The 134,368-nt window shown below is 44.3% G+C and overlaps 1 protein-coding gene and 1 long non-coding RNA gene across 18 annotated transcripts; both read left to right on the forward strand.

The window, feature by feature from the left end:
• Positions 1-15,483: 15,483 nt before the first annotated feature.
• LOC118364666 (alpha-1,6-mannosylglycoprotein 6-beta-N-acetylglucosaminyltransferase B-like) lies at positions 15,484-104,178 on the forward strand. The gene is made up of 17 exons (XM_052491310.1): positions 15,484-16,006; positions 17,680-17,792; positions 36,319-36,466; positions 39,543-39,652; positions 49,676-49,749; positions 50,066-50,233; positions 51,289-51,453; positions 58,002-58,171; positions 77,301-77,432; positions 86,673-86,806; positions 91,324-91,454; positions 93,562-93,717; positions 93,822-93,968; positions 94,150-94,266; positions 98,475-98,549; positions 102,685-102,956; positions 103,266-104,178. Exons 1-17 carry the CDS (start codon positions 15,939-15,941, stop codon positions 103,462-103,464), a joined length of 2,379 nt encoding a protein of 792 aa, XP_052347270.1. The 5' UTR covers positions 15,484-15,938; the 3' UTR covers positions 103,465-104,178.
• Positions 72,568-76,491, forward strand: LOC127914514 (uncharacterized). 17 transcript variants are annotated; one of them, XR_008088701.1, is made up of 7 exons: positions 72,568-73,662; positions 73,990-74,040; positions 74,113-74,768; positions 74,850-75,096; positions 75,259-75,340; positions 75,423-75,504; positions 75,586-76,491. It is a non-coding gene; the product is annotated as an uncharacterized LOC127914514 (long non-coding RNA). The 17 variants fall into 17 exon arrangements; XR_008088712.1 differs by lacking the exons at positions 72,568-73,662; positions 73,990-74,040 and adding an exon at positions 73,795-73,876 and having other exon boundaries at positions 74,113-74,358; positions 74,441-74,768; XR_008088695.1 differs by lacking the exons at positions 72,568-73,662; positions 73,990-74,040 and adding an exon at positions 73,795-73,876.
• Positions 104,179-134,368: the final 30,190 nt, after the last annotated feature.

The following is a 134,368-nucleotide window of genomic DNA, read 5'->3' on the forward strand; positions in this document are numbered from 1 at the left end:
ATGCTCCTGCTCCAGTTTCAACTGTTCTGCCTTACTATTATTCAACCATGCTGGACCTGAGCCCTAGGACAGTGCCCCAGGACTACCTGACATGATGGCTCCTTGCTGTCCCCATTCCACCTGATCCCAACTGTTCTGCCTTATTATTATTCGACCATGCTGGTCATTTATGAACATTTGAACATCTTGGTCATGTTCTGTTATAATCTCTACCCGGCACAGCCAGAAGAGACTGGCCACCCCACATAGCCCGGTTCCTCTCTAGGTTTCTTCCTAGGTTTTGGCCTTTCTAGGGAGTTTTTCCTAGCCAGTGCTTTTACACCTGCATTGTTTGCTGTTTGGGGTTTTAGGCTGGGTTTAACAGCACTTTGAGATATCAGCTGATGTACGAAGGGCTATATAAATAAATTTGATTTGATTTGATTTGAACCAGAAGCCATGGATTACAGGCAGCATCCGCACTGAGATAAAGGATAGAGCTGCCGCTTTCAAGGAGCAGGACTCTAACCCGGAAGCTTATAAGAAATCCCGCTATGCCCTCAGACGAACCATTAATCAGGCAAAGAATCAATACAGGACTAAGATCGAACTGTACTACACCAGCTCTGACGCTCTTCGGATGTGGCAAGGCTTGCAAACCATTACAGACACCTCCCTCTGCAACTGGATCCTGGACTTCCTAACGGGCCGCCCCTAGGTGGCAAGGGCAGGTAGCAACACATCGGCCACACTGATCCTCAACACAGGGGTCCCTCAGAGGTGCATGCTCAGTCCCGTCCTGTACTCCCTGTCCACTCATGACTACAGGGCCAGGCACGACTTCAACACCATCATTAAGTTTGCCGTTGACACAACAGTGGTATGCCTGATCACTGACAACAACTAGACAGCCTATAGGGAGGAGGTCAGAGACCTGGCCGTGTGGTGCCAGAACAACAACCTCTCCCTCAACGTTATCAAGACAAAGGAGATGATTGTGGACTACAGGAAAAAGAGGACTGAGCACGCTCCCATTCTCATCGATGGGGCTGCAGTGGAACAGGTTGAGAGCTTCAAGTTCCTTGGTGCCCACATCACCAACCAACTAACATGGTCCAAGCACACCAAGACAGTCGTGAAGAGGGCACAACAAAACCTATTCCCCCTCAGGAGACTGAAAAGATTTGGCATGGGTCTTCAGATCCTCAAAAGTTTCTACAGCTGTACCATCGAGAGCATCCTGACTGGTTGCATGACTGCCTGGGATGGCAACTGCTCGGCCTCTGACCGCAAGGCACTATAGAGGGTAGTGCGCACATTCCAGTACATCACTGGGGCCAAGCCTCCTGCCATCCAGGACCTCTATACCAGGCGGTGTCAGAGGAAGGCCCTAAAAATTGTCAACGACTTCAGCCACACTAGTCATAGACTGTTCTCTCTGCTACTACACGGCACGCGGTACCAGAGTGCCAAGTCTAGTTCCAAGAGGCTTCTAAACAGCTTCTACCCCCAAGCCATAAGACTCCTGAACACCTCATCAAATGGCTACCCAGACTATTTGCATTGCCCCCCCTTTTACACCGCTGCTACTCTCTGTTGTCATCTATGCATAGTCACTTTAATAACTCTACCTACTGCACATGTACATATTATCTCAACTAACCGGTGCCCCCACACATTGACTCTGTACCGGTACCCACCTGTGTATAGTCTTGCTATTGTTATTTTATTGCTACTCTTGAATTACTTGTTGCTTTTATTTCCTATCCATATCTTTTTAAACTACATTGTTGGTTAGGGGCTTGTAAGTAAGCATTTCACTGTAAGGTTTACACCTGTTGTATTCGGCGCATGTGACTAATAGAATTTTATTTGATTATTTCAACTTAATTTGTCGGTGGGGTGTAACGTGGAATCTATGTGGAAAATACGTTGGATTCCTTTTTAAAAATCAACGTAAACTGCTTTGAGGGTGAAATTTCAACCACAGGATTATGTTATCATGATAACCAAATTTAAACAAACATACCATGTATAAAAAATGTTGAATTTGTACCTGGGCAGATAGGCTGGGCAGCACCTCCTTCTGGAGAATTAATGTATCTACAGCTACCTTTTGGTCTACCATCCAAGGTTATACCCAAGCCCAGCTATGATATGTTTCACAGACTATTACCAATGTGCTACCGTGAGAATGATTATTAAGAGATCTCCACTTAAAAACTAAATAGATTCACTATTGTTGCGATTGAAGTTATTCCACAGGGAAGGTTTAACAGAGAAAATGAAACGTGACCATTAATCAATCATCAAGGATGTTATTTACGCCTATATAGCATTTGCAAAGTCATCAACAACAATTGTTTGAATTCAACCCAGAATTCAACTAAAAATAGACAATACAATACGCCTAGGGTTTCAAGCTCTGGTTGATTTCAAATGTAGTGATATTGAATTGTGTTTTAATGTCAATGCAACCAAATATCAACATTTGAAGGATATGTATCTTCTGCTTGGATAGTTCCATCTCTGACACTGGCTTTAATTCCAGTTGGTCTACAAATAAAAAATGTATATTTTCAACCAAAAGTCAGAGTTAAAGCATATGACTAAATCAAATGAATCTAGACATAAAATGCATTTAAAGTTTAATTTAATTTGATTTAGTCCTATTCTATAACTTTGATTGTTGGTTGAAATGGAGACGTGAAACCAACATATCAATGATTATTTTGTAGACAAAGTGGAATTAAATAACTTTAGAAATACAATGAAATGCATATTAACTAGTTGACAAGTTAAAACCTTGGGGGTCTAAGATGACATATGGAATTGTTTTAAGATGGTCATACCATGGATCATTTTAGCTATTTGATTTAGAATTTTAAGACCCATTTAGGTTAAAAAAAAAAGATAAATTTGGCCTTCAGTACTACAGCCCATAGAAACGCATTGAATAAATGGCAAAGACTTGGCAAAGACAGTCAAAAAGTAAATCATAAAGAATAAGGTTTTGAAATGTCTGTCCTACTTGTATATCTAGGTGATATAAGAAAGCTCAGGAAATATATATACTTTTTACACATTTTTAACCCCTTTTTTGTGGTAGGCACAAAACTACCTCCATACTTCCATTAATGTTTTTAACCACTACTGGTTACCTACAGATGAGTCCAGTGACACTTGTGGAGGTCATAGAGCATAACCGAGAACACCATCCTGTTCGTGGGAATCTCCCTTTTCCACAGTGGGGGTCACATTAGTTTGTAGCCCAAATGGTTTGGACGCTACAAACAGAAGTTGGCACATCGACGGTATCGACTTTGTAGAGAAAAACGAAGACCACCATCGTGAGAGTCTCATCTTTCCATATTAGCTTGTAGGCCAAACCGTTCGGATGCTACAGACGTTTTCGCGAGAAGACCAATTTTTTGAATGTTTCATGGTCAAACACCGCTGTATCTTGGCCACCTTCCACCGCATAAAGCCGCCATAGGCAGATTAAAACGCAGCCCATGCAATGAATCTCTACTTTACATTTTACGTATTTTGATGGGGATTTTTTTTATTATGTTACTTAGATGGACGCACTGGTGCGTCAATAAACTATAGGGGGTTAACAAATGATATGTTGGATTCATGTCTCCAACTCAACCAAAAATAAAAAAGTAGATAAATCTACTGTAAATGTTGATATTTGGGTGAATTGTCAACCAAATACAATATTACTTTCTTATTACAGCAAATAGCCTAATGTTAAGGCTATTTTAGAAACTAATGTAACATTCACCCTTAAAATTAGGAACACATCCATGGCCACATTTAGAATTTACTGTAACTATACATTTCTTATGTAATTATATAAAGCGTGCATGTTCAAGATAGGTCACTGCAGGTATGTGGAGATCTTCACAGTTGCTGTAATAATCTGTAAGGAATCTCAACTAGCATTGATCACTTGTACCATGTACTTTTAATGTAATCTCAACTGCAATCCAGGGACTGGTTTCTCGATAGCGATGCAATTTAGGCTTACGAGTGTTTTAACTATACATATTTCTTACAATGGCCGAAGATGTACACTGAAAAAATATGGGGTTGAGGTCAGGGCTCTGTGCAGGCCAGTCAAGTTCTTCCACAACGATCTCAACAAACCATTTCTATATGGACCACGCTTTGTGCGCAGGGGCATTGTCATGCTGAAACAGGAAAGGGCCTTCCCTGAACTGTTGCCACAAAGTTGGAAGCACAAAATCGCCTAGAATGTCATTGTATCCTGTTGAGTTGTGATTTCCCTTCACTGGATCAAAGGGGCCTAGCCCGAACTATTAACAGCCCCAGACCATTATTTCTCCTCCACCAAACTTTACATTTGGCACTATGCATTGGGGCAGGGAGGGTTCCCTGATTTGTTCGTCGGACTGCCAGATGGTGAAATGTGATTCATCACTCCAGAGAACCAATTTCCACTGCTCCAGAGTCCAATGGCAGTGAGCTTTACACCTCTCCAGCCCACGCTTGGCTTTGCGCATGGTGAGCTTAGGCTTGTGTGTGGCTGCTCGGTCATAGAAACCCATTTCATGAAGCTCCTGACGCATAGTTATTGTGCTGATGTTGCTTCCAGAGGCAGTTTGGAACTCTTTAGTGAGTGTTGCATCCGAGGAGGGGTGATTTTTTTACGAGCTACATGCTTCAGCGGTCCCATTCTGTGGGCTTGTGTGTCCTACCACTTCGCGGCTGAGCCGTTGTTGCTCCTAGACTTTTCCACTTCACAATAACAGCACTTACAGCTGACCGGGGCAGCTCTAGCAGGGCAGAAATGTTATGAACTTACTTGTTGGAAAGATGGCATGTTGAAAGTCACTGAGCTCTTCAGTAATGTTACATGGAGTGGAACAGGGAAACCCAAAAGCAGACTCAGACGAGGAGACTGGGATGAAGTAACCAAGGTATTTATTGAAACACGGGGAATATGGAGTGCAGGCCAGGGGAAGCTCAGGCGGGTTGCAGGAAACCAGGTGCGGCGGCTGAGGCTGGAGCGAGAGGGGTTGGGATAAGCAGGTCCGGAGGGGAGGAGGGGTTGGGATAAGCAGGTCCAGAGGGGAGGAGGGGTTGGGATAAGCAGGGTAAGCAGGTCCGGAGGGGAATCCAAGGGAGCAGTAGAGTGGGGAATCCAGGACAGAGTAGCAGGATGAGGAGACAGGAACCAGAGTCAGAGCGGGCAGAACTGTAGCGCAGAGGAAAACCAGGTCAGGCAAGGAAACCAGGCACAACAGGATCTAAATACAAACATCTAGACCCATAGACAGACTGAGCAGAGATTAAGATCTGGCAGTGTGGAAGTGGCAGGGCTAAGTATTTGTAGAGGTCTTGATTATGGAACAGGTTGCAGCTGGTGGGGATCTGCTCTGACTCCAGCACACCCGTCTCCGCACACACAATCACACACACACACACACACACACAGGGAGAGGGAGAGGGAGAGGGAGGGCACTGGGGGAGTGGTGGCAGGTCAAGGAGACACGTGGCAGGAGGGCGTGGCAGGAGCAGATGTAACATGTAAGGCCATTGTACTGCCAATGTTATGGAGATTGCATGGCTCTGTGTATTTGATTTTATGCACCCGTCAGCAACATGTGTGGCTGAAATAGCTGAATCCACTCATTTGAAGGGGTGTACTTATGAATGCAACTCTACTTGCTCGCTAGCCTAACTTCCTTTCATGGGCAGCGATACGCCAGGCCTGCTTGTTAACACTAGCAATCTACATCTAGCTTCATATTGAACTTCCATCCTCTCAGGCCAGGGGCACAAGGTTTAAATGTAAGGTTAGATCAGAATCGCCGTTCTAATCATTGGTCAGTACGGAGAATTAAATAAAACCACAAGTCCAAATCCATATCTCCATCGATGGCTAATTTAGGACCATTTTAGCTAGCAAGCTAGCTAGCCACCAGAGGAAAACAACACAACCATACATTTCTTTTCTGTCAATAATGAAGTTTGGATTGGGCAAATCCAAACCTGCTTCCCTCGACACGTTTTCTTTTGTGCGCCAGCAACATACACAGCTGAGCTCACTCAGTTTAGCTCAATGCTGTTTGGTTATTATTTTATTTGTTTTTTTATCAAGGGATGACAAATACTCACTGGCTTCCCTTGCATTCAATGCTACTGGCGGCAACAATGTCATACCCTTTCTGACCAGACAGCATCAGATAGATACCCTAAACATACTTCAGACAGAGGGGTGCTGTTTTGTTCGTTTGGATGCTTTCTCCAGTGAAATATGTACAGCCTCTTGCGAATTGAAGGAAATGTATGAATCATAGATAGACGAAAGATGTTTTTGTTGTTGTTGTAAATGTTTGGGGGAAGCCTGGCTTTCCTTGGCATCCATGAATACACGTCACTGGGTCTATGTAGCCTACAGTAAGTAGGCTGTTTGTATTTTAATGCAGTCATCTCGGTTTTCATTTTAAGCTGATTTTTATCCTTCCCTTGTTTGTAACAATTGCAAAGACATTGGCAACTTTATACTTGTAGTCAACTTCGGTGTGAAGTTATCAGTGGTCACAGAGCTTCAGATAAACATCTCGGTTTATATGTTTAGCGGAGTTCTTCTGTGTATAAAGTGACAAGGTAGGGAAAAACGCGTCTAACGACAGACTTAGCTGCTCTATGAGTGGTCTGAGGCCGTTGGTAAATAAATAGCGTTTTCAATTGAAACTTTAGTAACGATGGTATTGGGACGATGCTCCTACGAAAGGTTAGAACTATGAATTTAGCCTTAAGATGCTTTTGGGAAACTGGGCCCAGGTCATTTGGTTCTGCTATTAGATAAATAAAGAAAATATCTGACATTGTATTCCCATTTGAACTTTGCTGTGCTTTAAGATGGTTGAAATCAATAGTGATAACACATTCGAAATTGAACTAACTTTTGTCTGTCTTTTTTTAGTGGGTGAAAATAGTTTGTAATCTCATTTATCAACGTCTCAACCAAATAGGACCCAATTAATTATCCACATTGAAATGACGTCGTGTGCTCAGTGGGATGTTACACTGGAACATATTGTCTTCATTGAGCCACTGCAGACAGAGTGCCGTCTGTCCAGTTGCGTGTGGCCATATCGACCACTGTGTACATGATGAATCAGCCCATAGAGGTGATGGAGGCGATAGAGCCCCTGAGAATAAAGGCCTCCCTCTGACTGTCAGCATGAGTCATCATGCCACTGGCAGCACATCACTGTGTTGGCTGTCAATCAGTGTCATTAGCCTGTATGAGTAACTTCACCTAATAAGGAATCAACCCCAGAATGAATTACAGTAGATCAATGTGTTGACTCTTCATTTCATCTCATAATTTCTACTTATTTTCCCACTTTAATGGAAGTACCTCACAACCATTTGCTGTGATGGTCTTTCTATAGCCTAATTGTTATTGGTGAAATTGTATATTTGGTGTTGACTATTTGTTGACAGGATCTGTAATTTTCATCATATGCCCTCACCAGCTAGGTTAGTCATCATTAGGAAGCCATTAGGACATCAGAGGTATTTTTCTTCCAATCTGTCTGTCAGTTGAATTAGCTTCAGCCTATCCCAGGGTGTTTATACCATATGCAAATGTCTGACTGCCACTTTGTCTGTTGTTGCTGTTGTCATCGCACCTAGAACATCATAGTTCCTTGTCACGCTCTGTTACTCTCAACTCTCCCACTGAGGAGATTTAATTGTCTGAGATATCAAGTCAGGGGGTGTAATTTGACTTTAAAAGTATAGAATCACCAGGAAATGGAAAACCCTGAGGATGGCACTTGAGAACCAGAGTGATGATTTGCCGGCCCATTTCAGAAGTGCTTCAGCAGTTTTGTCATTTCAATCAATTGGTTTTAGTGTAGGTCACAAAGAAAGTTAAGTTGAATAGCTTTTGAGACAAGTGGAAATATGTAAGTGTTTGGAAAATGATTATTGAATGATGTCTCATACTATACCAGACATTTATCCGAGAGGGGTGAAATGAACTACACTCCAGTGAAACAACAAACCTTGTATAAGAGATCCAGCCTTTCTCAATAAGAAATTCTACTCATAATAAGGCTGAGTCTGTTGAGGTTTGCTTCCCTCTTGTGTCACAGTGGTTAGTCACAACTTTTGTTTCCCTATAGGATGGGATGCCCTGCAACGCTCCAATCTTGCTCCCCTCTTCTTCCAGATGTCTGGCAGAAGAGCTGTGGGGGAAAATGCTGGACGGAGGCCAGATAATGTGTATTTAGGCCCCCACTAAACTGTGTTTTATTCCATTCTGATCAGAGCTACAGTGTGTATGTAGGCCACTCAACACTAAACTGTGTTTTATTCCATTCTGATCAGAGCTACAGTGTGTATGTAGGCCACTCACCACTAAACTGTATTTTATTCCATTCTGATCAGAGCTACAGTCTGTATCTAGGCCACCACTAAACTGTGTTTAATTCCATTCTGATCAGAGCTACAGTCTGTATGTAGGCCACTCACCACTAAACTGTGTTTTATTCCATTCTGATCAGAAACTGTAAACTGTGTTTTATTCCATTCTGATCAGAGCAACAGTCTGTATGTAGGCCACTCACCACTAAACTGTGTTTATTCCATTCTGATCAGAGCTACAGTCTGTATGTAGGCCACCACTAAACTGTGTTTTATTCTATTCTGATCAGAGCTACAGTCTGTATGTAGGCCCCCACTAAACTGTGTTTTATTCCATTCTGATCAGAGCTACAGTCTGTATCTAGGCCACCACTAAACTGTGTTTTATTCCATTCTGATCAGAGCTACAGTCTGTATGTAGGCCACTCACCACTAAACTGTGTTTTATTCCATTCTGATCAGAGCTACAGTCTGTATGTAGGCCACTCACCACTAAACTGTGTTTTATTCCATTCTGATCAGAGCTACAGTCAGTCTGTTTTATTCCATTCTGATCAGGCCAGTCTTTATGTAGGCCACTCACCACTAAACTGTGTTTTATTCCATTCTGATCAGAGCTACAGTCTGTATGTAGGCCACTCACCACTAAACTGTGTTTTATTCCATTCTGATCAGAGCTACAGTCTGTATCTAGGCCCCCACTAAACTGTGTTTTATTCCATTCTGATCAGAGCAACAGTCTGTATGTAGGCCACTCACCACTAAACTGTGTTTTATTCCATTCTGATCAGAGCTACAGTCTGTATGTAGGCCACTCACCACTAAACTGTGTTTTATTCCATTCTGATCAGAGCTACAGTCTGTATGTAGGCCACTCACCACTAAACTGTGTTTTATTCCATTCTGATCAGAGCTACAGTCTGTATCTAGGCCACTCACCACTAAACTGTGTTTTATTCCATTCTGATCAGAGCTACAGTCTGTATGTAGGCCACTCACCACTAAACTGTGTTTTATTCCATTTTGATCAGAGCTACAGTCTGTATGTAGGCCAATCACCACTAAACTGTGTTTTATTCCATTCTGATCAGAGCTACAGTCTGTATCTAGGCCCCCACTAAACTGTGTTTTATTCCATTCTCAGAAAGTCTGTAGGCCAATCACCACTAAACTGTGTTTTATTCCATTCTGATCAGAGCTACAGTCTGTATGTAGGCCACTCACCACTAAACTGTGTTTTATTCCATTCTGATCAGAGCAACAGTCTGTATGTAGGCCACTCACCACTAAACTGTGTTTTATTCCATTCTGATCAGAGCTACAGTCTGTATCTAGGCCCCCACTAAACTGTGTTTTATTCCATTCTGACCAGTCTAAACTGTGTTTTATTCCATTCTGATCAGAGCTACAGTCTGTATGTAGGCCACTCACCACTAAACTGTGTTTTATTCCATTCTGATCAGAGCTACAGTCTGTATGTAGGCCACTCGCCACTAAACTGTGTTTTATTCCATTTTGATCAGAGCTACAGTCTGTATGTAGGCCAATCACCACTAAACTGTGTTTTATTCCATTCTGATGAGCTACAGTCTGTATCTAGCCCCACTAAACTGTGTTTTATTCCATTCTGATCAGAGCTACAGTCTGTATGTAGGCCAATCACCACTAAACTGTGTTTTATTCCATTCTGATCAGAGCTACAGTGTGTATGTAGGCCACTCACCACTAAACTGTGCTTTATTCCATTCTGATCAGAGCTACAGTCTGTATGTAGGCCACTCACCACTAAACTGTGTTTTATTCCATTCTGATCAGAGCTACAGTCTGTATCTACTAAAATGTGTCTGTACAGTCTGTATCTAGGCCACTAAAATGTGTTTTATTCCACCACTAAACTGCCCCCACTAAAATGTGTTTTATTCCATTCTGATCAGAGCTACAGTCTGTATGTAGGCCACTCACCACTAAACTGTGTTTTATTCCATTCTGATCAGAGCTACAGTCTGTATGTAGGCCCCCACTAAACTGTGTTTTATTCCATTCTGATCAGAGCTACAGTCTGTATGTAGGCCACTCACCACAAAACTGTGCTTTATTCCATTCTGATCAGAGCTACAGTCTGTATGTAGGCTACTCACCACTAAACTGTGCTTTATTCCATTCTGATCAGAGCTACAGTCTGTATGTAGGCCACTCACCACTAAACTGTGTTTTATTCCATTCACAGTCTGTATCAGGCCCCCACTAAACTGTGTTTTATTCCATTCTGATCAGAGCTACAGTCTGTATGTAGGCCACTCACCACTAAACTGTGTTTTATTCCATTCTGATCAGAGCTACAGTCTGTATGTAGGCCACTCACCACTAAACTGTGTTTTATTCCATTCTGATCAGAGCTACAGTCTGTATGTAGGCCACTCACCACTAAACTGTGTTTTATTCCATTCTGATCAGAGCTACAGTCTGTATGTAGGCCACTCACCACTAAACTGTGTTTTATTCCATTCTGATCAGAGCTACAGTCTGTATGTAGGCCACTCGCCACTAAACTGTGTTTTATTCCATTCTGATCAGAGCTACAGTCTGTATGTAGGCCACTCGCCACTAAACTGTGTTTTATTCCATTCTGATCAGAGCAAGTCTGTATGTAGGCCACTCACCACTAAACTGTGTTTTATTCCATTCTGATCAGAGCTACGGCAGGGTAGCCTAGTGGTTATAGAGTTGGACTAGGAACCGGAAGGTTGCAAGTTCAAACCCCCGAGCTGACAAGGTACTAATCTGTCGTTCTGCCCCTGAAAAGGCAGTTAACCCACTGTTCCAAGGCCGTCATTGAAAATAAGAATTTGTTCTTAACTGACTTGCCTGGTTAAATAAAGGTAAAATAAAAAAATTAATGTAGGCCACTCACCACTAAACTGTGTTTTATTCCATTCTGATCAGAGCTACAGTCTGTATGTAGGCCACTCACCACTAAACTGTGTTTTATTCCATTCTGATCAGAGCAACAGTCTGTATGTAGGCCACTCACCACTAAACTGTGTTTTATTCCATTCTGATCAGAGCTACAGTCTGTATGTAGGCCACTCACCACTAAACTGTGTTTTATTCCATTCTGATCAGAGCTACAGTCTGTATGTAGGCCACTCACCACTAAACTGTGTTTTATTCCATTCTGATCAGAGCTACAGTCTGTATGTAGGCCACTCACCACAAAACTGTGCTTTATTCCATTCTGATCAGAGCAAGTCTGTATGTAGGCCACTCACCACTAAACTGTGTTTTATTCCATTCTTTATGGCAGGGTAGCCTAGTGGTTAGAGAGTTGGACTAGGAACTGGAAGGTTGCAAGTTCAAACCCCGAGCTGACAAGGTACTAATCTGTGTTCTGCCCCTGAACAGGCAGTTAACCCACTGTTCCTAGGCCATCATTGAAAATAAGAATTTGTTCTTAATTGACTTGCCTGGTTAAATAAAGGTAAAATAAATGTAGGCCACTCACCACTAAACTGTGTTTTATTCCATTCTGATCAGAGCTACAGTCTGTATGTAGGCCACTCACCACTAAACTGTGTTTTATTCCATTCTGATCAGAGCTACAGTCTGTATGTAGGCCACTCACCACTAAACTGTGTTTTATTCCATTCTGATCAGAGCTAGAAAGTCTCAGTAAAAGAGAGCTATTGATTTTTCATCTTTGTTAATGACAGTGAAACTAAGGAGTTTCATGATACATGATTGGGGTGTGTGAAACGACACAAATATAGGGGTATCTTTTCTAGTTAACACAGTCACAGCTCAACATAAAGTCATCACTTTTAAGAGTTCTATTGCCCTTCCAGAGGGGTTTTGAACTCGCATGAAAAGCAGACTGAGATAAAACTAGCGACAGCAGCAGATAGAAAAAAGAGAGTTAGCTTGGGCTCTATTGTTTCTACTATATGGTTTGTGCTGAGCGCTGTGACTGACCACACCAGGTCCTGAAGGTTGTGCAGTACTAACATGTTATGCCTTAAAACCAATTTTGATGCATGCACACGCACGCACGCACGCACGCACGCACGCACGCACGCACGCACACACACACACGCACACACACACACACACACACACACACACACACACACACACACACACACACACACACACACACACACACACACACACACACACACACACACACACACACACACACACGTGCTCTGCAATGAGTTTCCTTCCTGTCCAAACAACTAATGTGTAGGTCATCAAAAAGAAAGGAGGACCAAGGCACTGCTCATGGAGTGAATTAAAATGCCTTTATTTGTATGGCATGTTCAATGAAAACAAAGATGAAAAACTCTGACATGTTTTGGCTGCATGGCCTCCTCTTTTGAACAGCTTTTTCCAATAAACCCTGATTTGAAGAGGGAGTACTATACACATTAAAAAGTGAAGTACTGTAGTACTGTAGATATGTTATCAAAATGAAAATCACAGCTAGAAGCATCAGAACCTCTAGAAAAGTAGTTCTAACCTTGAATATGACTGGGCAAAGTGGTAAGAATAGGAGAGACATCTATTTTATAGTACACTAGATCACAGCAGACATGGACCGCGGCAGTCTAAACATAGCCGAGGGAAATAGAGCAATATGTCCACTAGATGACAGCAAAGGGACCTCCTATGTTCCTACAGAAAAGGTGAGAAATCCATATCTTCATTTAAACCAGGGTACTTAGTCGCCTGTAGTTTGTAAATCCATATCTTCATTTAAACCAGGGTACTTAATGGCCTGTAGTTGTAAATCCAAAGACTTTCCCTTTGGTTTAGCTGTTTAAGACGGTTCCATTTTCTAATTGAGGCCGGAACAGGATCAATACCCGTAGCTTGTAAGGAGGCAGGGTTGCCATGGTGTAAGGACTTGTAGTGCCTTGCCATGGGGTAGTCTTCATTGTCTACCCGTATGGTGCACTTGTGTTCCGCTAGGTGGTTTTGAAGGCGTCTCTTTGTTCATCCAATGTAGAATACCTTGTAATGGACATTCAAATCTGTAGGTGACACGAGTAGTATTGCAGTTAATGAAATGCTTGACTTGATACTCTGTTTTAGAAGCTGTGTCATCAAAATATTTTTTCTGTGCATTATTTCTGCGATGTTTGCACTGGGTGCATTTAAAAGAGCTGCTGGGTTTGTGGTCTAGACACGTCTTTTGAGAGTTACCAGGAAGACTAATTTGTCATTTAGTGTAGGACATCTCTTAAAGCTTCTGACTGGTGGCTCTGGGAAGACTTGGCGTTGTAGCGTATCACTTTGGATGATTCCCCAATTATTTGTTATGTTTCTTTTAATGTTCTCTGCTTCAGTGCTATATTTTGTACCAAAATACACTCTCTCTGATGTATCACGAGGCGCTCCCCTTTGCAACAAGTTCTCTCTATCAAGTCGTCTGGCCATTAAACCTGGATATTTCAGGACCTGAGCGCTGTAGCCCTGGTTCAAGAAGCAATTCTCCAATTCAGCTGTAGTCTTTTTCCTGATTCTGCGGAATTGGAATTGGCCATATGGAATGTTCTCTTTTAGCCTTTTGGGGTAGTAGTCTCCCCTCAGAATGTTATTTCCATCGGTAGGTTTCCTTAAGATTGATGTGTGCAAACAAACGTTGTCATTTTTACTGATGTCAAGGTCGAGAAAATGAATGTTATCATTCTGTCTACCAAAACCTACTATTGTGTACTTTAGCAGCTTCTGTCTACCAAAACCTACTATTGTGTACCTTAGCAGCTTCTGTCTACCAAAACCTACTATTGTGTACCTTAGCAGCGCTTCCTCCTTGTTTCTACAAAATAATGTGAAGGGTTGAACTTGTCATCTTAAATGAATGTGAGCTGACTGTCAATGCCTTTGAAGCCAGCTTGGGTATAATGCCATTCTCCACACTATGACCGTACCAGGCCTGCCAGTCGTGTCAGTCTGATTCAGGGCTCATAGGGCTGCATGAAAATGGTTGCCATAGCAGCAGGGATGTAGATTGCTCTCTGTCATACTAGGGATGGCCCTGGGTGACCTCAAGAATGGCCGCCTCCTCTCTTTCTTTCTGTCTCTTCTCTGTGATTTATTGCCTTAACCCAATGACATACTCCTCTCTCTCTCCTCTCTGACTAGTCCTGCAGGTGCAGGAGCACAAGTGGTCAGGCTGGTCACAGACATGTTGATTTTCATGGGTGTCTGAATGAAATCTAGGGATTGTGACAATCGGTTTCATCCATCTCTCCTCCAGTTTTCAGGTCTCATATCATTAGTTATCATATTATATATAAAACATTTTCACTAGGTTACAAAAAGCCAGAGGGAGGATAGAGGATACATTGTGGAAAGGTGAGATCATTCAACGTTGTGAGTAACTTCTGCCCATAGTTACCTCGCTATATATTAGAATAGTAGAGTAGATTCTTAGCAATTGATTCATAGAATGGGCCAAAGCAGGCTAGTCTAACAGGTCCAAACTCTTCACTGATGCAAACTCGTCAGGTCCTAGTCCTACCAGTCACACTGCAGCTGAGGACATTGTTTGAATGTCCTCCCATTCAGACCATTGAGTGCTGCTGTTGATAAACTCACCAGTGTCAGCCGCGTTAATTACAATGAAGATCTGTGAAGTTATTTGGATTTTTACGAATTTTCTTTGAAAGACAGGGTCCTGAAAAAGAGACGTTTTTTGTTGTTGCTGAGTGTATGTCTGCTCAGCTGCTGACGTCAAAGGGAACTGGCCATGGTGCTGAAAGTAAAAAAGTAGGCCACAGCGTCAACGGATGTGAAAAAATCTGGTAAGTTTAAAGTAAATTATACTGTCCAAAGACTAAACATGTACTTTGTTATTGAATAGCTTGTGTGCTTTTAAATGAGAACTGTAGGAACTAGGCTATCTATGATGTTGGCTTTCTATTCCAGAGACTAATTCGCTGCTATTTTGATTTAGGCTTCTGTGCAGGGCTGACTGGGACATTTTTATGAAAACAGGAGTCATTTGTCCTGCAATACTGAAACTTTTGATTGTATGTATCACTCGTTAGATGGCGCTGCACTGAAGACAGTTCTAGGCTACTTGCACAATCTGAAAATACACCGCCAGAAAGCGAATGGAGTCTAGCACACATTGTGTGCTCACTGGTGAGCAATGGACTTTTACGCTCGATAACTCTGCTACCCCTTTCCCAACTTGAAACACATACACGTTTACCATGTTAACAAGGAGAGGAGTGAACAATATTACTTTTGTTTTTCCAACAGAACGACTAGGACTCCGGAGTCCGGGTTAATTTACGGACTAATTTAAACTCAGCGGAAGCAAACTATTGTATGCAGCTGGTTAAGCGGAGTGTATTCCTACCGAACTTTACTAAACCAATCACGTGCAGTATTGGTTATCCGATTCTGAAGTCGATGTATCGATATTTTTTAAAGCTCTATTAATTCACAATGACTATATTTATGTTTGCGCTTAGGACACTTTGTGAAAAATACACAATGTTGGGGGCTCTTTGCGTTTTCTCCTTCTCCGGAAAATGAGTGCTGTGAACACAGACTATTCAACTATGGTGAGAAGATGTCTTTTGACGTTCAAACCATTCAGGTAAGCATTTACATGTAGGCTACTGTTCTAGTGGTCTCGATGTACAGGCAATGTTCTCTCTCTGTGTAGCCTAAGTCTGAAATTGCGTTGGAAAAAAAAATGTGTTACCCTTATGAAAATGGGAACGTCATGAGTAGACTACAACAAACTCACAGTGGTCAGGTTGCCTTGACAGGAGTACACACCTGTGATGTCATAGAGGTGTGAAAATGGATCTGTCATGTCAGAAACATGTTAGTAGGCTAATGGCATAACAGGTCAAGGTGCATTGCAGATAGTGCACAACAAGACTGAATATGAACTACATATTTCTACAGTAGGTTGCCTGTATTTTCCCCTGTACACAGAATGACATGCATGTACCTATACAGTAGGCCTGTGCACTTGACACTTGAGTCAATATAGATCAGTGCATTGTTTCAGAGCTCTTGGGCATACTCTGATCACTATGGTAAACCTGAACTCTGCCAGCACTCTAAAGGCAGTTAGGCTTGTGCCTAGTGTCTACTGTGAATGAATTCATGTGTGTAGAATGTGTTCATTGACATGCAAGCACACAAAGGTACAGATCAGCTGACAGTAGGTGATATCAACTAGTTATGTGTATTTCTGAACACACTGGTTTTAGCTTTCATGAGCACAAAACTCAGCTCTTCACCATTAGCCCAAATATTGGACAGTGATGAAGTGTGACATCGCTCTTCGGCAGTAAGAGTATAATGTTTCCGCTGAGTTAAATGAAGCTCTCTTTTAAAGGGCTACCCTTTAGGATGAGAAGAAAGAAAGCAATATCATAACCCGTGTTAAATGAGCAGCAGGTGATGTGAGCTGTGGTGTGTAATATGTCAATCTAGCTCTCCATCCAGCAGCTCTCCTCTGGAGGAATGGACCGGAATGGTTTCAAATATTTCAACATTTGCATGAGCATTTCTCAGTGGATCACTTTTCTCATGCAAGGATGTAATCTACAGTTTGAAAGGCATCTGTTATGAGCATTCATTTCCACCCACCATTCTGAACATTTGAAAATGTCTACAGGGATTGTGGTTGCAGTCACAAATATGCAACTGTAATACTTAATGTTATACTTTTTCAGTTGACTTTTCATACATTGTGTTGTACACAAGACCTATGTACTGTATGTAATATGCCATTATCCTTTGTCCACAACCAGATCCCCAGCATTGACGTAGGTAGATTAGTTAAGTATGATGATTGATTGATAATTAATCCATCTCTAGTCTCGACAATTGGATTCTCTGCACTCTGTTAAATGGCAAGAAATGCGGTGATGGGATCAAAACACTTAGTGAAACCGAAGTGGACTTAAAACAACGAAGTAAAATAATTTGTTTTCATGATGCCGTCAACTCCTGTTTGCTGAGCTATACGAGGTGCCCCTGACGACCACCATGAAAAGAATTGCAACGCATTAGACCAATGGCCATCGAATTCAAACTTGTCATCTTTAAGTTTCTTTGTTATTTTGCATCATCTTCTTGTGCCCCATTCCTTTTGTACTGTACAGCTCTTTTGCTTTCATTCTGACAGTTGATTCCCCCCCTCTTCTCCCCTGCCTTAACTCCCTCGTTTTTCTCTTTATTGTTCCCCCTGAGTTCTAACCCTGAGTCTTGCTCTCTGTCTCCTGGCTGCCCTGGTCCCTGTCCCTGCAGGATCTTTGTGGTGGGGATCGGCTTCTTCAGCCTGTGCTTCCTAATGACCTCCCTGGGGGGGCAGTTCTCGGCCAAGCGACCCGGAGACACTCCCTTCACCATGCGGGCCGAAGGTAAGCTCCAGAAAACAGACATTACAGCGTCTCTCTCTTGGTAAAGCCTGGCAGCCTCTGAATACTACATACGTTCTCTGCACACAATAAACACGGATGAACATGCCGAGTGCAGCAGAAGCCCTTGATTGCAGGCAGCCGGCTGATAGACCTCATCAGTCTGCTGCTCACCAGATGGGGGTTAGGGGGGCTGGGGAGATGGTGATGTGGGTCTTGTTACTCTCCCCTCACCTCCCTGTAGTCTTGCTAAGATGTCACCCCCTCCAGGTCTTTAGTATTCACCCTAGTCAGTGTTCCGTGCTCTGGGAAAGCAGGCTCTTAAATTTCGGAGCACGTTATCTGTGTTTGTTCTATGTGCCCCTGCATTTATATCACAGTGCACAGATCATTTAGAAGAGTCAATGTTAGCTTGGGCGCAGTTGCCTCTCAGCTTTATTACAGCCTGACACTCTGCCCTATGAGGATGAGACAGTGTCAATGTGGGCATTATCAGGTGACATAACCACCCAACAGAACAATATAAAGTGGAGAGAACTCTTATTATTAGAATTATTCCTGTGCCTTGTTGTTTTACAGATGATTTGCTTTGTTCAGCAGTGATGCTTGCTTGTAGACTAAAATGCTGCTGCAGTGCAGTGATAATACACAGTACAGTAGGAATCTCTAGTGACAGCTTATTTGTCTGTGTGAAAGCCTGATCTAAAGCAGAATCCCTCTCTGTCCTCCAAACTGTGGATAAAATCCATAAGTGATGGATAATCTTCATATAATGTAATCTGCCGTGCTGCACGCCAAACCCAGCAGAGAGAGAGAGAGGGAGAGGGACGTGGGCACGCAGGCAAGCAGAGGAAGGCTGGAACGCAGCCTGATAAATTAACCACTCACAGGCTGCAGTCTGGGGAAGGCGTTTGGCCCTCAACTCATTAAACACTGCCTGCTACCCAACCAGGGAAAGCCTTGCTAAGTAAACTCTGAGCTTCTGTGTGTGTGTGTGTGTGTCTGTGTGTGTATTGAATGGGAAGGATGGAGGTCAGTGTTCATTGGAGCAGCACCAGGATAGTAGACACCAAGTCAGCTACTTCTGTCCCCAGGGGTGACACAGAGAGCCTGTTGACTGTGCGATCTGCTTTAGTGATGAGGATCTTTTAGTGCACCCGCGCACACACACAATTTGTGTTTTGCAAGAGGGAGGAAAAAGGCTAGGGGCCAAGTAAATGGGGGATATTTTTTTACGTATTAGACCAACTGAGCATAGAAATATATCCCAGATTGACTGTGACGGTAATAAGCCTTTTAGTAGAGCTCATGAACGGACCTGTAGTTGATCGAGGAGGAGTTTAGATGTAGATGGACGGGAGAAGAAGTATAGATATGAGGAAACCCAACAGACTGGTTTCTAACGTAGGGAAGAGAAGGTTGCTTGATGAAAGGCGTTCGCCAGTGAACAGTTCACTCTCCCTCAGCCGTTTGTTTTTATAATGGAACACACTTGCAATGCAACCACAGGATAAAGCCTCAACAAAACTGTGTTAGGACAGTCTACTGTCTACTGTTTTCTGTTCATTATAGACAATACAGTCATTAGAGGCAGCCTGAGCCTATCATAACATGTTGTCCATAATGTTCTTTCAGAGAAGTCTAAATTAAATTTGAGTAGATACGGTATACTACTATACAATGAATGATGCTGCTGTAGGCTAGTGGGAGGATTACAAATCAATGAATTGTTTGTAGATTCCTCCCAGATCCTGTCTGTATAGTATCCAACTATGCAAGCTTTGATGCTATTTACATTGGATGATCTGATGGCTAGGGCTTTATGGGCTTGTTGTGTGGACAGGGAGAGAATTAGCAGGCATACCGGCTCTGTTGTAGGATTCTCCCTGGTTGGATTAGTGACCACACTGGGGATATACACAAAGTTATACAGAATTGATACCCAACAATGAAATAGAAAAGATTCCTAAGGTTTCATACAGACCGTGTTTGAATCTTGCATTTCAGTTACCTCCACTTATTGATATGTCTCAATTCAGACCTGTCTGAGTCAACATCAATACCAATCAATGTATTGTAGCCTATTCTCAGTGACTGCTGTTGCTCAATTCTTATTGATAGTACAATATTGTACTATTTGGCTACACCCAGTAGGCCACTGAAATAATGTCTGTATAAACGTTTACCCCATTATTGGTGCAGGTTAACATTTTTGGGGGTGAGTCTTGTCCGTGACGCAGAACTGAGTGATATCCACTAGATGTGCCAGCTGCAAAGTCAAAATGAGCTATATTGTAAAAGTGAATAAAAACTACATTTAGGTTAGTGTTAGGCATTAGGGTTATCAGTGTGGTTAAAGTTGGGGTTGTATGACTTTGTGGCTGGGCCAGCTAGTGACCACTGAGCAGAGCTGCCTCCAGCACATGAGTCATCCCAATAAATGCTAACCTGCATTCTGCAGGTGGTCTTTCATGGAACGTGAAACTAATGATGTGGTGGGGGACTATTTCCTGGAAAGGACGAAGGCATGAAATTGGGAAACGTTTGATCCTCTCTATCTTAAAGGCTGCAGAGGTGTTCCAGGGGCTTCTAATAATGTCTTTGAAGCCCTCCCTCACAGAGACCCCTTTTTCCATAGGGGCTATTAATGTGGCCCTGCCTGGTTGTTGGGTAGATGGAGAAAGGGTACATTTAATGAGCTCCAAGATTTGCCCTTGGCAGGCTGATGCTGTTTAAATGGTTGATATACAGTAGTTTGGATGTAAACATATTTTGTCTGTCCCCCCTGTATGGCTGAGAGATGAGAGGCAGAAGTTCCATTGTGCTGTTCTACAGACTCAATCTGAGTAGCTCTTCTATCAGACTAGCAATACACACTCAATCAGAGCTAGGTCACAGCACTGTAGCATCCTTTAAGGAACCACCCATTATGAAGCTTCTGTGTGTCTATTCACTCAGTCACTGTAACAGTGTGTTTGTGTACTAGGCCTAAGGTGTTCTCTCAGCAAAATGCCACTGATGGATGTTGGTACACATCTAATTAACAGGAGGAGTCTGGCGCTAATATGGGGCCAGGGAAGTAGACTGGCTCACACACATTAGGCCCGGAGGCCAAGTGGGGGGTAATAACTCATGAACTCTCACCACATATGTTGTTTTCCCCTACATCTTGTAACCCATAGTAGGTCACGTATTGCGTCAGAAAACATAGTGGTTGGGCAGGAGCCACTAAGGTGAGGATGAAACAGAGAGAGCTGATGAACTATTTTGCAGGATGTACACAAGAGTGAAAATGACATCTAATTTGACCTCCATTCAATGTCACGGCTATCTTGTCACAATGTGTTCACATGTTAATTGAAATGCTAATAATGCAGTTAAATCCATCCTCGTGTTAAGACTTTCACTGCAGCTGTGTTCAGTGACGCGTTCATGACAACGATAGACCATGTATTGTGTCGTTCAGCAGTCGTCACTACCTAAAATAGAGCAATTAACTGAATTCTCAAAGTGAAGACATGGCTCTTTACTGTACAGGTCTCTAAAAAAACAGATTGCCTTGGTGAAAGAAAAATGGAACGCTTGAAACAGAGGGCGGTCTTCTCAGAAGTGGTTTTGAAAAATAGGGATGAATTGGCCTTTGTTACAGCATGCATGTGTAGTCCCCACGGACAGAGAGACACTGCAGGAGGTCCAGCAGGCTGTGTAGTCCCCACGGACAGAGAGACACTGCAGGAGGTCCAGCAGGCTGTGTAGTCCCCACGGACAGAGAGACACTGCAGGAGGTCCAGCAGGCTGTGTAGTCCCCACGGACAGAGAGACACTGCAGGAGGTCCAGCAGGCTGTGTAGTCCCCACGGACAGAGAGACACTGCAGGAGGTCCAGCAGGCTGTGTAGTCCCCACGGACAGAGAGACACTGCAGGAGGTCCAGCAGGCTGTGTAGTCCCCACGGACAGAGAGACACTGCAGGAGGTCCAGCAGGATGTGTAGTCCCCACGGACAGAGAGACACTGCAGGAGGTCCAGCAGGCTGTGTAGTCCCCACGGACAGAGAGACACTGCAGGAGGTCCAGCAGGCTGTGTAGTCCCCACGGACAGAGAGACACTGCAGGAGGTCCAGCAGGCTGTGTAGTCCCCACGGACAGAGAGACACTGCAGGAGGTCCAGCAGGCTGTGTAGTCCCCACGGACAGAGAGACACTGCAGGAGGTCCAGCAGGCTGTGTAGTCCCCACGGACAGAGAGACACTGCAGGAGGTCCAGCAGGCTGTGTAGTCCCCACGGACAGAGAGACACTGCAGGAGGTCCAGTACTGAGGTGAGCTGTTGTGACTTCTGTGGCTCAGGTAGAGCATGGCGCTAACGCCAGGGAGTGGGTGACGGGACCACCCATACGTAGAATGTATGACATGACTGAGTCGCTGATAAAAGCGTCAGCTAAATGGCATATATTATTATTATTATTATATTACTAAAGAAGACATGAGCTTCCATCAGGGTGGCCAGACAAAGAGACGGATGCTTTTCTGTTGGATTTTGATAAGCTCACGACAGCCATGGTGTACAGATCTTTCTCACTCTATTTTCCACGATAGGCAGTGACATTTTGCAGAAGGAAAATACCATGTTTCTACGGGTAGGGAGGCCGTACAAATGTTTTTGATACTTAGCAGATCTGATGGCATCCACCAGGGTAAGAAGGCATGGGGTTCTGCAGAGGAGAGAGGAGGGAGAGAGAGGAGAGGAGAGAAACCTCAAAGATTTCTCATCTTGAGCAGCTGAAAAGATTTTCAGTCATCATAATTCTGTGTTGATTGATCAAACCTTCATCAATCATTAAGGGATTGTCCTTGCGTTCTCACAAACATGATTTCTAGAAGAGAAACGAATATGTAAAATTATAATGCAAACCTTTTTAAAGTTATATAAATAACTGGAAGTCAATCTGCATAAGAGCGCCTGCTAACTGACTAAAATGTCAAATTTAAATGTTATGATTAGTTCTCTGGAGTGTTCAAGTATACAAAATATTAAGAACACCTTCCTAATATGGAGTTGCATCCCTTTTGCCCTCTGAACAGCCTCAATTTGTTAGGGCATGGACTCTACAAGGTGTTGAAATCATTTCACAGGAATGCTGGCCGACGTTGGCTCCAATGCTTCCCACAGTTGTGTCAAGTTGGCTGGATGTCCTTTGGGTGGTGGACCATTGTTGCTACACACAGGGAAAAGTGTGAAAATCCAGCAGCGTTGCAGTTCTTGACACACTCAAACCAGTGCGCCTGGCACCTACTACCATACCCTGTTCAAAGGCACTTAAATCTTTTGATTTGCCCATTCACCCTCTGAATGGCAAACATGAATGCCTAATGCTGAACACAGTCGTCAGTATGTATTGTTTGAAGGAGTGTGTGTGTGAGAGAACTGGATGTGTGTGTGCATTACATTGACTCAGAAGCCTTGTGCAGAGTCCCTGACTCAGCGGTTCCCCTCTTTGTGTTGTTGGTGGGGTCCGATTTCTTATTTACCCTGAAAATACCGGGCCACACGTTCAATCAGAACATAAGAATGGTGGTGGTGGTGGGAGGTCAAATGTGAACTGAATGCTGAATGTAAACATTGTTAGTATCTACATAAAAGCTCCCCATCTACGGTGGTTCCACCTTATGTCTGCCATTCATACCAATGAAGAAGACTGGCCTCCAACTTGCTTGTGGTTCTCCTAAAATGTGTTTCGGGTTTGTTTGTGTCTGTGTATATTGTCTGTAGGGGGAGGGAGGGTTAATAGGAGGAAGAGGCAGGTTTTTAATTGAAGCTGTGGAGAAGCATAGACAGATACATTAGTGTAGATAGTTTCCTCTTTCTGGGCTGTCAGGTGCAATGAGGAGAGAGAGGATAAGTGACAGAGGTTGTCGGCTCTAATAGGTTCTGGTTCTGTCAGCTCCCCCATGGCTGCCGGGTACACTAGAGCAACTCATTCTCAATCAGTCCTCCTGTTAATCAATATTCGTATGAGGAGTGAGAGCAGCAGGGCTAGGGGGAGTGTGAATCTACCAATCTAGCAGGTGAGAGGGGGGAGGGAATGACACCCCAAGGGTCCTCAACCAGGAAAACCGCACACACACACACACACAGTACTCTCGAGTTTTATGTACCAACATTTCTCAGTTGTACACAACCCTTTGAAAACCTGAAGGCTAATTGTCAGTAGGGATATGCATAAATGTAATGTTTTATGCGGAAACCACCAACAATTCAATACAGGGTCAGGTATGTGTGTATGTCTGTGCATGTTATAGATTTGATTGATATTTGTCACTTTTTTGCTACTTTAGGTAGCATTAGTCGGCTGTACCTGCTCCAAAACTCTGGTATTTTTCATCCTGTAGCTTGTTCTCCATCTTCTTTTTAAACAGTGAGCCAACAAGTCTTCAGCACTTTTATTTCCCTGACTGATCACAACTCATTTTCTCATGATCTCTCCCTCTCTGCAGTAGACCAGAGGAGGCTGTGGGAGGAGCTATAGGAGGACAGGCTCATTGTAAAGACTAGGATGGAATTATTGGAATGGTATCAAACATAAAACATCTGGAAACAACGTTGGACTCTGTACCCTTTGTTCCATTCCAGCCATTACAATGAGCCCATCCTCCTAAAGCTACTCCCACCAGCCTCCTCTGCAGCAGAAATATAATGGGCATTATGTTTGGAACATCAGATCACAATAGAAACGCAAGTATCAAATCACAATTGTGGTGGTTATTTCTTTATTATCAAATGAGGAGAGAGAAACTTATCACACAAGTCAGAGTTCTACTTAGTCTTTATTCACGTATTAATAAGGAAAGCAGGTCAGACACACACACACAAGTGAATGATGTGAGTGATCTGCAATAACGATGGCTGGTTGACGAACCACCTCTAGATGATTTGTTGAGAGCCCCGACACAAAGGATACAACTATCTTCTATAGTAAAGATACTCCCCCTTAGTCTACACGACAAAAGATGTGTGGAATGGGTCACAAGGTTAGGATTCGTATGAAATAAATGAATAATTCACAGCAGACAGTATCTGCTGTAAAGACTGTTCTCATTGTGTGGAAACCAGGATCTTGCCCCCAAAACAGGGTTCACCTCATCATTATCTATACCGGAGCCATCTCTCTCTCTCTCTCTCCAGTCAGACCATTGCATTCTCCCTCACATGAGTGGAATGTGGCTTGTTTATCACCTAAGGCATCGTAAATCTACTGTCAGCACTATGCCCCAGAGGCCCACTCTCAGTTCACAGACACATTAGAGTTCCAAGAACTCTATTCTGTTGCATAAAACTACCATTTGATGCAATAACATTATTATAACATAATCTTGTAATTTTGCTCTCACATAGTACATATACTGTAGAATCGTGAGATTTACAATACATATCGTATCGGGACCTAAGTATGGTGATAATGAAGTCCCTGGCAGTTCCCAACCCTAAACTATCACTTTCTTTTTCTCATCCTACTCTCTCTCTCCTCAACAGCAGTCCTTTTCCCTCTACTCCCCCCTCACCTGGATCTCATCGCACACACCAAACAGACACACACACACACCAGACAGACACACAGACACACACACACCAGACAGACAGCGAGTGTGTCTGCAGGATTAGCGCAGTGTGATGAGACACAATACAGAGCCATCCCTCTGTGATGCTGCTGGAGTGTCAGCCCAAGTCCACACCCACCACAGGAGGCTGAGGAAAGGATGCCCACAGACAGCCACAGTAGCAAAGGCAACACAGAGGTTGACATTAGGCAAAGCATGGCATGGCAAACACAAGCATTAAACTGTATCATGTTTGCCTTACTGGATACACACAGGGCATGGATGACGCTTTACTGTTGTGTTTTCTATCTTTTGCCAATTTGTTTAAATTAACTAGATTTCATGATCCACGCCACAAACATTTTGATGTGTTTTACTGCCCAAAAACTAGGAGGATGACTGCTCACGATTGTTAGCTCGCAATGACGCATAGCGTGTCTCGTGCTCTTGTAGTTTCCTGCAGTCAAATGACCAAATCGCCCTCTAGTGGCTTCAAAAGTGGAATGTTATTAATATTTGCCAGAATTCTATAATTGCTAAACAAAAACTGTTGCTCTATTTCAGTCTTATGTGATATCAAGTGTAATATTGGGATGCAAACTCAAAATGTTTGTCACGGCCGTCGTTGGAAGTGGACCAAAGTGAAGTGTGGTGAGCGTACCTTTTTATTTTTATTAGAATGATGCCAACAAGAAACAAAATGAACAACCGTGAAGCTTACAGGGCTATAGTGCCACTAACAAAAGTCAACTACCCACACTGAAAGGAGGGTAAGAAGGGCTACCTAAGTATGATTCCCAATCAGAGACAACAATAGACAGCTGTCACTGATTGAGAACCATACCCAAAACATAAAAATAAAGAAAGAATGCCCACCCTACATCACACCCTGACCTAACCAAATAGAGAAATAAAACAGCTCTCTAAGGCTAGGGCATGACAATGTTATACATTTCAAATCTATATCTTTTCATTTGACCTTTTATTTAACCAGTTAAGAACAAATTCTTATTTTCAATGACGGCCTAGGAACAGTGGGTTAACTGCCTGTTCAGGGACAGAACGACAGATTTGTACCTTGTCAGCTCTGGGATTCGAACTTGCAACCTTTCGGTTACTATCCAACGCTCTAACCACTAGGCTACCCTGCCGCCCCAGGGTAGGTACATAACCATCTGTGTGAGGTGTATACTTTTTGTTTCAAAGTAGATTTGTTTAAGACAACCAGGAAACAACTCTGTGTGACCCTGATTTAGCCCACTGCAGTAAAAGGTTAATATTATTTTCAGAAAGAAGAAGTACACAGGCTCTTACAATGCTTCGCAGAGAGGGACATGTTCTTTTCTGAAAAGGTCTGGATGAAACGCAAAATAATAACTTATGTGGGCCCTTTGGCAAGGCTTTCATCTATCTGAACACTTGTATTTCAATCTAAATGACATGCGGCTCAGATTCAGATCTAACAGTGTCCAGGCAGTAAGAGCTCTCAGCTAAATGAATCTTAGCTGGAGTGATCAATAAACCAAGTTGGAATTTGATTAGTACTATGGCATTATATTGCCAACCAGGGCAATATTCACTTCACACCATTGAGTCATACATGCCTTATTAACCCACTGGGAGCCCTTCTGGTTCCTGAACTTATTATCTGTCCTCACCTCAGAGGCTCTGATGACGGGCTGCAGGAAACCGTTGTAGTTCAGACGCCAGACTCTCAGGACCTATAACGTTAATATGTGTCCCTACTAAAAGTCAATGAGAGAGCAGACAATTAGTAACTGTTCATGCAAAGCTGCTCGGAAAAGTACTACACTGATCTAATGAATTATTCCTATGAACAGATGTTTCTCATCCAAGCTGGCAAGAAACACAACACAGTGTTATGAAAAAAGTGGTGAATGTAAAGCAACTTATTTTTCCTATAGTACAGTGAGCCATAAAAAAATATGATAGATGCTGTCCATCTATGTGAGCAGTCCCAAAGTCTGTTTGCTGTCCATCTATGTGAGCAGTCCCAAAGTCTGTTTGCTGTCCATCTATGTGAGCAGTCCCAAAGTCTGTTTGCTGTCCATCTATGTGAGCAGTCCCAAAGTCTGTTTGCTGTCCATCTATGTGAGCAGTCCCATTTGGGGCGAGCTATTTCAAACCAGTGATGGAGGCACAGTGACTGTGAAATGAGACTAGCCGACCGGTGCTCTGCTCTCAGCTAGCTACGGTATGGCTATCTAATTTGAATTTGTTCATAAAATCGATTTGTGTTGTGGCACTTACAAAATAGAGTTGTTAAAGGAGATTAGTTCTTGTTAAATGGGCCCTTTATTAACCAGTAGATGAGGAATGACATGGCAACGGCCCACATTAGCACACAGATACTATCGGCAAACCGGCTGCTGAAACCACGAACAGCGCAGGACTTGGTGAAAACACATTAGCCTGCTCACCTCCAGGGGAGGCTAGTCGCTGGAGCAATACATAGAGGTAACTGATGAACAATAGATTGCGAACATATATCAAATAATTTTTTTAATGTACTGCGTGGGAGGGGTGTTAGTTTCCATAATGACGATTTATGGGCGAGACGTGTGAGAAACGTCGTTATTGTGAAGCTACGTTCCAGTTCCACCTAGACTCATAGCCCAGGGGCAATGTTTAGACTCCATGCGGCAGGGAGAGCCTTCCTGGAACTTGGCACCTGCTTTATAGCCTCGACTCTGGTTGAGAGACCGTCTCTGTAAGCCTCATGCTCCCCTGTTGAACAAATGCATCAATAGAATTGCTCTTGATGTTGAAAATTATGAATGACTTCTACATAATTTTTTGCTATTGTTGAATTATTTAAATCTCTAGCATTACTGTAGGGCGAGCATATGCTGTATTTCAGCATTCTATAACAGTTATTACCAGGAAAATAAGGGAGATGTTCTTTGAAGTGTTTCTGTACATTACAGATCTCCCTCTCTCTCCTTTTTGAGTCATGATTTTGTCAAACTGGTCCAGTCTGGGGATTTCATTTAAATGGATGTACAGTTGAAGTTTGAAGTTTACATACACTTAGGTTGGAGTCATAACTCGTTTTTCAACCACTCTACACACTTCTTGTTAACAAACTATAGTTTTGGCAAGTCGGTTAGGACATCTACTTTGTGCATGACACAAGTCATTTTTCCAACAATTGTTTACAGACAGATTATTTCACAAAAAATTCACTCTATCACAATTCCAGTGGGTCAGAAGTTTACATACATTAAGTTGACTGTGCCTTTTAAACAGCTTGGAAAAGTCCTGAAAATTATGTCATGGCTTTAGAAGCTTCTCAATTGGAGGTGCACCTGTGGATGTATTTCAAGGCCTACCTTCAAACTCAGTGCCTCTTTGCTTGACATCAAGGGACAATCAAAATAAATCAGCCAAGACCTCCACAATTTTGGTTCATCCTTGGGAGCAAATTCCAAACGCTTGAAGGTACCACGTTCATCTGTACAAACAATAGTATGCAAGTATAAACACCGTGGGACAACGCAGCCATCATACCGCTCAGGAAGGACACGCATTCTGTCTCCTAGAGATGAACGTACTTTGGTGCAAAAAGTGCAAATCAATCCCAGAAGAACAGCAAAGAACATTGTGAAGATGCTGGAGGAAACAGGTACAAAGGTATCTATATTCACACTAAAACGAGTCCTATATTTACATAACCTGAAAGGCCACTCAGCAAGGAAGAAGCCACTGCTCCAAAACCGGCATTAAAAAGCCAGACTACGGTTTGCAACTGCACATGGGGACGGAAATCATACTTCATGGAGAAATGTCCTCTGGTCAAATGAAACAAAAATAGAACTGTTTGGCCATAATGACCATCGTTATGTTTGGAGGGAAAAGGGGGAGGCTTGCAAAATTAACAACATCATCCTAACCATGAAGCACGGGGGTGGCAGCATCATGGTGTGGGGGGGCTTTGCTGCAGGAGGGGCTGGTGCACTTCACAAAATAGATGGCATCATGAGGTAGTAAAATTATGTGGATATATTGAAGCAACATCTCAAGACATCAGTCAGGAAGTTTAAAGCTTGGTCGCAAGTGGGTCTTCCAAATGGACAATGACCCCAAGCATACTTTCAAAGTTGTAGCAAAATGGCTTAAGGACAACAAAGTCAAAGTATTGGAGTGTCCATCACAAAGCCCTGACCTCAATCCTATAGAAAATGTGTGGGCAGAACTGAAAAAGCGTGTGCGAGCAAGGAGGCCTACAAACCTGACTCAGTCACACCAGCTCTGTCAGGAGGAATGGGCCAAAATTCACCCAACTTATAGTGGGAAGCTTGTGGAAGGATACGTGAAACGATTGATCCAAGTTAAACATTTTAAAGGCAATGCTACCAAATACTAATTGAGTGTATGTAAACTTCTGACCCACTGGGAATGTGATGAAATAAATAAAAGCTGAAATAAATCATTTTCTACTATAATTCTGACATTTCACATTGCTAAAATAAAGTGGTGATCCTAACTGACCTAAGACAGGGAATTTTTACTAGGATTAAACGTCAGGAATTGTGAAAATGTTTAAATGCATTTGGCTAAGGTGTATGTGAACTTCTGAATTCAACTGTATGAACAGTCCCTGCTGTCAGCTTTAGTGAATGAAGAGAAGCCTATCTAGCCTGTTTTAATTGCTCACTCTAGACAGCTATGGAAGATGTAACCATGACAGGATGAAAGGAAAACATTTGAGATAAAAGCGTGTCTGTATATTTACACACATGTCACAGGGGCACACTTGTACACACACACACACACACACCACACACACACACCGTGAATCTCCAGTGCAGGAAGATCAATTCCATTCTAATCAGTTTCTCCCCTGATTAAGTACTTACTCTTGAGTTTGTTTTGTTGTGTGGTTTAATTTAAAACTTTCTTTTTTTCTGACAAAGGTGACTTTCTCTTAGACGGTGACAAATGAAGTCTGACAGTGAAAGCAAGTGAGTCTGCACACAATGCATTTTTAAGAGCCTAATACGCTTGATGAATGACCACAAAGGTTAAGCTCTATTTCATTCACACCACAGTCACAGCATTTTGGGGCTGTTGTCGATCAGTGTCAGTGTTCTTAACGACTCAGACTGTCAGACATAGGTAAGGATAAGGCTATTATTTATTTTTGCATCTAGACTTTTGGTACAATGAACTAAAAGGAACACTCCTCTTTTAAGAGCTTGTTAACCAGAAGCTGTACTATTCTCATTTAACTGCAGAGCTGGTTATATTGATTCAACATTCTGTTTGACTTGGGTGTGCTCTTTAGTTAATAAATTCTCCATTGTGGAGTTCGAGCAGAGTAATTAGGTAAACATAAGGGAGAGCATGGCTGTGACATGTGAGTGTGGTGTGGTGGAGAACTGAGTTGACCCTGGTCTAATAGCTACGGGCTCTTTCATTGACCAGGTGAGTGCTAACAGCATCATTCTGGTTCCCTTGCTCTCTCTGGGTCATGGGTAATTGGAGCCGCGAGAGAAGGGGAAAAACAAAAACGTCAGCCTAATTTGTTCCCTTCCTGTTTGTCCCTGTGGTCTCTGCCTCAGTAATGAAGGTCAAATGAAGGTGTTTTTGAATTTTTCTAATCCCAGCCCCCGTCCCCGCAGGAGGCCTTTTGCCTTTTTAGTAGGCCCTCATCGTAAATACGAATTTGTTCTTAGTGACTTGCCTAGTTAAATAAAGGTTAAATAAATAAAACAGAGAAACTCCTGGATGTTGTTTTGTCAAGGTGCACCGAAAATACCACAGGGCCTGGCTGAGATATTCATGCAACATCTGTCTGCAATGCATTGCATTTCAAATGCAATCTTGAGTGAATCTGTATTGTGACGCAGCCTTTGAAAAGGCATTAAGCCTCATTGTTTTTATGTTTTTATTTCACCTTTATTTAACCAGGTAGGCTAGTTGAGAACACCTTTATTTAACCAGGTAGGCTAGTTGAGAACACCTTTATTTAACCAGGTAGGCTAGTTGAGAACACCTTTATTTAACCAGGTAGGCCAGTTGAGAACACCTTTATTTAACCAGGTAGGCCAGTTGAGAACACCTTTATTTAACCAGGTAGGCTAGTTGAGAACACCTTTATTTAACCAGGTAGGCTAGTTGAGAACACCTTTATTTAACCAGATAGGCTAGTTGAGAAAACCTTTATTTAACCAGGTAGGCCAGTTGAGAACACCCTTATTTAACCAGGTAGGCTAGTTGAGAACACCTTTATTTAACCAGGTAGGCTAGTTGAGAACACCTTTATTTAACCAGGTAAGCTAGTTGAGAACACCTTTATTTAACCAGGTAGGCCAGTTGAGAACAAGTTCTCATTTACAACTGCGACCTGGCCATGATAAAGCAAAGCAGTTCGACACATACAACAACACAGAGTTACACGTGGGATAAACAAACATACAGTATAAAAAGTCTGTATAAAGTGTGTGCAAATGAGGAAAGATAAGGGAGGTAAGGCAATAAATAGGCCATACTTGCGAAGTAATTACATTATAGCAATTAAACACTGGAGTGATAGATTTGCAGAAGATGATTGTGCAAGTAAGGATACTGGGGTGCAAAGGAGCAAAATAAATAAATAAATACAGTATGGGGATGAGGTAGTTTGATGGGCTATTTACAGATGGGTTATGTACAGGTGCTGTGTTCTGTGAGGTGCTCTGACAGCTGGTGCTTAAAGTTAGTGAGGGAGATACGAGTCTTCAGCTTCAGTGATTTTTAAAGTTCGTTCCAGTCATTGGCAGCAGAGAATTGGAAGGAAAGGAGGAATTGGTTTTGGGGGTGACCAGTGAAATATACCTGCTGGAGCGCGTGCAACGGGTGGGTGCTGCTATGGTGACCAGTGAGCTGAGATGAGGAAGGGCTTCACCTAGCAAAGACTTGTAGATGACCTGGAGCCAGTGGGTTTGGTGACGAGTATGAAGCGAGGGCCAGCCAACGAGAGTGTACAGGTCGCAGTGGTGGGTTGTATATGGGGCTTTGGTGACAAAAAGGATGGCACTGTGATAGACTGCATCCAATTTGTTGAGTAGAGTGTTGAAGGCTATTTTGTAAATGACATTGCCGAAGTCAAGGATCGGTAGGATAGTCAGTTTTACGAGGGTATGTTTGGCAGCATGAGTGAAGGATGCTTTGTTGAGAAATAGGAAGCCGATTTCTAGATTCAATTTATTCTTCATATTGTAGAATGGATAGGCCGTGGGAGTGGGGAAGCAGGAGGCTTGTCCCCTAGGTTCTGTGTTGTACTTAGCCCAGGGATTGATTGTTTAGTTAGATTAACTCATTTTGGATGATGCTGATATGCTGACAGTATGGATCAGAGGCAATGGTGCTTGTACTTCCAACATGTCTGATTTAATTGGCAGTTCTCTTTGTCAATATATCAGTTAACCACACAACAGATCTCTATCTGCCTGCCTGCCCGCCTGCCTGCCCGCCTGCCCGCCCGCTCGCTCATATAATTCACATCACTATCTCACTCATCAGCATAGCTCAGGGCAACTCCAGTCCTCGGGGGCCTGATTGGTGTCACACTTTTGCCCCAGCCCCAGCTAACACACCTGACTCCAATAATCATCTAATCATGATCTTCAGTTAATTAGTTTAAATCAGGTGTGTTTGCCTTGGGATGGGGGAAAACTGTGACACCAATCAGGCCCCCGAGAACTGGTATTTATAGGGTAGTGCCTATAACATTACCTCATCAGTATAGCCGGTATTTATAGGGTAGTACCTGTAACATTACCTCATCAGTATAGCCTGTATTTATAGGGTAGTGCCAATAACATTACCTCATCAGTATAGCCGGTATTTATAGGGTAGTGCCTGTAACATTACCTCATCAGTAAAGCCTGTATTTATAGGGTAGTGCCTATAACATTACCTCATTAGTATAGCCGGTATTTATAGGGTAGTGCCTGTAACATTACCTCATCAGTATAGCCGGTATTTATAGGGTAGTGCCTGTAACATTACCTCATCAGTATAGCCGGTATTTATAGGGTAGTGCCTGTAACATTACCTCATCATTATAGCCGGTATTTATAGGGTAGTGTCATAATTTTACCTCATCAGCATAGCGTCAGGTCTCTCCTCCTTTAGTATTAGCAAGCGTGTCATTCACCTATTACAGTGGGGCAAAAACTATTTAGTCAGCCACCAATTGTGCAAGTTCTCCCACTTAAAAAGATGAGGCCTGTAATTTTCATCATAGGTACACTTCAACTATGACAGACAAAATGAGAAAACAAAATCCAGAAAATCACATTGTAGGATTTTTAATGAATTTATTTGCAAATGATGATGGAAAATAAGTATTTGGTCAATAACAAAAGTTTATATACCCTTTGTTGGCAATGACAGAGGTCAAACGTTTTCTGTAAGTCTTCACAAGGTTTTCACACACTGTTGCTGGTATTTTGACCCATTCCTCCATGCAGATCTCCTCTAGAGCAGTGATGTTTTGGGGCTGTTGCTGGGCAACACGGACTTTCAACTCCCTCCAAAGATTTTCTATGGGGTTGAGATCTGGAGACTGGCTAGGCCACTCCAGGACCTTGAAATGCTTCTTACGAAGCCACTCCTTCGTTGCCCGGACGGTGTGTTTGGGATCATTGTCATGCTAAAAGACCCAGCCACGTTTCATCTTCAATGCCCTTGCTGATGGAAGGAGGTTTTTCACTCAAAATCTCACGATACATGGCTCCATTCATTCTTTCCTTTACACGGATCAGTCGTCCTGGTCCCTTTGCAGAAAAACAGCCCCAAAGCATGATGTTTCCACCCCCATGCTTCACAGTAGGTATGGTGTTCTTTGGATGCAACTCAGGATTCTTTGTCCTCCAAACACGACGAGTTGAGTTTTTACCATAAAGTTCTATTTTGGTTTGATCTGACCATATGACATTCTCCCAATCTTCTTCTGGATCATCCAAATGCTCTCTAGCAAACTTCAGACGGGCCTGGACATGTACTGGCTTAAGCAGGGGGACACGTCTGGCACTGCAGGATTTGAGTCCCTGGCGGCGTAGTGTGTTACTGATGGTAGGCTTTGTTACTTTGGTCCCAGCTCTCTGCAGGTCATTCACTAGGTCCCCCTGTGTGGTTCTGGGATTCTTGCTCACCGTTCTTGTGATCATTTTGACCCCATGGGGTGAGATCTTGCGTGGAGCCCCAGATCGAGGGAGATTATCAGTGGTCTTGTATGTCTTCCATTTCCTAATAATTGCTCCCACAGTGGATCTCTTCAAACCAAGCTGCTTACCTATTGCAGATTCAGTCTTCCCAGCCTGGTGGAGGTCTACGATTTTGTTTCTGGTGTCCTTAGACAGCTCTTTGTTCTTGGCCATAGTGGAGTTTGGAGTGTGACTGTTTGAGGTTGTGGACAGGTGTCTTTTATACTGATAACAAGTTCAAACAGGTGCCATTAATACAGGTAATGAGTGGAGGACAGAGGAGCCTCTTAAAGAAGTTGTTACAGGTCTGTGAGAGCCAGAAATCTTGCTTGTTTGTAGGTGACCAAATACTTATTTTCCACCATAATTTGCAAATAAATTCATTATAAATCCTACAATGTGTTTTTCTGGATTTGTTTTTCTCATTTTGTTTGTCATAGTTGAAGTGTACCTATGATGAAAATTACAGGCCTCTCATCTTTTTAAGTGGGAGAACTTGCACAATTGGTGGCTGACTAAATACTTTTTTGCCCCACTGTAACTTCACCCTATGATCATGGCACACTAAGGCAATTCCACCACGGTTGCGGATTAACCTATGGACTCACTCGTGTAATAATTACTTTAATCTCGTTCAACCAGTAGACCCCTTTCTGTGTTTGCAAACGTTGCCGCACGAGGGCGATGTGCGCAAGTTGGTTGCAGAACACGGGTTTCTTAGAGAAAGCCAGCAAAAAAATAGCCTCTATTTACATGTTGCTTATGAGTGCATTTCACACTACTTTTGGATTATAATTGGATTTTAAGGCTTGTATGAATGTCCTGTTTAACATAATGTTTGTGTCATCATCGCAAATCAACTGTATTATACTTAGAAAACACTTCAACCGTAACCAGTACAATTGGTTAGCTTTTGCTACAGACTATATCAATGAGCGTTAGCATAGTTATTTTGCAAAGATCACAACCAAATATAATCTTAGAGGCTGTTCAAGCAAGAATCAAAACATCATTGAAGGCGTATGAGAACCCCAAAATGTTTTTTGTTGTTGTTCAGAAGTAATAAAAACAAATCTAGGCTATGTTGAATAGGCGCAGATGGCGATGGCTTTCTTACTGCAGCCAAGCGTCTCGTGCATCTGTGCGTGAAGTCAGTGTGTCGTGTACTGGAAAAGGGTCTATGGGCATGAATCTCAAACCTTGCGTCTCCCACTTGCTGTTTTGCAGCAACAGTCTTCCAACGACCTCCCCACCACCACCAACTGAAGGCCCGTCATCGGATCCCCGTTCTCCCAGTGGGTGGGGGGGTTTGATGCCAGCTGCCCAGCATAGGGCAACCTGTCATCAGCATCTGGTTCTGAGGAACATTCCTCTGAGACGAGACCTACCCCACACTATCCTACCCAAAAAATATTCAATAAAATTCCATATTGTATTCTGTCTCTGTTATTCAGTTACGCCTGTATTCTATTTAACAGTATTTTGCTCTTCATGGATGAATTCAGAAAGTGGTTTTAATAAAAAAAAATTTTTTAAAAACATTGAAACATTTAAAAAAAAGCTTCTAGTCCTCAGTTTGAGAAGTCATTAAAAATAGATGCAGTTTTTCCACATTTTGAATTGTTATTTAAGTTTATTTCCTGAATTGACAGCCTTCATATTGAATTGACCCCAGCCCTTGTGCTCTTATCTGACCTACTGTATGTGTCTGTGTGTTGGCAGTGCTGGGAGGTCCAGAGTCTCGCGGGGTGCTGAGGAAGATCAGTGATATGCTGGAGGTCATCATGAAGAGGATGGACACTTTGTCCAAACTGGGCAACACCACCACAGACTCCCACAGACTGGATGAACTCAGCTCAGCACTGGACAGGTAGGGTTCTGGGGTTTGGTAGCAGGCCTGCCATTACATAATGTATGGTGTATGCATGTATTTGTCTGCATATAAACAAATAATTGGAGAATATTTAAACTAGAAGTTGTCTCGTTAGTCTCAACATTTTCCTATCTATTTGCCCTGTTATTGGGTGGACATGGAAAGTCAGACAAGGATGCTGCGCTACCAGACATGCAGAGGCTAACAACCTGGAGTTTGCTCTTCTGTCTCCATGGCAACGGACCTCTCTCATACAGGGGGTTGAGAGGCTCCCTCCTGCCGGGGTTTGCCCATGTCTGACACTCTGGCCATCCCTTCTGGACGTCCCTGCTCCTACACTCACTGTCTCACACCAGGAAAAGAATCCCTGTTCAAACTATGTCTGAGAGTTGAGCTAACTGCCAGGATGCAGAGTTGTGGATGTTTGATATGAATTCTAACCACCAGAGTAGACAGTATTATTAGAACATAAATAACTCCCACTATTCACATTCTATCATGTACAGTACAGGCATCTAATTGGCTTCTTTGGGAGGTACTACAGAAATGATGAGGATTTTCTTCCTAAATGTTGCCGGAAAGAGGCCATTCATTGCTGATCAAGTCAGCCTAACGGTAAGCGATTATGAAAAAGGGGGAGCATTTCTAGGCTTCAGCAGTTTGCCTTTGGTAATGAAGTCTAGTCTGCTTGGTGACCTGCTCAGAATTCAGCCAAGGTGCAGTTTAACAGATGCAAACAAAGAACCCAGAGCCATTCAGAGTCCACTGTTAGGTCTTTAAAAAGGAATCAGCCGTCTCTCTCTCTTTAATGCTGTATATGGTTCTCCAGGGCCAGACACCCATTGTAAATGTATTAGTGGTGTTCTATAGAGGGAGGACAGGATTCTCTGTCTGGCCACAGGAATGTTTCCTATACTGATCAGTCTGTGCTGCAGTCTGGTGCAGAGGACCGCTCTGTCTGTGTCTGTTCTGTTCTGACATGCTGCCTCATAGGAGGGAATAGGAAGGGATGTCTAACACTTGCCCGTAGGGCAGTACATGGTCAAGTGATATTAGAGGGGGATTTTACGCAACGTAATACAGCATTTTAGACACACATACCACACCCATGCTCATACACTTACATCAAAAGCCCAGGTCTAAACCATTGCCCATTTCTTAAAAATAAAAAAAACTCCCAACCATTCATTTAAATGGATATGTTAGATAAAGCTGTACAGTTTGAACAAAAGCCAAAGGCCAGTGTTGACCACTGTGTACAGTCAGCGTCTCATTGATATGACAGGGCTGTTAGACCCCAGCTATTGATTTGGCTCTGGTTGATACTCCCTGATAAACAGTGTCTTCAGCTCTGCAGAGTACATCTGTAGTACAGTAGTACTCTTTAAGACCAGCATCCTTCCTATTGGAGGGTCCTCAGCTTCCCTGACCAGGTCACAGCAGCCTTGGGAAGACCCAGTATAGAAGTAACAGATAGAGGCTGAATGGACTGGTGATGATTCTGTCTCGGAGGCCTTGCTTAACCATGGCTATGCCCGTGAGAACGTTTAGTCCTCAGTTCTCTACAGCACACACAGGAGCACTGTTCTTTTATACTGTGGGGCCCAGGCGGCTGACTGACTGCATTGAGATTATACACAATCATCATGGCTCCATAAAGACAGCTGGAAATCTCTGTGCCTCTTTGGACCTTTATGCTACATCAGCGAGGGCTGAGATTTCTGTCTTTATCGAAAGGGAGCCAAATCAAGTTCAAAATGTTCACACTGCCATAATGCTTCAGCTTGGAGTTCCTGGGCACCTTCTAGTTTTCACTGCTAGTGCCTGAGATAGTTGTGAGTTCAGGGCTAACTCCCTCTTTCTATTGCTGTCTCCTATTCGCATTCTTTTTTTTCTCACTTTCTCTTTTTTTCTGATTGTTTTGCCAACACTAACATGGCAACAACAATCCATGGCAGTCAGCTGCCATAAAAGGCATTTGCTAACAACCTAATTGCGCTCTGTTCTCAGTCTCCCAGGGACTGGCTTTAATGTGCTGAGTCACTTTTTCACCTCAACAAATAAATTGTGTCAGAGTTTAAAAGCTATTTTTGTTCACGCTCCAACCAAGTTCCACACAATTATCATTTCCTCTCCTTGTTGAAGCTCTTCTCTTTTGGGAGGAAACAGTAAGCGTATACTGTAGGAGGGTGGACTTGGATGAAAGAAGTAGCCTTCTATGTTTCTTTTTCTAGATGTTTCCAGGGAGTTTAAGGATTGAGATGAAGGATAAAGATTGAATGTGCATTCCCACTGGGCACAGATGTCAATTCAACATCTATTCCATGTTGGTTCAACATAATTTCATTGAAATGACTAGGGAAAAAACAATCCATTCACCTGTGTGTGTCCGGTGGGTTGTCACGGGGAAAGAGATGGCACAAATGATCAGATCAGTAAGAAAGAGAAGACATGCCTAACACTTTATTCCCTGTGTGTGTCCGGTGGGTTGTCACGGGGAAAGAGATGGCACAAATGATCAGATCAGTAAGAAAGAGAAGACATGCCTAACACTTTATTCCCTGTGTGTGTCCGGTGGGTTGTCACGGGGAAAGAGATGGCACAAATGATCAGATCAGTAAGAAAGAGAAGACATGCCTAACACTTTATTCCCTGTGTGTGTCCGGTGGGTTGTCACGGCGGAAAGAGATGGCACAAATGATCAGATCAGTAAGAAAGAGAAGACATGCCTAACACTTTATTCCCTGTGTGTGTCCGGTGGGTTGTCACGGGGAAAGAGATGGCACAAATGATCAGATCAGTAAGAAAGAGAAGACATGCCTAACACTTTATTCCCTGTGTGTGTCCGGTGGGTTGTCACGGGGAAAGAGATGGCACAAATGATCAGATCAGTAAGAAAGAGAAGACATGCCTAACACTTTATTCCCTGTGTGTGTCCGGTGGGTTGTCACGGGGAAAGAGATGGCACAAATGATCAGATCAGTAAGAAAGAGAAGACATGCCTAACACTTTATTCACCTGTGCCTGCATGTGCCCGATTGATAGTCATTTCCCTGTGTGTGTGTGTTGGCAGGATCCAGCCGATTGGTCTGGTGGAGAGGATCCAGGCTATCGCCCAGAACATGTCTGACATGGCTGTGAGGGTGGAGCAGATCCTACAGCGCAGCATGGTCACCAACAGAGGTACAAGAGACACACACACATCTGACCACTCTTCACATTTGAAAGGTAGTTGTGTATGTCTGCCACACTGTAAGACCCTATTGAACATGACAGGCAGCATTTATGACAGTACTTCAGATGATGAGTCTCCATTCCTGTCTTTGTGAAGAGAGCTACGCTGCAGGAGGGCTCTATCTCCCTGTCTCAGCATAATTATAAATAACGCTACATGATGTTCAGTGTATGCTGATGAATTCCCCTCTAGTTAAGAAGACCTGAGACTGTCAGCTTTCTTCTATTAGCTGTCCTCTGCTCAGTTCATTGTGCTCCTGTTCTGTTTGAGCAAGAGATACAGTAGGCTACTTACATGCAAAGCGAGACGAACTCCACTAGCCGACACATTAGAAAGCCAATTATAGACTTTGCATATTGTCATTATTTGCCTTGTCATTGAGTAAAGCAGACATGTCCTATTCTGTAGAGACTGTTTTTGCTACCAGAACCTAATCCCCTGGCTAATTTAGTGACACCGCTAGTGTTAGCGCTCCACACTGTGACTGCTGTAGTTATAATGGTAATCAAACAGAATGGCTGCTAATCCTTTGTCTGTGATTGCGCTCACCCAGGCTTGGCGGCACGCTGGTAGAGGAACAGCTTCTGCTATCTTTAATTAGGCTAATTGGAGCTGGCTGCCGACGAGGGAGGAAGACCGGGTAGAGATGGAATGAAGGAGTGAGACTGGGGAGAGAGGGAATGGAATGAGAAGGAGGGAATGAGACTGGGGAGAGAGGGAAATGAGAATGGAGAGAGGGAATGAAGGAGTGAGACTGGAGGGAGAGGGAATGAAAGGAGTGAGACTATGGAGAGAGGGAATGAAAGGAGTGAGACTATGGAGAGAGGGAATGAAAGGAGTGAGACTGGGGAGAGAGGGAATGAAAGGAGTGAGACTGGGGAGAGAGGGAATGAAAGGAGTGAGACTGGGGAGAGAGGGAATGAAAGGAGTGAGACTGGGGAGAGAGGGAATGAAAGGAGTGAGACTATGGAGAGAGGGAATGAAAGGAGTGAGACTGGGGAGAGAGGGAATGAAAGGAGTGAGACTGGGGAGAGAGGGAAGAAAGGAGTGAGACTGGGGAGAGAGGGAATGAAAGGAGTGAGACTGGGGAGAGAGGGAATGAAAGGAGTGAGACTGGGGAGAGAGGGAATGAAAGGAGTGAGACTATGGAGAGAGGGAATGAAAGGAGTGAGACTATGGAGAGAGGGAATGAAAGGAGTGAGACTGGGGAGAGAGGGAATGAAAGGAGTGAGACTATGGAGAGAGGGAATGAAAGGAGTGAGACTATGGAGAGAGGGAATGAAAGGGAGATGGAAAGAGGGAATGAAGGAGTGAGACTGGGGAGAGAGGGAATGAAGGAATGAGACTGAGACTGGGGAGAGAGGGAATGAAGGAGTGAGACTATGGAGAGAGGGAATGAAGGGGAGAGAGAGAGGGAATGAAGGAGTGAGACTATGGAGAGAGGGAATGAAAGGAGTGAGACTAGGGAGAGAGGGAATGAAGGAGTAAGACTAGGGAGAGAGGGAATGAAGGAGTAAGAATAGGGAGAGAGGGAATGAAGGAGTGAGACTGGGGAGAGAGGGAATGAAGGAGTGAGACTGGGGAGAGAGGGAATGAAGGAGTAAGACTAGGGAGAGAGGGAATGAAGGAGTAAGAATAGGGAGAGAGGGAATGAAGGAGTGAGACTGGGGAGAGAGGGAATGAAGGAGTAAGAATAGGGAGAGAGGGAATGAAGGAGTGAGACTGGGGAGAGAGGGGATTTTATTAATCAAGCCCACACAGTGTTGTCTATCCACTGTTCTCAGTAGGCATCAGATATCAGCAAGGGAAGCCAGGCTTTCAGAAGTGGCTGATAACTAACCCAACAGTCTGTCTAACACTCTGTTCTATCCCCATGGCCACGAGAGTTAACTAACCCAACAGTCGAACACACTGTTCTATCCCCATGGCCAGTAGAGTTAACTAACCCAACAGCCTGTCTAACACTCTGTTCTATCCCCATGGCCAGTAGTGTTAACTAACCCAACAGCCTGTCTAACACTCTGTTCTATCCCCATGGCCAGTAGAGTTAACTAACCCAACAGCCTGTCTAACACTCTGTTCTATCCCCATGGCCTGTCTAATACTCTGTTCTATCCCCATGGCCAGTAGAGTTAACTAACCCAATAGTCTGTCTAACACTCTGTTCTATCCCCATGGCCTGTCTAACACTCTGTTCTATCCCCATGGCCACGAGAGTTAACTAACCCAACAGTCGAACACACTGTTCTATCCCCATGGCCACTAGAGTTAACTAACCCAACAGTCTGTCTAACGCTCTGTTCTATCCCCATGGCCTGTCTAACACTCTGTTCTATCCCCATGGCCACTAGACTTAACTAACCCAATAGTCTGTCTAACACACTGTTCTATCCCCTAATGGCCTGTCTAACACACTGTTCTATCCCCATGGCCAGTAGAGTTAACTAACCCAACAGCCTGTCTAACACTCTGTTCTATCCCCATGGCCTGTCTAACACACTGTTCTATCCCCCCATGGCCTGTCTAACACTCTGTTCTATCCCCATGGCCTGTCTAACACTCTGTTCTATCCCCATGGCCATTAGAGTTAACTAACCCAACAGCCTGTCTAACGCTCTGTTCTATCCCCATGGCCACTAGAGTTAACTAACCCAACAGCCTGTCTAACACTCTGTTCTATCCCCATGGCCACTAGAGTTAACTAACCCAACAGCCTGTCTAACGCTCTGTTCTATCCCCATGGCCACTAGAGTTAACTAACCCAACAGCCTGTCTAACACTCTGTTCTATCCCCATGGCCAGTAGAGTTAACTAACCCAACAGCCTGTCTAACGCTCTGTTCTATCCCCATGGCCACTAGAGTTAACTAACCCAACAGCCTGTCTAACACTCTGTTCTATCCCCATGGCCACTAGAGTTAACTAACCCAACAGCCTGTCTAACACTCTGTTCTATCCCCATGGCCACTAGAGTTAACTAACCCAACAGCCTGTCTAACGCTCTGTTCTATCCCCATGGCCATTAGAGTTAACTAACCCAACAGTCTGTCTAACACTCTGTTCTATCCCCATGGCCTGTCTAACACTCTGTTCTATCCCCATGGCCATGAGAGTTAACTAACCCAACAGCCTGTCTAACACTCTGTTCTATCCCCATGGCCTGTCTAACACTCTGTTCTATCCCCATGGCCAGTAGCGTTAACTAACCCAACAGTCGAACACTCTGTTCTATCCCCATGGCCAGTAGAGTTAACTAACCCAACAGCCTGTCTAACGCTCTGTTCTATCCCCATGGCCAGTAGAGTTAACTAACCCAACAGCCTGTCTAACACTCTGTTCTATCCCCATGGCCACTAGAGTTAACTAACCCAACAGCCTGTCTAACGCTCTGTTCTATCCCCATGGCCAGTAGTGTTAACTAACCCAACAGCCTGTCTAACACTCTGTTCTATCCCCATGGCCTGTCTAACACTCTGTTCTATCCCCATGGCCATGAGAGTTAACTAACCCAACAGCCTGTCTAACACTCTGTTCTATCCCCATGGCCATGAGAGTTAACTAACCCAACAGCCTGTCTAACGCTCTGTTCTATCCCCATGGCCACGAGAGTTAACTAACCCAACAGCCTGTCTAACACTCTGTTCTATCCCCATGGCCTGTCTAACACTGTGCACTGTGTTCTATCCCCATGGCCAGTAGCGTTAACTAACCCAACAGCCTGTCTAACACTCTGTTCTATCCCCATGGCCTGTCTAACACACTGTTCTATCCCCATGGCCACTAGAGTTAACTAACCCAACAGCCTGTCTAACACTCTGTTCTATCCCCATGGCCACGAGAGTTAACTAACCCAACAGCCTGTCTAACACTCTGTTCTATCCCCATGGCCTGTCTAACACTGTGCACTGTGTTCTATCCCCATGGCCAGTAGCGTTAACTAACCCAACAGCCTGTCTAACACTCTGTTCTATCCCCATGGCCTGTCTAACACTCTGTTCTATCCCCATGGCCAGTAGCGTTAACTAACCCAACAGCCTGTCTAACACTCTGTTCTATCCCCATGGCCTGTCTAACACTCTGTTCTATCCCCATGGCCACAAGAGTTAACTAACCCAACAGCCTGTCTAACACTCTGTTCTATCCCCATGGCCAGTAGAGTTAACTAACCCAACAGCCTGTCTAACACACTGTTCTATCCCCATGGCCAGTAGCGTTAACTAACCCAACAGCCTGTCTAACACTCTGTTCTATCCCCATGGCCTGTCTAACACTCTGTGCTATCCCCATGGCCAGTAGAGTTAACTAACCCAACAGCCTGTCTAACACTCTGTTCTATCCCCATGGCCAGTAGAGTTAACTAACCCAACAGCCTGTCTAACACTCTGTTCTATCCCCATGGCCAGAGAGTTAACTAACCCAACAGCCTGTCTAACACTCTGTTCTATCCCCATGGCCTGTCTAACACTGTGCACTGTGTTCTATCCCCATGGCCAGTAGCGTTAACTAACCCAACAGCCTGTCTAACACTCTGTTCTATCCCCATGGCCTGTCTAACACACTGTTCTATCCCCATGGCCTGTCTAACACTCTGTTCTATCCCCATGGCCAGTAGAGTTAACTAACCCAACAGCCTGTCTAACACTCTGTTCTATCCCCATGGCCAGTAGAGTTAACTAACCCAACAGCCTGTCTAACACTCTGTTCTATCCCCATGGCCACGAGAGTTTACTAACCCAACAGCCTGTCTAACACTCTGTTCTATCCCCATGGCCTGTTCTAACACTGTGCACTGTGTTCTATCCCCATGGCCAGTAGCGTTAACTAACCCAACAGCCTGTCTAACACTCTGTTCTATCCCCATGGCCAGTAGCGTTAACTAACCCAACAGCCTGTCTAACACACTGTTCTATCCCCATGGCCTGTCTAACACTCTGTTCTATCCCCATGGCCAGTAGCGTTAACTAACCCAACAGCCTGTCTAACACACTGTTCTATCCCCATGGCCTGTCTAACACACTGTTCTATCCCCATGGCCAGTAGCGTTAACTAACCCAACAGCCTGTCTAACGCTCTGTTCTATCCCCATGGCCAGTCTAACACACTGTTCTATCCCCAGCGTTAACTAACCCAACAGCCTGTCTAACACTCTGTTCGATCCCCATGGCCTGTCTAACACTCTGTTCTATCCCCATGGCCAGTAGAGTTAACTAACCCAACAGCCTGTCTAACACTCTGTTCTATCCCCATGGCCACTAGAGTTAACTAACCCAACAGCCTGTCTAACACCCTGTTCTATCCCCATGGCCATGAGAGTTAACTAACCCAACAGCCTGTCTAACGCTCTGTTCTATCCCCATGGCCACTAGAGTTAACTAACCCAACAGCCTGTCTAACACTCTGTTCTATCCCCATGGCCATGAGAGTTAACTAACCCAACAGCCTGTCTAACACTCTGTTCTATCCCCATGGCCACGAGAGTTAACTAACCCAACAGCCTGTCTAACACTCTGTTCTATCCCCATGGCCACTAGAGTTAACTAACCCAACAGCCTGTCTAACACTCTGTTCTATCCCCATGGCCACAAGAGTTAACTAACCCAACAGTCTGTCTAACACTCTGTTCTATCCCCATGGCCTGTCTAACACTCTGTTCTATCCCCATGGCCTGTCTAACACTCTGTTCTATCCCCATGGCCTGTCTAACACTCTGTTCTATCCCCATGGCCAGTAGCGTTAACTAACCCAACAGTCGAACACTCTGTTCTATCCCCATGGCCAGTAGCGTTAACTAACCCAACAGCCTGTCTAACGCTCTGTTCTATCCCCATGGCCAGTAGAGTTAACTAACCCAACAGTCTGTCTAACACTCTGTTCTATCCCCATGGCCAGTAGAGTTAACTAACCCAACAGCCTGTCTAACACACTGTTCTATCCCCATGGCCAGTAGCGTTAACTAACCCAACAGCCTGTCTAACACTCTGTTCTATCCCCATGGCCTGTCTAACACTCTGTTCTATCCCCATGGCCAGTAGAGTTCTATCCCCATGGCCAGTAGAGTTAACTAACCCAACAGCCTGTCTAACACTCTGTTCTATCCCCATGGCCAGTAGAGTTAACTAACCCAACAGCCTGTCTAACACTCTGTTCTATCCCCATGGCCACGAGAGTTAACTAACCCAACAGCCTGTCTAACACTCTGTTCTATCCCCATGGCCTGTCTAACACTGTGCACTGTGTTCTATCCCCATGGCCAGTAGCGTTAACTAACCCAACAGCCTGTCTAACACTCTGTTCTATCCCCATGGCCTGTCTAACACACTGCCTTCTACTCTGTTCCCCATGGCCACTAGAGTTAACTAACCCAACAGCCTGTCTAACACTCTGTTCTATCCCCATGGCCACGAGAGTTAACTAACCCAACAGCCTGTCTAACACTCTGTTCTATCCCCATGGCCTGTCTAACACTGTGCACTGTGTTCTATCCCCATGGCCAGTAGCGTTAACTAACCCAACAGCCTGTCTAACAGCCTGTCTAACACTCTGTTCTATCCCCATGGCCTGTCTAACACTCTGTTCTATCCCCATGGCCAGTAGCGTTAACTAACCCAACAGCCTGTCTAACACTCTGTTCTATCCCCATGGCCTGTCTAACACTCTGTTCTATCCCCATGGCCACAAGAGTTAACTAACCCAACAGCCTGTCTAACACTCTGTTCTATCCCCATGGCCAGTAGAGTTAACTAACCCAACAGCCTGTCTAACACACTGTTCTATCCCCATGGCCAGTAGCGTTAACTAACCCAACAGCCTGTCTAACACTCTGTTCTATCCCCATGGCCTGTCTAACACTCTGTGCTATCCCCATGGCCAGTAGAGTTAACTAACCCAACAGCCTGTCTAACACTCTGTTCTATCCCCATGGCCAGTAGAGTTAACTAACCCAACAGCCTGTCTAACACTCTGTTCTATCCCCATGGCCACGAGAGTTAACTAACCCAACAGCCTGTCTAACACTCTGTTCTATCCCCATGGCCTGTCTAACACTGTGCACTGTGTTCTATCCCCATGGCCAGTAGCGTTAACTAACCCAACAGCCTGTCTAACACTCTGTTCTATCCCCATGGCCTGTCTAACACACTGTTCTATCCCCATGGCCTGTCTAACACTCTGTTCTATCCCCATGGCCAGTAGACTGTTATCCCCATGGCCTGTCTAACCCAACAGCCTGTCTAACACTCTGTTCTATCCCCATGGCCAGTAGAGTTAACTAACCCAACAGCCTGTCTAACACTCTGTTCTATCCCCATGGCCACGAGAGTTTACTAACCCAACAGCCTGTCTAACACTCTGTTCTATCCCCATGGCCTGTCTAACACTGTGCACTGTGTTCTATCCCCATGGCCAGTAGCGTTAACTAACCCAACAGCCTGTCTAACACTCTGTTCTATCCCCATGGCCAGTAGCGTTAACTAACCCAACAGCCTGTCTAACACACTGTTCTATCCCCATGGCCTGTCTAACACTCTGTTCTATCCCCATGGCCAGTAGCGTTAACTAACCCAACAGCCTGTCTAACACACTGTTCTATCCCCATGGCCTGTCTAACACACTGTTCTATCCCCATGGCCAGTAGCGTTAACTAATCCAACAGCCTGTCTAACGCTCTGTTCTATCCCCATGGCCAGTAGCGTTAACTAACCCAACAGCCTGTCTAACACACTGTTCTATCCCCATGGCCTGTCTAACACTCTGTTCTATCCCCATGGCCTGTCTAACACTCTGTTCTATCCCCATGGCCAGTAGAGTTAACTAACCCAACAGCCTGTCTAACACTCTGTTCTATCCCCATGGCCTGTCTAACACTATGTTCTATCCCCATGGCCTGTCTAACACTCTGTTCTATCCCCATGGCCAGTAGAGTTAACTAACCCAACAGCCTGTCTAACACTCTGTTCTATCCCCATGGCCACAAGAGTTAACTAACCCAACAGCCTGTCTAACACTCTGTTCTATCCCCATGGCCACTAGAGTTAACTAACCCAACAGCCTGTCTAACGCTCTGTTCTATCCCCATGGCCACAAGAGTTAACTAACCCAACAGTCTGTCTAACACTCTGTTCTATCCCCATGGCCTGTCTAACACTCTGTTCTATCCCCATGGCCTGTCTAACACTCTGTTCTATCCCCATGGCCTGTCTAACACTCTGTTCTATCCCCATGGCCAGTAGCGTTAACTAACCCAACAGTCGAACACTCTGTTCTATCCCCATGGCCAGTAGCGTTAACTAACCCAACAGCCTGTCTAACGCTCTGTTCTATCCCCATGGCCAGTAGAGTTAACTAACCCAACAGCCTAGAGTTCTAACCCAACAGCCTGTCTAACACACTGTTCTATCCCCATGGCCAGTAGCGTTAACTAACCCAACAGCCTGTCTAACACTCTGTTCTATCCCCATGGCCTGTCTAACACACTGGTCTATCCCCATGGCCACTAGAGTTAACTAACCCAACAGTCTGGCTAACACTCTGTTCTATCCCCATGGCCACTAGAGTTAACTAACCCAACAGCCTGTCTAACGCTCTGTTCTATCCCCATGGCCAGTAGAGTTAACTAACCCAACAGCCTGTCTAACACTCTGTTCTATCCCCATGGCCAGTAGAGTTAACTAACCCAACAGCCTGTCTAACACTCTGTTCTATCCCCATGGCCACAAGAGTTACACTAACTATCCCCAACAGTTAACAACTGTTCTATCCCCATGGCCAGTAGAGTTAACTAACCCAACAGCCTGTCTAACGCTCTGTTCTATCCCCATAGCCTGTCTAACACTCTGTTCTATCCCCATGGCCAGTAGAGTTAACTAACCCAACAGCCTGTCTAACACTCTGTTCTATCCCCATGGCCAGTAGAGTTAACTAAACCAACAGCCTGTCTAACACTCTGTTCTATCCCCATGGCCTGTCTAACACTCTGTTCTATCCCCATGGCCAGTAGAGTTAACTAACCCAACAGCCTGTCTAACACTCTGTTCTATCCCCATGGCCACTAGAGTTAACTAACCCAACAGCCTGTCTAACACTCTGTTCTATCCCCATGGCCTGTCTAACACACTGTTCTATCCCCATGGCCTAGAGTTCTAACCCAACAGCCTGTCTAACACACTGTGTTCTATCCCCATTGCCACTAGAGTTAACTAACCCAACAGCCTGTCTAACACTGTGCACTGTGTTCTATCCCCATGGCCACTAGAGTTAAGTAACCCAACAGCCTGTCTAACACTGTGCACTGTGTTCTATCCCCATGGCCACTAGAGTTAAGTAACCCAACAGCCTGTCTAACACTGTGCACTGTGTTCTATCCCCATGGCCAGTAGCGTTAACTAACCCAACAGCCTGTCTAACACTCTGTTCTATCCCCATGGCCACTAGAGTTAACTAACCCAACAGCCTGTCTAACACTCTGTTCTATCCCCATGGCCTGTCTAACACTCTGTTCTATCCCCATGGCCACTAGAGTTAACTAACCCAACAGCCTGTCTAACACTGTGCACTGTGTTCTATCCCCATGGCCACTAGAGTTAAGTAACCCAACAGTCTGGCTAACACTCTGTTCTATCTCCATTGGCCTCTAGAGTTAACTAACCCAACAGTCTGTCTAACACTCTGTTCTATCCCCATGGCCAGTAGCGTTAACTAACCCAACAGCCTGTCTAACACACTGTTCTATCCCCATGGCCTGTCTAACACTCTGTTCTATCCCCATGGCCAGGAGAGTTCTGCTCTAATACAAGAGACTAGTGCTACAGCCAAGATATGCTCCCTTTTAGGTATGACCTGTTGAAAAGCTTGTCTGGTCTCTGCCCCAACTGCTCCACACTGTCCTCATAGGGCTGAATAGCAAAGTTATGAGCAGGTATTTTAAGGATTCATAGGGAGGTGTTTGTTGTTAATACATGTGTTTTTGTCCCACAGTTAAGGATGGCGCAACAGGACAGTGTGAGGTGCCCAAAGACCCTCACTACCCAGACTGCCCCAGCAAGGTGGATGTAAGTCCGCATGTCATGCAATTTCACAGTGGTTTTCCTGATCCCACAGTCCCTATGTCCTTTTGCTCTTGGACTGTTTATTACCCTGCAACTCCAGCTTTACGATCAGCTTCAATCAACCCTGCCTTGTTTCACAAGGATCAATGTCTAGTGCTGTGTTCAGATCAATGAAAGGACCTTGACCAAGTCCAAGTCAGATTTCATGGGTTCCTTAGCTATAATACATTCATTTCTACACTGACATTTGACCCCCTTTGACCTCCTTTGATACATAGAGATACTGTATATATTTATCTCCCTTGACCTTTTCCCTCAGTGGATGCGTGCCCGCTGGACCTCAGACCCCTGCTATGCCTTCTATGGGGTGGACGGCTCCGACTGCTCCTTCCTCATCTACCTGAGTGAGGTGGAGTGGTTCTGCCCCGCTCTGACCTGGAGGAACCAGACCACCACACCCACGCACAAACCTTTCCCCAAGAGACAGGTGGGATAGTTGGGTTGGCATGGGCTGTTTACAGGGCTGCTATAGTGTGTATGTGTGTGTGTGTGTACAGAGTTTGCGTCTATGATACTAGTCTTTGTATTTCATCTCCACTCTAATTTCCCTGTATCCGACTGGCACACAGTCTCCTGGGAGGGGAGTGTGGATATACAGTCACTCACAGAGTCTATTCTCCCTCTGCCTTGAATCATGGCTGTTGCTGTTTTTCTTGTGAGAGCAGCATTCCAGTTATTTCTGGGGCCACCAGGGCCAGGTGTTCTAGTTCGTTGCTGCTCCCCGGAGCGCTGTACACTACACACCAATGGGTCGGCTGCTCATTTCAATTATCTGTGCAGCTTAATCATGGATTCTAATTATCTGCCTGGATCCAGCTGGACTAATCCTGTGACTTCTCTCAGGTGTTCCTCTGCATTCACAGAGGCACCTACAAGTTGCTTTCCAAACAATAATTAACCTGTAGTGCGAAAGTAATGCATCTCATATTGATTTTGTATGTGTGCATAAGCAAGAGAATGTGTGTGGAAGGAAAGAGGGATTGTGTGTCCCCACTGTGTGTGTGTGTCCACTGTGTGTGTGTGTGAGAGAGAGAGAGAGAGACGGAGAGGTTTGTGTGACTGTCTATGTGCCATTTATAAGTCCTCTGTGCTCCCTTATGCAGTTACAACATTGATTAGCACTTGGCTGCTCAGATTGCACTGTGATCCAGCGATTATAAAAGGGCTGGGAAACATGCGGAGTGAAATGAAGGCAGCCTGTTTATGAGCATGAGGCAGGAGTCCCTCAGGCAACACTATCTGAGAGTCCTGCCTCCAGGGGGAATGGGTATGTCAGGGAGAGCTATAACACCCATCTCCACTCAACTCCAAGTAGGGCTGGTGGTTACCATGTGGCTGTTTTGTACAGGTTTGGGGAGGTGTTAAATGTATTAATTAAGTGTTTAATGTATTGGACTTATATATAGCTTTTTCTAGGTGCTCAAAGTGATTAACATAGTAAGGGGAGAAAAAAATGTAGATGTTCCTTTTCCTGTCCTCCAGGCGGCATTCCGGTCAGACATCGGGGCCCTCCTGGAGCAGGTGGGTACGGGGAAGGAGTCTCTGAGTTTCATGAAGAGAAGGATGCGCAGGCTGGCTGCACAGTGGGCCTCGGCTGCACGCAGGCTAGATGACCGTCTGAGGAGTCAATGGAGGGAGCAGAAGAGGGTGAGTGTGTGGTGACTGTGGAGGGAGCAGAAGAGGGTGAGTGCGTGGTGACTGTGGAGGGAGCAGAAGAGGGTGAGTGCGTGGTGACTGTGGAGGGAGCAGAAGAGGGTGAGTGTGTGGTGACTGTGGAGGGAGCAGAAGAGGGTGAGTGTGTGGTGACTGTGGAGGGAGCAGAAGAGGGTGAGTGTGTGGTGACTGTGGAGGGAGCAGAAGAGGGTGAGTGTGTGGTGACTGTGGAGGGAGCAGAAGAGGGTGAGTGTGTGGTGACTGTGGAGGGAGCAGAAGAGGGTGAGTGTGTGGTGACTGTGGAGGGAGCAGAAGAGGGTGAGTGTGTGGTGACTGTGGAGGGAGCAGAAGAGGGTGAGTGTGTGGTGACTGTGGAGGGAGCAGAAGAGGGTGAGTGTGTGGTGACTGTGGAGGGAGCAGAAGAGGGTGAGTGTGTGGTGACTGTGGAGGGAGCAGAAGAGGGTGAGTGTGCCGTGACTGTGGAGGGAGCAGAAGTGAAGTGAAGGGTCACGACGTTGTCCCCGTAGTGAAGGGTGACGTGTGTGGTGACTGTGGAGGGAGCAGAAGAGGGTGAGTGTGTGGTGACTGTGGAGGGTTGTCCCCAGAAGAAGGGTGACGTGTGTGGTGACTGTGGAGGGTTGTCCCAGAAGAGGGTGAGTGTGTGGTGACTGTGGAGGGGACGTTTTCCCAGAAGAGGGTGTTTTGTGTGAAGGGTGACTGTGGAGGGGACGTTGTCCCCAGTGAAGGGTGACGTGTGTGAAGGGTGACTGTGGAGGGAGCGTTTTCCCAGAAGAAGGGTGACGTTTTGTGTGGTGACTGTGGAGGGGGACGTTTTCCCAGAGTGAGGGTGACGTTGTGTGTGGTGACTCCCCGTAGTGAGGGTCACGACGTTGTCCCCGTAGTGAAGGGGACGTTTCCCCGGAGTGAAGGGTGACGTTGTCCCCGTGGAAGGGGACGTTGTCCCAGTGAAGGGTCACGACGTTTTCCCCGTAGTGAGGGTCACGACGTTGTCCCCGTGGTGAAGGGACTGTGGAAGGGGACGTTTTCCCAGTGAAGGGGACGTTGTCCCCGTAGTGAAGGGTCACGACGTTGTCCCCGTAGTGAAGGGACGTTGTCCCCGTAGTGAAGGGTCACGACGTTTTCCCGTAGTGAAGGGTCACGACGTTGTCCCCTTAGTGAAGGGTCACGACGTTGTCCCGTAGTGAAGGGTCACGACGTTGTCCCCGTAGTGAAGGGTCACGACGTTGTCCTCGTAGTGAAGGGTCACGACGTTGTCCCCGTAGTGAAGGGTCACGACGTTGTCCCCGTAGTGAAGGGTCACGACGTTGTCCCCGTAGTGAAGGGTCACGACGTTGTCCCCGTAGTGAAGGGTCACGACGTTGTCCCCGTAGTGAAGGGTCACGACGTTGTCCCCGTAGTGAAGGGTCACGACGTTGTCCCCGTAGTGAAGGGTCACGACGTTGTCCCCGTAGTGAAGGGTCACGACGTTGTCCCCGTAGTGAAGGGTCACGACGTTGTCCCCGTAGTGAAGGGTGAAGTGAAGGGTCACGACGTTTTCCCGTAGTGAAGGGTCACGACGTTGTCCCCGTTGTCCCGTAGTGAAGGGTCACGACGTTGTCCCGTAGTGAAGGGTCACGACGTTGTCCCCGTAGTGAAAGACGTTGTCCCCGTAGTGAAGGGTCACGACGTTGTCCCCGTAGTGAAGGGTCACGACGTTGTCCCCATAGTGAAGGGTCACGACGTTGTCCCCGTAGTGAAGGGTCGCTGCTTCCCCAAACAAAAGCCCTGGATTAACACTGAGGTTGGCGCTAAGAGAAAGGATGGGGGACAAAGGATACCGCACACAGGGATATCGCAGAGGCTACGGCTACAACCCTGAGGCTACGGCTGAGGAAAGGAACAAGTACAAGAAGTCACGCTACGCAAAATATCAAAAGGACAATAAGGTGTAAGGTGGAATAATACCATACAGGCTCCGACCTACAGTCCATTACGGATTACAAAGGAAGACGCTCTCTATCCAACGATGCCTCTCTTCCAGATGTTGAGGGTAGGCAACATCACCTCTGCCATGCTGACCGTCAACATGGGGCCCCACACTGGTGTGTGCTTAGTCCCCTCCTGTACTACCTGTTCACCCATGACTGCGTGGCCGTGCACTACTCCAACACAATCATCAAGTTTGCTGACGACACAACGCTGGTAGGCCAGATCACTAGCGACGATGAGACAGCCTACAGGGAGGAGGTCAGTGACCTGGCAGTGTGTTGCCGGGACAACAATCTCTCCCTCAACTACAGTAAGACCAAGGAGCTGATCAACACATCGATGGGGCTGCAGTGGAGCGGGTCGAGAGCTTCAGATTCCTCTGTGTCCAACTCACTAAGGACTTTAAAATGGCCCATTCACACATGCACAGCCGTGAAGAAGGCGCAACATTGCCTCTTCCAACTTTTATTTACATATTTTTATTGAATCTTTACTTAACTAGGCAAGTCAATTAAGAACAAATTCTTATTTACAATGATGGATTACCAAGAGGCAAAAGGCCTCCTGCAGGGACAAAACACACATCACGACAAGAGAGACACCACAACACTACATAAAGAGAGACTTAAGACAACACAACATGGCAACAACAGAACATGACAACACAACATGGTGACAACACATGGTAGCAACACAACATGGTGACAACACAACATGGTGACAACACAACATGGTAGCAACACAACATGGTAGCAACACAACATGACAACACAACATGGTGACAACACATGGTAGCAACACAACATGGTGACAACACAACATGGTAACAACACAACATGGTAACAACACAACATGACAACACAACATGGTAAAAATGCAACAAGACAACATGGTAACAACACAGCATGACAACACAACATGGTAACAACACAACAACACAACATGGTAACAACACCACAACACAACACATGGTAACAACACAACATGGTAACAACACAACATGGTGACAACACAACATGGTAGCAACACGACATGACAACACAACATGGTAGAAACACAACATGGTGGTAACACAACAACACAGCAGGTGCGGCAGGTATCCTAGTGGTTAGAGCGTTGGGCCAGTACCCAAAAGGTCGCTGGATCGAATCCCCGAGCTGACAATGTAAAAAATATGTTTTTCTGCTCCTGAACAAGGTAGTTAACCCACTGTTCCCCGGTAGACTGTCATTGTAAATAAGATGTTTTTCTTAACTGACTTGCCTAGTTAAATAAAGGTTAAAAAACATGACAACACAACATAGCAACAACATTGCAGCAGCACAACATAGTAGCAGCACAAACTTTGTTAGGCAAAGAAGACGATGCAGCCACAAGTGTCAGGAAGAGTGTCCATGATTTAGTCTTTGAATGTAGAGATTGAGATAAAACCTTCCAGTTTGAGTGCTTGTTGCAGCTCTTTCCAGTCACTAGCTGCAGCGACCTGAAAAGAGGAGTAACCCAGGGATGTGTGTGCTTTGGGGACCTTTAACAGAATGTGACTGGCAGAACGGTGTTGTATGTGGAGGATGAGGGCTGCAGTAGGTATCTCAGTGGAGGATGAGGGGGAGTATCTCAGAAGGGGTGTTGTATGTGGAGGATGAGGGCTGCAGTAGGTATCTCAGATAGGGGGAGTGAAGGGGTGTTGTATGTGGAGGATGAGGGCTGCAGTAGGTATCTCAGGAGTGAAGGGGGATGTGGAGGAAGGGGTGTTGTATGAAGGGGTGGAGTGGAGGATGAGGGCTGCAGTAGGTATCTCAGATGAAGGGGTGTTGTATGTGGAGGATGAGGGCTGCAGTAGGTATCTCAGATAGGGGGGAGTGAAGGGGTGTTGTATGTGGAGGATGAGGGCTGCAGTAGGTATCTCAGATAGGGGGGAGCGAGGCCTAACAGGGTTTTATAAATACGCTTCAACCAGTGGGTCTTGTGACAGGTATACAGAGATGACCAGTTTACAGAGGAGTGTAGAGTGCAGTGATGTGTCCTATAAGGAACATTGGTGGCAAATATGATGGCCGAAGAACATCTAGCTGCTCGACAACACCCTTACCTGCCAACCTATAAATTACATCTCCGTAATCTATCATGGGTAGCATGGTCATCTGAATCAGGGTTAGTTTGGCAGCTGGGGTGAAAGAGGAGCGATAAAGATAGAGGAAACCAAGTCTAGATTTAACCTTAGCCTGCAGCTTGGATATGTGCTGAGAGAAGGGAGGAGGTTGAAAAGGTTTGGCATGGGCCCTCATGAAAGATCCTCAAAACGTTCTACAGCTGCACCATTGAGAGCATCTTGAATAGCTGCATCAGAGGTAAGGTGGTATGAAAACAGCACCACCCTCTATGCCATGGCGGTACAGAGGGTGATTCGGATAGCCCAGTACATCACTGGGGCCGAGCTCCCTGCCATCCAGAACCTCTATATCAGGCAGTATGAAAAGAAGGCTCGGAATATCATTAAAGACTCTAGCCACCCAAGCCATAGACTGTTCTCTCTGCTTCTGCACGGCAAGCGGTACCGGGGAAACAAGACTGACACCTATGCACCTCTACACACTCACGCACACTGATACTCCAACACACACACACAACAAGCACACACACTCACATACAATCATAATTTGCGCTGCTGCTACTCTATCATCCTGATGTCTCGTCACCGTACCTCTATATCTACCAGTATCCCTGCACATCGGAAATATGGAACTGACCCGTTATAAACTGTGTTCTTCCTATTTTTATTTATCGTGGGTTTCTGTTCTACCTTGTTATTTTTAGTGCCACATTGATATTGATTACTACATTGTTGTATTTGGCGCTTGCAAGAAAGGCATTTCACTGTACTTGTGCACACAGCGTTAAAAACTTGAAGCTTGAATTATTCACAAAACCAAGGCTGGGAAAGGTATAGATTGACTGCAGTATTCTTTGAGTTTACCACTCCGAGCATTCTCTTTGTGCAAACCCCACTCCTTTTAATCCTTCTCTAGTTAAAAAGAGGCTCATAACTTCAAACGCCTGAGTGAACATGAGACGCAGTGATTGATAGGTGTTTGCTTTGCTTTGGGAAAGCAGGCCAGTCTGGTCTTTGGCCAAGAGATGCTTTCAGAATGTATATAAATAGGATTCTTCTTTTCATCAGTCTCTCTTTAGAGAACTATTAGCTTGGATAAGCCAGCACCAGCGCTGTCAACACACAGCATCCTTCCCAAGCCTGTTCCTTGATCAGCCTCCAAAAAGAAGAGTCTCTTTGTTCTTTTTTTAACGGTGTGTTCAACAGTAATAGCTACTGTCCATTACCTGGCCCCTCTGGGCTTGGCTGCAGCGTCTCTGACAGAACAGAACAGTGTTTAGAAAACAGACGAGGAGGAACTGCTGTGCTGCTGTGAAAACGCAGATGAGAGGACGATAATCTGCCGATGGAAATAGACTCGTTGAAGGGAGACTTCACGGAGGAGTGGAACTAGACAGCAGCCGTCTACCCCACCTGTCTCTCTCCTCTCTGTCTGCAACCTTTATTTTTTTCTCTGTCTTTTTCTCTCTACACTGAACTGTGCTTTCACAAAGGCAAAATTGCTGTAGACAACTTTTTAAACTTCCAATTCCTTTTGTAGTCATTTGAAAATGAATTATTTCATGTAGTTATGGTGATGTGACAAGTACTGTGTGGCTGGCATGAGTACCCTGGCACTACAGTGACATGAGGATTCACTGGCATCATAGATTGCAGGGGGCCAGTTGAGGTACTTCTGTCTGGTCATGGCGAGACATTTGTGTTGCGTCCACTTAACAAAAGCAGAGCAATAAATCGCAATTGATTGTCATCGATTTCCCTCTTTGTATTGAGTATGCACTGTGCAGTCATCTTGTCCTCTAGCAATTTCCCTGCATTGTGCAATATTCAATGGGTCTGTGTTGGCTGCCTTCACTGTGTCCTTCGTTTTCTCCCGTCTTTAGTGAGAATGGTTAAACTAGTTTGGAGCACGAACCCAGAGTGGTTAGCTACTTTACTCTTTAGAAGTAAGATGAGAAAGTTTTGCGAGTCAAAAGTAACTGGGGAAGAATTAAAGGCTGCCATCTGTTGAGAAATCACAGTCTGATTTCATTACACAGTTAACAGGCTGGAAGTCCCATCCTCTCCCATCAGCAATTAAAACAGTCTTGTACCATTAGGCATATTAATTATCTTCAGCAGGTCAATCACTATTCAAATTCAAAAATGGTGTTTTCCAAGATTTGCTTGGGGACGAATGTTTCATGGCTTGCATTACTACTCTTCCTTTTAGCATAAATATTCAGTTTGTTGCAATTCATCTCTCTTATCTCCATTCATCTCTATTCCCAAGACCAGTGGTTTGTGGGGGACCTGAGATGTACAGACATGAATGAAGCTAATAGAGATAGCTATGAATAAGAACCATGGATCAGTCCTATTAGTTGGGAGCTCATCAGAATGAGACTGTAAACTCTTCAATCCTATGGTTGCAACCCCTCAAACTTATTTTTTTCCTTCTCAGATCCTGGTGCACGTAGGCTTCCTGACAGAGGAGTCAGGGGACGTGTTCAGCCCCAAGGTCCTGAAGGGAGGTCCTCTGGGGGAGATGGTTCAGTGGGCCGACATCCTCACAGCCCTGCACGTCCTGGGACACAACCTCAAGATCTCCGTCTCGCTCAAGGAGCTGCAGGGGTGAGTCAGATGATGTCATGTTCTATCTATGTCTATATCAATATGTAAGGATGGGACCTATCACAGTATTCAGACTGAGTCTAGTGGTTCATAACTTCTTCCTCTGGCTCAGAGTATATAAAGTCATGCATGAGAGAGGACTTTTTCAGCACCATGGATAGCTCCAGGGAGAACCGTACTGTGGCCATTCGAACTGTTCTGTCAATTCACTAACCTCATTGCAACTCCCCTCAACGACTATGCTTTTCCCTCTCGCTCTCATCCAACACTTCCCACGCTGCCCCTACTCGGATGGATCGCGCCGTCCCATATATTTATCTCTTCCCTCTGAGTCATGTGACTTTGTTGTGACATCATGATATTTTTCCCACTTTGAGATGTTTTTTGCATTTTTTGCGGACCTGGCATCCTTTCACTCCCTCCTCTCTACATCTTGCTGCTAAAGCCATACCATTCTAAATTCCAAACATCTGCCTCTAACCCTAGGAAGCTCTTTGCCACCTTCTCCTCCCTCCTGAATCCCCCCTCCCTCTCTGCAGATGACTTCGTCAACCATTTTGAAAAGAAGGTAATCCGATCCTCGTTTGCTAAGCACTGGTTCTGCCCACTGCCCTACCCTGTGCTCTGACCTCTTTCTCCCCTCTCTCTCCAGATGAAATTATCCGTCTTTGACGGCCGGCCGCCCAACCTTGACCCTATCCCCTCCTCTCTTCTCCAGACCATTTCCGGAGTGACCTCACCTGCTCATCAACTCATCCCTCCTGTCGTCCCTTGTCTTCAAGGACGAGAGTTGCACCCCTTCTGGGTTCCATTCCAACTACAGACCAGTATCCCTTCTCTCTTTTTTCCAAAACTCTTGAGCGTTCCTCCTGGCCAGCTCTACTGCTATCTCTCAGAATGACCTTCTTGATCCAAATCAGTCAGGTTTGACTAGTCATTCAACTGAGACTGCTCTTCTCTGTATCACGGAGGCGCTCCGCACTGCTAAAGCTAACTCTCTCTCCTCTGCTCTCATCCTTCTAGACCTATCGGCTGCCTTCGATACTGTGAACCATCAGATCCTCCCTCTCCAGAGTTGGGCAGACAGTGTCCTTATACCAGGTGTTCCTCTCCCAGCTCTCACCACTGGTGTCACTGACCCCAGACCAAGTCACTTGGCTCTGTTCACATGTGTTCCTCTCCCAGCTCACTAATCTTCTCCTTTCCCCCAGACAGACATCTCTGCATGTCTGGCAGACATTAGTGTGTTCCTCAAGCTGAACCTCCAGACGGAGCTCCTCTTCCTCCCGGGGAAGGACTGCCCAGTTCAGCGTTTGTGTTCCATGATCTCGCCATCACTGTTGACAACTCCATTGTGTCCTCCTCCCAGAGCGATAAGAACCTGGCTTGATCCTGGACAACACCCTGTCGTTCTCAACTTCCTCTCCCAGCTCACTGGCCCCAGACAGACGGCGCGTCCTAATCCAGGCACTTGTCATCTTCCTCTCCCAGCTCACTGTGCCCCAAGACAGACAGCGTTTGTGTTCCCAAGTTCTCTCCCAGCTCACTGGCCCCGGACAGACCAGCGTTTGCTGTTCCTCTCCCAGCTCACTGGCCCTACACCCCCACTGCGTTCATCCACCTCTGGCCTGCTGTTCCCTACCACTGAGGAAGTACAGCTTTGTGTTCCTCTCCCAGCTCACTGGCCCCCAATGGACAGACAGCGTCAATTTGTGTTACCCTCTCCCAGCTCACTGGCCCCAATTTGTAAGTCGCTCTGGACAGAGCGTCTGCGACTTAAATTTGTAAATGTAATTCTTTCCCCTCACGAATGCTCAGCTGACATATATTTATTGAGTCATGTGACTTGTTGTGACATCCTTTGAGATATTTTTTTTTGCATACACATTTGGATGAACAAACAAGCTTAATCTCTGGCACTCATGTCATACATATCTTATAAACCCATCTCTATATACCGACCTTTTTAGGTGATGTGTAACCATGTGTAAGGCAGCCCATCTCAGTGTTCATTCCCACACAGTGTGTTTCCTCTCCCAGTCTCACTGGTTCCCAGTGTTTACAGAGCTCACTGACCCCAGAAAGACAGTGTTTGTGTTCCTCTCCCAGCTCACTGATCCCAGACAGACAGCGTTTATGTGTTCCTCTCCCAGCTCACTGACCCCAGACAGACAGCGTTTATGTGTTCCTCTCCCAGATCACTGACCCCAGATTGACGGCGTTTATGTGTTCCTCTCCCAGCTCACTGGCCCCGGACAGACGGCGTTATGTGTTCCTCTCCCATCTCACTGGCCCCAGACAGACGGCGTTTGTGTTCCTCTCCCAGCTCACTGGCCCCGGACAGACAGCGTTTGTGTTCCTCTCCCAGCTCACTGGCCCCAGACAGACAGCGTTTGTGTTCCTCTCCCAGCTCACTGGCCCCAGACAGACAGCGTTTGTGTTCCTCTCCCAGCTCACTGGCCCCAGACAGACAGCGTTTGTGTTCCTCTCCCAGCTCACTGGCCCCGGACAGACAGCGTTTGTGTTCCTCTCCCAGCTCACTGGCCCCAGACAGACAGCGTTTGTGTTCCTCTCCCAGCTCACTGGCCCCGGACAGACAGCGTTTGTGTTCCTCTCCCAGCTCACTGGCCCCAGACAGACAGCGTTTGTGTTCCTCTCCCAGCTCACTGGCCCCGGACAGATGGCGTTTGTGTTCCTCTCCCAGCTCACTGGCCCCAGACAGACAGCGTTTGTGTTCCTCTCCCAGCTCACTGGCCCCAGACAGAAAGTGTTTGTGTTCCTCTCCCAGCTCACTGGCCCCGGACAGATGGCGTTATGTGTTCCTCTCCCAGCTCACTGGCCCCGGACAGATGGCGTTATGTGTTCCTCTCCTAGCTCACTGACCCCAGACTGATAGCAGTGGCTGGCTGGGCCACAGAGCAACATCCGGTCTAACCAAGGCTTTATTTATCCATCTGAAAAGATAACGCTATTGATTTTCAAATCGGCCAGGTGTGACTGCTGGAGTTAAGAGAGCATATGGTTCAATCTGGGAGTAAATGCCATAAACGTCTTGGAGGACCCAGTCCCTGCCTCTCCTTTCATCATTTACCCTTTCCCAGTTTCACCCGGCCTGGTCTAAATTGCAGTGTTTAAGTCGGACTGGAGATATCGGATATTGTCGATTTCCGCCAGTGCAGACGTGAGGCTGAGAGAAATTGGACAGGCAGCAGCATATGGTGTGGCTTCTGTTATTGAACACACATTCCTCACTGTGGGGAAGCGTCCGAGTTAGAGCTGCACTGAAGACTTAGCGCTTCCCTGTGATCTCAAACTGGAGTTTTGAAGAAAGCGTCTTTGATAAGGGTAGACTGGAGATCAGTGAGAGCGGATGGGATTCTGGCTCTTCTGCACACGCTATTATTTACCTCACTAATTGGTGTCATGGAGTATTGAATTACTGCATTCAGTCACCCCAGGGAATGTGTCTTGTGAATGTTGATGAAACCGCATGAGACTGACAGTAATTGTCAATCAGAAACAAATTGGAGCTGTGCTAAAGCCAAGTTAGGCTCTGTTTCCAAAGGATGAAATGCTGTGTGTGTGTGTGTGTGTGTGTGTGTGTGTGTGTGTGTGTGTGTGTGTGTGTGTGTGTGTGTGTGTGTGTGTGTGTGTGTGTGTGTGTGTGTGTGTGTGTGTGTGTGTGTGTGTGTGTGTGTGTGTGTGTGTGTGTGTTCTAGTGTGTTTGTTTATTGGTATATGTGAATGTGATGGTCTACTGTAAGGCCCATGCAGCTCTCTATTTGTCAGGAAATGGAATGTGCAGCCTTAGAGAAAATATAATAGGAGGTTGAAATTGGAGCCTATTGGGTTTATCAGACAGACCATTTCCCCCTTTTTCTCGCAGAGAAAAGAGACGCAGTACATTTCCCACTCTTTTTATGATCCTATCTTCTCAAATTGGCCAATAAAAGAGATGCTGAATGTCCAATAAATTCCTTTCCAGGACCATTAATGAATAGGAAAATCCTGACATTTCTCTCCATCTCTACCCCCCCCCCTTTATTTCAAGTTGACAGATTGCTATATGGGGTGCATTCCCACAGATTCCCCCAGGGTTGTATCTATTTAGATTTCATCCTCCTATCTCTCCCACTCAGCCTGGGAAACATGCCATCCTAATATCCCATGGTCTGCTTCAGCTGAGGTCTGTCCAACGCTGGTCCGACCAAGCTGACTCCACACTCCAAGACTGCTTCCATCACGTGGACTGGGACATGTTTCGTATTGTGTCAGATAAAAATATTGACGAATACGCTGATTCGGTGTGCGAGTTCATTAGAACGTGCGTTGAATATGTCGTTCCCATAGCAACGATAAAAACATTCCCTAATCAGAAACCGTGGATTGATGGCAGCATTCGCGTGAAACTGAAAGCGCAAACCACTGCTTTTAATCAGGGCAAGGTGTCTGGTAACATGACCGAATACAAACAGTGCAGCTATTCCCTCCGCAAGGCTATTAAACAAGCTAAGCGTCAGTACAGAGACAAAGTAGAATCTCAATTCAACGGCTCAGACACAAGAGGCATGTGGCAGGGTCTACAGTCAATCATGGACTACAAGAAGAAACCCAGCCCAGTCACGGACCAGGATGTCTTACTCCCAGGCAGACTAAATAACTTTTTTGCCCGCTTTGAGGACAATACAGTGCCACTGACACGGCCTGCGGTCTCTCCTTCACTGCAGCCGAGGTGAGTAAGACATTTAAACGTGTTAACCCTCGCAAGGCTGCAGGCCCAGACGGCATCCCCAGCCGCGCCCTCAGAGCATGCGCAGACCAGCTGGCCGGTGTGTTTACGGACATATTCAATCAATCCCTATACCAGTCTGCTGTTCCCACATGCTTCAAGAGGGCCACCATTGTTCCTGTTCCCAAGAAAGCTAAGGTAACTGAGCTAAACGACTACCGCCCCCTAGCACTCACTTCCGTCTTCATGAAGTGCTTTGAGAGACTAGTCAAGGACCATATCACCTCCACCCTACCTGACACCCTAGACCCACTCCAATTTGCTAACCGCCCAAATAGGTCCACAGACGATGCAATCTCAACCACACTGCACACTGCCCTAACCCACCTGGACAAGAGGAATACCTATGTGAGAATGCTGTTCATCGACTACAGCTCGGCATTCAACACCATAGTGCCCTCCAAGCTCGTCATCAAGCTCGAGACCCTGGGTCTCGACCCCGCCCTGTGCAACTGGGTACTGGACTTCCTAACGGGCCGCCCCCAGGTGGTGAGGGTAGGCAACAACATCTCCTCCCCGCTGATCCTCAACACGGGGGCCCCACAAGGGTGCGTTCTGAGCCCTCTCCTGTACTCCCTGTTCACCCACGACTGCGTGGCCACGCACGCCTCCAACTCAATCATCAAGTTTGCGGACGACACAACAGTGGTAGGCTTGATTACCAACAACGACGAGACGGCCTACAGGGAGGAGGTGAGGGCCCTCGGAGTGTGGTGTCAGGAAAATAACCTCACACTCAACGTCAACAAAACTAAGGAGATGATTGTGGACTTCAGGAAACAGCAGAGGGAACACCCCCTATCCACATCGATGGAACAGTAGTGGAGAGGGTAGCAAGTTTTAAGTTCCTCGGCATACACATCACAGACAAACTGAATTGGTCCACTCACACTGACAGCGTCGTGAAGAAGGTGCAGCAGCGCCTCTTCAACCTCAGGAGGCTGAAGAAATTCGGCTTGTCACCAAAAGCACTCACAAACTTCTACAGATGCACAATCGAGAGCATCCTGGCGGGCTGTATCACCGCCTGGTACGGCAACTGCTCCGCCCTCAACCGTAAGGCTCTCCAGAGGGTAGTGAGGTCTGCACAACGCATCACCGGGGGCAAACTACCTGCCCTCCAGGACACCTACACCACCCGATGTTACAGGAAGGCCATAAAGATCATGAAGGACATCTACCACCCGAACCACTGCCTGTTCACCCCGCTATCATCCAGAAGGTGAGGTCAGTACAGGTGCATCAAAGCTGGGACCGAGAGACTGAAAAACAGCTTCTATCTCAAGGCCATCAGACTGTTAAACAGCCACCACTAACATTGAGTGGCTGCTGCCAACACACTGTCATTGACACTGACCCAACTCCAGCCACTTTAATAATGGGAATTGATGGGAAATTATGTAGAAATATATCACTCGCCACTTTAAACAATGCTACCTTATATAATGTTACTTACCCTACATTATTCATCTCATATGCATACGTATATACTGTACTCTATATAATCTACTGCATCCTTATGTAATACATGTATCACTAGCCACTTTAACTATGCCACTTTGTTTACTTTGTCTACATACTCATCTCATATGTATATACTGTACTCGATACCATCTACTGTATGCTGCCCTGTACCATCACTCATTCATATATCCTTATGTACATATTCTTTATCCCCTTACACTGTGTATAAGACAGTAGTTTTGGAATTGTTAGTTAGATTACTTGTTGGTTATCACTGCATTGTCGGAACTAGAAGCACAAGCATTTCGCTACACTCACATTAACATCTGCTAACCATGTGTATATGACAAATAAAATTTGATTTGATTTAGCTGTTATGAGAGGACAATGGTTGGTATTGATGTTTTGCAGATCATGGGTTGCTTGGTTTCATCCAAACCACCAGATACTGTAGCTACTACTACTCTAAGTTAGATATAGATTAGTAGTAGCTACCATACCTGGTGGTTTGGATGAAACCAAGCAGTTTGCTTGAGTGGTTGTAATTATTTCTCATTTGTCACTTCCCCTGCCAGCTTTATGGACTAGTCCTCTGGCTCTCTTTTATTCATACAATCTTTTTTATTCAGACGTCTCCGTTCCACTCGCTACTTTAGCTGAGGGTCTTTTTCCTCGGTATAAGTTTCTGGCTCACGTCGCTTGCAGATGCTTAACTAAGCTGCTTTGGTATATTTTGAGTGATATTTTGGACAGGGAGGAGGACGCTCCTCTGCATGCAGCCAGATTCATCAAGTCCGCCTTCGCACAGAAAAACAGCTGGAAAAGTCATTCTCCAAAGGTCTGTTCCATCTGTATATTTTCATGATTAATGTAAGCCCATTCTTCTGTTGCGGTTGGTCAAGTTGTGGTAGTAGTTGGGGATGGTGCAGTGTGTTTTTCTATGTCACAGTATGAAAAAAAGTCTGAAAATATACTGTATGCCCTCACCACTGTAAGTCACTCTGGATAAGAGCGTCTGCTAAATGACTAACATTTAAAACATGGAAACATCCCATTATTGGTCACCCTCTTCCTCTGCTGTGTTGCCTTGACGGGCAGATGAGTCACTAGGCTGAGAGTGGGGATGGGAGGAAGTGATGAGGCTCCAGTCTCTGTCAACGGAGGGGAGGTCAATTGAAGGGGGAGCCTCAGTGGTTGTGACATCATATTTGTCGGGAACAGCATCACATGTGCTAAAAGGTGCCCGGCGGCGGTTAGCCAAGCAGTGCAGACAGCTGTCACTTCCTCTAGGGGATCTCCCCCCTGTTCCTCCCAGTGCGACGTGAGTAATTAGCCAGCACCAGAGCATGGTTTATGTACACCTGAGGAGGAGAGAGGGAGGGGATAACAGCCTGACAGTGCTGGATGGCTGGCTTTGCTGTGACGACAGGGCCAGGAGAATACTGAGAACCCCCCCTCATACAGCAGCTCTGTATGTCTCCACCCACACAGACTCTGTCCTCCACCCTCTGAGACCAGTAGGAGAGAGATGGAAAGGGAGGGGGTGATTCCACAATATGAGGAACATGCATCATTTGAACCCTCAGCACGAGTCCAATCAGAAGCATCATTGAACCGTGCAATAAATAACGTGTGGGGTCAAACTGATCTGGAATCAGAGATGGCATCGATAAGAGCACAGCCACTATGTGTATGGGAAGGAGGCACTAAGAAACATAACTCTCCCTGTCGTTTTACCCCTATCAAATCACCCTTTGAGGCTGATTTAGGCTGATTTAGGCCCCCATTAGGCTTCCAGAATGGGGGTTGCTGTGTGTGCCTGCAAGTACTACTGCGCTCTCTCACCCTCCAGCCTTTCCAACGATGTGCTTTTGTTTCTCAGCTTTGAAAAGCCAAACTAAAGCATCCCTGTTAAAAATAGACTGCTGTGTGTTTACAATATGTTGCAGTGCGCAGCACTTTTACAGAATCAGAGTTGAGGGCAGATTTTTATCGTTCGCAGTGATCAAAGCATTTGGGTCACGGCACGATAACATGATAGAATCATGTGACTTGATTTAGCTGCAGCGAGAGGGATTCGACTTCATCCAAGAGTCGTAGCGTGATGCCTAAATGAGATTGAGACCAAAGGACTACATGGTGTGTTTTTGACAGTGTTGCATGTCAGTTTTCATCCAATTTGAATCGCTACAGTAAACAACATATGGATGCAAGATATTGCAATCGCTGCTAGTTTCCTCTACTATATGCTGTATTGTAAACTCGGCAAAAAAAGAAACGTCCCTGTTTCAGGACCCTGTCTTTCAAAGAGAATTCGTATAAATCCAAATAACTTCACAGATATTAATTGTAAAGGGTTTAAACACTGTTTCCCATGCTTGTTCAATGAACCATAAACAATTAATAAACATGCACCTGTGGAACGGTCGTTAAGACACTGACAGCTTACAGACGGTAGGCAATTAAGGTCACAGTTATGAAAACATAGGACACTAAAGAGGCCTTTCTACTGACTCTGAAAAACACCAAAAGAAATATGTCCAGGGTCCCTGCTCATCTGCGTGAACGTGCCTTAGGCATGCTGCAAGGAGGCATTACACTGAGGCCTGTACTCTGGAGCGGGATTGATTTGGAGGTGGAGGGTCCGTCATGGTCTGGGGTGGTGTGTCACAGCATCATCGGACTGAGCTTGTTGTCATTTCAGGCAATCTCAACGATGTGCATTACAGGGAAGATATCCTCCTCCCTCATGTGGTACCCTTCCTGCAGGCTCATCCTGACATGACCCTCCAGCATGACAATGCCACCAGCCATACTGCTCGTTCTGTGTGTGATTTCCTGCAAGACAGGAATGTCAGTGTTCTGCCATGGCCAGAGAAGAGCCCGGATCTCAATCCCATTGAGCACATCTGGGACAAGTTGGATCGGAGGGTGAGGGCTAAGGCCACTCCCCCCAGAAATGTCTGGGAACATGCAGGCCTTGGTGGAAGAGTGGGGTAACATCTCATAGCAAGATCTGGCAAATCTGGTGCAGTCCATGAGGAGGACATGCACTGCAGTACTTAATGTAGCTGGTGGCCACACCAGATACCGACTGTTACTTTTGATTTTGACCCCCTCCCTTTGTTCAGGGACACATTATTCTATTTCTGTTAGTCACATGTCTGTGGAACTTGTTCAGTTTATGTCTCAGTTGTTGAATCTTGTTATGTTCATACAAATATTTACATTGTTTACATTGTAACATTGCTCTTTGAAAATATTTACATTGTAACATTGCTCTTTGATTTGTTCCACTTGAACATTGGGACATTTAATTGGACACACCCTGTATTTTGAAAATAGGACCAAATATGAACAGCTGTTGTATACTGTATATATCCTGCAGTAGACATGGAGCAGGAGATTCCAAACACAGTTCACAGTAGCTGCAGTAGTGTCTGCTAGCTCCAGTCAATCTTCTCCACATTGAGATTTTGACTCACAGGGCTGACTGTACAGAGCCAAAAAGTGGGCGGTCGACATTCAACACTAACAATAAGCAATCAGTGAATAAAAGTGCGGAAATAGCATAACGAGTGGGTGTTCCACATTAAGAGGAAGCTGTGCTTTTGTTGTTGACGGAGGCAGCGTCTCAGTCTCTTATGCCCAACTCTCTCAACTGGCTCATTACTATGCCTGGCTCTGCTCTGCCAAGCAGGTCTCCACACTGCCACTACCCTCTCTCTGCCCTTTTCTTTTCTTCCACACTGACCCCTCTGCACCCCATGGCCCCCACCCCGGCCTCCTTCCTGTGAATGTGGCTTCCTCCTCTCTGTGAGATAGACTTCTGCTCAGCTACAGTATAAGGTTCTCTCTCTGATATCTGGCAGCACGGTGCAGGTGGCCAGTCCACTCAGTGGGATACACCAAGATGGCCTGGTGCATGTAGCTGGTTCTTTTCTCATGGGGTGCCAGTCCATCCTCCCCTCCTCTCTTCTCCCGCTCCTTCTCTCTCCCTCCCTCCCCCTTTCTTCACCTACTCTCTCCCAATCCTGCCGAACTCTCAGCAGGACAGTCAGCCCCAGATGTCTTTCCTCTAGTGTGTGCGTCATACTCTAGTGTGTGTGTTTGTTCGTGTGTGTGTGTGTGTGTGTGTGTGTGTGTTTGTTCGTGTGTGTTTGTTCGTGTGCATGTGTTGCTTCTTATTCAACTGCTGCTCATTTTCAGCTCCATAACTGCAAATGTAATCCCCCTGTTCTCTCCAAGTGTGCAGGGATTTGCATATATCCAAGTAAAGCTCTGAACACAGCAGATTTAGTGCATTTGTGTGCAATACTGCCTCATGGGGTCACATAAGGCACTTTGTAATTATTAAAGATTTGTTCTCACATTATCACACCATCTTTTATCTGATCTATCCCTTAAATCAATCTGATCTATCCCTTAAATCATTTTTTACATGTTCTAATAAATACCGTAAGTCAGTTCTATTGGCGAACGTACAATCGCTGGAGAACAAACTGGATGAGTTCTGTTTGAGACTATACTTTCAATGGGACCTGAAGAACTGTAATATTCTGTCTTTCTCTGAGTTGTGGCTGAACTAGGACATGGACAATATACATCTAGCTGTTTTAAATATGCATCGGCAGGACAGAACAGCAGTGTCGGGGTAAGCTCAAAGGGGGAGGTGCGTGTCTCTTCGTTAGTTGGCGCGCGATCTGTAATATTAAGGAATCTGCTCGCCTGAGTAAGAATACCTCATGATAAGTTAAACTCTATTTATCAAGAGAGTTTTCACCTATATTTTTCGTAGCTGTCTATTTACCACATCAAACCAATGCTGGCATTAAGACCACACTTTACAAGCTGAATACGGCTATAAGCAGACAAGAAAATTCTCATCCAGAAGCAGTGCTCCTAGTGGCCAGTGATTTTAATGCAGGAAAACTGAAATCCCTCTTACCTCATTTCTACCAGCATGTCACTTGTGCAACTAGAAGCAAAAAAACTCTAGATCACCTTTACTCCACACACAGAAACACATACAAAGCTCTCCCTCACCCTCCATTTGGCTAATCTGACCATAACTCAATCCTCCTGATTCAAAGCTTTAAATAAAAACTCAAACCGTAAGTACCAGTGATGCGCTCAATACGGAAGTGGTCGGTGAAGCTGCTGCTAAGCTACAGGACTGTTTTGCTAGCACAGACTGGAGTATGTTCCGGGATTTATCCGATGGCATTGAGAAGTTTACCACATCAGTCACCGACTTCATTAATAAGTGCACAACGACGTCCCCACAGTGACCGTATGTACGTAGACATATCCCAACCAGAAGAGGGACACTAATCCGGACGCAAGAAATCCCGCTACGCCCTCCGATGAACCATCAAACAGGAAATGCGTCAATACAACAGATCGAATAAGATCGAATAGGCTCTGATGCTTGTCGGATGTGGCAGGGCTTGCAAACTATAATGGAGGAGAAAGGGAAACCCAGCCACAAGCTGCTCTGTGACACGAGTCTACCAGACGAGCTAAATGCCTTCTATGCTTGCTTCGAGGCAAGCAACACTGAACAATGCATGAGAGCACCAGCTGTTCCGGACGACAGTGTGATCACTCTCTCTGTAGCCAACGTGAGTAAGACCTTTAAATAGGTTAACATTCACAAGGCCGCAGGGCCAAAGGGATTACCAGGATGCATACTCAGAGCATGTGCTGACCAGTTGGCAAGTGTCTTCACTGAAATTTTCAGCCACTCTCTGACCCAGTCTGTAATACATACATGTTTCAATCAGACCACCATACCTGTGCCCAAGAACCCCAAGGTAACCTGTCTAAATGACTATCGCCCTTAGCGCTCACATCTGTAGCCATGAAATGCTTGGCTGGTCATGGCTCACATCAACACCATCATCCCAGACACCTTGGATCTACTCTAATTTGGATAACGCACCAACAGATCCACAGATGACAGAATCTCTATTGCACTCCACACTGCCCTTTCCCACCTGTGCAAGAGGAACACCTGTGAGAATGCTGTTCATTGACTACAGCTTAGCATTCAAGACCATAGTGCCCTCCAAGCTCATTGCTAAGGACCCTGTGATTGAACCCCTCTCTCTGCAACTGGATCCTGGACTTCCTGACAGGCCTCCCCAGGCGGTGAGGGTAAGCAACAACACATCCACCATGCTGACCCTCAACACGGGGGCCCCTCAGGGATGCATCACCCTCAGGGATGCAACCCCCAGGAGGCTGAAAGGATTTGGCTTGGGTCCTCAGATCCTCAGATCCTTAGAAAGTTCTAGACCTGCACCATTGAGAGCATCTTGACTGGCTGCATCACCACTTGGTATTGCAACTGCTTGGCACCTGACTATAAGGAGCTACAGAGTGTAGTGCTTACAGGCCAGTACATCACTGGACCCGAGCTAGCTGCCATCCAGGACCACTATACCAGACGGTGTCCTTGGAAAGCCCTAAAATATGCCAAAGACTCAAGACATCCAAGTCATAGACTGTTCTCTCTGCTACCGCACTGCAAGCTGTGATGATGCACCAAGTTTGGAAACAACAGGATCCTGAATAGCTTCTACCCCCAAGCCATAAGATTGCTAAATAGTTAGTTAACCAGATTCCTACCCAGACTATTTAACTATCTACATTGAACTTTGACTTATCACATATGCTTCTGCTACTGTTTATCTGTTTTGTATTCCTAGTTCTATTAAATATCTACCTCAATTACTTCGCACCCCTGCACATCGACTCGGTACTGTGTATACAGCCAAGTTGTCACTCATTATGTATGTATTATTACTTGTATTATTACGTGTTTTACTTTTCTATTATTTAACTTTTCTTTCTCTCTGCGTTGTTGGGAAGGTTGTCCACACCTGTTTGTTTACGAAGCACTAATACGATTAAATGAAATGTGATATTCAAGGTTATAAATGCCTCTTTTCAGTGGGTTATATGAGTTCCACCTGTCTGAACTGCTGCAAGGTGTCATGGGTGTCTTAGAGAGACATCCGAACGAGCTCAGCCTTTTTAATTCTTAAACTGGGAACATTTTCACGTCGTACGGAATTTTACAACATGATGTCACAATCAGAACGATTGGGAAGTTTTTCACGCAGGGAAGATTTTTACATGACACAAGGCACAGGTGAAGCCACAGTATTTAGAACAGTGTGTTGCTGTCAGATACACTACATGTGTCATAATATAAAATAGAATAGAAAGCTGTATATTGTTAAATCTACTGTTGTCCCCACTGCTTGAGCCATGGTGAGGTTAAATGACTTCTCTAGCTTTTCAAGGTGAGAGAATGTCTCACAGCTCCTTCACTTCCCTTGTGGGGGTGTATTAGATTGACCATTCTAACTTTGCTACAGTGTATCTGTCCTTAATAAAATACAGAGCAAATCCCTACACACACACACACACACACACACACACACACACACACACACACACACACACACACACACACACACACACACACACACACACACACACACACACACACACACACACACACAGAAAGGTGAGGCATGCCAATGCCATTTTGGGAGTGAAAGTTTGCCACAGTAGGGGCAAATCACCCCATTTAGGAGCAGTCATGCTTGAAATTAAGCCTGCAGTGTTCATTTCCAATAGTAAAACATGACACTACCCGACAAAAATGCAAACTGTCCAAGTTGAGTTATTTGAATGCCAGACACAGGGTATGATTTTACTATAGGTCTTCGGGTTACTATGCAGGCCCACACTGCAATCAGATTAATTCCAGTCAGGTGAAGTGTGAAGCTTGTGTTTGGGTGCTGTTTGGATGCACACACAGGCATACCTCCATACAAGTGGCTTGACTAGTGCTCTGTATTCTTGAGTGGGGTGCAGGCAAAGAGAATTGAATCCACTCTTGAGTAAAGACCCCTTTTTGTTTTTGTACGCCTTTATACAATTGACTGATAAAGCTCTAGTCTAAAGCAGTGACGGCTGACACTCTCTGCTCATTATCAAATCTACTGCAGAGGAACATTCTACCGTGCCTCTTTCCACCCGTTTGCAATTCCAACTAAATCAGTTGAGCAAACAAAAGCAAAAACGATACTTTTATTTGCAGGTGTGTGTGTGTGTGACTGTTTGTCTGTTTATTCACACTATTTATACAGTAGCAGTCTAAGCCTTTCTGCTGTTATCGCAAAGCCCCGCTAGAACAGCTGTGAGCACGAACACATTCAGAAGACCACAGGGCAAAGCATGTAAATCAACCACACAAACACTGTCATCCTTCATCTACATAGATCTATACAACTTAGCCTGGGAACTGTGCAATCAGGTTAATATGTTAACAAGATTTTGTGTGCAGAATGCACATTATGGACAAACGTGTTGTGCTGTGTGGACCAGATCTGGGTCAAATTCAACTATTCAACAAACTCAACTAGTTGGATAGTATAAAAATAAGTTGCATTGAATTTTGAGGTGGATAACATCTCATCTTTTAGCTACCATTATCTCTACCTCTGCTTATACCATGTCATTTACAGAACTGCTCTCCCTGTCTCCCCCTGCAATTACATTTCCTCTCCCACAGAGGCTGTCCATCTCCCTTTAAAAAGGCAATGTGTTCACAATATTCCCGTCTGCAGTGCAATCACAAAAAAATCGTATAATTTAGAGGCAGACATAATTCAGCTGAAAACCGTTTGATTGCAGGGGCCATTTTGTGTCTGACAGCCTACTGAAACTTTGGCTCTAGCAAAGGGAAGCAATTACTCTGGCTGCTGACTAGGGCAATCTCACTGCATCTGAAGAAACCGAGCCACTCTGTAAAGTGGAATTCCGGAGGAATTAATCAAGACCTGCAATTTACATGTTTACCTTGTTTACCTTGTATGCCTGACTAATGTCAGTGTGTGTGGGGTTTGATTTGTGTCTCCTTCGCTGAATAGCAAAACTTAGACTGTTTCACAGTCAGTCAGAGAACACCAGCTATTTCTGGAAATTGTAACGAGTGGCCAATTTCCTGGACTCCAATTCTTGGTGTTACGGTCATTAGCATAAGTGGTAGCTGCAGAATTGTGTTAATTTCCGACAGCTCGAGAGATAAAAGTCTGGATAGGAGGCAGATAGCTGTCATTTTCATTCCAATGCCTCACTACCTCTTCCACAGGGTGTCATTTGGAAGCTTCTCCCTACTCAGCCATGCATTACGGACAGCAATGATATGGTAAATCAGGTGTTTAGATATCCCTGTACATACTGCCTGCCTATCTGTTATCTCTCTGAGGTGATTGTGGGTCACTGATGGCTAAATTAGGTGTTTAGATATCCCTGTACATACTGCCTGCCTATCTGTAATCTCTTTGAGGTGATTGTGGGTCACTGATATGGTAAATCAGGTGTTTAGATATCCCTGTACATACTGCCTGCCTATCTGTAATCTCTCTGAGGTGATTGTGGGTCACTGATATGGCTAAATCAGGTGTTTAGATACCCCCGTACATACTGCCTGCCTATCCGTTATCTCTGAGGTGATTGTGGGTCACTGATATGGCTAAATCAGGTGTTTAGATATCCCTGTACATACTGCCTGCCTATCTGTAATCTCTCTGGGGTGATTGTGGGTCACTGATATGGTAAATCAGGTGTTTAGATATACTGCCTGCCTATCTGTAATCTCTCTGAGGTGATTGTGGGTCACTGATATGGTAAATCAGGTGTTTAGATATCCCTGTACATACTGCCTGCCTATCTGTAATCTCTCTGAGGTGATTGTGGGTCACTGATATGGTAAATCAGGTGTTTAGATATCCCTGTACATACTGCCTGCCTATCTGTAATCTCTCTGAGGTGATTGTGGGTCACTGATATGGTAAATCAGGTGTTTAGATATCCCTGTACATACTGCCTGCCTATCTGTAATCTCTCTGAGGTGATTGTGGGTCACTGATATGGTAAATCAGGTGTTTAGATATCCCTGTACATACTGCCTGCCTATCCGTTATCTCTCTGAGGTGATTGTGGGTCACTGATATGGTAAATCAGGTGTTTAGATATCCCTGTACATACTGCCTGCCTATCTGTAATCTCTCTGAGGTGATTGTGGGTCACTGATATGGTAAATCAGGTGTTTAGATATCCCTGTACATACTGCCTGCCTATCTGTAATCTCTCTGAGGTGATTGTGGGTCACTGATATGGTAAATCAGGTGTTTAGATATCCCTGTACATACTGCCTGCCTATCCGTTATCTCTCTGAGGTGATTGTGGGTCACTGATATGGTAAATCAGGTGTTTAGATATCCCTGTACATACTGCCTGCCTATCTGTAATCTCTCTGAGGTGATTGTGGGTCACTGATATGGCTAAATCAGGTGTTTAGATATCCCTGTACATACTGCCTGCCTATCCGTTATCTCTGAGGTGATTGTGGGTCACTGATATGGTAAATCAGGTGTTTAGATATCCCTGTACATACTGCCTGCCTATCCGTTATCTCTCTGAGGTGATTGTGGGTCACTGATATGGTAAATCAGGTGTTTAGATATCCCTGTACATACTGCCTGCCTATCCGTTATCTCTCTGAGGTGATTGTGGGTCACTGATATGGCTAAATCAGGTGTTTAGATATCCCTGTACATACTGCCTGCCTATCTGTAATCTCTCTGAGGTGATTGTGGGTCACTGATATGGTAAATCAGGTGTTTAGATATTGTACATACTGCCTGCCTATCCGTTATCTCTCTGAGGTGATTGTGGGTCACTGATATGGCTAAATCAGGTGTTTAGATATCCCTGTACATACTGCCTGCCTATCTGTTATCTCTCTGAGGTGATTGTGGGTCACTGATATGGTAAATCAGGTGTTTAGATATCCCTGTACATACTGCCTGCCTATCTGTAATCTCTCTGAGGTGATTGTGGGTCACTGATATGGTAAATCAGGTGTTTAGATACCCCTGTACATACTGCCTGCCTATCTGTTATCTCTCTGAGGTGATTGTGGGTCACTGATATGGTAAATCAGGTGTTTAGATATCCCTGTACATACTGCCTGCCTATCTGTAATCTCTCTGAGGTGATTGTGGGTCACTGATATGGCTAAATCAGGTGTTTAGATATCCCTGTACATACTGCCTGCCTATCCGTTATCTCTGAGGTGATTGTGGGTCACTGATATGGTAAATCAGGTGTTTAGATATCCCTGTACATACTGCCTGCCTATCCGTTATCTCTCTGAGGTGATTGTGGGTCACTGATATGGCTAAATAATCAACAACATCAATGGTTATTGAGAGTGAGTCACTCCTATGAGAGAGTCAGGTAATATTGTGGTGACAGACATCAGAATATGTGAATAACAGGCCGGGTCCACCCTCTGTTTTGAAACATTCATTTACAAACCCTTTATTTACAAATCTGCAGGTGTTTTTCAGAGCCTGGTGTAGAGAATTGTTTACAAAGGGAAATAAATTCAAATGTGTTTGTTTGCATTTTGGCAAGCAAATTATTGTTTTCATGACAATACCGTTTTTAGTGCGGAAAGTCTAAAGAGCTTAGGCTTCTTGAGGTGAGCTGAGATGCATTGCTTGTTTTATTGCTCACGGCAACACAAACACCTTTTCTTTCATTTCCCTACTAATTGCACATAGAGCGAGTGGCAAACCAATGGCTGAATTAGGAACATTCTCTGACCCATTTCTGCACCTCCACCTATCAAACTTCTGATATCATTCCCCTTAAACCAGACACATCTAGTTGATGTGACTAGAGCTGGGAGCTCTGACGGCTGGGGCTCCCCATCGCTCTCTCACACACACCACATGGAAGATGGCACACAACATTTATGGAAGCGTCCAGGCCATTTCAGAGCATTAGAATTACCCCCCTTAAGGCATTTCAGCTTTTTACAGCAAAATAGTATGTCAGCTGCTTTTTACAGCAACAGAGTATGTCAGCTGCTTTTTACAGCAACAGAGTATGTCAGCTGCTTTTTACAGCAAATAGTACTTCAGCTGCATTTTACAGCAACATAGTACTTCAGCTGCGTTTTACAGCAACATAGTACTTCCGCTGCTTTTTACAGCAACTTAGTACTTTTTCAACATAGTATTTCCGCTGCTTTTTACAGCAACATAGTATTTCTGCTTTTTGCAACATAGTATTTTGCTTTTACAGCAACATAGTACTTCCGCTGCTTTTTACAGCAACTTAGTACTTCCGCTGCTTTTTACAGCAACATAGTATTTCTGCTGCGTTTTACAGCAACATAGTATTTCTGCTGCTTTTTACAGCAACATAGTATTTCCGCGGCTTTTTACTGTGTCTTGTTCCCTTCATTGTTGTGGATATACACTTTTACTATACATTGTCCAGTTCCCTATAATGTATTTATTTTCCAAGTCTGTTGTTATTCTCCGTGTCGCTTGATAATATACATTCCTCTCATATTGACAGTGGACATACATTACCAGTCACACCTACTCATTCAATGGGTTTTCTTTCTTTTTACTATTTTCTACATTGTAGAATAAATGTGAAGACATCAAACCTATGAAATAAAACATGCCAAGAGTGTGCAAAGCTGTCATCAAGGCCAAGGGTGGCTACTTTGAAGAACCTCAAATATAAAATATATTTTGATTTGTTTAACAATTTTTTTGGTTACTACATGATTCCATATGTGCCATTTCATAGTTGTGATGTCTTTACTATTATACTACAATGTAGAAAATAGTAAAAATAAAGAAAAACCCTTGAATGAGTAGGTGTGTCCAAACTTTAGACTGGTACTGTACATACAGTGATTTAAGTTGTGTTGTGACGTGTTTGCTGTATCTGAGCCGAGCTTCTGTGTGTGCCCTGTGTGTGCAGGTTTCTTGGGGTCCCCCCTGGAAGAGGAAGCTGCCCCCTGACAGGACCTCTGCCCTTTGACCTCATCTACACGGACTACCATGGCCTGCAGCAGATGAGGCAGCACATGGGTCTCTCTCTGAGGAAGCACAAGTCAGTGGGTTTCTTCTATAATAATATAATAATATATGCCATTTAGCTGACGCTTTTATCCAAAGCGACTTACAGTCATGTGTGCATACATTCTACGTATGGGTGGTCCCGGGAATCGAACCCACTACCCTGGCGTTACAAGCGCCATGCTCTACCAACTGAGCCACAGAAGTTGCGGTCAAATATATTGGCACCCTTTACTTTACAATGCAGTGCAATGGAGCAGAATGTTCTGATTTCTCTTTTTTTCTCTTTTCAAAACTGGTTGAATGGCAATGTTTACCCTGTAGGCGGCACCTGCAACATACCACAGGTGAGATAGATGACACAAAAACGAGAATCACTCGCCTCCAACAAAATTAATTAGAATATTTTATAATTTAGTCCAGGCCATTTATTTTTTTACTCAAAGAGAAAAATTTAAATTTCAGTTTAGATTTTTTTCTTTCTTGGTCTTGTGCAGTTATAAATCAAAGAAATACATGTGTGAACACCAAAGGTTTTTTAAGTGTCTACTTATTTTAGACACTTTAGAAGACCGCAGCTGTATGTGTGTTTGTGGGTGTGTGCTTACTGTGAGTGTAGGCATGGAATGTACTATGCACCATATCACTGCCTCCTCTTCTGGAGGAGGAACAGACTTGTCCATGTGATACGTAAGTTAAACTGTCTGTGTGTTTCTTTGTTGCTGGTTACTCATTGGCTTATTGGCCTGATGCCCTTATTGGCTGGTATTTGGTCAGCTGGTTTTGTCCCCTGTGAGTCACCATAGGCTTCCAGGGGGAATCTGCATGAGAGCAGCCCACACAGCGATCAATTGGGTAAATAATGAGTCCCAGATTGACTGAGAGAAATGCTAAGTAGCACAGTGGAGAAATGGCAGGTACAGGGGGCAGCATTTTCGCTTTTGGATAAATAGCGTGCCCAATTTCAACTTCCTGCTACTCATGCCAAGAATATAAGATATGCATATTATTAGTAGATTTGGATAGAAAACACTCTGAAGTTTCTAAAACTGTTTGAATCATGTCTGTGAGTATAACAGAACTTATGTAGCAGGCAAAACCTATTTTTTTGTAGGTCTCTGTCTGTTCAGTGAGTTGTCATTGGGAAACAATATTTCTTAGGCACTTGTTTGCAGTTCCTACCGCTTCCACTGGATGTCACCAGTCTTTGGAATTTGGTTGAGGTTTGAGGTTATTCCTTTGTGCAATGAAGAAGTATGGCCATCTAGGAACTGGATAACACTGTTGAGAGTTGCGCAACACTTGAAAAGTAGCGTTGGTTTGTTTATCTTCCTGTATTGAACACAGATAGACCCGTCTTCAATTTGATCGATTATTAACGTTTAAAAATACCTAAAGTTGTATTACAAAAGTAGTTTGTAGTTTTGGCAAAATTTACAAGTAACTTTTGAAATATTTTGTAGTGACGTTGCGCAAATTGGAAGCTGTTTTTTTCTGGATCAAACACGCCAAATAAATGGACATTTTGGATATATAGAGATGGAATTAATCGAACAAAAGGACCAATTGTGATGTTTATGGGACATATTGGAGTGCCAACAAAAGAATCTCGTCAAAGGTAAGGCATGATTTATATTTAATTTCTGTGTTTTGTGTAGCACCTGCAGGGTTGAAATATGCTACTCTTTGTTTACTGTTGTGCTATCATCAGATAATAGCTTCTTATGCTTTCGCCGAAAAGCCTTTTCTGACATGTTGGCTGGATTCACAACGAGTGTAGCTTTAATTTAGTATCTTACATGTGTGATTTAATGAAAGTTTGATTTTTATATAATTTTATTTGAATTTGCCGCGCTGCATTATCCCTGGTTTTTGGTCAAGTGGGACACTTGCGTCCCCTATCCTAGAGAGATTTTAAAGCCCCTGAGTTATCTGTATATATTTTGAACTTTGCAATGTACAGGAAGTTGCCAGAGGCCTGCAAAGTGTCGACTAAGCAAATAAAACATGTAATTATTGGTCCTAGTTATTGCAGGACAATTTTAAGTGATAGGATTGTAAAAGTGAAAATGATAATGATAATGTTTCCATTTCTTGGTTGGAGAGAAACTAATATGTCTGGGGTGTGATAAATCTGTTCTGTTATATTACATTATACTGTGGAGTAGTGTTCCAGTCTGTTTTGTCCCTAGCTGCATATTCAATTTCCTGTTCCACAATCTCCAGTTAGCTCATTATACACATGCATGCACTCAAACATCAGCACACTTGCATGTGCACCCTAATGTTTGGGGGGGGGGTGCTACCCAACTGCTTAAGTTAAAGGTAGACATTAATATGTCATAGATGCAGAAATAATACAGCATAGTGGTCAATTTCCACGACAACTAAGAGCTTTGAAGCGTGAGTCTCAACTTCTCTGTTTTTGTCCACATGATAAAAGTGTGAAGCGAACCTGTGCACATGCACAGATGCTTTGTGTGACTGTGTGAAAGCGAAGTCATGCATCTCGCTCATCGCAATATCTGCGATGCTGCTCGTGGCAGCATAATTTCACTCAGTCTACGTTTAACTATCTAAGATAAGCCAAATACATTTTCTCCAGCTCAGGGCTCCAGCTATGCATTTGCTTGGCTAACTAAGTGGCTAGCCTGCCAGATCAAACTTTGTGGTACAGAGCAAATCGAAACAGAGCAAATCCCTCTACGCGCACACACACACACACACACACACACACACACACACACACACACACACACACACACACACACACACACACACACACACACACACACACACACACACACACACACACACACACACACTAACTAATATTATTATAGAGACCACATGAGGTTGGTGGCACCTTAACTGTGGAGGACGGGCTCGTGGTAACTACTGGAGCGCAATGAGTGAATGGTATGAAATACATCAAACACATGGTTAGCAGGTGTATGATGCCATTCCATCTGCTCCTTTTCCCGGCCATTATTATGAGCCGTTCTCCCCTCAGCAGCCTCCTGTGATAGACATGCAAACACAGCACAATATTTGTAGTGCACACACTATTGTTTGCGATCACACAATGAAGCTCCTAATGAAGATGACTGACCAGATGCCAATATGATTGTTTTCCTCATGGATCATTTGCATTACAGGCAGATATCTATGCAGCAATGGAATTATGTTTGAATAGATGGCACAGGAGAATATTATTTTTTATTTTGAGGTCCTATAAGACTCTTTTACGAGGCCCTCAGTCCCAGCCCAGGCAGTACATGCTGCTGAAATAATTCACCATGGATTCCCATCGGTGTCAATCCAAGGTCACTTGATTAGCCGATGTGTATCAACTGTCCCAGTCTGGCAGGCTAATACTTTAATTTCCTCTGCAGGTCCCCAGACTGCTTAGAGATGCAGGACACTGATAAATCAACCAGTCTGGATATGCAGAGCCGATGAAGCTGGGAGATAAAACAATGCTCCGTGCTCGACTCACCCTCTCAGTATTCTCAAATGGCTTCCATTCCATATCCTTCCTCTTCCTTTCCCTATCCCTATACTTTTCCTTTCCATATCCTTCCTCTTCCTTTCCATAACCTTCCTCTTCTTCCCCTATCCTTCCTCTTCCTTTCCCTATCCTTCCTCAACCTTTCCCTATCCCTATCCTTTTCCTTTCCATATCCTTCCTTTTCCTTTCCATATCCTTCCTCTTCTTCCCCTGTCCGTCCTCTTCCTTTCCCTGTCCGTCCTCTTCCTTTCCCTGTCCGTCCTCTTCCTTTCCCTGTCCGTCCTCTTCCCTTCCCTGTCCGTCCTCTTCCCTTCCCTGTCCGTCCTCTTCCCTTCCCTGTCCGTACTCTTCCCTATCCGTCCTCTTCCCTTCCCTATCCGTCCTCTTCCCTTCCCTATCCGTCCTCTTCCCTTCCCTATCCGTCCTCTTCCCTTCCCTATCCGTCCTCTTCCCTTCCCTATCCGTCCTCTTCCCTTCCCTATCCGTCCTCTTCCCTTCCCTATCCGTCCTCTTCCTTTCCCTATCCGTCCTCTTCCTTTCCCTATCCGTCCTCTTCCTTTCCCTATCCGTCCTCTTCCTTTCCCTATCCGTCCTCTTCCTTTCCCTATCCGTCCTCTTCCTTTCCCTATCCGTCCTCTTCCTTTCCCTATCCGTCCTCTTCCTTTCCCTATCCGTCCTCTTCCCTTCCCTATCATTCCTATTTTCTTCCTTTCCCATCTTCTTCCTTTCCCTATCCTTCCTATTTTCTTCCTTCCAATTTTCTTCCTTTCCCTATCATTTTCTTCCTTTCCCTATCCTTCCATTCCCTATCCTTCCTATCTTCTTCCTTTCCCTATCCTTCCTATCTTCTTCCTTTCCCTATCCTTCCTATCTTCTTCCTTTCCCTATCCTTCCTATCTTCTTCCTTTCCCTATCCTTCCTATCTTCTTCCTTTCCCTTTCCTTCCTATCTTCTCCCTATCCTTCCTATCTTCTTCCTTTCCCTATCCTTCCTATCTTCTTCCTTTCCCTATCTGTCCTCTTCCTTTCCCTATCCTTCCTATTTTCTTCCTTTCCCTATACTTCCTATTTTCTTCCTTTCCCTATCCTTCCTTTCCCTATCCTTCCTATCTTCTTCCTTTCCCTATCCTTCCTATCTTCTTCCTTTCCCTATCCGTCCTCTTCCTTTCCCTATCCTTCCTATTTTCTTCCTTTTCATCTAATCTAAAGTAGGGAAGCGCATGCCCCACACATCTGAGGATCTGTTTTTTTCAGCCATCTATTTCCTGTGTTTGATGGGTGCAAAATCCACTTTTCACTTAAATCTCCGTGGACTGATTGCTTTTTGTGACTCTTCATACTCTTGCCTGCACATGTCGTTTTCCCCCGTTAACGTTACGGCAACGGAAATGTTTGTAAAGACATGTCAAACACACCCCGGTAATGGTTGAAATGGGCTCAATGGGATACATTGGCTGTTCAGTGATTCAAGAAGAACACTAAAGCTTCATCTGGAATTGAACGTATCGTCTCGACACTTACATTACAAGAAAGAGGATCACTTTATTTTGATGGGTGTACATTTTTTTGTGGCATTGAAAAATGTTATAATTTAATACAGTTTAATGTTTACAAATGAGATGAAATGAAAGCAATTTCCGAAAATGAACTCGGATTATAGTGATTATGTCTGATCTCGTAAACAATGTAAAGTATGTTTAGATGGGTGTAATTGTGTTGATACCCTTTTATCCAAGGGTATTCTGCTATTTTGACACACTTGTTGAATTATGCAAGAAAATCTGACAACAACCGTTTTTAATGAGACAGTCTAGACAGAGCAGGTGAGTGCAGGTAGGGTAGACAGAGCAGGTAGGGTAGACAGAGCAGGTGAGTGCAGGTAGGGTAGACAGAGCAGGTAGGGTAGACAGAGCAGGTAGGGTAGACAGAGAAGGTAGGGTAGACAGAGCAGGTGAGTGCAGGTAGGGTACACAGAGCATGTAGGGTAGACAGAGCAGGTGAGTGCAGGTAGGTTAGACAGAGCAGATAGGGTAGACAGAGCAGGTAGGGTAGACAGAGCAGGTGAGGGCAGGTAGGGTAGACAGAGCAGATAGGGTAGACAGAGCAGGTAGGGTAGACAGAGCAGGTGAGGGCAGGTAGGGTAGACCGAGCAGGTGAGTGCAGGTAGGGTAGACAGAGCAGGTAGGGTAGACAGAGCAGGTGAGTGCAGGTAGGGTAGACAGAGCAGGTGAGGGCAGGTAGGGTAGACAGAGCAGGTAGGGTAAACAGAGCAGGTGAGTGCAGGTAGGGTGGACAGAGCAGGTAGGGTAGACAGAGCAGGTGAGTGCAGGTAGGGTAGACAGAGCAGGTAGGGTAGACAGAGCAGGTGAGTGCAGGTAGGGTAGACCGAGCAGGTGAGTGCAGGTAGGGTAGACCGAGCAGGTGAGTGCAGGTAGGGTAGACAGAGCAGGTAGGGTAGACAGAGCAGGTGAGTGCAGGTAGGGTAGACAGAGCAGGTAGGGTAGACAGAGTGCAGGTAGGGTAGACAGAGCAGGTGAGTGCAGGTAGGGTAGACCCAGGTGAGTGCAGGTAGGGTAGACAGAGCAGGTGAGTGCAGGTAGGGTAGACAGCAGGTGAGTGCAGGTAGGGTAGACAGAGCAGCAGTGCAGGGTGAGTGCAGATAGGGTAGACAGAGCAGGTGGGTGCAGAGGTAGGGTAGACAGACAGAGTGCAGGTGCAGGTGAGTGCAGGTAGGGTAAACAGCGCAGGTAAGGTAGACAGCAGGTGAGTGCAGATAGGGTAGACAGCAGGTGAGTGCAGATAGGGTAGACAGAGCAGGTGAGGGCAGGTAGGGTAGACAGAGCAGGTGAGGGCAGGTAGGGTAGACAGCAGGTGAGGGCAGGTAGGGGTAGACAGCAGGTGAGTGCAGGTAGGGTAGACAGAGCAGGTGAGTGCAGGTAGGGTAGACAGAGCAGGTGAGTGCAGGTAGGGTAGACAGAGCAGGTGAGTGCAGATAGGGTAGACAGAGCAGGTGAGTGCAGGTAGGGTAGACAGAGCAGGTGAGTGCAGGTAGGGTAGACAGAGCAGGTGAGTGCAGGTAGGGTAGACAGAGCAGGTAGGGTAGACAGAGCAGGTGAGTGCAGGTAGGGTAGACCGAGCAGGTAGGGTCGACAGAGCAGGTGAGTGCAGATAGGGTAGACAGAGCAGGTAGGGTAGACAGAACAGGTGAGTGTAGGTAGGGTAGACAGAGAAAGTAGGGTAGACAGAGCAGGTGAGTGCAGGTAGGGTAGACCGAGCAGGTAGGGTCGACAGAGCAGGTGAGTGCAGATAGGGTAGACAGAGCAGGTAGGGTAGACAGAGCAGGTGAGTGTAGGTAGGGTAGACAGAGAAGGTAGGGTAGACAGAGCAGGTGTTTGGTGGTTGCAGCCCTGTTCCTCACCTTTATGTTAATGTATTCATACACTAAAGAAAAATATAAACACGACATGTAAATTGTTGGTCCAATGTTTCATGAGCTCAAATAAAAGATCCCATACATTTTCCATATGCACAAAAAGCTTATTTCTCTGAAATGTTTTGCACAAATTTGTTTAAATCCCTGTTAGCATTTCTCCTTTGCAAATATACTCCATCCACCTGACAGGTATGGCATATCAAGAAGCTGATTAAATATCATGATCATTACACAGGCGCACCTTGTGCTAGGGACAATAAAAGGCCACTCTAAAATGTGCAGTTTTGTCAAACAACACAATGCCATAGGTGTCTCAAGTTGAGGGACCGTGCAATTGGCATGCTGACTGCAGGACTATCCACCAGAGCTGTTGCCAGATACATTTGTATGTTAATTTATCTACCATAAGCCACCTCCAACGCCATTTTTGAGAATTTGGCAATACATCCAACTGGCCTCACAACCGCTGACCACGTGTATGGCGTTATGAAAGCGAGCAGTTTGCTGATGTTAACATTGTGAACAGAGGGCCCCATGGTGGCGATGGGGGTATGGGCAGGCATAAGCTACGGACAAAGAACACAATTGCGTTTTATTGATAGCAATCTGAATGGACAGAGATACCGTGACGAGATCCTGAGGCCCATTGTCATGCCATTCATCCACCTCTCATGTTTCAGCATGATAATGCACAGCCTCATGTCATAAGGATCTTTACACATTTCCTGGAAAATGTCCCAATCCTTCAATGGTCTCCATACTCACCAGACATGTCACCCATTGAGCATGTTTGGGATGCTCTGGATCAACATATACAACAGCGTGTTCCAGTTCCCGCCGATATCCAGCAACTTCCCCCAACCGTTGAAGAGGAGTGGGACAACATTCCACAGGCCACAATCAACAGCCTGATCAACTCAATGTCTAGTAGATGTGTCACGCTGCATGAGGCAAATGGTGGTTTTCTGATCCACACCCCTACCTTTTTTTAAAGGTATATGTGACCAACAGATGCATATCTGTATTCCCAGTCATGTGAAATCCATAGATTAGGGCCTAATGAATGTATTTCTATTGACTGATTTCTTTATATGAACTGTAACTCAGAAAAATCTTTAATTGCATTTATATTTTTGTTCAGTGTGTATATATACAAATAGGCACATATTTCTTTCTTTAACTCAAAATATGAGTACATTGTAAAAAATGTATAGAAGTAAATTGAAAACCTGAATTCCCACCAAAATCCCTGAACTCGATTCATTATTTGTCCGTAAAATGTTTTATGTGCTATAATTCAGTCAATATCTGATGGATTATAAAAATGTTAAACATTTGGAGTATGTTCATTCATTGTCCAACACAGGAGGTTGGTGGCACCTTAATAGGGGAGGATGACCACGTGGTAAGGGCTGGAGCGGTTTCCAAAGTGTTTGATGCCATTCCATTTGCTCTGATCCAGCCATTATTATGAGCCCTCCTCTCCTCAGCAGCTTCCACTGTAACTGTCTAACTGTTGCATTATATTAGAATTATTTTTTAACAATTTCAATGAACGTTGCTACTAAAAGGATACAATCAAAGTATGTTATATGCTATATATAGTATATTATATGCTATAAGTATATGTTAGTAGTGCTCCTGTCAAAATATCTCTCTTATTCAATCCTGTCAGGTACAGTAAGTGGTCATACACAAGGAAAGGGGCGGCAGTGTAGCCTAGTGGTTAGAGCGTTGGGCTAGTAACCGAAAGGTTGCGAGTTCAAACCCCCGAGCTGACAAGGTACAAATCTGTCGTTCTGCCCCTGAACAGGCAGTTTACCCACTGTTCTCATTGAAAATAAGAATGTGTTCTTAACTGACTTGCCTGGTTAAATAAAATAAAAATAAAAAATAAAAAGGAAGCCTTTTCCGACTATTAAGAAGCATCCCCTCACACATTATGCCCCAGGAATGTCAGAGACCCATGAAAGAAGGGACCCTCCTTGCGGTGTCTGGACATGGTTATATTGCTGTGAGTAAGAGCTCTCCATTTATCTCCCCTGTGGTGTATAGTAGCCTAGCAGCGTGTGATTTAAAGTCAATTTCCCCCCACCTGGAGGGCAGGCTGAGCCCAGCACACTGAGGGAGAGGAGAGGCACGGCGACATCCATCACCTTTGACTGCTTTACGGTTAAAGTCTCCTGGGCTAGATTCCCATACCACTGCTTGTTAGACATGGGCTTTTACCAGATAAATATTCTATCATCGCAACAGGAGGCAATGTCTATCTATGTTCTGCTATTTTGACATACAGAACCCATTCTCCGATCTCTTTCCTCTGTCTCTCAGGTGCCACATCCGTGTGATTGACACATTTGGCACAGAGCCGGCATACAACCATGAGGACTACGCCACCCTGCACGGCTACAGGACCAACTGGGGCTACTGGAACCTCAACTGCAGGCAGTACATGACCATGTTCCGTGAGTGAACTCTGAGCATAATCTCTCTTCTGACACTGGATGTGAGTGGAATGGTGTTGCGCTTGTTTATCAGGTATCAACCTCAGAAAGAGAGAAAGTGGGAAAGGGTAATATGGATTTTAGTGGAGGTTTGGCTTTTGGTGTGTGTATGTGGGCACAGATGTTGTGGGGCACTTGTGTGGGCCTCTGGCCTCTCATAGTGGAAGCTCAGGGTCAGAGAGACGAGAAGGAGCCTGGGAGGGTAACAGCAGTTGTGGCCAAACAGATGCCTAGAGCTAGACACTAGAACTTAGCACCATAGGCTCTCACTGGCACACACACAGAGCTCAAACATCCAGCTGGGATCAGTGGAAGGAGAGGAGACTTCAGCTGTGTTTGTTCTTCCAATTAACTCGGTGAGCATAGCTTCTGTGGAAGTACTGCTGTTTTGGATGCACAATGTAATTGCAAGCCACACTCATATTGGGTTTGAAATAGGAACACGTTATGAATAAATATATACATTATAGATATATACAGTGGGGCAAAAAAGTATTTAGTCAGCCACCAATTGTGCAAGTTCTCCCACTTAAAAAGATGAGAGAGGCTTGTAATTTTCATCATAGGTACACTTCAACTGTGACAGACAAAATGAGAAATAAAATCCAGAAAATCACATTGTAGTATTTTTAATAAATGTATTTGCAAATTATGATGGAAAATAAGTATTTGGTCACCTACAAACAAGCAAGATTTCTGGCTCTCACAGACCTGTAACTTCTTCTTTAAGAGGCTCTTCTGTCCTTCACTCGTTACCTGTATTAATGGCACCTGTTTGAACTTGTTATCAGTATAAAAGACACCTGTCCACAACCTCAAACAGTCACACTCCAAACTCCACTATGGCCAATACCAAACAGCTGTCAAAGGACACCAGAAACAAAATTGTAGACCTGCTGCACCAGGCTGGGAAGACTGAATAATAGGTAATAGGTAAGCAGCTTGGTTTGAAGAAATCAACTGTGGGAGCAATTATTAGGAAATGGAAGAGATACAAGACCACTGATAATCTCCCTCGATCTGGGGATCCATGCAAGATCTCACCCCGTGGGGTCAAAATGACCACAAGAACGGTGAGCAAAAATCCCAGAACCACACGGGGGGACCTAGTGAATGACCTGCAGAGAGCTGGGACCAAAGTAACAAAGCCTACCATCAGTAACACACTACGCCGCCAGGGACTCAAATCCTGCAGTGCCAGACGTGTCCCCCTGCTTAAGCCAGTACTTGTCCAGGCCCGTTTGAAGTTTGCTAGAGAGCATTTGGTAGATCCAGAAGAAGATTGGGAGAATGTCATATGGGCAGATGAAACCAAAATATAACTATTTGGTAAAAACTCAACTCGTTGTGTTTGGAGGACAAAGAATGCTGACTTGCATCCAAAGAACACCATACCTACTGTGAAGCATGGGGGTGGAAACATCATGCTTTGGGACGATTTTTCTGCAAAGAGACCAGGACGACTGTTCCGTGTAAAGGAAAGAATGAATGGGGCCATGTATCGTGAGATTTTGAGTGACAACCTCCTTCCATCAGCAAGGGCATTGAAGATGAAACGTGGCTGGGTCTTTCAGCATGACAACGATCCCAAACACACCGCAACACAACCGTTCATGCTGGAGGATGTTGCAGGCAGCAGAACGTTCTCCACGGCGTCTCCAGACTCTGTCACGTCTGTCACATGTGCTCAGTGTGAACCTGCTTTCATCTGTGAAGAGCACAGGGCGCCAGTGGCAAATTTGCCAATCTTGGCGTTCTCTGGCAAATGCCAAACGTCCTGCACGGTGTTGGGCTATAAGCACAATCCCAACCTGTGGACGTCTGGCCCTCATACCACCCTCATGGAGTCTGTTTCTGACCGTTTGAGCAGACACATGCACATTTGTGGCCTGCTGGAGGTTATTTTGCAGGGCTCTGGCAGTGCTCCTCCTGCTCCTCCTTGCACAAAGGCGGCGGTAGCGGTCCTGCTGCTGGGTTGTTGCCCTCCTACAGCCTCCTCCACGTCTCCTGATGTACTGGCCTGTCTCCTGGTAGCGCCTCCATGCTCTGGACACTACGCTGACAGACACAGCAAACCTTCTTGCCACAGCTCGCATTGATGTGCCATCCTGGATGAGCTGCACTACCTGAGCCACTTGTGTGGGTTGTAGACTCAGTCTCATGCTACCACTAGAGTGAATGTACCGCCAGCATTCAAAAGTGACCAAAACATCAGCCAGGAAGCATAGGAACTGAGAAGTGGTCTGTGATCAACACCTGCAGAACCACTCCTTTATTGGGGGTGTCTTGCTAATTGCCTATAATTTCCACCTGTTGTCTATTCCATTTGCACAACAGCATGTGAAATGTATTGTCAATCAGTGTTGCTTCCTAAGTGGACAGTTTGATTTCACATAAGTGTGATTGACATGGAGTTACATTGTGTTGTTTAAGTGTTCTCTTTATTTTCTTGAGCAGTGTGTGTGTGTGTATGTGTATGTGTATGTGTATGTGTATGTGTATGTGTATGTATATATATATATATATATATATATATATATATATATATGATTCTCATGGCTTTTTTCTTTTTCATGTGTACTGGGAATACTCAGGTCTTGCTTTGTTTCCTGGTTTATGGAGTGACCACTGTCCTTCTCTAGGTTACCAGGCTGCTCATTATGGCGCACACCTGTCACCATCGTTACGTGCAGGTCTTCAGACTCACCTGGACTCCATCACTTCCTTGATTACCTGCCCTATGTACAGCTGAAGTCGGAAGTTTACATACACCTTAGCCAAATACATTTAAACTCACTTTTTCACAATTCCTGACATTTAATCCTAGTAAATATTCTGTTTTAGGTCAGTTAGGATCACCACTTTATTTTAAGAATGTGAAATGTCAGAATAATAGTCGAGAGAATGAATTATTTCAGCTTTTATTTATTTCATCACATTCCCAGTGGGTCAGAAGTTTACATACAGTCAATTAGTATTTTGTAGCATTGCCTTTACATTTTTTAACTTGGATCAAACGTTTCAGGTAGCCTTCCACAAGCTTCCCGCAATAAGTTGGGTGAATTTTGGCCCATTCCTCCTGACAGAGGTGGTGTGACTGAGTCAGGTTTGTAGGCCTCCTTGCTTTCACACTCTTTTTCAACAACTTTGGAAGTATGCTTGGGGTCTTTGTCAATTTGGAAGACACATTTGCGACCAAGCTTTAACTTCCTGACTGACGTCTGGAGATGTTGCTTCAATATATCCACATAATTTTACTACCTCATGATTCCATCTATTTTGAAGTGCACCAGTCCCTCCTGCAGAAAAACACCCCCACAACATTGATGCTGCCACCCCCGTGTTTCACAGTTGTGATGATGTTCTTCAGCTTGCAAGCATCACCCTTTTCCCTCCAAACAAAACAATGGTCATTATGGCCAAACAGTTCTATTTTTGTTTCATTCGACCAGAGGACATTTCTCCAAAAAGTATGATGTTTGTCCCCATGTGCAGTTGCAAACTGTAGTCTGGCTTTTTAATGGCGATTTTTGAGCAGTGGCTTCTTCCTTGCTGAGCGGCCTTTCAAGTTATGTCGATATAGGACTCGTTTTACTGTGGATATAGATACTTTTGTACCTGTTTCCTCCAGCATCTTCACAAGGTATTTTGTTGTTGTTCTGGGATTGATTTGCACTTTTCACACCAAAGTATATTCATCTCGAGGAGACAGAACGCGTCTCCTTCCTGAGCGGTATGATGGCTGCGTGGTCCCATGGTGTTTATACTTGCGTATAATTGTTTGCACAGATGAACGTGGTACCTTCAGGCTTTTGGAAATTGCTCCCAAGGATGAACCAGAATTGTGGAGGTCTACAATTTTTTAAGGCTGATTTCCTTTGATTTTCCCATGATGTCAAGCAAAGAGGCACTGAGTTTGAAGGTAGGCCTTGAAATACATCCACAGATACACCTCCAATTGACTCAAATAATGTCAATTAGCCTATTAGAAGCTTCTAAATGCATGACATAATTTTCCAAGCTGTTTAAAGGCACAGTCAACTTAGTGTATGTAAACTTCTGACCCACTGGAATTGTGGTACAGTGAATTAGTAGCGAAATAATCTGGCTGTAAACAATTGTCGGAAAAATTACTTGTGGTTATGTGCAAAGTAGATGTCCAAAACTATAGTTTGTTAACAAGAAATTTGTGGAGTGGTTGAAAAACGAATTTTAATGACTCCAACCTAAGTTTATGTGGACTTCCGACTTCAACTGTATGTCACTCCCCTTGGTTCCTTCCCCAGGTGTCATTGTTTCTGTTTCATGTCTGTGTGCTGTTAGTTTTTTCTTGTTTTGTTTTATGTTCCATTTATTTTATTAAAACACTCACTCCCTGAACTTGCTTCCCGACTCTCAGAGCACGTCGTTACATTGACTTTGACTTATTGAGCTTGAGCTTGACTTATTGAGCACTTTGCTATGTTTGTCCCTCACAGCACACACTCCAGACAACTCCTTCATGGGTTTTGTGGCTGAGGAGCTGAACGGCACAGAGAGGCTGAGCATCCAGAGGAACAAGGTGGACAGCATGGCAGTGGTGTACGGCAAAGAGGCCAGCATGTGGAAGGTGATCATATGGATTTTAATGTTCAATTTCTACACCACTAATGTCACAACTCAAGCAAAGAAAACCATATTGCTGAGAGTGCATTTGACTGACACCCCAATGGGCGTATCACCTGCTCCTGTTTACAAGATATCAACAAACAAATGACTTTTTCCCTACTAAGATGCAGTCCAGTTGAGGTGGCGTCTCAACATATTTACACAACAGTCAGCAGTCTGTTATACGCTGCAGTGTATTCTGTCATGATGTGATAAATGGAGTGCACCCCACTTCCAGAGACAAGCTGAAACATGCCTAAGTTATTCTCTCCTATCTGCCAAGCATGACACTTCAATCTGCTAGGTATATGTATGTACGCCCAGAGAGGTGTGAGTGTTGTGGAAGTGGCAGTTGTTTTTGTTTAGCGTAAATTCTCCCTCCAAGCTACAGGAAAAAGGCATCACTTATTGATGTGTCTGGCCGCCTCCCCGTGGTCGAATCAGCTGCATTTGTTCTCTCCCTCTCTACTCTTATTGAATTCCCCCTCACTCTGAACAGTTTGAGGTACGGCGTGCGAGGTATAATATTTATGAGTGTCAATGCCATCTGTGTCTGGCCCTCCCTCGACACTGACTACCCCTCACTGCTTCTGGCATCATCCTCAGCTCTCCGGTTCACATGCTTGTCAGCTATGTGTTGTACTACAGCTGTATGTCCACAAGGAGACAAAATGACTACAATTTTATCTCTCCCACTCACTCTCTCTTGTCTTTCCTCCTTCCCACATGGTTTCCTCCTATTTGCTCTCATGTCATGTTGATGGATCATCTCCAGCTCCAAGTAAGGATACCTGCACTTCCTGTCATTGATTGACGTTTTGAACACCCTCTGAAACGTTGTTTTACATTGAGCCGTAGTACAGACTGTCCCTGGTGTTTGGTTTCTCTGCAGATTCCTTTTATAGAGATTGATCCTGTTCATGCACAATGAATGCGTTAATGTTCCATTAAATGTGCCAGACAGTTAACCACAATTATTTTGGAATGAGTCAGCAGCTTTAGCTCTTCAGACACAGAAAGATGTTTCAGGTGAATCATCTTTATCTACCATAAAGATACCGGAGTTTTTATAAAAAGGCCTGAGGGTTGCGTTCGTCCTGGTCTATCTGCATCTTCTGTCACCCCCCTGTCAGATCAATAAACTGCTGCCCTATAACAGGTTTAGGAAAATACAAAAGGTGGAGTTTTAATCAATACTCAGAATGTCAGCTCTCCACTAATGATAGTTTTACTTTGTGTGCTCTTTTATATGGAGCATCTGCAATGACATCAGTGGTTCTATTTACAACTGTTGGTGGAAGGGTTCTTAGTCTACAGAGGGAAAGCTCATGCATATTTATTTCTATTGTGTTCAGTACAAATGTTCTATGTTAGGCTAAGTATGCCACTGAAGATTTGAAGCAATACACCCTTCTCACCACTATATGTAAATCATGCTCACCCAATACATCTCTATGATCAGTGACCAGTGTGCTGCTGTAGCCAAGGTGAAACCCATGCTTTCTCTTCACACTCTATGGCTATTCTCGTGTCATTTGCCCCTGGTGCTGCTGTTGCTTGGTGTAGGAAATCAGATCACCCATCTAATTGGCTATGCCAGTCTATATATGCTACAGAGGCCCCAGTAGCCACCCCACTAATCCTAGTAACAGTCAGTCATACAGGCTGCTGTCCACACTGCCCTGCACCAATCAGAAGCTCTCCAGGGTGAGATGCCTATCAGTCAAGGGGTTTTAACTCTTCTGAGAGATGACCCTCATGCTACTGTAGTCTTCACAGGTTGAGCACATTCTCCCTTGCTCTTCAGTCCCAGGAGGGTGACACAGATAATATGGAAGAATCTCTAAGTGGAAGAGCCTGACAGCCAATGTCATGAATAACATGTTTGCCCCGGTCTTGGTTATGCCTGCAACCAACACACTGAATGAACATAACTTTGTTTGAGAAGAACTTTGAACTCATACAGAATTGGTTCAAAAAAAGGAGTTACATTCTGCATATTTGGGGTGGATAGATAGATTATACTGTGTGGCCAGTCCGTCCTAACCATTTGTTCCATTGACTCATAGGGTAAGGAAAGGTTCCTGGCCATTCTGCACCGCTACATGGATATCCATGGCACTGTCTATTATGAGACACAGCGCCCTCCAGAGGTGCCTGCTTTTGTTAAAAACCACGGTCTGCTGCCCCAACAAGAGCTGCAACATCTGCTCAGAAAGGCCAAGGTATGGAGGGTTTCAATACATTTTTATATAATATACTTCAAGTACAAGTTGCCAGTAAACAGCAGCAGTTTGGTTCATCTTTTTCTTTTCCTCTCTCAAACAAGCTCTTCATTGGGTTTGGCTTCCCATACGAAGGGCCAGCCCCTTTAGAGGCCATAGCCAACGGCTGCATCTTCCTGCAGCCCAAGTTTAAGCCGTCCCACAGTTCCCTCAACCATGAGTTCTTCAGAGGGAAGCCCACTTCCAGACAGGTGAGCGGGTTGTCTCTGTGGTGTCAGAGACAACTGTCGAGAAAATGAATGTTAGTCAGTGAATTAGTGCAAGGTAGGCCTCAACCTGACTCGTGTGCTTCTATGCTCATGGCTGTGTCCATGTATTGTCTGGATGGAGACTGTATTGACTGATATAGCATTGTGTTAATTCCTCCATCAGGTTTCCTCACAGCATCCCTATGCTGAGCAGTATATAGGCAGGCCACATGTCATCACGGTGGATTTCAACAACTCCCAAGAGTTTGAGTCTGCCATACGGGACATCATGAAAACCAAGGTTAGTATGTTCACTTTAGGTGATCATATAATATATGCCATTTAGCAGATACTTTTATCCAAAGCGACGTACAGTCATGTGTGCATACATTTTAAGTATGGATGGTCCCGGGAATCAAACCCACTATCCTGGCTACAGAGGACCACATGATTTCAAATGACCTTTCAGGTGTATTATCTTCACTGCATCTCATGTTAAAGAAAGTCTTGAGTATTAACATTACCTACGCATATGATTAATGGTGCCGTGGAGGTATATAATCTCTTCTCCCACAGACTGTATTTCCAGTTGTGACCCACTTCTCTCTCACATTACTAATTGAGCTGTTAATCACAGGATCCAGGGTAACTGCAAACTGCATAGCTGGCTCCTTCCAAGGACTTAAGTCCTAATTGCCTCAGAGATAGAGTTGCTTAGTAGGTAAACTGGGCAGCAGACACCTGGGTTAGTATGGCAGTCTTCCAGAGGGCCCATACTGTCTTCTCCATGCACTAACCATTGTCTACTGGAGATTATATTAATCTATCATGCTGTGCTCAATCTGTCGCCAGGCCAACATGCAAGGTACGGCCAATCGATCCCCCACCGCGCGGGGAATAATGGCAGGTTAAATATAGCCCAGACTTGCTGCTGAGGGAACCAAAACGGAGCATCTACTTGACGTAATGCTGTGGTAGAACACGTGCATGTAATGGGTTAGGAGTGGAGGAGAGGGGCAGGAGAAAAACAAAACGACTAAATAACAGGACACAAGCACTTCTCATTATGTTGATATACAGTGCATTCAGAAAGTATTTAGACCCCTTGACTTTTACATTTTTGTAATATTTATTTTTTTACCCCACTTTTTTCGTCATATCCCATTACGATCTTGTCTCATCGCTGCAACTCCTCAACGAGCTCGGGAGAGGCGAATCATGACCCGCCAAACCACACTCCTTAACACCCGCCCACCTAACCCGGATGCCATCCACACCAATGTGTTGGAGGAAACACCGTTCAACTGATAACCGAGGTCAGGCTGTAGGCACCTGGCCCACCACAAGAAGTCACTAGAGCGCAATGAGCAAAGTAAAGCTCCCCCCGGCCAAACCCTCCCTAACCTGGACGACGCTGGGCCAATTGTGCGCCGCCCTATGGGACTCCCGTTCACGCCTGGTTGTGATACAGCCTAGGATCGAACCCGGGTCTATAGTGACGCCTCAAGCACTGCGATGCAGTGCTTTAGACCTTTGCACCACTCGGGAGGCCCCAGACCCCTTGACTTTTTCCACTTTTTGTTACATTACAGCTTATTCTAAAATGTATTAAATAAATTAGTTTCCTCATTAATCTACACACAATACCCCATAATGACAACGTGAAAACAGGTTTTTATGTTAGAAAGTTAATTACAAATAAAAACATATCACATTTTACACAAGTATTCAGACCCTTTGCTATGAGACTCGAAATAGAGCTCAGGTGCATCCTGTTTCCATTGATCATACTTGAGATGTTTCTACAACTTGATTGGAGTCCACCTGTGGTAAATGCAATTGATTGGACATGATTTGGAAAGGCACAAACCTGTTTATATACAGTAAGGTCCCACAGTTAACAGTGCATGTCACAGAAAAAATCAAGCCATGAGGTCGAAGGAATTGTCCGTAGAGCTCTGAGACAGGATTGTGTTGAGGCACAGATCTGGGGAAGGATACCAAAAAATGATGTAGCATTGAAGGTCCCCAAGAACACAGTGGCCAACCATCTCTGGAGCGTTCCACCAATCAGGCCTTTGTGGTAGTGGCCAGACGGAATCCACTCTTCAGTAAAAGGCACATGACAGCCCACTTAGAGTTTGCCAAAAGGCAGCCAAAGGACTCTCAGACCATGAGAAACAAGATTCTCTGGTCTGATGAAACCAAGATAGAAAACTTTGTCCTGAATTCCAAGCATCACGTCTGGAGGAAACCTGGCACCATCCCTACGGTGAAGCATGGTGGTGGCAGCATCATGCTGTGGGGATGTTTTTCAGCAGCAGGGACTGGGAGACTAGTCAGGATCGAGGGAAAGATGAATGGAGCAAAGTACAGAGTGATCCTTGATGAAAACCTGCTCCAAAGCCCTCAGGACCTTCAGACTGGGGACGAAGGTTCACCATCCAACAGGACAATGACCCAAAGCACACAGCCAAGACAACGCAGGAGTGGCTTCGGGACATATCTCTGAATGTCCTTGAGTGGCCCAGCCAGAGCCTGGACATGAACCCGATCAAACAAATCTGGAGAGACCTGAAAATAGCTGTGCAGCGACGCTCCCCATCCAACCTGACAGAGCTTGAGAGCATCTGCAGAGAAGATTGGTAGGAACTCCCCAAATACTTGTGTGCCAAGCTTATATCATCATACCCAAGAAGACTGAAGGCTGTAATCACTGCCAAAGGTGCTTAAACAAATGACTAGGTAAAAAAGGGTCTGTATACTTACGTAAATGTGATATTTCCCCAAAAAAAGTTTATACATTTGCAAAAGTCTAAAAATCTGTTTTTGATTTGTCATTGTGGGGTATTGTGTTTAGATAGATTCGGGGAAATCAATGTAATACATTTTAGAATAAGGCTGTAACACAATGAGGAAAAAGTCAAGGGGTCTGAATACTTTCCAAATACACCGTACTATACAGTACACACTGAAGGTGAAGAAAAACATGTCCCCTCTTTGATCCAATGTGGGTGAACAACAATACTAATCCCTGTGATATTCACTGGTGTAAAAAGTACCCAATTGTCATACTTGAGTAAAAGTAAAGATACTTTAATAGAAAATGACTCTAGTGAAAGTCACCCAGTAAAAGTCTAAAATGATTTGGTTTTAATTATACTTATAAATCATTTCACATTCCTTATATTAAGCAAACCAGATGGCATAATTTTCTTGTTTTATTATTTTACAGTTTGCCAGGGGCACACCTCAACACTTCGAAATAATTCATTAACAAAGCATTTGTGTTTAGTGAGGCAGAAGCAGTAGGGATAGCCGGGGTTGTTCTCATGATGTGTGTGAATTGGCACATCTTTCTGACCTGCTAAGCATTCGAAATGTAACTCGTACTTCTGGGTGTCAGGGAAAATTTATGGAGTAAAAAGTACATTATTTTCTTCAGGAAAGTAGTGAAGTAAAAGTTGTCAAAAATATAAATAGTCAATTAAAGTACAGATACCCCACAAAAAACGACTTAAGTAAAAATACTAGAAAGTACTAGTTAAGTACTTTACACCATTGGTGATATTGTAATCAGGTCGGTTTAGAGATGTACATGTATTCTAAAGCTGAATTCCGACTCCATGGAGAGCTGTGTTTTCCTGTTCCTTTCTTTCCATTATATAAAGATGCCCAAAAGGCAAATTGCATTCTGGAATAGCTGATGACGTGCCAGATACATTTCATTAAACTCAGATGAAATAAACGAGTAAGTGAGCGCTAAAAGGAAGTGAATGCTAAAAGGAACCATTTATCAGTTTAAAAGCCCAAGTGCCTCTGAGAGGCCTGATGGTAAACAATGAGATCTCTTTTAAATGGCACAGACATCTTAGGTTAGGTGATGTGGAATGGGACTACAGTACCATCACACTCATTGAACATTTCCCACTCCAACATGTATCATTAATTATTTATGTAATCGAACCCAAATAGGCTTTGGATAACAGCAAAATAGAAAGCATTGACCTGCAGACTTCATCCTTTGACACTGATGACTAACATGTGTTTACTGCTGCATTGAAAAGAGATGCCTTCTCTGTGCTGTTTTCACTGCAGTGTCACAGCATCTGTCGTGTATGTAACATACGTTCTCACCTGTAACTCTATGAAATGTGCTTTCACATCATCTGGTAAAGGTCAAAAGTAGGATGATCACCACATCCTCCCAGTGAGTTGTTAAAAAGATTCAGACACTCGGTTTAGCAGCTCGTACATAACCCGTGGTCGATTGTCAGCTTAATCCATTGTTTGTCATATTGATGTAGTCCATGTTAATAGAGTAATGAAATCAAGGCTGTCACCTGTGATGTATGAGGTCATTGGTTATAATATGAAGCAGCTCATAATGAAGCCGTTCAGTGACCTTAATGAATACGTCAGCTTTGATTAACGGTAAACCGTTGCAGTACTATTATGGCTGTGGTGTTAGAGGTCTAAGGCCGATGGTGTGTGATTCCCTTTCTGCAGGTGGAGCCATATCTGCCCTATGAGTACACCTGTGAGGGGATGCTGGAGAGAGTGCATGCTTACATACAGAACCAGGTGGGTTTGTGTTGCATACACCGGCCAACCTCATCCACATTTATTTATACACAGGCAAGATGAAGTCACACTGTGCTGTATACAAATAAAAGAGCTCATTTATACACACACACACAGTCCTGTTTAACTAACCACGTGGGGACACACAATTCAGTCCATTCAAAATCTTATTTTCCCTAACCCTAGCTCCAAACCCTGAACCTAATTGTAACATTTGACCTTGTGGGGTTAAACAAAATGTCACCAGTTGGTCAAATGTGTGTTTGTTTACTATTATTGTGGTTAAACATGTCCACAACCACACACACACACACACTATATTTCCTTGCACAATTATACACATTGTCATGCTCCAGTACGTTCATCATGCTGAGATGATTTGTGCGGTGCACCGAGGGGCCTGTCTGCCAGTCTGGTTAAGGCCGTGGCAGTGGGAGAAAAGGGGAAATAGGGTGGCCTATGACCAGCTTTGATCCACTGCCCCATCTGCCCATCACACACAGAGTAGTGTGCTCAGTGGGCTGTGACTGACTGAGACTGCCCGCCTGGCATGTACGAGACCAGACTCCCAATCAGCAACAACCCTTCTATCCTCCTCCGTGGGCAGCACTGACCCCTATGATCCTCACGGATTCTTTATTTCTAATTTTTATACTGCTTTCTAATGACACACACACACACACACACACACACACACACCACACACACACACGCACACACGCACACACGCACACACGCACACACGCACACACGCACACACGCACACAGACTCCGGATGAGGTGGGTGACAGCTCGCCCTGTTTTCCTGTTGAGCAGTAGCCCAGGGCCGGGGGTGTGGTGAGGCCTGGTTATTGCACCAGGGTGCTGGGAACCTGTTTAATAAACTGGACTGGGGGCTGTGGTGTGGTGGAGTGGAGGAGGCCTGGTTATTGCAGCAGGGCGCTGGGAGCCTGTTTAATAAACCGGACTGGGGGCTGTGGTGTGGTGGAGTGGAGGAGGCCTGGTTATTGCAGCAGGGCGCTGGGAGCCTGTTTAATAAACCGGACTGGGGGCTGTGGTGTGGTGGAGTGGAGGAGGCCTGGTTATTGCAGCAGGGCGCTGAGAGCCTGTTTAATAAACCGGACTGGGGGCTGTGGTGTGGTGGAGTGGAGGAGGCCTGGTTATTGCAGCAGGGCGCTGGGAGCCTGTTTAATAAACCGGACTGGGGGGCTGTGGTGTGGTGGAGTGGAGGAGGCCTGGTTATTGCAGCAGGGCGCTGGGAGCCTGTTTAATAAACCGGACTGGGGGGCTGTGGTGTGGTGGAGTGGAGGAGGCCTGGTTATTGCAGCAGGGCGCTGGGAGCCTGTTTAATAAACCGGACTGGGGGGCTGTGGTGTGGTGGAGTGGAGGAGGCCTGGTTATTGCAGCAGGGCGCTGGGAGCCAGTTTAATAAACCGGACTGGGGGGCTGTGGTGTGGTGGAGTGGAGGAGGCCTGGTTATTGCAGCAGGGCGCTGGGAGCCTGTTTAATAAACTGGACTGGGGGTCAGAGGAAGATGTCACAGAAATATTATTACCTGTTCCTTATGAATAGGACTGACTGGGGGAGGTGCTCTCCCAGGGTTGATTCCTGTCTGAAACTCATTTGATTATTGGTGACATAACTGTATTATAGACATGACGATAGTTCAGTGTTAAATTCATATCTCCCTACCATCATATCTAAGCCAATATGACACCAATCTCAATGAAAATTCGCAAATCAACTTGATTGATGGTATTCAACACACTCCCCGCCTCTTGTCATGAGGCATTACTGAGAACCACATAGCAGAGTATTTCTTGCGCCTACCTAGCTAAAATTCTAGACGTCGAGTTAAACGAGACTATAGCTTCTATAAAGCGACCATCAGGATTTAAAAAATGCCAGATTGACTGAATGTGTAGGTGTAACAGTTTTTTGTCCATTTATAATTTATCCTCTCACGTGCTCATTTCTGTCCGTTAAGTGCCTTTTTGTAGCATTTCTGAAAGAATATGTAAGCTGTGCAAATGCATGCTTGCTAGCATCAGAGAAACTCATCAGTTTAATATCCGTAATACTTTCCAGGACACTCTTACACAGTGCCAAACTAACTACTCTGCCAAGTGTTGGATATTTTTCAACTCTATCGCGCACAACTGTGTGAAGCTAGCCACAATAGTGGAATTTGCGGTTCACCTTCAAAATAAAAGCCCCCATTGAAAATGATTCAAACTGATACAAATAGTGGTTGAGATGTTGAACAGCCCTTAGCCGTGGTATGTTGGCCATATTACCCCCCCACCCCACCCTGGGCCTTATTGCTTAATTATGTTGTATAATAATGTTGCATAATCACCTTCCAGTGTAAAAACCTTGGAATTTAAAAACAAGGTTTTAATTGAAAATAGGCTGAAGCTGAAAAAAATAAAGGAAATTCCCATGAGCACCACATTGCCTATTTCACCCATGCTCTACCTAGGGTTTCCAGCACACAGCTTCTACCTACTACAGTAGCTATGCTGTTCTTCAAACTGTGTAGGCAGGTTGCTTCGGATTTATACTCTTCAGAGGGATAATGGACTTTACAGTGTCCTGCTATCAAAATTATGTATACCGGTATGTGTGTATATACAGTACCAGTCAAAAGTTCTGACACACCAACTCATTCATAAATCACAGACAGTGTCACCAGCAAAGCACCCCCACACCATCACACCTCCTCTTCCATGCTTCCCGGGGGGAACCACACATGCAGAGATCATCCGTTCACCTACTCTGTGTCTCACAAAGACATGGCGGCTGGAAACAAAACAAAAAAATCGCAAATTTAGACTCATCAGATCAAAGGCCAGATTTGCACCAGTCTAATGTCCATTGATTGTGTTTCTTGGCCAAAGCAAGCCGCTTTTTCTTATTGGTGTCCTTTAGTAGTGGTTTCTTTGCAGCAATTCGACAATGGCCTGATTCACCCAGTCTCCTCTGAACAGTTGATGTTGATGTGTCTGTTACTTGAACGCTGAAGCATTTATTTGGGCTGCAATCTGAGGTGCAGTTAACTCTAATGAACTTATCCTCTACAGCAGAGGTAACTCTGGTTCTTCCTTTCCTGTGGCGGTCCTCATGAGAACCAGTTTCCTCATAGCGCTTGATGTTTTTTGTGACTGCACTTTGAAGACACTTTAAAAGTAATTATTTTTACGTATTGACTGACCTTCATGTCTTAAAGTAATGATGAACTGTCGTTTCTCTTTGCTTATTTGAGCTGTTCTTGCCATAATATGGACTTGGTCTTTTACCAAATAGGGCTATCTTCTGTATACCACTTCTACCTTGTCACACCACACCTGATTGACTCAAACGGATTAAGAAGGAAAGAAATTCCACAAATTAACAACGCAAACCTGTTAATTGAAATGTATTCCAGGTGACTACCTCATGAGCTGGTTTGAGAGAATGCCAATAGTGTTCAAAGCTGTCAAGGCAAAGGGTGGCTACTTTGAAGAATCTCAAATATAAAATATATTTTGATTTGTTTACTGCATGATTCCATGTGTGTTATTTCCTGGTTTTGATGTCTTCACTATTATTTTACTTGTGTAGAAAATTGTAAAAATAAAGAAACCCTTGAATGAGTAGGTGTGTCCAAACTTTGACTCGTACTGTATTATATTATTCCAGGAGGCTGGAAGGCAATGTGTATGTCATAAGAGCTATGGTGATGCTGCTTTTATTATTCTGTCTAAATCAGAACCCATCAGAATGTATAACTAATGAATGAATGTATAGTTCACAGCTGAATTAATTAAAAAAATATATATATACTGTCACACACAGGTGCAGTAAAATGTGTTGTTTTACAGGGTCAGCCATATTAGTACAGCCCACCTGGAGCAAATTTGGGTTAAGCCTTGCTCAACGGCACCGACAGATTTTTCAACTTGTTGGCTTGGGTATTTTTGTTCCGACCTTTTTTGTTACTGGCTCAACGCTCTAACCACGAGGCTACCTGCCACGTCAATGCTGAATGTAGGCTACAGTAGAATTGACTGATGAATGTAATGCTGAATAGCCAGATTAACTAACTACACAATAGCCATATTGTGAAGTTATTCTGTTGTATTGTACTCGGCAGGAATTCTGTGCACCAGAAGCTCCATTTCCCTCAGCGAATACCTCCAGCAGTTGGCCAGGCAGCCCCCCCAGCCCCTTTGTCCTGCTGCCCAACTCTAGTGCTCTGGCCTGGGCCTCCAACATCAGCACTCCCCCCTCTTGGCCCCCGCTTAGCGCCCTGAGGCTGCTGGCCTCCCTGGAGGGCCAGTCATGTATAGATGCGTGCCAGAGCGCAGGCCTGATCTGTGAGCCCGCCTTCTACCGCTTCATCAATATCAAAGAGGCCTTCAGCGGGTGAGCTGCTGCTGCTGCTGCTGCCTCCCTCCTCCACCACCATGTGATGACGTCACCATCTGTTACACAACATTACATCTTGTAATTTAGCAGATTCTGTTATACAGCACAATCACTGAGGAAACAAACATCTTAAATTCTTCTGAATATCCTCCCTCATTCTAATGCACTACCCAATGTACTTTGGTGTAATGATATTGATAGCCATTTATGAAGCCTTTTTTAAAAACCATTGATTATAATGTAAATCACATGACTTAATATGAATAATGATATATAAAGAAATGTTTCTCTGGTGTCTCTACCCAGGCTGGAGGTGCAGTGTGATGGGGTGGAGGCTGAGATCAACCACATCTTCCCAGCCTTCTCAGTGGAGAGTAGTGAGTGTGGCCTCCAGAAAGACCCTCTGCTGTTCAGCTGTGCCGGGGCCAACAACAAGTACCACCGCCTCTGTCCCTGTAGGGACTACCGTAAGGGCCAGGTGGCACTGTGCAGGGACTGCTTATGACTGTGACCAGCACCTGGGGGAAGATGACCTGCCACCCCTCCCTCAGCCTTGGCCATCCCAGGGGCCATTTCTATAGGTGGGAGGGACACTGAGGAGGATGGCCCTGCTGGAGGTCACTGTGGGTGACACAGGTACCAGTAGGGTCGGTCGCCATGGGGTAGAGGAGCAGCTGTACAAAAGATCACTGCTGGTATCATTATAGCACAGGGGGGAATGCTTCACGGAACTGGACAACTGGATAATGTTAGTGAGAAAAATGAGACTCCCTACCTGCTGCTCTGACCAGAGGCTCAGTACATTGGCAATTCTGAAATTACTAGAATACCCGGTCGCCAAACCCACAAAATGGCTGCCAAACAAGTCGTGTGGCTGACATAATGCATCTCAGGGAAATGCATGATTGTACTGTTCCCTGATAGTGATGACGCTGCTATAAGTTGAACGTTTTACAATAGTCTTTATGGACTACATTGGGTCCAACAACAGGAATGTTAGGGGGGTGGAGTTATGAGGAACACAGAAATGAGGGGATTCAAAATGATATCCCTGATAATTGTATTGCAATGCTATAGTTGCTCATATCTGCATTGCTTCAAGTGACATGCAGATACTGTATGGAATGTAATGTTTTGTGAAATACTTTGATCAATTGGGAAATTTGTACAGTAGATGCACTACTAGATGTAATATTTTCCATGTCTCATACATTAGTATATTTGTACATACAAATGTTGATTAATAAAGACAATTGAAACATTCTGGTACAACTCTAAAACAAGTTTAAGAGTCAGGTTACGTCTTTGAGACATGCATGAGTCTGTAGATTTAGAAAAGCAATTGAGTGTAAAGCTGTCATCCATCTTTTTTGGTCAATTTCACAAAGCCAAATGGAAGAGAATGTTCTAATGACTTCTTTCAGAGTTGGTGATTTCTCTGCAGGCACTGTTGGCTTGGACTCATTTAGTTCATGGAGTGGTGCCTAAATACCCACAGACAATTCGTGAGTAGGTTGCCAGAGTGGGTGTAAGGCTGCATTTAGATGGTGCAGATCTCAGAGTGAGTTCTGTTGGGACGGAGAGTAGTGTTGCCTTCTCCATGGCTCTAGGTGCAATAGATCCCACCTCTCACTCATCTCACCACAACCAGCAGCTCTACAGTTCTTTGCGATATTGGTCTGTCCGACTTCAGGATTTTGTTTTGTAGACACCAATGATTTACTGAAGAAACCATCAAACACAAACTTATACACTCCACAGTTGCCATACCCCAATACCATGATGAGACCCAGTAAAGTGAGTTTGCAGGGGAGCCCATCCATGAGGGAGATTGAACTGGAGGTAGATGTTGAAAGCCCATATATCGTAGACAATCATTCAATTATCCCTTTGCAACCAACAGGGTTGACAGCCCTCATCAGCATTTCCCATTCCCTGACCTTGGTGTAAAATGAACGTCATTTTTTTTAACTTGTTGAGGCTACCAATAATGTACTCGTATTCATTTACATAGATTTTGATATAGAGGCACCAATATGGATTTAGTGAAGGAAACTGACAGAGACATTTCTATAACATCTGATGTGAATTTTACAAATCTTTCACTGGTATAGACAAGTAGGTCACTCTTTCATAAACACATGGAAGACACTCAAACACATGACTGAATCTATCATTTCAGAGAATGACATTAACCGACACATCAGACAATCTGCTCTGATGACTAAACAAAGTTTTAGTTCCAAACTCCTGTTTGTCCTCCCACGGTCTTCTCCCTCCTGTGGTTGTCCTGATTAAGATGCCATTGCCAGGTTGTGTATCACTCCTCTCTGGAAGTAACAGAGAGCCTCGCAAACTCTGCAGGGGGAAAATAGAGATGGTAGAAATGAGAAAGATGAACCTACCTTCAGGCCTGAAGAGAGAGAGAGAGGGAGGATGTCTACAGGCAAACCTGCAAGCTCCAACTTCAAACAGCCGTCTACCATACAGGGTTCCTATGGGAACCAGGCCATTCATAGTCCTGAGAGCTATATCAAACTTACCTCTAATGGTCTGTGCCAACGTCATGTCCGCACAAGTTTTTTTGTGGTAGTCCATCCAGATATTAAAAAGGAAAATGTATCATTCTGTCCAACAGTGTAAATTGTATTAATGGAATGGTGAGACATGCATTTCAATCTGCAATGAGAAACTTTTTCCAATTAGGTCTTTCTTCCTTGAATGTTTTGTCCAGTAGATATCTACTACTGACTCGAATCACAACTACAGTACACTGCATTGTTGAGTATTGGTGTGGCATATTGTACATTATGTTTTTGTTACATGATTTAGGCGAGGTGATTTGGGATTTAATGAAAACATTTTATAGTGCCAGAATTAATCCGCCAACTTTTTCTACCACACTAGCCTGACATGCACAAACTGGCTGAGGTGACGTGAAAGACATTCTCATCATACCTGCTCCAGAAATTCTGAACACTCTTAGCCAAGATAAGATAAGTTTTAATGAGATATGTTGAGAGAAGATGATTGGAATTTGCCAGCTTAATGAAGGTGCTTATACGCCATCGTCACCCGAGTTTAATGGAGAGACACATTTAAGACCATTCTCATGATCATTTTCCTGTCTGTGAACTCAAGTTGAACTTTAGCTTGAAAAAGCACAGGCACAGGAGTGAGAACTGAAGGATGGCGAGGAGGAGAGAGATGGGAACGGGGCGAGGGAGGCGATGAGCTTTTCCTGTTCCAACTAACTTTGAAACTAAATTCAATGACATGGTGATATTTTTTGTTTGAGTTCACGTTGAATTCATGTTAGTTGACAATTCAACCACATGTAAATCAAAACTAGACTGACTGACATCTGTGCCCAGTGGGGAGGCACTCCCTTCGCCCAACCGTCCTTTTGATTGAGATGCTAATCTGAGGTCCTGACTCTGTAGTCACTAAAGATCCCGTAGCATTTACTGAAAGGAAAACCCAATCCCCTCACACTACCATTGCCAATGACATAACTATTACAGACCATAGATGTTTCTCTAATGCTGCAAGAAATAGCCAGTTCACATTCCCCAGCTGGTGTAACTCCACCATGTGTTAAGCAGCGGTCTAACTGTGACTTTGCGAGGTGAAAGTGGACTGAAGAAGCAGAGAGGTCTATAATGTATTATTATCTCATAAGCTACAGTGCATCTCCGCTGGTCAGGAGATAAGAGGATTAGACTGTAGAGCGCCAACAGCACAGGTTGGAACATCTTGACTTACAAGCTCTTCCTCAGCAATACAGAAAATAAAAACATGAGAAATTAAACACACAAGAATGAAGCTTCATACAGTGGCAAGAAAAAGTATGTGAGCCCTTTGGAAATACCTGGATTTCTGCATAAATTGGTCTTAAAAATGTATCTGATCTTCATTTAGGTCGCAACAATAGACAAACAGTCTGCTTAAATCACTAACACACAAAAACATACCGTGTAAACATTCACAGTGCAGGGTAGAAAAAGTATGTGACCCCTTGGATTTAATAACTGGTTGACCCTCATTTGGCAGCAATAATCTCAACCAAAGATTTTATGTAGTTGCAGATCAGACCTGCACAACTGTCAGGAGGAATTTTGGAACATTCCTCTTCACAGAGAAGAATTTTCTGGGCCTTCCTCAGACACTGCCTGGTATAAAGGTCCTGGATGGCACAGAGCTCAGCCCCAGTGATGAACTGGGCCGTCCGCACCACTCTCTATAGATCCTTGCGATGGTGCAGCTGTAAATCCTCCTGGGGATCTGATGGCCGATGACAAATCTTTTCAGCCTCCAGGGGGAGAAAAGGTGCTATAGTGCCCTCTTCGACAGTGTGGGTGTGTATGGACCATGTTAACTAAGATATGTCTACAGCCCTGTCGATGTGGATGGAGGCGTGGATGCTCTGAGCACATGCCCTGGAATTGCGTCTGGTCCCTGGCCTTGCAAATGTTAACCCTTCTAAAAGTCTTACTCACCTGAGCCATGGAGCGCTAGATGGCATAGTCGCCAGGAACAGTGGGAACCATCATGCATGGCTCATGTTGTTCACCTCTAAACGAGCATAGAAGGCATTTAGTTCATCTGGGAGGGAGGCATCACTGGGCAACTCACGGGTGGGTCTTCCTTTGTAATCTGTAATAGTCTGCAAGCCTTGCTACATCTAACGACTGTCGGAGCCATTGTAGTAGGATTCCATTTTGTTCCAGTATTGTTCTTTTGCTGTGTTTTTCAAGTTTCAATGTCACATGCTGTCAGAGTCGTGTGTATAGATGGCAGGGAAGTCAGGCACAGGAGAATCAAACTGAGTGTAATGGAGTATTTCATAACAAATAAACTAAGCAAACCCCAAACACTAAATGTAACAATAAATAAAGTGGGTACGAGGACCCGTCGCGCACCAACACAACACTGAAATAACAAACCATCTCTGACAAAGACATGAGGGGAAACAGAGGTTTAAATACACAACGGGTAATGAATGGGATTGAAACCAGGTGTGTAGGAAGACAAGACAAAACCAATGGAAAATGAAAAATGGATCAATGATGGCTAGAAGACCGGTGATGTCGACCGCCGAGCACCGCCCGAACAAGGAGAGGCTTCGACTTCGGTAGGTCGTGACATATGCACAAGTCAAATGCCTTTCTTGCAAGCTCTAACCCCGACAATGCAGTAATCAATAACAATGTAATACTAAAAATAACAAGGTAGAACAAAAACACAAGAAATAAAAATAAGAAATAAAAACAACACAATAAAGTATGTAAGCATACCATATACAGGGTCAGTTGCAGTACCATATTTACAATGTGCAGGGATACTGGAGTGATAGAGGTAGATACACTACATGACCAAAATGATGTGGACACCTGCTCGTCGAATGTCTCATTCCAAAATAATGGACATTAATATGGAGTTGGTCCCACCTTTGCTGACACAACAGTCTCCACTCTTCTGGGAAGGCTTTCCACTAGATGTTGGAACATTGCAGTGGGGACTTGCTTCCATTCACCCACAAGAGCATTCGTGAAGTCGGGTACTGATGTTGGGCGATTAGGCCCGCAGTCGGCGTTCCAGTTCATCCCAAAGGTGTTCGATGGGATTGAGGTCAGGGCTCTGTGCAGGCCAGTCAAGTTCTTCCACACACCAATCTCGACAAACCATTTCTGTATGGTCCTCGCTTTGTGCACGGGGGCATTGTGATGCTGAAACAGGAAAGGGCCTTCACCAAACTGTTGCCACAAAGTTAAAAGTACAGAATCCTATAGAATGTCATTGTATGCTGTAGCGTTAAGATTTCCCTTCAATAGAAGTAAGGAGCCTAGCCCGAACCATGAAAAACAGCCCCAGACCATTATTCCGGACTAGATTCGTCCGTTGGACTGCCAGATGGTGAAGCCTGATTCATCACTCCAGAGAATATGTTTCCACTGCTCCAGAGTCCAATTTTGTTCTCACCTTTATTAAACCAGGCAAGTTGAGAACAAGTTCTGGCCAAGATAAAGCAAAGCAGTTCGACATATACAACAACACAGAGTTACACATGGAGTAAAACAAACATACAGTCAATAATACAGTAGAAAAATAAGTCTATATACAATGTGAGCAAATGAGGTGAGACAAGGGAGGTAAAGGCAAAAAAAGGCCCTGGTGGCAAAGTAAATACAATATAGCAAGTAAAACACTGGAATGGTTGATTTGCAGTGGAAGAATGTGCAAAGTAGAGAGAAATAATGGGGTGCAAAGGAGCAAAATAAATAAATAAATACAATAGGGAAAGAGGTAGTTGTTTGGGCTAAATTGAAGATGGGCTATGTACAGGTGCAGTAATCTGTGAGCTGCCTTGACAGCTGGTGCTTAAAGCTAGTGAGGGAGATAAGTGTTTCCAGTTTCAGAGATTTTTGTAGTTCGTTCCAGTCATTGGCAGCAGAGAACTGGAAGGAGAGGCTGCCAAAGGAAGAATTGGTTTTGGGGGTGACCAGAGAGATATACCTGCTGGAGCGCATGCTTCAGGTGGGTGCTGCTATGGTGACCAGCGAGCTGAGATAAGGGGGGACTTTACCTAGCAGGGTCTTGTAGATGACCTGGAGCCAGTGGGTTTGGCAACGAGTATGAAGAGAGGGCCAGCCAACGAGAGCGTACAGGTCGCAGTGGTGGGTAGTAAATGGGGCTTTGGTGACAAAACGGATGGCACAGTGATAGACTGCATCCAATTTATTGAGTAGGGTATTGGAGGCTATTTTGTAAATGACATCGCCGAAGTCTAGGATTGGTAGGATGGTCAGTTTTACAAGGGTATGTTTGGCAGCATGAGTGAAGGATGCTTTGTTGCAAAAAAGGAAGCTAATTCTAGATTTAACTTTGGATTGGATATGTTTGTTGTGAGTCTGGAAGGAGAATTTACAGTCTAACCAGACACCTAGGTATTTGTAGTTGTCCACATATTCTAAGTCAGAGCTGTCCAGAGTAGTGATGTTGGACAGGCGGGTAGGTTCAGGTAGCGATCGGTTGAAGAGCATGCATTTAGTTTTAAGAGCAATTGGAGGCCACGGAAGGAGAGTTGTATGGCATTGAAGCTCGCCTGGAGGGTTGTTAACACAGTATCCAAAGAAGGGCCAGAAGTATACAGAATGGTGTTGTCTGCATAGAGGTGGATCAGAGACTCACCAGCAGCAAGAGCAACATCATTGATGTATACAGAGAAGAGAGTCAGTCCAAGAATTGAACCCTGTGGCATCCCCATAGAGACTGCCAGAGGTCCGGACAACAGACCCTCTGATTTGACACATTGAACTCTATCAGAGAAGTAGTTGGTGAACCAGGCGAGGCATTCATTTGATAAAACAAGGCTGTCGAGTCTGCCATTGAGGATGTGGTGATTGACAGAGTCGAAAGCCTTGGCCAGGTCAATGAATACGGCTGCACAGTATTGTTTCTTATCGATGGCGGTTAAGATATCGTTTAAGACCTTGAGCGTGGCTGAGGTGCACCCATGACCAGCTCTGAAACCAGATTGCATAGCGGAGAAGGTATGGTGGGATTCGAAATGGTCAGTAATCTGTTTGTTGACTTGTCTTTCGAAGACCTTAGAACGGCAGGGTAGGATAGATATAGGTCTGTAGCAGTTTGGGTCAAGAGTGTACCCCCTTTGAAGATGGGGATGACTGCAGCTGCTTTCCAATCTTTGGGAATCTTAGAAGACACGAAAGAGAGGTTGAACAGGCTCGTAATAGGGGGGGCAGCAATTTCTGCAGATAATTTTAGAAAGAAAGGGTCCAGATTGTCTAGCCCGGCTGATTTGTAGGGGTCCAGATTTTGCAGCTCCTTCAGAACATCAGCTTTTGGGAGAAGAAGAAATGGGAAAGGCTTGGGCGAGTTGCTGTGGGGGGTACAGTGCTGTTGACCGGGGTAGGGGTAGCCAGGTTGAAAGCATGGCCAGCCGTAGAAAAATGCTTATTGAAATTCTCAATTATAGTGGATTTATCGGTGGTGACAGTGTTTCCTATCTTCAGTGCAGTGGGCAGCTGGTAGGAGGTGTTCTTATTCAATAACGGCTAGCTTTACGCCACTACAGCCAACGCTTGACATTGCGCATGGTGATTTCAGGCTTGTGTGCGGCTGCTCGGCCATGGAAACCCATTGGAGGAAGTTCCCAACGAACAGTTATTTTGCTGATGTTGAATCCAGAGGCAGTTTGGAACTCGGTAGTGAGTGTTGCAACCGAGGACAAACCATTTTTACTTGCTACTCGCTTCAGCAGTTGGCTGTCCCATTCTGTGAGCTTACAGTTGTCACCTAACACCACTAGGTAACTAGGCATCAGGATGTATGATAAAACAGAGTAGTTGCAGCGTATATGATGATTGTATGTGAGTGGGCGTGTGTAAAGTCGGTGTAAATGTATGTGCATATTATGTGTGTGAGAGAGAGCACAGAGCTCATTAAAAGGGGGCAGAGCTCATTAAAAGTCTGTGTGTAGAAAAATACCCAAAATGCAAATATTGCATATTCATGCACACCCACATATGTACATAAAGTAATGTGATTCTCACCAAAACATTCATAGCATGTATAAAAGTGCAGGACCCAAAGCATGCAGATACAATCCCTGTCTACGTCTGTACTTCCTGACTCAAACCGTCCTGCACCTCCCTTAGACACACAGAGGGTGCTGTGCATGCATGATAAGCCTGCCCTGTCTCTCTGAGGGAAGCTAGTCCAATTTGAATTGGGCCAGAGGCAAGACACATGGCAGGCAGGTAGGTAGAGAGAGAGAGCAGTCTAAACAGGGGGGAACCAGCTCTAGACTATACCCGTTCTGAGAACCATATGTTTCTTAGAGCTTGGTGAGAGCGTGGTTTTCCTATGGTTATTTTGTATACAACCTTCCCACAACTTTCTGGGAATGGTTGTAGGATAGTTGCTTGGTTTTGGAACATTCTCAGCACAGGAACTGAGGAACTTGACAAAATTATATTATTTTCTTGGCATTTCATTAATTTAACAGAACGTTTCCTAAAGGTTCAAACATGGTTACATTTCAATTCTGGTAATGTTCTAGAAACATTCTCCAACTGGTTTGACATTGGGAATGTTTTCAAATAGTTTAGAGAATGTTAAGGAACAACAGAATTTCAGTATATTATAACGTTTCCTACCGGTTGCCTCATGGTTCTACTTAAAGTCATGTTCTCAAATTGTTCCAAGAATGTTAAGAAGACTTTCCGTTCAGAGAACGTTCTATGATTGGAATGTATATATTTGTAAATAACATTTTCAGCATCAACAAAACTCTCTCTAGGCTCTTTTGTTGTGTGTTGGTTGACCTCGCCCACTAATTGGCCACACTTGATCTTAATGAATGCTTATTTCCCTTTGAAATGGGGTCTGTTTTAATGACTAAAAGGAACAGCTTTGTATGCAACAAAAAAATGGCATTCTCACTCCATCCTGGTGGTGCAGTGGACTAATTCCATGGATAGAGGACAGATGATTATCGGTTTGAATTTCACTGATGCCGTGTCACAAAAAATAAATGTTTCTATTATTAATGCCTAAGGAAATAAGTAGTCGGTTCATGAATAACTTTCAATTACACTTAAAATAATCTATAATTCCCGTTCTCAGAGCGTTAATTAACCTCCCAGAAAAAAAATTAAGAAACCAGAGTAAAACATTCTCAGAACCTCCCAGCAACTTAAAAATAAATGTTCCTAGAACAGCCAAAATGATCACTTCCGTTCTCAGAATATAAACCAGTTTTACTGGTCAGAAACGTATGGCTTTGTTCCCAGAACTAACATGAAACCAACACATACTTTCCCACAACTCCCAAGGAACCAAATGTGCTAGCTGGGTAGTATCATCCAGATCTGGGCCACTGGTGCTGAGTCTGCCCAGAGGCATCCGAAATGAGGAAGGTTAGGTTTGGTACCGACCGTGTCTCTGCCTCTTCACCTTATTAGCAATCTGTCAGTCATCCCGCCGGACACTCGGGCAGTTCACCTCTACCGATGGGGGTTATTTTCATATGTAAGGTGGTAATCACATTGGCTAATGCAGTCTCCATCCTGGCTGACTTAATTGCTTCCCTGCTCAGGGTCATATCCAAGGCGTTTGACTCGGTAGTGAGTGCAGAGATTTTCAAATCACAACCACTGTTAAAGTTCATTTGGCCTGAAATGATGGGCTAAAACTAATCTGGAAGGGGATATTCACCAATCATTCTCATTTTGGATACCTCTCTCTGGGATTTATGTATTATATTTACACATTCATATTTTCCAAAGTCAGAGAGGCAGCAAAGTCTTCCACAGATCTGAGGAAATAGGCTCTCCAGGAAAATGCTCTCATATCAGCCCACTCACTCAAAATGCCCTTTCACTCTGCTTCTGTTGTCATCTATGGTTGATGTCACTCAGCCTGGTCACTGACGCATACTATGGTACATGCTATCCGATCAAGCAAGCTCAGTGGTGCATGCCATCCTGCACGCATGATACCCACCCAAAGTAGTTGTGTGTGGAACTATAGCTAGAGCTCAAGCCATGAAAGGTGTGTGGAATGATAGCTAGAGCTCAAGCCATGAAAGGTGTGTCACCCCGCTCCTCCGCTCTCTCCACTGGCTTCCAGTTGAAGCTCGCATCCGCTACAAGACCATGGTGCTTGCCTACGGAGCTGTGAGGGGAACGGCACCTCAGTACCTCCAGGCTCTGATCAGGCCCTACACCCAAACAAGGGCACTGCGTTCATCCACCTCTGGCCTGCTCGCCTCCCTACCACTGAGGAAGTACAGTTCCCGCTCAGCCCAGTCAAAACTGTTCGTTGCTCTGGCCCCCCAATGGTGGAACAAACTCCCTCACGACGCCAGGACAGCGGAGTCAATCACCACCTTCCGGAGACACCTGAAACCCCACCTTTTTAAGGAATACCTAGGATAGGATAAAGTAATCCTTCTCACCCCCCCTTAAAAGATTTAGATGCACTATTGTAAAGTGGCTGTTCCACTGGATGTCATAAGGTGAATGCACCAATTTGTAAGTCGCTCTGGATAAGAGCGTCTGCTAAATGACTTAAATGTAATGTAAATGTGTGTGGAATGATAGCTAGAGCTCAAGCCGTAAAGGTGTGTGCTAACCGACAGTGGAGAGGAGCTGTGGACAGAAGACATACCCATCAGCAGGTGAGTCTGTGCAGCTCAGGCCAGCTGGCAGATCCAGGACCAGTCTATTCACGCTGCATCTGTCACTGTTCTGACAGGCAAAGGTCACATAATTACAGAGTTTATAGACTGGGATCTAGCAACATGACACACAGACGGTATAGCCACTCTCAGTGGTAAATCAGGTGCTGCTGAAAGACTGAAGAGCATCTGTGGTCTGGCTTTTAGGAAAGGTGAGTGGCAGGGTGACTGTTGGCTGTCTGGAGAGGTGGGGCAGAGAGAGAGAAAGAGATCGAGAAGACACAGGTAGATAGAGAAGTGGTTTCTACTCCCCCAGACATTCCCTTCACATGACCCTGATGTCTGAGTGGCCTGCCAAACTGTCTGAGCCCACTTGTATTGATGGAGAAAGGAGATGAGAAGGAGAGCGCTAAGGGAAAACAAGCTGAGAAAGAATGGGGGAACACAGTTAGAGGGACACGTGAGGCTGAATGAAAATAATGGCATATAACGGAGACAGAAATCCAGAGTGAGGGATTAAAATAGTAAAACAGTCACTTAGATGGGGAAAATAAACTCAGAAAAAAGAAATGTCCCTTTTTCAGGACCCTGTCTTTCAAAGATAATTCGCAAAAATCCAAATAACTTCACAGATCTTCATTGTAAAGGGTTTAAACACGGTTTCCCATACTTGTTCGATGAACCATAAACAATTCATGAACATGCACCTGTGGAACGGTCATTAAGACACTAACAGCTTACAGATGGTAGACAATTAAGGTCACAGTTATGAAAACTTAGGACACTTAAGAGGCATTTCTACTGACACAGCAAAAAAAAACAGCAGAAAGATGCCCAGGTTCCCTGCTCATCTGCGTGAACATGCCTTAGGCATGCTGCAAGGAGGCATGAGGACTGCAGATGTGGCCAGGGCAATAAATTGCAATGTCCGTACTGTGAGACGCCTAAGACAGCACTACAGGGAGACAGGGCGGACAGCTGATCGTCCTCACAGTGGCAGACCACATGTAACAACACCTGCACAGGATCGGTACATCCGAACATCACACCTGCGGGACAGGTACAGGATGGCAACAACAACTGCCCGAGTTACACCAGGAATGCACAATCCCTCCATCAGTTCTCAGACTGTCCGCAATAGGCTGAGAGAGGCTGGACTGAGGGCTTGTAGGCCTGTTGTAAGGCAGGCCTGTTGTAAGGCAGGTCCTCGCCAGACATCACCGGCAACAATGTCGCCTATGGGCACAAACCCACCGTTGCTTGACCAGACAGGACTGGCAAAAAGTGCTCTTCACTGACGAGTTGCGGTTTTGTCTCACCGGGGGCGATGGTCGGATTTGAACGCAGTTGACAGTGAGAGGACGTTTCTTTTTTAGCTGAGTTTAGAATAGTGGAAGAAGAGAGGTAGATTGAACAAGTGAAGGAGAGAACAGGAGAGAGGTAAACTGAAGACACTCCTACCCACTGGGTACACACTGGTTGAATCAATGTTATTTCCACATCATTTCAATTAAATTATGTTGAACCAACGTGGAGTAGACATTGAATTGACATCTGTGCCCAGTGGGTATTTGTTATTGCTCTGGACTTATTCACAGTCTCAGCACCACTGATCCATTGGCAGCACACCAGGTTGTCTTGAACTGACCGGTCAGAAATACACTCTCAAATACCCAACAATGATCTCATGAAACTCTTTCAAGCAATATAACTTTCACATTCAAAGGAAAACAGCACAGGGTGAGTGATCTTCTCTGATCCAAATCCAGAATATATGAAGGAAAGAAGCCTCAAACGGGATTCACAGGATGGCATAATTCTGAAATCCGTACAATTAGATCCTTGATGTAAAAGTCTTGGTAGAGATCAAAGCCTGTGTGGATTTCAGAGCCAGCTTGTTTCCAGCCCACTTGTTCTCATGAGTTATTTAGCATGCTGTGGATTGATGGAGTGAGAGGGGGAGTCAGTGTGTGTGTGAGAGAGAGAAGGGATATGCTGTACTACATACTGGCAGGCATATCCCCAGAGCCATCCTCAGACACAGCAACGCAGCAGAAGAGAACTCTAGTATCTCCCCCTTTACATGGTGCAGCGACGGGGAACAGGAAACAGCTGTGGGTCCAATTCAGAGAAAGGGAAGAGAGAGAGAGAGTGAAACAAAAAAAAAGTCCCACTCAGTCTCCGTGCTGCCCCTGAACTATGAGAGTTAAAGGAAGCTAGCTAGGATTGGGGGAAGGTTTTTTACTGCTCTTACCTTAATGATTTATCCTTGATTTTCAGCATGTAGTGGATTGATCCAGAACTCGATAGAACCTCAGTACAATGATAGTGTTCCTGTAGACTGTGAGGCCGCAGCAAAGATGATCAGTAGTCACCAGTAGTCTGCTCTGATTGTGGAGATGCTTCCGCCAGCCTCTGATACTGTCTGATCCCCTTTGATCTCTCCAAATGAGATGGCCAAGCGTTAGAAGTGACTGCAGCAATCTTACTAAGGATGGATCTCCCGGGGAGACATAGTGAACCGTGTGATTATGGATTGTCTCTCTCCTCATTGCAACACACCTCTGTCTCTCTCTGTCTTTCTCTCTATTCAATTCACCTTTTCTCCCCAAGAAAATGAATATTGCCGCTTGGTATCACACAATTATTCCCAGTGGACGGTTTTTGATCTGCTATTGTCACTTAAAGCCCCAGAAATAACCAACAATTAAAATATATAAAACCACGCCACCAAGTTTGTAAATAAGGTTACTCTAAAAAACTATTCCCAAAGGGAATAAGTGCACAATAACTTGAAAAACAAACAAATCGGTTAATGTTATGCTTCACCCGTTCCCCGTCTGCGCTGACGTAGAGGGCCTGAATGATGGGCGTCTGTGCCTGGGTGGCAGAGCAGAGGCAGGCTGAATAATGAATCAGGATGGCATGACTCAGGCCCGTCTCACAAACAGCTGTAATCTCCTGCTTTGATCAGGCCTAATTGATCTCATTTGCGCTGGTTAAGGCTGCCTCAGCTGCAGCAGAAACAGCTGTCACCCAGCTTGTCAGGGCCTGCTAATTAGAGCCAGCACAGATAAACACTGGATACTTGATAAAACACTTATATCTGAAAGCCTATCTAGCTGTGGTTAATGCCTGTTTCTTTGTGACTACCTGTGGTCTTGGCATTTTACATTTGTTACTAAGCAGACTAAAATATTGAATGGAACAATATAGTGAGTAGGGCTAAATCTTCTAGGCTCTCCATTACTGTAGATATCTAGGTGAGCAGACTAGAGTGGCCCATTATAAAAGTCACTGAGGTCTTTGAGCCGCTATTTGAGAAAAGGTCACAATGCGTGACTCTTCTGACTCCTCTCAGGTGCCCAGTGTATTAATGTCCTGGTGATGAGATAAAGCCCAAGCTGACAGACACAGAGCGAGCTCATCTCTCTCTCGCTGGTCTTTTGGAAGACTTACTATGGCCGGGCAGCCCTGTGAAGGCTACATCTTTCTCGTTTCAATGTGGAAGGACTTGTGAATTCCTCATCATGATTGATCCGGAAGAGATTGAAGGAAGTTCCATTTTAATTTTGCGTTTAACAAATTCGAATCATCTCGATATTTGAAAACCAACACATTATGGATTTACTATTAATATATTCTGAGGCTATCAATTAAATTTAAACAGGCCATAGGCCTCATTTATCAATATTGTTAAACTAAACTAAAATACTACTTACGAATGGAATTTAGAATGGTCGTACCTCTTCTGAGGAGGAGTAGCGAGAAGGATCGGAGGACCAATGCGCAGCGTGGTAAGTGTCCATAATGTTTAATCAAAATGAACACTGAAATACAAAAATGAACGACCGAAAACCGAAACAGTCCTGTCTGGGGACATACACAGAGACAGAAAATAAACACCCACGAAACACAGGTGGGAAAAGGCTCGTGTCAGAGATTGAGTACAACCAAAATGTTTTAATTGGCTCCCTGCAGTTGTGGCTTGACCAGTAAATATTAAAACATGGCTACAAAGAGGACCATTTGACGATTCAAGTTGCTTTAGCAATGTTAAATACACTTTAAATGAGAAGGCAACACTCACCAATAAGCCATCCCTCCTCAACAGCTCTCTCCTGTAGGCGTATAGGCCAACATTGCTGTTCTGCAGAACAAGTTGGGCCACTTTGCCACCACATTCAGCAGTGTAATTTACGCATCGCATCACCTGCACATAAAAAGTGGAATCCTTTTCTGTTCACACAGTTGAAACCGTTTTGGGATGGTGTTTTTGTTTTGGGTGTGGGTGCCATCTATCGCTCTGTTCGTATTTGGGAACCCCTTGGCATCATGGCAAAGAAACTCCTCTTGAACAACCTGTTGTGCGATGGTGTATGGAAAATGTACGTGTTACTGTTCCCTTTGCTGATGTTTGCATCCAAAACATTGGCTCATCGAGGGCTGTGAGATGCCTGTCGGCAAGTTCCTACTGGAAAGGGCCGTTGCCAAAAACCAAAAACCTGGGGGTGGATAGTGCTTGGATGTGCACCAGAATGGCATGTGTTTGCCTTTTTGGTGTTTGTCTTAAATCTCTGTAAAAATCCTAAAGATTGGTTTTTGGAAACAATATTTGCTGAGACAATCTGTACTTTTTGCAGAAAAAGTCCCACCTCTCTCTAAAAATGCACTCTCTGCTAAATGTAGAGTGTGTCAAATCTTAAAACAGAGCAAGATCAGCTATCTCTCGTTCAATTTCTTCTTTAGGATTTGGTTGGCGGATCACATCCAACTTTTAGGTGCATATACGGCCACCTACTGTACTGGTGTGTGAGGCCATTCACAGCCTATCTACGTTAAATTATTGATTCGGTAATACAAAAGGAAAATTGCCCTGCCAACTACCAGCCCTATCTAAAAAAAACACCGCCCTATTCCACTTTTTAACCCTATCTAATCCTACTTGAGACCAACGGTCTGAGAGGACAGAACACTACCATTCAAAACCCCCTGCAACTATTCTGCAGTAAATCCTCACAATTCCAAGTACTTCTCTTCCGCCACAACCTCTATTTTCTGTGACTTCTGATCCATTTCTGCATTACAATTGACCACCATGGCTATGAATGCTAAAAAGCCCACCTTACTGAAGCACATATTCTTCCCATCTCTCTTGCTTGGTCTCTGCCTACTCACAGGAATACTCTCAGGGTCCCTCACCCTGTCCCCATCTTCTTCTACCACTCTCTTCAGCATATGACACTTTCTGTACAACTCTAACTATGGCAAACTCAGCCTGCCTTTCTCTCACCAAGTACCTCCAATGTCCAGCCCCATGTCACCCCCACAGCTAACACACACAACTTTCTCTTCACCAAGTACCTCCAATGTCCAGCCCCATGTCACCCCCACAGTTAACACACACAACTTTCTCTCACCAAGTACCTCCAATGTCCAGCCCCATGGGCACCCCCACAGTTAACACACACAACTTTCTCTCACCAAGTACCTCCAATGTCCAGCCCCATGGGCACCCCCACAGTTAACACACACAACTTTCTCTCACCAAGTACCTCCAATGTCCAGCCCCATGTCACCCCCACAGTTAACACACACAACTTTCTCTCACCAAGTACCTCCAATGTCCAGCCCCATGGGCACCCCCACAGTTAACACACACAACTTTCTCTCACCAAGTACCTCCAATGTCCAGCCCCATGGGCACCCCCACAGTTAACACACACAACTTTCTCTCACCAAGTACCTCCAATGTCCAGCCCCATGTCACCCCCACAGTTACCACACACAACTTTCTCTCACCAAGCACCTCCAATGTCCAGCCCCATGTCACCCCCACAGCTAACACACACAACTTTCTCTCACCAAGCACCTCCAATGTCCAGCCCCATGTCACCCCCACAGTTAACACACACAACTTTCTCTCACCAAGCACCTCCAATGTCCAGCCCCATGGGCACCCCCACAGTTAACACACACAACTTTCTCCACCGAAACGACATATTCCTTCGTCTCATGACCTCCTGCACACTTCTCACATGTAGGAATCTCCCTCCTACACACTGCTGCAACATGCCCATGAACTTGACACCTAAAACACTGTAGTGTTTTTTTGAACAAGGCTCTCAAGAGATAATGTATATTACATTGTTGGGCAAGGACTCTACATCAAAACTCAGCAGGACAGACAATGTCTTCTTCGTACACTCTCCATCGGATCTGTGTCGCACCAAACGGCCGGTATCACAAATAGCAAGAATTTCTTACATTTCAACTGATCCTCCTCAACACGTAATGCCACCCCAATATTACTCCTTTCAATGGCGCCGTGCTCCAAAGAGCAAACCAAGACACATTTATTTTCCCTAATCACGTGATCCGGAGCGCCGCTCCCTCTGGACTGAAGAAACACAATAAATCATCACTAGTCCACTCCCGAGTTACACTCACCACTCAACAGTTCCCCAACCTCTTCACCACCCAATATGGATCAGTCAAAACGCAAGGACCCACAAATCTCACTCCCACTGGGCCAGAATCATCCTTTTCATCTTCGGGATGAGTCTCAAACTCAACTACCTCCATAGTCTCTTCAGGTTCCATCTCTGAGCTACTAGAGCAGGTATCCTACTTTTTGCACTTGAAGCCAACCTTCCCTTCAGCCTGCTTCCCTTCTCGGAGGTCATCACTGCACCTGCCACTACAATTAATTCACCCTCACTCGTCACGTTCACTTTCCTTCTCTAGCTTTTCCAAAAGTTCTGTGCGATCCTCCATTCCATATTCCCTCAAAACATATTCCACTTTTTTCCTTATCCGCTATCTTCTCCTTTACCAGATCTTCCAGAAGGCTTGTGCAATCCCCACTCCATATTTATTCACAATATGTTCCACTTTCATCCCTTTTTCCTTGTCCTCCATATTCTCCACCAAGCAGGCCTCCCTTGAGTTCCCAACTCATTCCATTTTCCATTATCTCAGTCTTTTATTGTATTTCAACAATGGTTTCACTTTAACACATACTTGTCATTTAACAAATTACTGTACTTTATACTAATTTATCGTAAAAAATGCACTGATGTAGTCAAATTACATACTGGAGCTTGTCAAGATATGTTGCATGAATTCACAATGGGAATACAATACATGGGAAAATGATTTAATTATTACATTTTTCACACATTTTCACCATATATTTGACCCATTCTACACTTGACAAGCAGTTCCATATTCCACCAATTTCTACGCATGGTCATGGCGGCGCGTTAATTTATGCAAACTCTCAAGCAAACGTTCACATTGATAAATCTTACACATTACGTTGGAATGATCCCACACATGGTTTACGCACATATTTGTCCCTTTGAATGATAAATGAGGCTCCAGAAATTTACGCCCAATGTACCATTACTGTAAATATGTAGGGAAATTTCACATCACATCCATTATTTCCTAAACAGTGTAAATGTATTGGTACATCTTGTTTGGCTAATGTCACCCTAAGTCTCTTCCTGTACCTACACACATACAGTAAATGCCCCCCCTCCCAGGCCACTTATCCACCCTGACCTTTTTAAAGTGGGTATCAGTCTTAATGTAGGCTTATACACATCAATAACTTAATTACATCTGTCAAGCAATTGCAATTTATGTAAGTGTTCATTCTTGGTCTCTTTCTCCTTGTGTAGAAATTACATTCCCATCAGACATCACTTCAGATTAGACTCCTGACTGCTGTTGGAACATCATGGCACTGACTGAGGGAAGAAATAATCCCGCTTAAAAGCAGAGTATTCGTACTGCAGCCATAAATGAATAATATTAATGAATCATCCATGGAGGAATTATAATATATGATTATTTCTGTAAGTGCTTTCTGGCCTCTTCAATATACAAGTAATGATAATAGATCATTAAAACTATTCCTTGAGAGATTGAATCTCCTGCACTCAGACAAGATCATTCTTAGGCTACAATCTGCCTCTGTTTTTAGCATTGTGCATTATTTTGAACACTGCTGCTGCAAGTCTGAAAGAATCATAGTTATGTTTACCAGCTTGCTGGGAGTGTGTGAGTGTGAGTTTGTGTGTGTGGCTGAGCAAATCTCCCAGATGGTAACTATGCAGTTTTTTTTGTCATTGACAAAGTACCTGTCTGGGAGTCCTAAATTGATTATGGTGTGAGGACCTCTAGTGGACTGTAGATGAACTACAATCACTGTACAATAAACTAACCCTGAGTCATTCACCCAGTTGATCACCGATGGTGTGATGTCTGTCTCACAGGGGACATGGAGGACGGACAGGGGGACAGCCATGCTATTGATGTTTGGTCAGGCTGCTTTCACTGCCCCCCCATCAAATCAGTTGTTGAATGGAGAGATTAGCCCCTTCTCTCACTCCTCTCACTCATAGAAAAAGGCTGACCAGGTTTTAGGGACTGATAAATTGCTTCTGCTCATTCCTTCATATATCTTGACCTTTACTGCACACACACTGAAGTGTAATTTTCATGACGCACTAGCGTCTGTATATTGTTCATTATTACGGCTGAAATTGCTTTCATTCGAATCTCGCTCTTCTTCATGGGTATTTGCATTGGGTGTAACCTTTACCTACTATGATCAGATAGCCTTTCCTCAATTATGAGTTCATCAGTGCGCACTACTGTAAAAATATTATTCTAAATGCTTTTGGACATAGCTTTAACCTACAATACTTTCTTCAATAAATCACTGCCTATTGGCACTAAATGGTAATTCCCTCATATTTGAACTCAAAAAGACCTCAGATAAGAAATCACATCTATGTAGAAGAAGCTGTTTCTGCAGAACAAAGAAGGGCAGGGCGGCACTACTTAATTACCAGATTGTTGAAGACTGAACATAATTTAAAAGCAAGGCAAGCAATCAAACCAGAACCCCCAATCTCTCCGAAGTAATTACTAGATCCGTGCCTTCTACACCGAGCTGTCAATCACTCCACACAAACAGGCTCCAGCTTCATACTGAGACAAAGCGCTCTCTACAATTAAAGGGATTGTAATGAGACAAAAATATTTGAGACTTTGTGTTTGTGTGTCTGTCTATCGGGAATTGTTTTAATTAGCTATTGATACAGATCAACTGGCTATCATCCTGAGTCAGTTCAGCCTCGGGCACACTTCTCTCACTCTGATGCCAATAGTACTTTTCATCTTGGACACACACACACACACACACACACACACACACACACACACACACACACACACACACACACACACACACACACACACACACACACACACACACACACACACACACACACACACACACACACACACACACACACACACACACACACACACACACACACACACACACACACACACACACACACACACACACACACACACACACACACACACACACACACACACACACACACACACACACACACACACACACACACATTCTCTTTCTATAAGGGGATTTCCTGGGCTGTTTGTTGAGAGTGAGTGGGGGGGTATTTTAATTGGATTTTGAATGATCCATTCCACAGTGAGGCTTTTGGAACAAGTTTACTGTTGGTTCTGAAATGAGTTAAATTCCTTCAAAGCCTTTTGTATTTTTCATTTTCTGAGAGGGCTTTAGTTATAATTTAAACCGACTTCCCTTAGGGTATCTTCCCCAAAACTACTATAGGAGAAACAGAGAACTATACTGAGCTGAAAGAAAGCACAATGGTGACACTGAATCACCAGGGGAAAGCCTTATCTACCACACTGATCTCACTGCTGCTAATTAATAGAGGGAACTTAAAGACTAGAATAAGGAGATGAAACAGGATGGTGTCACCCAGGACATGAACAACATGAACATCATGAACATTACATTAAGCTATTGTCTAGATGTGCATGATCTCTCTGTTGACAATGGTAAAGATGAGGGAGAATTATAGAAACAGACAAAGATGGTGACAACAGAAAATACACAATCCCTGTGTTTGTGTGTGTCTGTGAGAGAGATGTGACGCTCTGGATGTGTGTGAGATCTGGAGGCGGCGTACAGGGGAGGACAACATTCAATTAGAGCCAATTGCAGAATTACAGCTAATCAGACAGGAGAGATAATGTGTCTGTAATGAGGATAATAAGGTCAGGTTGGAGGGGAGAGAGGAGCTGAGTGTATTACTGCAGGTCTGGAACCACCCTTTGGACAGGACTGTCTACAGAGATGCTCACTGAAATGCTTTCAAAAGGGGATAGGAAACAGTAACCCCGACATGAAAGAGAACAAGGGATGGTGGGAGTAATAGCAGAAAAATGCGGAAGCATACTTCAAATATTGGCATGGCCAGCCCATCACAGGCTCCAGCTGTGCACTTCAGTGGTGTTTAAAAATAACATTTATGCATTGGTGTTTTATTATACAGTCTGACATTTACCTGGAATTTTCTTTGAATTTCTTTGGGATTCATGGAGGAAATAGCCCTCTGTATCATTTGGTAAATAACTGAATGTACAAACTGTTACTGTACCACGTGATTTTGTGACTAAGTACCAGGTCAATAGAGTCTGAAACAGGACTGTGAAATACATTGTTGCATTTTCCTCTGCTGTTCCAGCTGTTAAGTAACTTCCACTCATTTATTTTGTGCAGTATGTTGAAGGGAGATCTGTTAACACATAAACCCAACCAGGATCCTCCTGAAAACCATGCCATATTGCCCCGGCTAGAATATTTGGTTTCTTGGAAGTTGTGTGAACGTACGTTTGAGTTTTCCATTAGTTCTGGAGGAAGCCATATGGTTCCTGACCAGTAAAACGTAACGTTTTTTAAAAACGTTCTGAGAACAGAATGAAACATTTTACCTGTTCTGGGAATGTACATTTTTAGGTTGCAGGGAGTTTGTGAGAATGTTTTACTGTGGTTCCCTGAAAGTTTTCCTGAGATGTTTTATTTGTGCTGAGAACAGAAATGATAGGTTACTTGAAGGTCATTCAATGACTTTCTGAGAACATGTCTCAGTAAGACTTTTATTAGAACTCCTAGCTTAGTTTGGATTAACCTCCAAGCGCAAATAGGACACATGGAAATGAATTTGCTTAGGCATTAATCATGCAAACAAATGTTTATTTTTTGTTTTAGATAATTCGAACCTATATTATTCTGTTCTCTATCCATGGATTTAGTCCACCTTGCCTCCAGGGTGGAGCTAGCATGATATTTATTTTTATTAACTCGTACAAAGTTGTTAATTTTAGTCTATTCAAGCAGACCCCATTTCAAAGGAATAAAGCACTCATTAGGATCAGGTGTGGCCAATTAGTGGGCTCAGCCAACAAACCTGAACACTCTTAACAAGATAAAGGATAGAGTTTTGTTGATGCTGAGAAGAATGGAATGTGTATCTTTTTAAATAATATTCTTAGAACGTTACAAAAGTGTTTTTTTATGGAAAGTTTTCTTAACACGTTCTAGGAACAATTTGACTTATGACTTTAAATAGAACCATGAGGAAACGTTATGCTGAAGTACTGAAACTTCCACAGAAGAACGTTATTCCTTAATGTTCGCTGAACTATTTTAGAACATTCCAGTTGGACAAACTTCCTAGACCATTTCCAAATTTAAATTAAATGTAACCATCTTTGAACTTCTAGGAAACGTTCTCTTAAAGTAATGAAATACCAAGAAAATAACCTTTTTTTTGTCATGTTCCTTAAATGTGCTGAGAATGTTCCAAAGCCACACAACTTTCCTTCACCATTCCCAGAAAGTTGTGGGAAGATTGTATGCAAAAGAACCATAGGACAAACACGCTCTCACCAAGCGCTAAGAAACATATGGTTCTCAGAACGTTATGTGCTAGCTGGGCGAGAAGTAATATTCTGCCTTTGTTTTGGCCATTTGTATTTTAAAGCATTCTTAACTGATGCCAAAGATGGCACAATTTCACTCAATTGATCTAAGACCAGGGGCTGTGTTATCAGATAAAAGCCCCTCAATGCCAAAACAGTGTTATGTTATGATGCAGTCTCATTTCGTCTAGAAGATCTTCGGGAGGGCAAAGTGGCACAAGATGGCATTATACACTTAGACTTGAGCTGACTGGAAGAGAGTTTCTAACTGTTTTAACTCCATTCCCCCTTCCTGCCCCTGCTTTATGCAAATGAGTTTTTTGCTTCTGCCAGAACATCTTTGATCCAGCAGCTTTGAATCCCTCTGCAGATGCTGCCTTAGGGGTCATTCTACTATCCAGAACCAGAGCCAGAACCAAGGCCACAGCCAGGCTGAGGCAAAGGATGTCCAGACACACAGTTAAGACAGCTGCCACCAAAGCCATAAAAAAACAATGTACATTTTTGGTGAGCTCTGATCTTACAACTGAGTGCAATGTGATGATGAGGACTATTTTAAACAATGGGTTATATAATTCAAGACATTATTGTGACAAACAACACAAACAACATTTGTTCAATAAAAGGGGTCAAGGCAGATTTCGTACACAGTCTGACTGAGTATCCTCTAGTACTGTGACCATCTAGTTGAGTCACTTGGCACAGACAAAGGCCAACAGGTTGGAACAGGTGAGATCATTCCATTGCATTCCACCGGGCCAGTTAATGAGAACACAGTCTTCAGTGTCTTGGTCATTATCTAGGCTGCTCTCCGTTCCAGTGGGTCCACCTGGGAGCCGTCAGACCACATCCACCTGCCCTCCTTGTGGATGTCGCTCAGTTCGATCCAGGTGAGGCTCTCAGCAGGGTCGCAGCTCTTGATCAGGTTGTTTATAATGTAGTGTTTATCCAGGTAGTGAACAGATGCCAGGTTAGCTTTCTGAGACACTCAGTGTGACTCTGCATTGGCCCAGTCAAGACCATTGGCAATGTACTTGAAGCAACTGCCATTAGAGCTGTACCTGCCCATGGAGCAGGAGCCCTGGAAAAGCTTTCCATCCTGGCCAGACCACTGGGTCTGGTAGGCAGAGAGGTTCACTGTGCCAGGCTTTTATTTCATTTACAAAGGATTGGACTAGATTGGTTGCTTGGCGGGATATCATTGGTAGATCATTTCTGGACGTGGAACCCTCATCACCTCAAAATGAATGGTATGCAATGAACTATTGACCTATGTCATCTGAGGCTGTTTAGTCAGTGTATTTGGCAAAAAAAGTACACAGAAATCAGAGGTTTTAACTATTGACCTATGTCATCTGAGGCTGTTTATTCAGTGTATTTGGCAGTGTATTTGGCAAAAAAAGGACACAGAAATCAGAGGTTTTAAGTGTATTTCTCTCTACCCTCACTAAGAGATATAAACAAGCTATAAAAGGCAGCACTACAAGATAAGTGCTATTGCCACATAAACCAGTTCTTATATCTGCAGCTGTGTTTTTCCCATAATCTATGCCAAGTTAAGAAGGAAAGAAAATAAAGAAAATAAACCTAACAAAATACAAAATATAACTTTAGGGTCAATCGTCAGTGATATCAACGAAAACTATTGTTGCTCTTTAGAGAAGACAGTAGAGAGGTCTTCATAGTCTAGGTACATTAACTAAGCACACAGATACAGTAATGGTGCCTCTAGCAGTTCTCAATGAAAGAGGTTCTCAATGGACATAGCCAGTAAGTGAATGTATTGTCTTGAAACAATTGAATTAATAACTGAAAAAATATGAAATAATAATATAGGTTACCTGTTTTGTGACTGGTCGAAGGTAGGTACTAGGGTTTAATATTTTGTGTACTGTAGGCAGTCCAACAGGTTTCCATTGACCCAGCAACAAAAAAACATTGCGATATAGGATCATTTTTCTAAAGATCGACAACATTTTAATTCGCCACTGGCACCCTGTGCTCTTCACAGATGAAAGCAGGTTCACACTGAGCACATGTAACAGACGTGACAGTCTGGAGACGCCGTGGAGAACGTTCTGCTGCCTGCAACATCCTCCAGCATGACCGGTTTGGCGGTGGGTCAGTCATGGTGTGGAGTGGCATTTCTTTGGGGGGCCGCACAGCCCTCCATGTGCTCCCCAGAGGTAGCCTGACTGCCATTAGGTACCGAGATGAGATCCTCAGACCCCTTGTGAGACCATATGCTGGTGCGGTTGGCCCTCGGTTCCTCCTAATGCAAGATAATGCTAGACCTCATGTGGCTGGAGTGTGACAGCAGTTCCTGCAAGAGGAAGGCATTGATGCTATGGACTGGCCCGCCCATTCCCCAGACCTGAATCCAATTGAGCACATCTGGGACATCATGTCTTGCTCCATCCACCAACGCCATGTTGCACCACAAACTGTCCAGGAGTTGGCGGATGCTTTAGTCCAGGTCTGGGAGGAGATCCCACATGAGACCATCCGCCACCTCATCAGGAGCATGCCCAGGCATTGTAGGGAGGTCATACAGGCACGTGGAGGCCACACACACTACTGAGCCTCATTTTGACTTATTTTAAGGACATTACATCAAAGTTGGATCAGCCTGTAGTGTGGTTTTCCACTTTAATTTTGAGTGTCACTCCAAATCCAGTTCTCCATGGGTTGATAAATTTGATTTCCATTGATAATTTTTGTGTGATTTTGTTGTCAGCACATTCAACTATGTAAAGAAAAAAGTATTTAATAAGAATATTTCATTCAGATCTAGGATGTGTTATTTTAGTGTTCCCTTTATTTTTTTGAGCAGTGTATTAATTGCACTATAATGGTGACAAGCGGTACCCACAAAGTGTTAGGGCCTACATAGGTTCCAACAGCAGTCCCAACACATTACCTCTTCTACACCTGGCTATCAGCGGAGCCATGTCTGGCGGCAAAACAGTTCATTCAGCCTCATTTACTGCCTTTTAAAAAAACATACAGTGGCAAGTAAAAGTATGTGAACCCTTTGGAATTACCTGGATTTCTGCATAAATTGGTCATCAAATTTGATCTGATCTTAATCTAAGTCAAAACACTAGACAAACATAGACATAAACTAATAAATTATTGTATTTTATTTTTCTTGTCTATATTGAATACATAATTTAAACATTCACAGTGTAGGTTGGAAAAGTATGTGAACCCCTAGGCTAATGACTTCTCCAAAAGCTAATTGGAGTCAGGAGTCAACTGACCTGGAGTCCAATCTATGAGACGAGATTGGAGAGGTTGGTTAGAGCTGCCTTTGCCCTATAAAAACACTCACAAAATTTGAGTTTGCTATTCAAGAGAAAAGCATTGCCTGATGTGAACCATGCCTGAACAAAATAGATTTCAGAAGACCTAAGATTAAGAATGGTTGACTTGCATAAAGCTGGAAAGGGTTAAAAAAGTATCTCTAAGAGCCTTGATATTCATCAGTCCACGGTAAGACAAATTCTCTATAAATGGAGAAAGTTCAGCATGGTTGCTACTTTCCCTAGGAGTGGCAGTCCTGCAAAGATGACTGACTGCAAGAGTACAGCCCAGAATGCTCAATGAGGTTAAGAAGAAGTCAGTTAACCTATTAAGTCGACCCTCTACTTTTTCGAACATTCTGTTAAAAATCGCGCAACATTTCAGCGCCCTGCTACTCAGGCCAGGAATATAGTATATGCATATGATTAGTATGTGTGGATAGAGAACACTCAGACGTTTATAAAACTGATTAAATCACGGCTGTGACTATAACAGAACGTGCGTTTCATCGAAAAGTGCAGGAAAATCTGATCACTGAAAATGGAAATAAATATCCATGCGCGACTTCAAGGAATTGTTCAAAGTGAACCGAATTAAATGAGACCGAGGTTGCAGTGCCTACAGCTTCCACACGTTGTCTAGAGTCTTGTCATTTGATTCAGCTTTGATTCTTGGTCTAACCGAATCAAGGGAATCGATTCCCTCCGGTCTCCGACCGGATGTTTTGGTCGAGCTCTCTCCAAGACATTTTTTCGAGACACCTATAGAATTTACATCGCCTCCTGATGAATTTTATCGCTTATTAACGTGTACTAATACCTAAAGTTGCATTACAAAAGTATTTCGAAGTGTTTTGTGAAAGTTTATCGTCGACTTTTTGAATTTTAAATAATGACGTTACGTTATGAAACGCTATTTTTTCCGTTTATCACACAATCTTCATAGATCGATATCTAGGCTATATATGGACCGGTTTAATCGGAAAAAATACCCAATAGTGATTATGGGACATCTAGGAGTGCCAACAAAGAAGATGGTCAAAGGTAATGAATGTTTTATATTTTATTTGTGCGGTTTGTGTAGCGACGACTATGCTAATTAATTTGTTTACGTCCCCTGCAGGTCTTTTGGGGTGTTACATGCTATCAGATAATAGCTTCTCATGCTTTCGCCGAAAAGCATTTTAAAAATCTGACTTGTTGCCTGGATTCACAACGAGTGTAGCTTTAATTCAATACTCTGCATGTGTATTTTAATGAACGTTTGAGTTTTAACTAATACTATTAGCATTTAGCGTAGCGCATTTGCATTTCCAGAGCTCTAGATGGGACGCCTGCGTAAGAGGTTAAAGATTTACAGAAATCTCCGGAACATGCTAACATCTCTGTCGATGAGTCTATGACACGTAAAACACGTGAAGAAGCCACTGCTGTCCACAGTTGAGTTGTGTGGAAGGAACACACAACACTATGTGTGGAGAAAAAAAGGCACAGCACATCAACCTCATCCCAACATCATGGTTTGGGGCTGCTTTGCTGCCCCAGGGCCTGGACAGCTTGCTTATTTTGATGGAAAAATTATTTCCCAAGTTAATCAAGACATTTTGCAGGAGAATGTTAGGCTATCTGTCCACAAATTGAAGCTCAACAGAAGTTGGGTGATGCAACAGGACAACGACCCAAAACACAGAGGTAAATCAACAACAGACTTCAACAGAACTGGCTTCAACAGAAGAATATAGAAGAAAATCAACAGAAGAAGGTAAATCAACAACAGACTTCAACAGAACTGGCTTCAACAGAAGAATATAGAAGAAAATCAACAGAAGAAAATATGCCTTCTGGAGTGGTCCAGTCAGAGTCCTGACCTCAACCCGATTGAGATGCTGTGGCATGACCTCAAGAGAGCAGTTCACACCAGACATCCCAAGAATTTTGCTGAACTAAAACATTTTTGTAAAGATGAATGATCCAAAATTCCTCCTGACCATTGTGACGGTCTGATCTGCAACTACAGAAAATGTTTGGTTGAGATTATTGCTGCCAAATGATGGTCAACCAGTTATTAAATCCAAGGTTTCACATACTTTTCCCACCTTGCACTGTGAATGTTTACACAGTGTGTTCAATAAATAACGCTGTTTCTAGGCCGGCATTGAAAATGAGAATATGTTCTTAACTGACTTGCCTAGTAAAATAAACAAGACATATAGTTGTTAGTTTAAGCAGACTGTGTTTGTCTATTGTTGTGACCTAGATGAAGATCAGATCAAATTTTAGGACCAATTTATACAGAAATCAAGGTATTTCCAAAGGGTTCACATACTTTTCTTGCCACTGTAGCTGATATGGCTGACTTGCTTAAACAAATGTGGTTTCTACTGACAATTGAGATGTACAAACTATGGCATGAGTGGTTAAGAGGCAATCCGTAATTTCGATTAAGACATGAGCGAGCTAGGACGGACATAGTCAATAACTATTTGTTCAGCACTTTTGAAATGTACAGCGACAGAATTCAGAACATGGGTCATTCTTACAGTAATCTCCCTGTACACCAAGTCAGAACCGTGGGATAAATAAAGGCAACAATGAAAGTTCTTACAATGTTCAATGATTACATTCTCTAAAAGAGGCTACATTTTTATTTCATCTTTATTTTACTAGGCAAGTCAGTTAAGAACAAGATGGCCTAGGAACAGTGGCCTAGGAACAGTGGGTTAACTGCCTGTTCAGGGGCAGAACATCAGATTTGTACCTTGTCAGCTCGGGGATTTGAACTTGCAACCTTTTGGGTACTAGTCCAATGCTCTAACCACTAGGCTACCCTGCCGCCCCATGTGCAACATCAAGTCAGAACAGCAGGGTAGGTTTAGAGCAGGGGTGTCAAACTCATTTCGCATCGTGGGCCACATACGGCCTAGGGAGATGTCAAGTGGGCCGGACCATTAAAGTTATACCATACTCTGCTATAAATAACCAAAATATCATGTCTTTCCTTTGTTTTGGTGTAAAGAAGCACAAGAACATTAGGAAAATATTGAAATTTAATGAACTATCCTTTTACAAAACATTTCATGAAACACCTCATATTTCCTTAGACAAATGTGCAATTTACTTTTATCATTCACAAATATGCATTGCAACTGATCCCACTGATTGTACAAAGGCACAAAACTTTAATTGGTACTGAAAAATATAGTAATGCACTTTAAGATTAAATGAGACTTTTAAAGAAAGGAATTTTTAAACCACTTACACATACGCATATAAAATCTAAATGTAATCCCTGCGTACACCTTACAAACTAAGGAGAGTGATTTTAAATGTGTAATGAAGAAAGTGTTCGCCTGTCCTGTAAATCTGTAAACTTCATACATGAAACATACATACACATACAATACATACTGAAAATGTATGGAGTTGTATGAACAGTAGAATTCCATCACACAACTTTTGTTTTGAAGCTGCTGACTAACATTAAAGTGCACATTTTTTAAATCACCACAGTAAGGATTCATCTTCACAGAGCTGTATTCTTTCAATGCAAACAGTATCTAAGGCAGCATTTTAAAGGTGTTAGTCTAGTCTGGACTTGTATTTCTACCTGAAACTTGGCATCTTTTGGCCTGTACAAGTGCATCAACACCAGGTGTCATGTCCTGACTAGCTGTCACTTTCAGAATGTCATTTAAGTGCTTGTTTGTGAGCCTTGAACGCATTTTTGTTTTATTGATATTCATCACTGAGAAAATTTGTTCACAAAGGTAGGTTGTCCCAAACATGCACAACATTTTAGCAGCCAGGGCTGTTAATTTGGGGTACCCTGGTAGTAGATACTGATAAAATCAGGGCAGGGTTGCCATTTGCCAGTTGCATCTCCCACAAAGTCAGCTTCAACTTAAATGCATGTATGTTGTCAGAAAACTGTGTGACAACTTTTTGCGGCCTTGCAACATTTTGTTCAGATTGTTCAAGTGTTCAGTAATATCAACCAAGAATGCAAGGTCCCGTAGCCATTCCTGAGATTGTAATTCCAACACCGGTTTTCCTTTTTTCTCCATGAACTGTCCGATTTCCTCTCGTAGATCAAAGAAATGCCTCGGCTTAACCATCTCACTTCAGTGTGGTATGGCAGGCTGTGGGTAATGTTGCTGTCGCTGAGAAGTTTGTCAAACTGACGATGGTTCAGACCTCTGGACCGGATGAAATTTTGCGAACAACCACCTCCATGACGTGGTCCATTTTACTTGCAACACAATGCCTCCTGGTGCAAAATACAGTGAAATGTCCAGAAACGATCTCCTCCATTAAGGGCTTGTACTTTGTCTTTGAACTTTGTCGCGACACCTGCTTTCTTTCCGACCATGGATGGCGCGCCGTCTGTAGCCAGGCTGACAGTGGGACCAGTCCACTCCAACTCTGTCCAATGCAGCAAGGACAGAGCCGAAAATGTCCTCGGCTGTTGTGGTGTCCATCATTGGCACCAACTCAAGAAACTCTTCAGTAACAGTCAATGTCTCATCAACTCCTCGAATAAATATGGCCAGTTGGGCCACGTCTGTGATGTCAGTGCTTTCAATTGCCACGGAAAATGCAATAAATGACTTGACTCTCTGTTTCAATTGACTGTCTAAATCTGCCGATAGTTCCGAAATTCTGCTATAGTATTCCTCGTCATGCTAATATTGGCAAAAGCTTGTCGCTTCTCGGGACATACAAGTTCAGCCGCCTTCATCATGCATCGTTTAACAAAGTCACCGTCGGAATACGGCTTCGATGCTAATGCTATTTCGCTAGCAATTAGGTAGCTGGCTTTTACCGCTGCTTCACTGACTGCTGTTTCCTCAGAATTAATCTTATCTCTTCTCAGTTGTCCTTGCAAGCCGTCATATTTTTCGCTGTGATGAGTCTCGTAGTGGCGTCGAATATTATATTCCTTCAATACCGAAACTTGTTGCAAACACACCAAGCACAAAGGTTTTCCGTGCATCTCTGTAAATAAATAGGACGTGGTCCATTTTTCTTTGAAAATTCTACACTCCTTATCTACT

The sequence above is a fragment of the Oncorhynchus keta genome, chromosome 32, assembly GCF_023373465.1.
Source record: "Oncorhynchus keta strain PuntledgeMale-10-30-2019 chromosome 32, Oket_V2, whole genome shotgun sequence".
Lineage (NCBI taxonomy): Eukaryota > Metazoa > Chordata > Actinopteri > Salmoniformes > Salmonidae > Oncorhynchus > Oncorhynchus keta.

What these genes read in the sequence shown, in the direction of transcription:
- LOC118364666 (XM_052491310.1), top strand. Translation starts at nt 15,939, where the DNA reads ATGAGTGCTGTGAACACAGACTATTCAACTATGGTGAGAAGATGTCTT. An exon ending in TTGACGTTCAAACCATTCAG is followed by an intron (nt 16,007 to 17,679) that starts GTAAGCATTTAC and finishes CTGTCCCTGCAG; the next exon opens with GATCTTTGTGGTGGGGATCG. An exon ending in GGAAGCCCACTTCCAGACAG is followed by an intron (nt 93,969 to 94,149) that starts GTGAGCGGGTTG and finishes TTCCTCCATCAG; the next exon opens with GTTTCCTCACAGCATCCCTA.